We start from the raw sequence: 144,179 nt of genomic DNA, 5'->3' as shown, positions 1-144,179 counted from the left end.
CGAACAGAACACTTCAGAGTCATGTCTAAGCGGTCTGATTGATTGAGAAAGTTCCCATTTTTCTTTACTTATAGTGTTTATGCCATGAAAAGGCGATAAGAGTATAGTTAAGGTATTTGTAAAATATGCTTACGGAAACTTACACTTGCAGTACTGGATGTAATCATTTTCAGGGTAATTTGGCATTAAAGTACCGTGTGACAAGTCTTGCAGGCTTAGCGTGTTCCTCACGTCGTATTTTTACTCTTGTATTTAACAGGGCCCCGCAACCACCACGGACCAGGAAACGTCGTCACAGCCTTCTCAGTCTGACGCGGGCCGCGAAGGGACTAGCGACGCAAGTGACCCTTACACTCTCTTGGACCTCGTCTGTCCAGCAGAAGAAGATCAAGAGCAACCGGAACTCCACAGCTACTTGAGCAGCACATCGACCGCTGACGATGTGTTAACTTATTGGCGAAAGCACGAGAAGACCTTTCCACGCCTCGCAAAGCTCGCAGTAATGTGCTTAGGAGCGCCCACATCATCTGGAGCTGTTGAACGACTCTTCTCAACAGCAGGGACATTGCAAAGAGCTAGAAGAGCTTCGCTCCCTGCACGCACTGTAGAACGGTTGGTTCTTGTATCTGAGCATGTTAGGAACAATAGCACAGGTAAATAATGTTCTCAGTCTTGAAAGTAGTAGTTCAAATCTCTCGGCTCTGAAGCCTTGATGTTCCGCATATTGTCATTGAAGAGAGGGGCACAACATAAACGCCATAGATGTTAATTGTTAATACTGAACATTACATCGGTGTGCTGGACGCACGTTGACGGTTTCGTTCTCAATGGAAGTGTTTTGTTGATTTTTTTTCCGCCATAGGATACTTATAATAGAAGCAACTGAAGTAAAACGACAAACAGCACAGCTATTCCCAATAAATAAGATGTGTAACTGTATACATGTCCTAGCCAGTCTAGCGACTCGGTCGGTGCGTGCAGTTCCGATAATGTTTTCACCTCCTTAAAGTGCGTATATATATACAGTCTCCAAGGACAGAGTGTCAAAGCCGACGCCGTTTTCTGTATACACGCGTCGCGATACCTCCGGTAATTCTTGTTTTCTCCCTCTTGTAATTTTTGTTTTAACTTTATCATTTCGCCGCGAACATTGCACATCACATTTGTTTCAGTTATTTCTGTTTTAGTTTGTTTCACTGAATGTACATTTCATTTTATATTTTCGTGGCGCTAGTATTGTATAAGACGGCTCCTTTCATTCTGTTAGCTTCCTGTGTTTATCATCCTCCAACCCCTTGTACAATTCCTGAGTGGGAGAGGGTATGGAAAATAAATCATCTTTTTGTGGTTTCTGACGCACTTTTTCAACTACTGATTGGCGAACCAAGCGTGGAGGTACGCACACCCAGGCCCGTAGCCAGGAATTTTTTTCAGGGGCGGGGGGGGGCTATTTGCTGAAATCCATGACTATTTGAAGAAAAGCACCTATTTTCATTATTTATTTTTAGTACAAACACCTACTTCACCAAAATTTCGGGGGAGGCCCGGGCCCCTAGCCCCCCCCCCCCCCTCCCCCCTGGCTACAGGCCTGCGCACACCCGTCTATCCAGTGTAACGTTGCGCCGAAGAACAGCTCGTAAATGAGTTATTTGCATAAATGCGTAGTGCATGAATGAAATTGTAATATGTCAATATATACGCGCTTCGAGACGTATTCGTTCTTAAGTAGGTTTTCAACGTTTTCATGGCACTGAATTTTTCAGAGCTGCGATGAAAGGGTTCTAATCAATGGTCCTAATGATGTCTCACAGCCTGCGCCCATCGGGGGTAGACACAGGCAGACAGCTTTTCTGTGGCTGCCGTTGTGTCCGTGTCTGGTTCCATTACCTTTAACATCTTATTCTAGGGCTGCAGTGCGCCCAGTATACGAGAATATACTAGGAAAGCAACATCTTTAACAGCTGGCGGGCGTGCAGACTACAGCGAATGCAAAACATTGGCCGCGTATCTGCGTGCTTCGCTGCAAATGTCGTCGAAAAACAATAGCCTTCTGCCAGAGACGCCAGCGTGATTGTCGCGTTATCGTTTTGCCAACTGATCATCGCGCCTCTCACGGGCGTGTTCGTGGGCGTTTGTCCTCTTTCGGAAAATTCTTTCATTCCACCTGCATCATGGAAATTTCCACTCTCGAAGGCAACAAGGGCGCACACGCAGCGCTCTGGTGCAGCTCGTTTCGCTTCTCTGGAATATTACAGATAAATAAGTGGACAGGTTACTGCTATTCTTACGTTACACGCCTGAAGATTTTTCTGTAGTAGCGAATCGGTAGAAACAATGTCTCCACAAACAAGTAAATAGTAACATTTCTCGCCGCAGATACCAACAGAGGCGCTTGATTCATAGCAGTGAGTGGTACGTCGTGAGTGCGGTGAAATTGAGTGCGAGATATCGTAGCCACGTGATGATATAACCTTTAGTTTTTCGTGCGTGTGTGCATAGTCTGTGCGATTAAGCTCATAGATTGATCGTGCCGCTCGCTGGCGTTGCGGCGTGAGCACTGCTCCTCGGCAAAAGGAAACGCGGTGGGCGGACCCGCTCTCCGCCGCGGGCGTCTGTCAATCAAATTGATTGACGCGCGAACTCGGGCACAAACTCGTTGATTCTGAAAAGGCCCCAGTTCAACTCGTGACTGTCATAGTGCCGGTGTGTCTGTCAAGTGTTTCATGCGGTGGACGCTACTCAGCAGCTTTTTTGCCTATAAAATAATTTGGTGAGCTTGCACTACTTGTGCAAGGCTGGGGCCATCGAAGGAGCTTGTCATCACCTAGCTTCTTCCAGCTTTTTACATGGCTCGTCTACTCAGTATGCTTGGTCTGCTTCGGAGTAATGACCGTGTCAGTTCGGTCTCAATATTGGTGCTATTGATTAGGAAGGTCTTAACTAACATGATATTGAATAGCCCTTTCTTAATTGTTAATGTTTTAATTACCACGACATTATTTACCCAGGTTTAATTCGCGAGGTCCTGAATAGTACAAAATGTAATTAGCATAATACTAATTAGCACGATCCTAATTAACACCACCTCGGTGAGTAAGGTCATGATTATCTTGGTTTTAATTACACGTTCTTAATTAGCGTCGTGTTAATTCGTAGTAATTAGTAGCGTTCTAATTACCGCGCCATTAATTACTCAGGTTTCATTCGCAAGGTCCTGAATAGTACAGATGTAATTAGCATAATCCTAATGAGCACGATCCTAACTAGCACGCTCCTAATTAGCGTTCGTGTTAATTAACATTATTGATAATGCCTTAATTATCACGGCAATAATTACGCAGGTTTAATTTGGAAGGTCCTGAATAGTACAGAGGTATTTAGCATAATCCTAATTAGCACGATCTAATTAACACGATCTCGGTGAGTGAGGGCTTGATTAACTTGATTTTAATTACACGCTCCTAATTAGCGTCGTGTTAATTTGCATGATCTTAATTACCTTGTTCTTAGCATTAGACGACTTGATTAGCATGGTCTTAGTAAGACGTGGCTTAGTTAGCTCGGCCTTAGCATGATTTGGCCTAATCAGCTTCGTCATAGCACGTCCTTACTTAGCTAGGTATACCGCCCAGCCAATTAGCTAATCAGCCGGGCGCACGTGCTCTGGGAGCGAGCAGACGATGAAGAAGAGAACGACGAGGGCGCGCGCCAGCCGAGCAACGCGCTAGAATGTACAGGCCGACCATGGTGATTATACACGTGGTCTTGGAGATTAGCTCTAGCCGCGGTGTTGTAAGGCGCTCGGTCGGAACTAATCTCAGAGGCCACGGTGCTGAGGAGGAGGTAAAACTTTATTTGACCAAGGGATTTGGGCACGTACGCCCCAGGGTCCCCGCACGACCCCTCTGCGCTATGCGTTCATGAGTTCATGCAGTTCCATGACGTGGGCGGCCCGGTCAGTGGCGATCTTCTGCTTGGCCGGGTCCGTCGAGCGCAGCAGGGTCTCCCATTCCTCCCATGTGGTCAGTGGCTCCGGGCCCCGCGGGGGAGGGTCCGCCGGGCATTCCATGAGAATGTGGGTAAGGGTAGCGTGGGGATGAGTGCATTGAGCACAGGACGGGGCGTACGCTCCCGGGTAAATGCGGGAAAAGAAATAGGGGGAGGGAAGGGTGCGGGTCTGATGGCGGCGCCATAATATTTGGTGAAAATTTTTTAGGGATCGGTGGGGTGGGGGGTATAGCTGATTATTCTAAAGGATACTTAGTGCAGACATTAAACGCTTGAAAATGAATTCAAAAGGCCCGCGCACACATAAAAAATATAGTTAGTCGAGCTTTCTGCCACTTTTCTTGCATGGGTGCACTTCTGCACTCAGTGGAACGACAAACAAATGAAAGAAGGTGCCTCTAGTTTGACGACACCACCCAACCTTCTCGATCACCCTTGATGTGACGCCGCGTTCCATCGTAACCAATGGAACGGAGCGCGCGCTGAGGGGTGGATTTCGCCTTCTCGTACTGTAAGCTCGTTCAAAAGGGGGTGTCGCCAGAGCTCGGAAAGACCCCGAGTTTCGCCACACTCGGGCCATCCTGCATAGCACACCAGAGCTGGTCAGCACTCCGCTGGTCCTGGCTTGACTATAGGCGCACGTGCATTCACACGCCAATGCACGAAGTGTTCACGTGATCGCATTGTAAATCCCGAGTATTGGCCAGGTATCGATCGGGTTCGATTGGGTATCGCTTGGCAATCACGGCACCAAGTTGCTAAAGAAAAACTCTTTCATATATATATATATATATATATATATATATATATATATATATATATATATATATATATATATATATATATTCGTTTTCTCGCCAGTAGCGGGAAAGCGCGCGCCGGGCGGTCGCTGCGCTGCGAAACAGAGAAAGGCAACTCGATGGTTTTGAAAGGACCGGGGTACCGCGAATGTCCTAAAAACCTGAAAGACAAATCACGTTGCCCCTGATGGATTTGCCGAAGACGGCTTGAATACCAAAGCCATTGGGTGCGAATATTTTATCGTGCAATTTATATTGCACAAACGCCGCTTTGCTTTCTTTATTAACGCGATTGCGTTAAAGAGCTTGTTTCGCAGAAATTTCGGTGTCGGCGTTGGCCGCGTTGGTTGCGAGCAATAAATCAGCGTTGTCCATGTGCGAAAATTTGAGACGGATTCAAATAAAGAAATAAAAAGATCCTTGGTTCAAGTGGGAATCGAACCCAGGGCTTTTGCGTGGCAAACAGTAGCCACGCCAGTGCTCGAATGTTGCGTAATGCGAGGAGTGTCATCCACACGTGTAACATTGCGTGGCAAAAGCGTAGAATCACGGCAGGCGTCGAAGGATGTGAACTGCGCGACGAGTGGTTGGTTCAAAAGCCTATCAATTACAAAGCACGCAGGCATAATTAATGATCATTATCAACACCAGCACCAACAATGTGTGCAGCTGCGCGTGTTGCCTTGCCGACCAGTATAGTAAATACCTCGGTAACTCGAAAAAGGAAGAATTGTGTCGTTGTGGTGACTTCGCAAAAGTTTGAAAGGCCCGATTGACAGGTGCATAGAAGTTCCTTTCCTTCGTAATAACTTTTTCCAACGCAGACTGACACACACGGACAAAGAGAGGGAACGACACCGGCGCTTGTTGTTCGATGTTGTTTTCCCTCTCTTTGTCCGTCTGCCAGTCTGCGCTAGAAAAAGTTATTGTGATGTATCTGAGCTCGCCTTTCAGTATTACTCCAGTTCCTTTCCTTGCAGCACGGTTTAGGTAGGTGTCCGCCGAGAAGGGAATCCAGACTAACGATTGAAAAGGCGGTGCGAACAGGGTCCGATTACGATGTCGCGTGCTACTCTTGAAGGCGAAGCTCAAGCGTCCTCCAAGTTTTCCTTTTCTCACGCTAACGCTGCAAAGGCCAAGTTTTCGCACAGCTTCGCGCTAGGGAGGTCTCTTTTGAGCGAACTTTTCGTTCAAAGCGACCTTCACTTGAGACACGAGGCCTGTCGCTTTAATGAGTGACGAATTTGTGACCGCATTCCAACCCTTGCGCATAACGTCAAAATGGGGTATTTCCCATGATCCAATCAGTGTTTCTCTTTTAGTGATTAGTAGAGGCCAGATTTTTAGGCTAAAAGAGCTTGTTTTAGGCGCCAAAAATAGGGACGCAAAACAACGTTTTAGGCGCCTCCAATATCGTAAATGTAGGCACAATAAACTTTCACATAAATGCAAATAATTTCAAACGAAGACGTGCGCAACCTCTATCTACGACAGGAAAACAAAAATTTTGTTTCTTAAGATGGCACAGAGGCGCAACAGTTGAACATAGCCGTGCAATTGTGCTTTGTCTCGCACGGTTCGCTGAACACGGTCTCTCCCGTGTTCTGCAGGGTGAGTCAAGTGTTCACCGTAGAATCAACGCACTCCTGGGTGTCTTTTCGGCATGACTGAGAAGGGCAGAGCAGAGCAGGAGCAGGCAGCCAGATCTCTAAAAAGACCAGAAGGGAGGGATGCTCCCATTCGCCGGGTTGAATCGCGTCGAGCAAATTTCTCTCCTGACAGTGACACTGGCATAGCCAGGCGGGAGGGGGGGGGGGTTCAACCCCTCCCCGAACCTTTTCATTTTTGCATGTTTGTATATACACGCACACATACAAACGCATGCACGAACATCCATAAAGTGTGGTTAACCCCCCCCCCCCCAAAAAAAAAAAAAAACAATGACAAAATCCACATGCACATCACACTTTTCTTCCTTTTTTTGTTCTTCGCTCTCTTTTCCACTGAAGGCTCACCGCGGCTTTGCATTTGCCAACCGCCCGCGCCATATCAGCGCGGCGGCGAATTCTCGCCGGCGTGTCCCACTTCACTGCTGCTAGCGGTTGTTTCCGGGAGCTGGTTAAACTAGAGGACTAGGTTGAACCCCATAGTTCCCAAGAGTCACTGTTACGCGGTAACATGAATAAAGGTCTCAAACAGCGCCCGGGAGCGAAAGTTGAGGCTAAATAGCGTTCATATAAGCGCCAATTTTGAAAATAGGCATTTGTAAGCATTTAGGCACGCACGCCAAAAATAGGAATTTGTAGGCGCTATAAAAACACTATAAAATCCCTCCTTAACCTCTAATTGAAGCTCATACATCAAAATGGCGCGATAGGAGCACAAGGAACAAAATAGGCATTTGCCTAAAATCCGGTCTCTATAGTGATTAGGCTTCAACGTATATAGACGAAGGAAAAGGTACTTGCAAGTTGGTCAAAAGTAAGAAGACGCCGACCAAAAACTTAAAAAATAATAACAAAGACGTTTCGGCCCGCACACGAGCCGTGAGTGTGTTGTCGAAATTCCGTCCTACACAATTCGCTTCACCCCTGACTTCAGAAGAGCGCAAGGCGATTCAAAGCCTTCGAGGTAACAATGACCTAGTCATCCTCCCAGCTGACAAAGGCAACGCCACAGTTCTTCTCGACCGCAGTGACTACGTGAACAGGATGCGATGTTTGCTGCAAGACGAAAGCACCTACTGCCGCCTTGACAAGGACCCAACCAGCAAGGTACAAAAAGACTTGCAAAAGTTACTCACGGAGGTGTTTAAGTCCGTCGCCCCAAGGCATAAGCACCTGTAGTATCGTCTCCTCTGCCGAAATGGCTCCGCTCCGGCTCTCTACGGACTGCCCAAGATACACAAGCCTGGTGTACCGATGCGGCCAATCGTGGATTACAGAAGGTCACCACTTCTTAGCCTTTCAAAGTATTTGCACCGCATCATATCGCCACTTGTGGGATGCGGTCCAACACACTTACGTAACTCGTCCGACTTCGTTAACAAAGTGCGCGATCTCAAGCTTGACGGTGACGACACTATGGTGTCATTCGACGTTACGTCCTTGTTTACGTGTGTCCCAATTGACGTCGCCGTCGAAGTATGCTCTACTGCCCTCCAAAGCGACGCCTCGCTTCCCGAGAGGACACCGTTTGAGGTTCAGGACTTGCGCAAGCTCCTGCAGTTCTGCCTCGAAAATACGTACTTCGTTTTTCAGGACTGCTTCTATAAGCAACTTCAAGGAACGCCCATGGGTGCCTCCCTCTCGGTCACCGCTGCAAACCTAACGATGGAATCAGTCGAACGCAGGGCTATCGCAGCATTAATGCCTCAGCCAAGAATTTTTCTTCGGTATGTGGATGACTGTTTCTCCGTGATAAAGAAGGATGCCCTGGATGCGTTTTCGTCACACCTAAACTCAATTGAACCGGCCATAAATTTCACAGTTGAACTGGAGAAGGATCGTCGCCTTCCATTCCTTGACGTTTTGGTGCAGCGTGAAGGGACAGGACTTCGTTTTAACGTGTATCGAAAGGCTACACACACAGGACGCTACCTAAACTTCACTTCAATTCATCCTGCTTGCCACGAACGCTCCATCGCCTCCTCACTGATACAACGCGCGCAACAAACCTGTAGCTCTTCAGACGACTTGCGAAAAGACCTGAAATTGGTGCATGCTGAACTTTCAGGCAACGGCTACCCTGCTTCGTTTATTAATTCTGTGCAGCGCCAATTATCCCGTCCGCCTATCAGTGCCTCCTCCCTGCCTGCTCCGTGTAAGCGTGCCGCGATACCGTATGCTCCCGGAACCAGTGAGGCCTTAGCACGCGTGCTCCGTTCCTTTGACGTACACGTGTCGCATGTGCCGGTGAAAAAGCTGAAAAGTGTGCTGACAAACGTGAAGGACAAGCTTCCTAAAGACAAGTTCCCAGGCGTCGTATACAATATTCCCTGTGCAGACTGTGACCATGTGTACATCGGCGAGACAGGCGATTTTCAAAGGCGCCTGAGGGAACACTGTTACGACGTTAAAAAAGAAAAAGTGGCTTCAAATGCACTCGCCGAGCATTCTGTGTCAAAGGGACATGACATTGACTGGGCTAGTGCGCATGTGCTAGCCACTGAAAGAAATCTAACCTCGCGACTTCATCTCGAGTCATTACTAATCGAAACTACTGATACCACTCTAAATCGCAATGACGGCACCCTTCCTTCTGTTTACGCACGCTGTTTGCGCCATCTATTTGCACGTACATAGTCAACCCGCGTTCTTTCGTTGCTTCATTTGTGAACAAGGCCCCCGTACGGGAACCGAAACGTCTTTGTTATTATTTTTTAAGTTTTTGGTCGGCGTCTTCTTACTTTTGACAATGATTGTTCCCGACCAGACGAGTTTTCGTCGAACTCTTGATTTTACTTGCATGTTATGATCCTCGTGACTTCCCTGTCCATGTTCGGTCACGGTCGGGCTGTAAATTCGGCGTGGTTCTTTTAGAGGTGGAGCTCTGTTCTCGTGAAGCGCTCCACAGAAATGTTTCTTGCCAGCTGAAGAACCTTTTGTGCATGCATAGCACCGTGTCAGTCATTCGAACAGCATAGAATAAGAAGACTGTGCTTCATTCCGAGCGGCCAAAAACGCACGTACGCACCCGCCCACCCTGAAAAAGCGCAGTCGTGCCTCCCGCATACATGCACAAACACAAATATATTTTTAAAGAGATCCTTTGCAGCAATCTTGTCCTTAAACGAAATATTGTGAGGATAGTGTGCTGTACTCGATCGATTACGTCACCTTTTGAGGCACGGGAAAAGAACTTTTGTGTGAATGTAGTCTTTCTTAATTGCTTGGCGCTTGTAATTCTTGTGCATATTATTCTGGATTAGATTGGTATGAGGCTATTTCAACATTAAATGTGTTCAAATCACAAAGGGCGATTCACTGATAATCTGCAATCTATTTGTGTGTCGTTGATCCTTTTTGTAGTCGTTGAGTGAGACCGTTTGGGACGAACTGGTGACGTTGAGTCCCAGCGAGCCTGGCAGTTCTCAATATTGTTAGGGTGGAGTCAGAGTGCGTTCACTTAAAGAAAAAAATCTGATGTTTCTTAGTCCACGTGAATCCAGCTGAGGAAACCTCTCTTTAGCCTGAATGTGAATGAGCTTGGCTCACTAGTGTTTTAGCGAGTTTGAGACCAAGTGAGCCCATAAGAGGAGGAGGAGGAATAAACGTTTATTGTACGAAACGGTGTCGCGGTGCTAGTCCCGCGTCTACCCTAGGTGGGAGGTCTCCTCATTCCAGGAACCCTCTGGCCTTCGCTGCCTCTTTGGCCCTGGCGACGAGACGTTGTTGTTGGTCCAGGTCCTCTGAGGCGAGCTTGGCCTCCCACGTTTCGAGAAGGTCCTCGTTTTCTTGAGCGGCGTTACTGGCATTCGGCGAAGGCGTTGCATCTGTCTGTATGCTGCACGGGCACGCGAGGATCATGTGGGCCAAGGTGTCAGGTACGCCGCAAATTGGGCAGAGGTAGTCATGCAACGTTGGGTACACTCTGTGCATCAGTATACCGTGGGTGTAAGTGTTGCTCTGCAGTCTTCTGAGTATGGTGCTGTCCTCTTTGTTGAGCTTTGAATGTGGTGGGGGGTACTCTCTGCGTTCTAGCCTTTGATGTTGCAGTATTGCAGAGTATGTGATGGGTACGGGCTCAGCCTCCGCGGACGCAGTCCCGGCGTCTGGAGAGTGGGAGGGGATAGCCCGGTAGACGTGATCGCGGGCTGCGGCGTGTGCCGCCTCGTTCCCCTCCAGCCCCTCGTGCCCAGGAACCCATGTCACACAGGTGTACGGCATCGGAGTGCTTCGGCGCTTCAATATCTTCAGTGCTTGTACAGACACACGACCTTTGGTGTAGTTTCGTATTGCTGCTTGCGAATCTGTGAAGACGACAGCTGCATCCAAGCACGTGGTGGTTGCCAATGCGATTGCCGCCTCTTCTGCAGTTTCTGGGTTTCGGGCGTGAATTGTGGCAGATGCGAGCTCTACGCCCGAGAATCTACGACGCTCAAAGCGTAGGCGTTTCTGTCGTGATATTTGGCCGCGTCTGTATATCTGGCGTCCGGATCATGGCTGTGATTTCGCCGTAGAACATTCACTCGGGCCTGTCTTCTTTGCTTGTGATGCGTAGGGTGCATGTTGCGCGGGATTCGTGCAATGCAGAGAGATTCGCGCATGTTTGGCGGAATTCTTTCTTTTCGGTCCGTGGCTGTGTCGGCTACAAAAGTTTCGCCGTAGTTCAGCCGTTGAAGCACTGATCTTCCAGTAGGCGATAGCTTTAGCCGTTCTAGTTGACTAGCCTTGTGCGCTTCGGCTAGTTCCTGCCAGGTGTTGTGCACGCCCATCTTGAGAAGTTTCGTAGTGGAAGCCGTGAATGGGAGCCCCAAAGCGATTTTGGTGGCCTTACGTATTAGGATGTTGAGCTTCTCCACCTCTGCATTCTTCAGCGCGAGATAGGGAGTGCCATAGGTTATTCGACTGCTGAGGAGAGCTTGCATCACACGTAGCGTGTCTTGTTCTTTAAGGCCGCGTCTATGGTTCGCAATTCTCCTGACTAGATGCGTTAGCTGCGATAGCGTGCGCTGTAGTCGAGGGAGTGTGGCCGCCCCGGACCCATCTTTGTGGATGTGGAGCCCCAGCACGCGTAAAGTTTCCACTTTTGGGATGGGCTGTCCGTTTAGGGTGACGCTGGGATCGGGTTCATTGTAGGCGGCTGGCCGTCCTCCTCGTTCTAGACTTCAGGATGAGATGTTCCGACTTTTCGGGAGCGCATCGGAGGCCGCTTTTTTGTAAATACCTCTCGACGGTATCTATGGCTTCTTGTAGGCGCATTTCTTGCGTTCCGGTATTTGAGGCCCTTGTCCATAACGTGATGTCGTCTGCATAAAAAGCATGTCGTAGGTCTGGTATAGCGTCGAGGAGGCTGGGTAGTTTGATCAAGGCAACGTTGAAGAGCAACGGCGAAATGACCGAACCCTGCGGAGTACCTCTGCTCGGTAGTCGGAAAGTGTCACTGCGGAGGTTGTATATGCCCACTGTGGCCGTGCGATGCGTGAGAAAATTCCTCACGTAGTTGTATATCCGTGACCCGCAGTCCAGGTGTTCGAGATTGCAGAGAATAGCGTCGTGACTGACGTTGTCAAAAGCTCCCTTTATATCGATGGCTACAATTGAAGATTTGCTTTTGGTGCTCAGATGATCGATAAGGTCTTCCTTGAGCAGAAGGAAGATGTCTTGCGTTGATAGGTGTTGCCTGAATCCGAACACGCACTACAGGAGCCCATAAGACGCAGCATATTTTTTGCGTGAACGAGTGAGTGTGTGCCATAAACTTTGCCGACATCTGACACACATTCCTTGGTGCTCTTCACTTACCTTCATACTCACCTCAACTCTCACTCCTGCGTACTTACATTCAAAGTCATGCCGACTAGCACTCAAAGGCGCACACCATGGTGCCTCAATCACTCAGTTTTATTTACCTACCCAGACTAACCGATACGTTCATAATAAGGTCTACTCACATGGCGCTAACTCACGTTGATACAGTCATACTCAATTACAGTCATTACTCACAGTCGTACATTCGCTATTATATCCATATCTACCCACGCTCACGCTCAATTATCACTGTCCCAGAACTCACGTTTGCACTCGCGTCTACTCACACACATCGGTAATCACTCATCTTCATTCTCTCGTCTACTCTCATTCATCGGCTCTCACTTTCATACTCACTCCACTCGCACATTTAGGTACTCACTCACTTTCATACTCCACTCACCCGCATTGGTGCCGGGGCGGATCCAGGTGCCAACTTTGGAGGGGGGGGGGGGGGAGGGCGGTTCCCTCATCTGATGGGGGGGGAGTAGTGGTAGGGTAGAGATATGAGGAGAGAGGTAGAGGGCGGGGACAAGATTCTCCTTCCCGCTTTTTTGTAATGGTAGCCGAAGTAACTTGATAAGGATCGAGGTGGGCGACAGGCACGGCAAGCAGGGGGGGAGGCTGACACAGGCTTTGGGGGGGGGGGGCGATCGCCCCTACCGACCCCCCCCCCCTCTGGATCCGCCACTGATTGGTGCTCACCCACTTTCATACTCTTTTATATTCACACTCATCGAGGCTCACTTACGTTCATTCTCATTTCCACTCACAGCCGTCGATACTCATACTTCTTCGGCTTACTGGGAGCGCGGTACACACAACAGACGAAGGAAGAACCACAAAACACGAGCGCTCACTAACAACCACAGTGAGCGCTCGTGTTTTGTGGTTCTTCCTTCGTCTGTTGTGTGTACCGCGCTCCCAGTAAGCCGAAGAAGTATGAATTACCAACTAGCCCACCTTTCAATACTTTTGCGTCGATACTCACATTCATCGGCACTCACTCAGGTTCATACTCCTGTATACTCACACTCATCGGCACTCACTCACGTTCGTACTCACTTTACACACACTCATGAGTACTCACTCACGTTCATACTATGCCTACTCACACAAATCAGTACTCACTCACGTTCAATATCGTCTACTCGCACTCACTTGGTACTCACTCACGTTCATACGTCTACTCACGCTCACGAGCACAGTCACTGTTATACTCACGCCAGGGGCGTAGCGAAGGGGATGGTTGGGAGGGTTCAAACCCCCTGAAAATTTTCAATTTTGCTTGCGTATATACACACGCACACATACAAACGCACGCACGAACATAAAGTATGGTTGACCCCCCCCCCCCCCCCCCCGAAAAAAATTTCTGGCTACGCCCCTGACTAACGGCACTCACGTTCATATCGCGTCCTCTTACCTTCGTCGATACTCACATTCATACTCACGTCTATTCACTTTCATGAGAGCTCACCCACGTTCACACTCACGTCTACTCACAGTCACCGGTAATCACTCACGTTATACTCATGGCAACATGCAGTCATCGGTGCTCACGTTCATTCTCACGTCCACTCACTCGTCAATACTTACTCACATACAGCTCCTGTCTACTCACACTCAAGAGTACTCACGCTCATACTCACGTCTACTGGCACTCATTGGTACTCACTCACGTTCATACTCACGCCTACTCACCCTCATGAGTGCCCACTCACGTTCACGCTCACGTCCACTCACACTCATGAGTACTCACTCACTTTCATACGCCTACTCACACTCATGAGCACACACTCACGTTCATACTTATACCTACTCACAGTGGCGCACCGACGGGGGGGGGGGGGGGGTTTAGGGGGTTGTAACCCCCCCCCTGAGGCCGACCTAACCCCCCCCCCCTCGTAACTGCCCAATGTCCTCGTCGCCGAGGGCCCAACGTACACCTTCAAGGGCCCCGCTGACGTTGTAATTTTAATTCAGAATGTGGCTTGAGGTCGATTTTTCCTGATTGACTCCAGAAATGCGCTGTATTCACTGCCCTCTTACAAACTGAATGAGTGCAAGCCGCATGGTTTGTGGCTCTGCGTTGAATCCTAGTGACGCAGCTTTGGACGAAAAAGATGCTTTCACGGGCTGTCAGTCGGACCCCTTTTCTTTTCTTGCCCCTTTTTGATTACTGCCACAGCGCACGGAGATATCCCGGAACATTTGAAACAAAGTATTGTTGGTGTACAATGGTAATGCGTTGCCTAGCCACAGGCCTCGGTGCACAATGTATGTAACATGAAAATATATTAGATGTAGCCGCTCACGCAGCTGTGTACGCAGAATCACATATAATCCGTTTCACACGAAGAAATCTAATGCACTGACTTGCATGCATTCAAATAATACCTGGTCCACTGGGACGGTCCTAACGTGTTTAAGGTCTCGGGTACCTAATAAATACCATCAAATTGCCGCACGGCAAGATTTAATGGCTAGAAAGGCGCGAGAGCCATAGTTGCGCAATAAACATGCTATGGTCGTTTTGCCTTGAATGTGCATGTTTCTTCAAATTCGGCATCATAAAGCGCATTTTATAGAGCAATCACTAGCGTTGTCATGTGCATTCAATGGCTTTACTCGCTCTGGAAACGAAATACGCTTAGTGATGCACATTTCCGGTGTCGCTGCCAGCGGCATTTTCGGCACTTCGTTTAAAATCCTTGATATTATAGTGAACGTGAATAGTGTCCGTCAAGCAGCATCCTTGTTTTCTGTTAAATAGTCAATAATATGCGATCTCCTTGCCAACATACATTCCTTTTGCATCACAGCTCTGCGAAACACAAACTGAGAACGATCGAGGGTACTCATCCGACGGCCAACTTGAGTTGAGGGAGCTTATCTGGCTGTAAATGCATGTTATCAAGCCCTAAATTCTATAGTCACGTGCCACAGCTTTATATTAAAGGTCTTAGCAATTAGCGCCGCTTTCAATGTGCGAATGAGGCACAATATTGTTCTATTTGGCAGGACCAAATCAAAGTAACTATCGATCCACGAAAAAAAAAAAGATCATTTGAAGCACTTGCGACGTTCCAGGTACATGTAGTGCGAACCTTCCGTTTCCGTGCTTATCGCATCACATTAAGATTGCTAAATATAAAAGCTTCCACACAAATGTTTGACTATTTGAAATTATGTGCCCATCTCTGTCATCATGCAAATATAACTATGGAACAAACCGAGGAACAAGCTCTCAACTCATTCCAGCCGCAGCCGAAAATCTTTCTCAGATACTCTCAACGACTGTTTTTTGATCGTCAAGAGATGCTAAGTATGAATTTCCTCTCTCATCTAAATTCCATCGGATTAGAATTTCGTTCACCCTTGAAATATCAGACTCCCTGCCGTTTTCGCAAGTTCTCGTAACCTGAAAATAAAACTATGGAAACACACCTACACTAGTCGATATGTTCAGTTCACTTCTAGCCATTTAAAAATCCACAATACGTCAGCCGTAAAGACATTAACGCAAGGGGCAGAAACATACCACTGCACACAAATTGAAAGAAAGAAAAAAAGGAAACAGGCACGATATTCAGGACAATCACCAAAAATGGCTACTTAAAATCTTTTATTCAGAAAGCAATTCACTTCCACAAACACAGCCACGGAAGCAGAGAAATCCAGCAACAGGCCCTGCCAATCAAGACCACCACAGAAATACGTCACTTTCGGCTATGTCCGACGGGCCAGCGAAACCATCGCTCGTAGCCTGAGAAAATAAGGCATCCGCGAGTAGCGGTTCAAGTCTGCGAACAGAATAGCGCGTTCTCTGCCTGCTTCCAAAGACTGGCCGCCGAAAGAGAGTCCCCAGTTTTACAAGAGATCGCAACCCCCTAGCCGAACATCCCAAGACGTATACCACTGAGTTAATCTTACTGAAACTGGAGTCCTCGCAACCAATTACCGGAAATTAATCCTCGCATATCCAAAGGGCCTCAAACAACGCTAACCTCACTGAAGGCGACCTGCCTCTTATGTACACGTTGGGCCTTCGCTCCTCTCTGCGCAGTGCAAAAAAAAAAAGAAAAAGAAAGACGTGGGCGTACAGCCTCGCACAGCCCGGCACTCCAAGTATCCCCTTTCTCTGCCCCCATCTCACCGACACAGGCACACACAGCTATACACCTCCCCAACTTCAACACCCGTCAAGCCCTCGAACTCCTGTGTTCTTGAAGGTAAACATTAGACAGAAAACTGTCTGGTTGGGTAAGTAAACTGAGAAAAATATTATTTAATCTCCAACCAAATTTGCGTAAACACCGAAGAACCCGCCGTTTCGGAACCGGCTTGGTTCCATCCTCAGGGGGGACTTTGCAGCGGCGTTTTGAAGGCACTCTCGGTGCGGTCAATGACCCCACGCATTACCGCGGAGCGTAGCCCATGCGAATACACCGCGGGGGTTCCGAGGGAACGGTTGATGTTTTGAGTGGTTCGCTGAATGTGCCACGACTCCAGTAGTAAGCTCCCCCTCCATTTGGTTTCACTTTCAAGGATGGCCGTTCTGTTGAAGTCTCTTTTGTGTTCAAACGTCTCGGCGTGTTCGGCGACGGCGCTGCGCTCTTTGTTGAATTTCCGGACGTCGTGTACGTGTTGTCTGATTCGTTCGGGAAAGTTTTTGGTCTCGCCGATGTACGATGAGGGGCACTCGGCGCACGGCTGTGTTCTTGTGGACGTGCACCGCTGCCGCCTGACGCACCCTTTCATGCAAGCCGAACAAGAAAAGAAGCCCTATTCGTGCGTCTCCTTTCCTCAAAATTTGAAGAAGGAGCGTTCCAAAGATAAGGCGTCGACGGCGTACGCGCCGGCGGCGGCGACCGATCCATCCGCCGACCTTTTAGGCACATGTTTTCAATTTTGAAGCAAGTTTCGACCCGACGACACACATGTTTTGTATTTTCTTAGGAGCATGTTTACTGTCGGCTCATCGTCTGGAATCACCCACCACGATTCGGACATTGCAGCCACTGAAGAAACGCAAGACGAAGAGGAGGGGGGGGGGGTGTTTCCACAGACCAGCCTTGCGCCGCTCGTACACCAGGGAAACAATGAGCCACTGCTTCAAGGGCATCCCTTGTGTGTGCCTGTTATAGTACAGCTGCTGTGGCGCAGGCAGACGAGTCGTGTCGTCTGTTCCTTAATGGCTGCAGCGGAGTGATCGTGCATTTTTTCTGAACGTGGCGCGTTAGTGCGGCGACAAGAAAGGCGACCTCAAACACGGCTCGTTCGTCGAAGCTACTGCGACCCCACCGAGGCTGCATAGCACGGCCACACGACGAAATTACTTTAAGCACATTCATATTGGTTGCTGCATTTCTGAGCAAGCCTTGCTTTTAGTACGCTGGTTCAGTGCACGAGTGTCATTTTTCGTCTGTCAAAGCACCGACGGTGCGGTATATTCAAAGTTAGGAAAACCGTAGCGTGTGCGCTGTCAGCATCCCACCTACCCAGAGCGATTTTTTGCACCGCGTCTGTGTGTGGGCGGAGCAAGAAGCCGTGACACAATGAGTCAATATTTTGGGTACGTTTAGCAAGGAAAGGGAAGGACTTTGGGCAAGTGCGAAAGGTATTTCGGGCGCCACGTTTCCCTTTTTCAATAAACATCTCTCTCTCTTTACCATTTCTTTTTTTATAGCCGACGGAAGCTATAAAGTTTGGTGTGCACCCACACCTACGTTTAGTTCGCTTGCTGGAACTTCTTTTTGTGTCTGCTGCGCGAATCAGCGTCGACAATGAGCTATTTAGCCAAAGCCTCCTCGCTGAAGCGCCAGCCGAACACGCTACTCACTTACTTCCCCAAAAAGAGTCCGTGTGCGGATTCAAGAGATGCAGCAACAACGCCGCAATGCCAAATTCCAGTCGTAGAGGAACCGGTGACTCATCAGATATCGTCGTCAGATGAGTCCATCGGTCAGCAAGTCCTCACCGACGATGCTTCATTCGACGAACCTGCGCACCCAAATGACCTGGGGATCTACGCCGGCAAGTCGGTAAGTGTGGCTATAATGCAGTTTACCCATGATGTGAGAATTGTGCGTGTGCTGCATTGAACTGTACAGTGCTCGTCAAATGAAACCCGAACAGCGGCAAGCCTTCGCAGTGGTATACAGTGCGCGCCGTCCAGTTATCACCATGGACAGGCGCGCATATGCGCAGTGCGGTCAAATCGGATGCGCGCGCCTGTCAATGGGGCTTGCCGCTGTTCGGGTTTCATTTGACGAGCACTGTACATAATGTTTATATATAATCAATATTTACAGAGTGTACAAACTGGCGCAGTAGTACCCGATATGCATTCATTCAAGTGCAATGAGACAGATGGTTCTATCTACTATAGGTCACTTAATTACTATTGTGGGTTTTTCTGTATATGGCAACAACCGCCGTTCTGATATCTCGAAAATTCATTCTTACAGCGGCACAACTCGACAACAATCATAGCTATCGGCAATCTTTAGCAGCTAAATATTAGTCTTTTACATGCGTAACTCGTATGTATTGAGTTTATCTTGCAAAATATGTAGACATTTCGGTATTTGCGACATGGCAAAACTTACAGTATGTACAGTACTCACGCATTGAAACAGGACACTCGGAGCGCGTGGCCGCCGCTACATGTTGCGCCGCTCGTGGATGCTCGTGGAACCAAGGTGTTGCATTGTGGTATAGAGAGAGTGAAAGAACATGTACGGAGCAGAATTTGTTCTTCCGGTCGCCAACGTGTCGGCCTGTAGTTCACCACGTGCACACTGCCAGCGTGGCGCTGCAAGGCCTGTGCGCTTTCGCATGCCGACCGAGCAGGCTCGCCGGTGCACACCACCACACCACTTATATCGCGGCGCGAGCAGACGACGCTCTCGTTCTGCGCACTTTGGCGATGCGGCACTCATGATGTGCAAGTAAGACACGGGATTCAGCTAAGACATTGTGCCTTACGTGCGCTCATAGACATGATAAACATCTGCACACAGGCATAGAAAGTTTATTTCGTGCTTTCTGTCAGGACAAAAAATAAAATGAAAAAGAAGCAGCCGCAGGCCCGTCTTCGTGCAACTCAAACAATCTCTTAGTATTTTTTGGTTCGCCCCTAGCAGCCAGTGCCATATCGCCAAAGCGCGCAGAACGAGAACTTCGTCTGCTCGCGCCGCGATATAAGTGGTGGGCACCGGCGAGCCTGCTCGGTCGGCATGCGAAAGTGCACGGGCCTTACAGCGCCACGCTGGCAGTGTGCACGTGGTGAACTACAGGCCGACACATTGGCGACCGGAAGAACAAATTCTGCTCCGTACATGTTCTTTCCCTCGCTCTATACCACAATGCAACACCTTGGTTCCACAAGCACCCACGTGCGGCGCAACATGTAGCGGCGGCCACGCGCTCCGAGTGTCCTGTTTCAATCCGTGAGTACTGTACCTAATGATAAAGCAACCTGCTAAACGGAAATACAAAATTTCCCTTTGGCAGGTGGTTGATTACGCGCAATCTCCCGGCTTCCAATATTAAATATTGGAAAATGAGACATCGAAGCAATCTATATGGTATGTACTGTTTTGTACTCTGCCCGTTGTTTTTTTTCTGTTCTCCTGCAGCTGCCCCCAAGGCGAGCACAAGACAAAGCAGCAGCTTGCGTACGCAAGTTGTTTGGGGGCACTCTAATGATTGCATGGGCAGCTGTCTCATTTTCCTTTCCTTAATTACTTCTCTTTATTTAGTGGATTTACGCAGAATAATCTCATCAATTCCGAAATCTATATTTTTGTTCGAATTACCAACTCGTAAAAATAAATTCGTGAGGTTCAGGATTTTTTTATTATCGCAATATGTTCAAATTACACTGAGGGCCTATTTGAAAAAATTAGGCTGACTCTAGTTGCTAGATTTTAGCTCTTTGCATAATGTCACTTGTTTTATTCGATCCGATGCCATTGCTTGGTTTCTGTTCAAAATGGGTTTATGAAGTTGGGATGCTTTCCCAGTTGTGAGCACGTTCTGTCCCTCACTTCCCATACAGGGAAATGTGTCGTGGGTTCAGCCATGTATTTTGTTCCTTTCGTCTTTCTAATGCGCCAGGTACAAACTGAAATCGAATCAATCATTAAACTATATGTTAACTACAGTCTAGAATGGCGAGTGAAACGGGGAAAGCCATAAGACCTATTCTGCTATGTCACATGTGCATGGCTGTAGCCACTCCTGCGGAGTCTGAGGGTTGTCAGATTTGCCTCGCAGCCCTGGTAGACCTTGGCAAATTCGGAGGATGTTTGTGACGCCCTTACCGTTTTATGCTCTTATAAATTCTCACGTGGATTTCACTGTTTATGAGTGTAGCTGAAGGGGCATTACTTAAAGGCTCGGCTAGTTGTAAACTGACTTTTCGTGCATTTCTAGCGCTTAAAGAACATCGAAAAGAAAAATTACAGAAGAAGGATTGCACATTTCTACGCAGTTTAAGACTGCAGCTGCTTTCTTATATTGTGGAGCGCCCACGAAATAAATATATAGTTCATGCGCAATGGTCAAACAACACACAAACTAGAGCCACATATATGTGGTCGAAATTTCTGGAGCCCTTCTGTACGGTGTGCCTCATGATCACATCGTGGTTTAGCACGTAAAACCCCAGAGTTTATTAAATTTACGAGATCAAACTGAAGGCGTCAATTTTTTATTTCCGAGCAACCCCCCCCCCCCCAATGCCCTCAGACTATTAGTTTAGAAGGGAATGAACAAACTTTAGTAGAACATTCAATATGCATAATTGCTGTCTAATAATTAATGTTTATGTGTACACGTATCATAGTGGTGCTTGTTACTTCCTAATCTAAGCGACAAAACTGCGTGTATAAAAGCAATCTTTTTTCGTAGCCTCTTTTTAAAAAACATATTTTGCTATGATAACACAGAATAAGGGATTCAACCCTTGACGCTGCCAGTGCGAGCATTTCTGGTTAGCCCCTGTACATTAATTACACAAATCTTTTGTAGGTTACCGATGTCAAGAAAAAGGAGCTACTGACGAGCGCATGGACACCTGCCGCAACCTTTCCATTCAGGCCAACGGGAACAAGGAATTTGAAATTTGAGTACCGGTGGCTGCAGCGATGGAACTGGCTCGTCTATTCAAAAAAGGAGAACGGCGCCTTTTGTAAGTATTGCGTCCTTTTCACTCCATCTGGGGTCGGTGCGCGAGGCTTGCCCTCTGGCAAACTTGTGATGTCAAAGTTCGACAACTGGAAAAATGCGATTGAGGCTTTTAACGAGCATGAGAAAATGTCGTTTCACAGAAACAGCGTCCTTGGTGCGGACAATTTTCTAGAAATTTTAGAAGGCAAGAAGAACCCTATTGACCAGGACCTTGACCGCGGGCTAAGAGAGCAAATAGCCAAAAACAGAAAAAACCTGACTCCTGTTATTACAACGGTAATCTGGTGCGGAAGGCAGGGAGTTGCTCTTCGAGGTCATAGAGATGGCGGGCGAATACATTTGTCGCGTGAGCCTGTAGAGAACGAAGGAAATTTCAAGGCCCTGCTTAGGTTGCGCGCCTGCAACGGCGATGATTCTCGAAAGAGTCACCTAGAAAAATGCGGCGCTAATGCAACTTACACGAGTTGGAGAACCCAAAATGAGATTATTTCAGCATGTAATAGCATTATTCTGCGAGAGCTAGTTTCTAAAGTGAATGCTGCTAAATGCTTTGCAGTATTGGCTGATGAGACAGCCGATATAGCCGGCGTTGAGCAGCTTTCGCTTTGCGCACGCTACGTGGATATGGAAAAAATCGAAATTCGGAAGGAATTTCTGCAGTTTGTTCCTGTTACTGACCTAACGGGAAGGGGCCTGGCCGATACAATTTTAAAAAGCTTACATGATATAGGCATTGCAACCGAGTATATCAGAGCTCAAGGGTATGACGGTGCAGCCTCAATGAGTGGTGCTTACAACGGCGTTCAAGCACACGTCCGACAGCAGTGTGCTAACGCCATTTATGTTCACTGTGCCTCTCACAGCCTCAATTTAAGTCTGTCAAGTGCGTGCTCTGTGCCTCAGATTAGAAATTGCATGGGAACCGTGGCGAAAGTTTGTGAGTTTTTTCATGCGAGTCCAAAACGCCAAGCTGCTCTAGGTGATTAAATTGAAAAGTTAGTACCAACAGCTCGCGTGACGCGTTTGAAGTCGCTCTGGCCAACACGATGGGTTCAGAGACACGATGCTCTCAATGTGTTTGTAAATATTCTCCATCCCGTTCTGTCTACTCTCCAAAACATTAGCGACAGCTGGAGTGATCGGAAATCTTCGTCGAACGCTCAAATCCTACTGTGCGCTTTGCAGAGAAGCGAGTTTCTTGTCTGTCTCTTTGTGGCGGAAAAAATTTTCTCCATAAGCTTGCCGTTAAGCAAATACTTGCAAACTGTAAACATGGATCTTTCATCCGCTCTCACATTGGCTGATGACGTTTTGTTTACTGAACGTAACCTAAGATCCCTAGCTCACGAGGTATTTCATGAACTTTTTGAACATATTACGTCAGTTTGTGAAGAGATTGGTTTGGTTATTGAAATGCCAAGGATCGTTGGTCAGCAAAGGATGCGCTCAAATGTGCCTTCGTCGACACCGGAGGAGTATTTCCGTCGTTGTGTGTTCCTTCCATTTCTCGAAGCTTTCACAGAACAAATCGATGAGAGATTCGTGAAGCACAAGACCATTCTTACTCAATTTAAAGTTCTCCTTTCTTCTTCATTAAACCTGTTACCGAGCAAGGACGACGAGAATGCAATACGCATTCTCTGTGAGAGCTACCATTCTGATGTCGGGGACTCCGTGTCGTCTGCCGTGGGGGAGCTACATCTCTGGTACAGAAAGCTTCAGCGGCTTGAAAAACGCCCAATGGGTCCTTTGGAAGCCCTGCAGTCCTGCCCGCCTGGTATCTTTCCTGTGATCCGAAAACTTCTTCAAATTATGGCTACTCTCCCAGTAACGACTTCTACAAGTGAGAGGTCCTTCTCAACTCTGAGACGTCTGAAAACCTATCTTCGCAACACGACTAAATGGTCTAGCTTTGCTAAATATTCACCGAGAAGTTCCTCTATCACCTGAGGAGATTTTGGACGAATTGGCAACGAAGCCACGACGGCTGGACTTTAAGCTGTAGAGTGTCTCATCCGCAAACGCGCCACTGCTACAAACGCCTGCTTGAGAACAGACCTATGTACGCTGCCTACTGAATTGAGTGGTTTTAAACTAGCTTCTACTACATGCGTATGCCTGTAGTTGTTCGTTTAAAAATTTTCTTCGCTTGGTTTAGCTATTTCACTTGTGCTTAATCATACAGATTACAACTTTCGGGTTCTGTCCACATTATATATTATCTCGCTCTTCGCTCACTTCGCCAGTTCATTATTGACGCATTCCTAATGTTAGTATAGGACTGTATAGGTCAACCTGTCTGGCTCGCACATTCTCTTCGTTGTTCCAACTGATATAGCTTGCGCATTTCTAGAGTTAGTCCACTCCGCCAGTCATTAATAACTTTCTAAAATGCTTACAAAACTCACCGCTGCCACGGCTGTCTAGGTAAGAGCTTAAACGGATGACCATATCTCTACAACTTGCCGTCTTCTGTGACGTAACCATCGGCGCCGCTATCGGGTCTGTCGCCAGCGCGACTTGCGTGCTTTCCCTGCGTATGAATTTTCATCAGACTTTCTCCTTGATCCTACCTCCCTTTCTACCATAAGAAGCGAGGCGCTTTTCTTGTGCCCATGCTGGTGACTGAAATAGTGTATAATGCTTACTTCTCTCTGAGTTTTGTTCCTCAGGTGGCCAACATCAGCAGCAAGACAAGAGAACGAGCACACAACTGCACTAAACACGCCTGTGATGACGCAGCTGCCTTGACAGACGCAAATCCTTGTGTCGCAATGTTGGCAAACACGACTGAGGCACTTACCTGATTCGACTTTAATTTTGCCAACGATGCTATGATAATACGCGTCAACGGCCAACTGATTTTCCACCCTACCCAAACGAATTTCGGAAGTATTTTTCATGATGTCAGGTTAATCTTTCACACTTCAAACATACGAGACGACCTTGACAGAATTAAATTTACAGACCTTTTGTAGACCCGAATAAAAAGTTTCTCAGTGTCTGAATCTGTGTGGCGTCATTTCTCTACTTTTTTAACCCCAGTCACATTGTTTCTATGCAATGATTTATTCCCTTGATATTATATTAGCTCTTTATGAACTGTTGTCATGGGGTCAGTGTATTTATTCAGACTATGCCTTTCGTACAAATGCAGCTAGTTAAGGCTGACAATTCACTTTGAGAGTTTCACGAGGCTCAAAGGAAACATAATATATGATGTTCGGCTCTCATAATTTAGAACATGCTGACCTCATTGCACGACTGCCAACCGGCCGGCATATCGTCACCCGTCTCACTGCACGGAGCGGCAAAACTAATTATGGGATAGACAAGGTTGTTGGGAACTGTTATGCGTTGGTTTAATAAATTTGCCGTTTTTTTTCTACGTGAACTGCTTCGCTTAATGGATTCATGGCCCTGTCAAGCTCTTGCAAGTTAACAGTTAGGATGTCTCTGGAAAACGCCGAAGAAGTAATAATAATAATTATCATCATCATTGATGTTGTTATTATTATTTGGCATTTTATTTGCTCTACGATTTTTCCAGCGGAAGCAAGGAAACGGCATGTTACGCAAGGTCCCCCCCCCCCCTCCACATACACACCAAATATGCAAACATGACTTTCGTCAAAATTTGAACCCCCCCCCCCCCCTGACAGAAATCCTGGGTGCGCTACTGCCTACTCACACTCATGAGTGCTCACTCACGTTCACACTCACGTCAACTCACACTCATGAGTACTCACTCACGTTCATACTCATGGGCGTCCGGAGGGGGGTGCAAGGGGGGGCGGCTGCCCCCCCTTGGAATTGCGGATAATACTTTTCTATGCAGTTGCGATAAGCTACACAGCTTGATTAGCACACTCAGGTCCTGGCCTTCAGGTTTGCCATTCAATTTCGCGCATTACAAACTACTGACTAATCTTGCCTGTCATGTCACGGCTGTGAAAGAAAGGCTGCCAGTGCTGAAGCCCCCCCCCCCCCCCCTTGCGTATGCACCCCCCTGCAAAAACTTCTGCGGACGCCCTTGTTCATGCTCACGACTACTCACACTCATGAGTACTCACTCACGTTCATACTCACTTCTACTCACACTCATCAGTACTCACTCATACACGCACAACGTTCAAATCAGTGTGAGTGTACTCATGGATGAGTATGGCGAGCTATGCCGCAGGGAGACGTCAGCGTCGTGCGGACCCCGAGATACAAGCCCGCGAAGCCGAAGCAGCGCGGAAGCGGCGGCAAGAGGACCTCGAAGAGGTACGGGCGCGGGATGCAGTGGTCAAGAGCCGAAAGCGGTCGCTACCTGAAGTTGGTGGCGCCGACACGCGCTTCAAGCGCCATTTCCTCGACCACGCGTTCTGCCACAGCTGCAAGGTCTGCGACCGCGCTTGTGGTTCGACGACAACCTGACCACAATCGCTACTATAACAACGTGTCACGTCTTTATATGACAGTCGAGGAATTGTACGGAGCATTCACGGTTTACCAGATTATCTCCGAGCCAGCTCCTCAATCATCATTCACTTTGTGGATATGGCGTGATTTTTTAACTTACGGCTAATGTTAAATCGATCGGCTTTTGGTGAACACAATTCCTCTTCGACAGGTATTATTTTCTTGCGGATAGTTATCGATGAACCTGATTCTAGTGAACCCTCATTAGTCTCCTTAGGTGGCGACCGAAGTGGAGAGGTCGTAGCCAGGTGATTAACACTGCAGAATATGAGTCATCTGCGCGTTCACAATTTGTGTCAGTGATTCTGTTAATGTTAGAAAAAGGTTTTCCATTAGTTTTGCCATTGTCTTTTCAACAGTGGAGGCTATTAATTACTTCTGAGAGTGACGAATCAATCGCCTGATTGATACGATTCGAAGCATTGGCGTACCCACGAGACCGCTCTGCAAAGACAGTTCCAGCTTCACGTCTAGAACATCTTTTCTGCTCAATGACCTCCATTATACCTGCATTTCTTGGGCCCTCGCAGGGCAGCTACCATCGACAGCTGCGTGAAATCCATTGCAGAGACAACAATGTGCAACAAATTTCCTGTGCTGCACATTCATCAGGGTTATGTTGTCCTGCACACATTTGACACCGGATCTGCATCCCTTCATGCTATGTCGGTAACGCCAGCATTTAGTGCACTGCAGCGGACGAGGGGATATCGATTCAACCCGATATATCAGTGGCCACGCCTTGATTTCGGTTGGTCGAATTGTACCGGCAAACGTAACTATACACCGACTCAGTCGGAATTTTTCTGTTCTCAACACTACGCGAGCGGTCGGCGCAGCACAGCCAAAAAGAGAACTACCACGTCTTCGTCTGCCTCCTTCTCGCAGGCAGATTAAGCGCCTGGTAATATATACCACCATTGGTATGGCATCACAAGAGTGTATGACGAACATAAGTGACTGGTCCTAGCGTGCAAATAATGACACGCATGTCATGCACGTCATGATTCACATGACGTGATCTCGGAGCGCTCGTGGCCGTTTAATTAAATGAATGTATGCCAAAATTCCTATGACTATATAGTTGAGTACGACGAACATGAATGACAGGTGGTAACATGAAAATCGCAACTTTTATGTAATGTACGGCATGACTTACATGTCACGCTCATGGTACGCTCGCGGCCGTTTCGCTAGCTTGATATATACCAAGATTGGTATTGCGTGACATGACTGTATGACGAACATAAATGGCAGGTGGTAACACGAAAATCACGACATGCATTCATGACTTTCCTGTTACCACCTGTAATTTATGTTCGTCATACGTTACGTCACGCAATACTAATTTTAGTGTATATCAAGCCAGCGAACCGACCGTGAGTGCACCATGAGCATGGCATGCAAATCATGCCTTATACATGGCATACATTCCATTATTTCATTTCATTTTCCAGAATTTTGTCGGTGTTTCAGTAATTTTTTTAGTCTTTTAGAGTATTATCTTAAGGTTACTTTTATTGTTTTTAATGACCAGCCATATCTGCAGCGCAATGGCATATGTATCGGGTCCTGTCTTGCTCGTCTCCTGGTTGATATTTTTTTTTATCGAGTGTGGACTGTGCTTTAAGCAATGTTTTGAGTGCGAGGAAGGTTTTAAAAGTTTTTAGGTATGTAGATGATTTTTTAGTTTTATTATCGCTAGAATCTTCTTACCAGAACTTATAGTCACTATGATTTTAGACGGTTTTTAATCAACTCGGACACGGTCTTGTTTTTACTTTTGAGCTTCCTCGGGAAGGCATGTTGAAGTTTTTAGAACTTAAGCTTGAATTCTGTGAACGACATGTGTGTTGGGCTCATCAGCCACGAGCTAAAAAGGGTCTTTTGCCTTTTAAGTCAGCGCATTCAAAAATTGTAGAGAGAGGAACTGCGATGTCTGCCATGGATTCTGCTCTTAGAAAATCGTGCTCACACAAGATGCAGGAAAGCTTCACTAATCAGATAAGCTGACGTTTGGCATTAGGTTTCCCTGGGTCGCTTCTGACTGCAGTCGCTGAGTCTTTGATTCAGAAAAGAAAAACCACTCAGAGGGCGGCTGCCGTACGGGAAAAGTTGAGGCCAGTGGTGGTCCCTTATCTGCATGGGGTCACCCATCAGCTCAAGAAGGTGGCTGGCAGACATGGCGTCCCTGTGGCGTTGTCTGCGCCGAACAAGCTTTCGAAGCTATGCTCCCGCACCTGCGGTGTGAGCATAGGCGTACGCACACCCAGGTAGCACACATGGTCTAGAAAACGTTTTTTTAAGGGATAAATGGGATAAAACAGATTCTAAACCAATTTCGACGTTTTAAAAACGTCACAGAAAATCCGTATTATATCCGTTTTTGATAACGTCTAGAAAACGCATTTTTAAGACCATTTTGGTCTGAAACGTATATTTCATGACGTTTTTTCGATTCTAAACCAATTTCGACGTTTTAAAAACGTCACAGAAAATCCGTATTATATCCGTTTTTGATAACGTCTTCAAAACGCATTTTTAAGACCATTTTGGTCTGCAATGTATATTTCAAGACGTTTGTTCGATTCTAAACCAATTTCGACGTTTTAAAAACGTCACAGAAAATCCGTATTATATCCGTTTTTGATAACGTCTAGAAAACGTATTTTTTAAGACCATTTTGGTCTGGAACGTATATTTCAAGACGTTTGTTCGATTCTAAACCAATTTCGACGTTTTAAAAACGTCACAGAAAATTCGTATTGTATCCGTTTTTGATAATGTCTAGAAAAGGCATTTTTTGAGACCATTTTGGTATGGAACGTATATTTCAAGACGTTTCTTCGATCCTAAACCAATTTCGACGTTTTAAAAACGTCTTGTTCGTGACGTCTAGAAGACGCACTTTATAAGACGTTTTGTCGCCCAGCAGCGGACTGCGCGCCACTTGGCCCATGCATGCATGGGCATGCATGAACCACCGCGAATTGAAATTTGAACTCGAGCCTGCGCACGCCATCTCTCATCGCGATAAAGAAAGTAACGCGCAAAAGGATAAAGGCGTATGGTGTCTACATTGCATCAGCAATAATGAAGACTTCAAAGTTCGTTAACCAGTAAACTTTACGTAATTTACTGTAATTTACTCGCAGCGATAACCGTCTAACTTCCGCACGAAGGCCTTAGCGCTGACTGTATCCATCCGCGCGGCCGTTGCTTCTGCAATGTCAGTTAAACTCGCCGATTTCGCATGGGCGGTCGAGCTCACCGGTCATGCACTCTTTTGCTATATTTCGTGCTTGTGTCGTGGTTCGTGGAGGCTATAAACGCAGCTGTGAAGAAACTACTTCGCTGCGTGTTAGACTTGTGGACCCGAATGCAAGTATGTCTGTGTGGAGCGACTGTTACGCTGACTGACGGTTAGAGTCCCGTAAGATTCTCTGTGGAAAACTTCACTCATCAGCTTGCGCGCGGGACGCGCTCGCAACTTCTATGCTCGAGGGACGGGCGTGGTTACTTTGATGTGCGATTAGTTTTCTGTGGATTTGCGGATACTGTAAACCACGGGCTTCTGTCATTTTTGAAGGTAAGTTCATTTTTACTGCATTTGCGCTCAGTATTTGAGAACTATGACAAATGAAAAAGCGTGTTCCGTTGCATCACGGGCTGCATGTGTGACATGTTTCAGCAGTACGTGATTGCGGAATTTATTCAACATACATGATAAGGCTGTCGAAACGTAAATGCACGTCATGGTTTCCGTCCATGTTCGAACGAACATGAGCGAAAACCGTATGTATATTTGTTAACCCAATTTCAGCACAATGTCTATGTTTTTTTCTTGGCCGCTTGATGAGGTAGTTTCAATATATACGTTAGCTTAAGCTACGTGTGCCGCGTAAGAAGCAGTTTTAGAATAGGGTACGCAAAGATAGCGTTCGTTGGGCGCATATGCTATTTCCGCCACTTAACGTGAGTACGCAAGAGGATGGCGTGCGACGCATGCGGAGTAGCCAGTTTTACAACGGGATACGCAGATAACGTTTGTTATGTACTACGTAGCGTATAATGCATGCGCAATGGCGATGAACGAACGCAAAGCTTTGCGCACCCAATTTTAAAACTGCATTGTTGGAAGTTACGGCATGTGTCATCTGTTTTATTGTGTCACTGAAGTTTGTGGATGCGAGAATCTTTGCAGCGACAGCGTACTGGTTCATGGTTTCTTCCACAGTACTAGCTGCATGTAACGAGAGGCTGGTCACGCTTCTCCGTTAGTTGCGAATTTCTGAGGGCATGAGTGTCAAAGACGCGTTTCACGGGAGGAGTTCGGCGTTTTTTCTCAGTGCTGCCTTGACTATCTCGATGCGCTTTCGGACTTCTGATTTATGTTTCCCCTACTCTGTTAACCTGCAGCTCTTAGCAGAACCAAGAGGTTCTCTTGCGCGTCTTTTGTGCCTGGTTAAATATAGCAGGATCGCTCTCTGTCGCCGTACGGTGTTATCGAGTTTTCATCTTTTCACACCGTCCTATTTTAGGTATAATAACAAATAATGAAATGATCTTTTCTCCTATTTATTGCAGGTGGTACTGCCCTAGATGTTAAGAGACGCACCTGGTTAAATATAGCAGGCTCGCTCTCTGTCGCCGTGCGGTGTTATCGAGTTTTCAACTTTTCACACCGTCCTATAGGTATATTAACAGATAATGAAATTATCTTTTCTACTATTTATTGCAGATGGTACTTGCCCTAGATGTTTAGAAACAAAGGCTACACCAACTAAATTATTACTTTCTTCTTTTTGATGGACTGACTGACAGGTTTTAGTATGAAAAAAGATGGATATGTAAAGAGATTGACATTTTCCTCTTTTCCAATTGGAAACTTTCAAAAACAAAAGGTCACAGTTTGTAAAGCAGTTAACTTTTTTGAGCGTCTTTGTTTGTCGGCATCTTCAAGAAACCGCACTAGGGCTATTGTGCTAAAATATATTTGACGTGGAACGCTGCCCCATGCTGCTAATGGCACAACGTTCGTGTGTATGCTATTTGCAGTGTTCTTTGCAGACTTCCTGATGTGCCTAGTGATTTCCATCAAGTACCTGTCATGAGGCCATGTGTTCAGTCTGACTTGCCACACATTGTGATATTTTGACACTGAGAAATGTGATGTACTAAGTGCAATACCCTGATCTGCCTCTGACAATACTGAGTTTACAGCTGTGTGCTTATTGAGTAAAAAATGGGGAAGAGTCCCAATTTCTTTAGCTGATGTGTCTTATAACATTAATTTGTTCTTTTAGCCTGACATTTTCTAATACTGGGCATCATAAAAGAATCATGTTTTTTTTATCAGGCTGGTATTTTCATATTCCTAGTCTTTATTTATTCATTTTAGTAAGTGGCTCATTCATTGTAATTTTTGCGGTCGTTTCGATTAGTTTTCTGTTCATACATTTTGTTTTCGCGCTACAGTTGGTTTAGTTGAACTTTTTGTTACATGTCGCTGTAATTTACAGTGCTCATATTTTCTGCTAGCCATGGCACATTTAAGCTTAACTGTGTGCTCTCTAGGGATGTCAGACCATAATTTCTATGATAAGTTTTGTATGCTGCATTTCGAAGCCTGAAACCGTTACCCCTTTAGTGGGCACCGTTGAAACACGTATGCTGCATCCACAAATATTTTTAGCTAACGTCTAAAATGGCGCCTTTTGTTCCCAACGTCTATCTTACTTCTGTAATGATGCCAGAGCTTTTTCCAAAATTTTTTTTCAGTGAGAAATGTTCCAACAGAGGCATGTTGTAAGAACGTTCCTAAAAGTTTCATTTTGTGAGCAATACACTTCAGCAACAGTGATTTTGCAAGCAATTTACGTTCTTTTTTTCATTACGCATTCTTGGCTCGGTGGGCCAAATATTATTTTGCAGTTTTGTTTTGTTCTTAGTGATTTCAACACATTGGAGACGATTTCCTTTAACTGTGGTCTTAAGTAGCGCTACTGAACGATTGTTTTGAAACGAAGGGAGACACACACCAGGTGCTTGATATGCATGCCTTCTTTCCTGCTTGGAATGCTGTGTTGGAGCAAGATGGCGAGTTGGGCCTGATGGTTTACGTTCATGTTTGGAAAATTTGGTTGAAGCACACTGAAAAAAAATGTGGACAGTAGAAGTGGACAGGAACTGGCCTGTCCACTTCTACTGTCTATGTCTTTTTGTTGTGTTGCTGTGTTGGCTGTGGCTCGGTGTAGCGTCTTCTCATTCACCTATCGGATTGGTAGGGCAGATTCATCAATGTGCGATAACTGCAACTGCATAGAGACTATCGATCATCATTTGTGCCGCTGTATGCTATTTCAAACACATCGCCGGACTCTCCAGTGTGCCTTCAGGAGACTTGACGGTCGGCCTTTTCCCGAAGGAAAGATCTTGGGAGTCTGTCTTCATAGCAGATCAGCCCAGAAAACCACACGAGCCCTCCTGCAGTACTTCAAGGCACCAAACTGAGTGACCACCTGTGATACACTCCTCTGTGTGTGTGTGTTGTGAAATGTGTCTCTTTCTCTCTATTTTTACTCCTCATTCTCCTCCCATGAGTAGGGTAGCAAACTGGACGCTATTTAACCTCCCTGCCTATCCTCTGTTCCATTCTCTCTCTCTCTCCTTCCTACAAGAAAAAAGTTCAGCGGAAGATGAAGCGTTGAGGAAACGTTTCATCATGAATGCTTGTCTTCGTCAGGGCCCTGACGGCAGGGGCGTAGCCAAGGGGTTGGGTGGTTCAAACCCCGCCCCCCACCCCCGAAAATTTTCTATTTTGCTCGTGTTTATATACACGCACACATACAAACGCACGCACGAACATATATAAAGTATGGTTGAACCCCCCCCCCCCAAAAAAAAAAAAATAAAAAATTCTGGCTACGCCCCTGCCTGACGGAAACTAGTCCTTTTGTCGAGGCGTTGGCTTCAGCGACATTCCCTTTTCGACACTTTCTGTTCACTTATCTTTGCGTTTGATTAAGTAAAGCTAATGAGTTGACGCTTACATATTGCAGAATGGCTGTGCCAGATCCTAAATTTTGTCATATTGCACTGTTAGTTGTTTGACAACAATTTTGCGAATGATGAATCATGCAACAAAAAGTGTTCTTGAAGGTTGGATACTATGTGTAGCTGCATTTTAATTACCACGATATTTTGTATTCTTTTGCCGCTTCTGAGTAATATTATATAGTCGCATGCTATATCTCATTTCGTGGTTTTTACATTTCTATGCTGTACAGGAATGATCGTTGCTGTTTTACATAATAAATTATGACATGACCACTTTTGTCTGTGAATCTACTGAGCTCTCACTCTGTAATAGTAATTACGGAATAAAGTAACTGTAATTACTATAACAGTGGGGGCTTCCTAAAAACGTGCACTAATATAATTGCACGCGCAAAAACAAAACAGCTAAAAGAAAAGAGATCCTGCATGACGTCTTAAAAACGTTTAGAAAACGTCTTTTCAAAGACGATGCAATGGGATATTTTTATTTTTAAAATGCGATTTTTTGCGACGTTTTTAAAACGTTTTCTAGATCGTCTTAAAAACGTTTAGAAAACGTCTTTTCAAAGACGATGGAATGGGATATTTTTATCTGTTTTAAAAATGGGATTTTTGCGACGTTTTTAAAACGTTTTCTAGAACGTCTTAAAAACGGTTTTTAGATCGTCTTAAAAACGTTTTCTAGATGGTCTTAAAAACGGATTCTAGCCGGACATTAGACGAGATATAACACGTTTTCTAGACCTTTAGCTTCTATTCCGTGACGTTTTCTAAACGTTTTTATCGTCTCGGATAAACGTTTATAAAACGTCAATTATCCGTTTTGTGCTACCTGGGCAGGGGGGCGGCCGCCCCCCTAATACACTAGGAGGGGGGGCGCGCAAAATTTGCCCCATATATTGACCCCCTAGTCACATAAGAGGGGGGCGCAAAATCTGCCTCGTACATTGACTTACAAAGGGGGGGGGGGCGCTGCGATGAACCTTCCCCCCCCCCCCCCCCTGATGGGGAACCCTGCGCACGCCTATGGGTGAGAGCAGAGGTGGATGCCAAATCCGACACGGTGTTTCTTACGTACCGTGTGCCGTCGGCGTGGTTTACGCCATCCCGCTCTCATGTGGTGAGACTTCGCGTCGGTCATACGGGGACATGCGTCATCGAGAGGCTCAGGGAACGTGCACAAAACTTAACAAGAACAGTGATAAAGGAGCCCAGGCCCGTAGCCAGGAATTTTTTTCGGGGGGGGGGGGGGGGGCACTTGCTGAAAACGTTGACTATTTGAGAAAAACGCATATTTTCATGATTTATTTTCATAAAACACCATGTGTCATCAAAATTTCGGGGGGGGGGGGCTGCCCCCCCCCCCCTAGCTAAGGGCCTGAGCCCATCTTGTGGTTCATAATAATTCTTGCAGCAGTTGCGAAGCGCGATTTGAAGGGACGTCGATCCTAGGCAGAAGCGAGAATGAGCATGCGCGGCTGGCTTACCACACAAGGAAAAGAGCTCAGCTTTGCATCAGCGATACATCCTTGTCCCTCCATTCATCTGAGTGTGAATTCATGTCTGCGCGTATCTAATACACCGACTTCATCTTTGTAACACGTCTGTTTTCAACTACTGCTGTGCGCATATGTGCTGTAAGGCTGCCATGGGCGTATATATATGCATTTGACTTCCAAAGAAATAAAGCATTTGATCGTCAGCGCTTGTGTGTCTGTGTCTGCGTCTTGTGTGTTTGCGCTGTTTCTTTTACCTCGGGAATATGCACCAACTAGGCCCAAATGAAGTATTATTGATAATTAGGAGCTGCCCGGCAATGTTATTGTACATGGACCTTCTGCGGCGATCACGCGAAACAAGCTGCATTAGTGCAGGGAGACGCAAACATTCCCCGAAACAACATTCGCGAATTCTCAATGAAACACTTACCTCACAAAGGCGGGTGTCAGTCGTGGGAACGAATTTTTCCCGGCGTATTCTGTGCAGCCACACAGCCCGTCGCTTGGCATCCTTTTTTCCGGCTGAATATAGCAAAGAGGGCTTTGCCCGTTTCCCGCCGGTTGCTGCACCCAAAAGCGCAGCACCCAGGCATTCTTCGATGCCTCGACAGGCTTGTGATGGCGGCCGGGAGACACTAGCGAGCAGTATGGAAGATACATGTATCTTAGATACTATCTTAGATACTCTTCGGGTATCGTGTATCTGTATCGCGATACGTCTAGCAAGGCGTGTATCAGTATCTGTATTCCCGATACATTGAAGAATGTATCATGTATCTTACGATACAAGATACTGCGATCGCACATCCTCCGCGCGAAACCGTAAACGTTGACTGAACTCCGCTTTTCAAGCTGATACTGCTGCCACTAAGTCACCAGAATAGAACTAAAGGCAGTGACATTACTCTATCTTTCCGCCAGAGCTTTCCAGCGAGGATAAGCGATTAGCTCTGAGCGTCCTCATTGGTGGATCAGAGTCACGTGGTGGCACTCGCGTCGTCTCGGCAAAAAAGCGCGCGAAGGTTAAGGCCCAGCGTTGACCCTTTTGTTTTCTCGTTTCTTTTTTATGTTTAGTTGTGTGAGTGCCATGACACCTGGCACTTAGCCACTATCCCGTGGCGCGTGCTGCAATGCACGCGGCGTCTTTCGCACACATTCTGAGGGCGCTGTAGCGTCAGTATCGAAGTTTCTCTTGCGTGGTGCTTTGTTACGAAGTCTCAAGAATGCAAGAATGGAGGGTTGCTTTGCGTCTCGTGGCTTTCACACATCGCGATTTGAAGGATATCGTGGATGTAAGTTTGACTTGCATGCAGTGAGGTTGACTTATATGCAAGCAAGATTCTAACAGCTATAGCACCACCGATACCGATGCCGAACCTAACAGCTAGAGCAAGCATTCACCTAACAGAGATCTATCTTGGAGTACGTCTCCTTTTCTTTTATTGAAATTTTTTCGGTCCCCTTACTGCATTTTGCCAAGGTAAGCTCTTTACTTTACTCTTGCTTTTAACTGGCTGCGTAATTTCTGCTGCTCTTTAGATACCTATAGGGTGTATGCACGACAGGCATCGACAGCGACATGCAGGCAAGTCTCGCTGTGCACTCTGGGTAATCCGCCATTTTGAAGCAATAACAAGCAGACCAAAGCAGGCAACGTTTGTGGACTGGTCGTCGATGTGTGGTCGCAGTCGGTCTCCGGGCGTGCGGTTTGGCATCTCTGTGCAAGAATGCAACATTGTTTTGCGGCAAAATGACGCACGATCAAACGGATTATGCAGCGACGCTGTGCGTCAAAGACCAGGCGCGCTAAAGTGAGAAAGTTGCCCTGTGTGGTGTGGACCCCTCTGAGCTTCGGGAAAGCGACTGCGTAAGAGACGTCAACCTGTGGCCGTGAATCGACGCCGCAGACATAAGCGAGTTCCTTGTTTTGAGGATCAGCTTCCTTACCCGCCAGCAACTAAAGGCTTAAAAAGGATTAGAAGGCCACAATTTTGTGACCAGCGGTTGGATGCGCGAGCCATCGGTTAAGGAAGTTTCCTCAGACTCCGTGATTCTCAAAACAAAGGTACGTTAAAGTGTTTTATTCTTCTAGCGGAATACAATGTTATCTTTTTGCCCCGGTCAACCACTCGCAGAGCCTCAACAGGCAACCTGTGGATTCATGGGCCCTGTGCAAGTGCGACGGTAAAGTCGTTGCCGCGCACTGTACGTGCATGGCCGGGAACGGCGATGCGTGCTCCGATGTCGCGGCACTGCTTTTTTTACGTAGAGTACGGCGTGTGCGTGCGGCAGGAGCGTTCGTGCACGGACAGCGCCAACTCGTGGCTGCCGATGCACATCAGGAAATTGGATGTGAGGCCTAGTATCGCTGAAATGGATTTCGCGTCGTCGACGATGAAAAAAACGACGATTAGGTGCCGATGCCAGTGTAGCTCGTGAGCCGAAAAGCCCTTGCAGAGCCAGCAGCACCCACTGGAGACTGTGGCCCTGCGAAACAGAGTACACCAACGCTCTGCTCAAAGCAATGCCTGCATCCGCGGTGCCCAAAATAACACTTTTACAGTGACAGGAACGGGCAGCGCTTTAAAATAGGTAACGTAGGTGCGAGACTTGCATACGTGATAAATAGTGTCGGCAACACACTTTGTACTTCTGCGGATTATCGGCGACACCCTTCCTGTTGAGGCGGGCGATCCACTCGCGCTGCCGGCGTGGCGACAGCTGCCTCGTCTTGCCGCATTCATGAACCCGCACCTTTGGAATCTTGAAAAACCGAAAGTTGCTGAGGTTCTGACTGTTCTGCTTAGCCTTCTCTTTCTCGGCTTTGGTGTACGTACGGCTTTTGCAGCCTACAACGGCGCAGTAAACCATGACTGGTCATACACGCTGCTTTGCTCGTCTGCTTGTTATTGCTTCAAAATGGCGGATTACCCAGAGTGCACAGCGAGACTTGCCTGCATGTCACTGTCGATGCCGGTCGTGCATACACCCTATTCGCAATGCCCATAGACTGTCGCGCCACCGAGCGGAATTCAGGAGCGTCCTCTCGAGGAGGGTTAGTAGACGACAAAATGGCGGCACTATGCAGTCGCTCCCTTGTTCGGCTGTGCTAGCCTCAGTGTTAACGCGTTGGCAAGAAAGGAACACTACGACTTTGCATGTTCCCTGCATCAGTGAACAAACCGGGCCCTCCGTGACACGAGAAATCTGATTCGTTCTTGCGAGACGCGAAGTTTTCGTGAAAATACGTGGCAACTCGCGCTTTCAATGCTAGCCCACAGTGTACACATACTATCAGCTTCGCGAGGCTTTCTGTAGCCACGTAGGCAAGTTAAATGTTATCGTCTGACATACTCGTATTCAGTTGAAGCTCACCCTGTTTTACTTGCATATATAATTGGTCAGTGTTTCTTGTAGTGCATGAGTCCCATAACACTGTACGCGGGAGGGAGGTCGCGCGGGCTTGCGATGTGCTCATGTATAACTGAGCGATCTCAAGTTGGCGATACATTAAAATAGGGCCTCTATCCTTTGTCAGCAAAGCGCTGTTACGAATCGTGCGAGCGACGTTTCAATCATTCGAGGACGCGTCTGCTCGACGCCTTTTGTGGAGCGAACGCTTTCCATCCACGCCGTCCTTCGCCAGTGTGTTGGGTTTCATAGCCACCGCTGCGCCGCTTGTTTTTGTACGTTTGTTGATAGGTGGCAGCACACTGCAAGCGATTTGCTTGTTGACCGGTCTGAGAGCAAAACGTTCTCCGCGCCCAGACGTCTCTCTAATTGTAAACGTGGTGACGCGGAGTGGTCGATCGTCGTTCGGCGGAGGAAATTCTTCAGATTGCTTTCAGCAGTGATGTTGAAAGAAACCATCTTGACGATGAGGATTTTGCACTGGACGTAGAAGACTGTGAAAGCACCGAGAGTGACAGCGACGATGAACCACCAGCTGCTAACTCACGAGGAGCGAGTTGCACTTCACGTCCCCTCGTGCGTTAATGTTCTTTCACGCTCGTAAGTCACTTTGATTGTATTTAATGTATAATATCCTTGAGCGAGATCGAAATAAAAGCATAGTTCCTCATGTGCATTGCATGTATCACAATTATGGGGATATTATGGAGCGCCGCATGCCGCCAACACCCTCGAGCTCGACCAACGAAGCGAAATGGTTAGAGCGATGGAACGTGCAGTCACGGCCACAATCCACGCCTCTCGGCGAACTTCTTCGACGTTGCGAAAAGCATACGTGTGCATTCTTTTCGATATTCATGTTTCGATCGTGCTGATGGAACCTGCAACATGCGAGTGAAGTACACACGGCTAGAGTCTCAGCATGGCTATGACACAAGCGCTACTGAATGGCGTGTTAAATGCTTGTGTTCCGTTGAAGACGTAACTCCGCGTTTCCGACTGCGCAAGTAATGACTACGGGGTATTATCACAGAACACTTTTATGTTTGCAAGCCATCATCACGCGCAGCAGCGATGGCGCTACTCGCTGGCGGCCTAGTACTGCGGCAAATCCGTCAGGCAGGCTCGGTACGTACTACCTCGGAGTGCCGTTCAGCTCATACGTCAATTCTAGTTAATACAGGTTTATGTAGCACGCACAGGATTTCGCAAAGCATCGTTATGCACGGTAACGGACCTGAAATATAACCTTTCACTTCGCAGCAAATAATTAGGTGGCGAGTACTTAGCACTTTCCATGGTTTGGGAAGGTATTTTAGTCTCATATCCATTTCAGCGCAGCTCATGACTTCATCCGGTGAAAGTGGCACGGTCCGTACGTCCGCACGTCCTATCTGTTCCTATGCTAACAAACGGGTTGACCCTCCTCCTGGCGCCATCTTGAAAAGCACGGCGCGCCACCTATAGACCAGAACACAGCGAATTCCATGCGCATCGCCATATTTGCATCGCGCGTCGCGCCATCTATCGCACACACGACGAAACAACATGCGCGGGCTGCCACGCCAGCAGACGCTACACAGAGCAAACGTGAAACTCCCGAAACTCAGCCCGTCGGAGAGCGTGTTTCACGTCTTTTCTAGCCTGGACATTTTCGCTGATTTTATTGGAACATCAAGAACATCTTGCTCATGCAAGTCCACAATGTATACAGTACGTGCTGAGCGGGCTACGGAACCAACCTCGTCAGATACGTACGCTGTTACATTTGTAAAAAAAAAAACGTTCTCGCTGTAGTACGCGTGAATCGTAATTGCAGTGCAGCTCGCGAAAGAGTGAAACGATGTTCCATCATTTCAGCATGCATCGCGTAATAATTAGAGTACGCTTTACGGGTAGTTTCGCGGAACGTAATTTTTGTTTCACGAGCGCTCTTACAATAATGCGTCTTGCTCACAAAAGCGTACTATCAGAGAGTATAACCTGCAGTATCGTTCAGCGATCTCTTTTGGAAGCTACCTGCGCGATTTTATTCTTGTAACGATGGTGCTTTACAAGCGAAACTGTGCTACTCTTAGTTAAGCCGGTTAGCTACGCCTGCGACGTAAAGGACACTGGCGCGTGTACTGTTTACTTACGTGCCAATACATGTATTATGTGCAGCTGGATGTCTCGTGCCCAAATAAATTTGGGGACCTCAAACATTGAAATGAAAGCACGAAATTCTGGCCAGCTGTTGAGGAGCACCATGCCATTTATTACCTTTTGAAGACGAAATCTCGACGGCGTGGTGGCAAAGCAAGCTGATTGCTTGTGCTTGAAAGCACTACCTTGCACTAGATTTTCGTCAAAGGAAACGCTCAAAGGTATGAAGTGCACCCCCACACAAAGCTCGCGCCTGCCTTCAACCCAGCTGCGTGTCACGCAAATTAGGTTCGCAAAATGAAATAGGTGGGCATCACACTGCAGAATACACGCAGTTAGTGTACTTACTCGCGCATTTTCACTCGGCTCCTAGTTTTTCTGCTTGAATCACAGTTATCCACTCGCGGCGAAGCTGAAAACACCGCACCAGCACTATTTCCGTGGCGCGTCGTAATCGTCGCAGACAACGCTAATGTCCTCTTGTTGCGCTGCTTGTTTTGGCATCCAAAGACGACGCAGTAGTGCCCAGACGAGCTCTTATACGCTGAAGCGGCGTGAACGGGTACTTTTTCGCACTTTAAAGCCTCAGAACTGCAGCTTGCCCTGTTTACTTGGTGCAGCCCGCGCGCGCCTCGGCAGCCCGGTCAGCCCGGCGTCTGGGTGCGAGAGTATCCGCTCGGCTCGCCAGCAGCCTGGGTGCGAGACAGGCGTGCTCTGGTGTATAGTTCGTGGGCATTGCGAATATTCCACATGAGTTTACTGTTACGTAAAGGCGACAGGCCCGTAACTAGGGGGGGGGGGGGTTGAGGGGGTTCTGACCCCCCCCGAAATTTTTTTGATGCTTTAACTTTTCGGGTGATACTAAAATATTTACACGCCTTCACAGCGACCCCCAGCTGCCAAAGTTACACTGCAACTTTCCTGGCATTGCTTCCCTCTTCTTCCTTTCTTGAAACCTACCAGAACACCTCAGCGCTCCCTCCCCCGCACGCGCACCTGCCCTATTTGTACAGCTTTGCACTTCGCCCTCGCGTTCCTTCGAGTCTTTTCTTTTTCGTCTTTCACCCCGTAGCAGCTCCTTTATTGATTCCAGATGCTTTCCTTGTGCATTGCCGCTGGAGAAGTTATCCGTCTGTGCGGACCGCACGTGTCTGCTTTGGGTTTCTACGAAAAGCGCGTCTCCTTCTGTGAAAGTAAACAGTTCGACAGCAACGGCAACACCAACACGACGTGCGCAAATTTGCCAGGGAACGAAACCCCTAAGCGGAAAAACTCAGCGGCGCATTCCGAGGACGCAGGCTGCAGGGTAAACTTTTCTCAAACTGTAGTCTTCGCCACCGAAACGAATCATCGAAGATGACATCTACTGAAAGACTGGCATATCCGAGCAACTTCGAACAACCTTAACCACACGCAAGGAAATCTACCTCTTCTGTACACACAAGGTATATGCGCCTCCCTACAAAGCACACAAAGCGAGGATACAGCCGGCACACAATCCGGCACCAGCGGTCAACTTTCACAGGAGAGAAAAAACGCCGCCAAGCTGGGCTGCGCGCGGGAGTACAGAGGCTGACGTCACAGCCTACAAAGTGCATTTTTGGGGGGTCACGGCTATTTAATTAGCGCAGCCCAGAGAGAATTATGCAGGCGCCCAGGGAGCCGTCTGTGAAAAGGTGACTTTTTCACAGGAACGGAGCAACACCTGCTTTCTGGACTGTACCACGGGAGTGCAAATGTCTCGGCAGTGCATTCTTGGGGGGTTCACGTATATTAAGAGGAGTATGGAGTGCCCATGGAGTCTTCTGTGAAAAGGTCTTTAAGTAGCGTTAATCCAGTTTGCTGCAGCGGGAGTACAATAATGGTCCTGCATGCACACCAGCTGTAGCGGCGTTCAGAAAACACATGCGCCACGCGGGAGCCGGCGCGTTCATCACACTTCTACATTCTAGCCACTGTAAAGTGGATAAGAGAGGAAGAAAACATCGCCCGCCGTTCACGCCAGGCAGTCGAAGCAGTCGCAAACGTCTTTTTGGAGCCACTGGCCACTTCTGTGTGCGTGCACAGGATTGCGGCAGCAAAATGAAAAGACACTCTGCAACAACGAAGCAAAGGAGTCTTGCGTCTTACTTCAAGAAAGTTCGAACCGATGAAGCGGACGGAGAAGAACCGCCTCCTTCGAAGGATAAAACTTCGCCCTCCTCAGCACTGGTGGAAAGCCAAGCGCGTCGGAACTTCTGTAGCGACTCAGGAGAATGCACCGGTTTATGTGAATCACCTGAGAACGAACACAAGCAGGACACCCATGCGCCGCCGGAAAATGATGGTGGCCGCAGTGCAACTCCAAGTGACCTTTGTTCTACAGTCAACGCTGGGCAAAGTGACGCCTTTACCACTGGGCAATGCCCAAGGAAGGTGAGTGGCATGGCACCTACACATTCTGGTTCGCCTCCCCTCTGTGCGACGAGTGCGAATATTTTGGACTTGGGACTGTTTGTCTCGAAAAGCAATAATGTAAATGATCCAGAGACGACGGAGAAGCTGCTGCTCAATCCGTGGACCCCTCCGGCTAACTATGATTATCCAGCCACAGGGAAAAGGAATCTGAAGTTCCAACCTCACTGGGTAGATCGTTACCCATGGCTTGTTTATTCAGAGAAGCTTCAAGGAGCATTATGCAAATATTGCGTAGTCTTCGCAAGCGAGTGTGCAGGAAAAGGGGAGCACCAGCGCTTGGGCTGTTTTGTAACTAAGGAGTTCACCAATTACAAGAAAGCCATGGACGCCTTTAAGAGCCACGCATCCAGCAGTTATCACGCCATGTCAACAACGCTATCGGAGAACTTTTTAGCAGTCCGGTCCCGCTCACAGCATGACATCTTAACACAACTTGACCACGGTCTTAAAAAGCAGGCGGAAGAAAACCGCAAGAACTTGCTGCCAATAATAGAAACAATCCTTTTCTGTGGCAGGCAAGAAGTACCGCTTCGCGGCACAGACGACTCTGGTCCGATAAATATGTCTGAAGTGCTGCCATTGAAAAATGATGGAAACTTCCGCGCACTGCTTAGGATGAGAGCAAAATGTGGAGATGCCGCCTTGAGAGCTCACATGGAAACATCTCCGGCGAATGCGCTGTACACGAGCCCAAAAATTCAAAATGAGTTGATCACCCTCTGTGGTAAAATCATACAAAGAAAGATAGTTGAAAACGTCAACTCAGGTTCGTGTTTTTCAGTTCTAGCTGACGAGGCCACTGATATATCTCGCACCGCCCACATTTCCCTATGTGTAAGGTACGTTGGACACGACACGTCGGGAGTGCCCATACTTAAAGAAGATTTTGTAGATTTCGTTCCCGTGTACGATCTCACTGGCAAGGCGCTGGCGAGCACAATCCTGAACAGCCTTAGAGGTCATGGCTTTGACCTGAACCTACTTTGCGGGCAAGGATACAACGGCGCGGCATCAATGAGCGGCCACCTTAACGGTGTTCAAGCCTTCATTCGTCAAACAGCGCCCAAAGCGTTGTACGTGCATTGTAGCGCCCACTCGTTGAACCTTGCTCTGCTTCACGCATGCAAACTCCCCAGCATCCGCAACTGTTTGGGAACTGTATCCTCAACCTGTACGTTTGTGAGAGCTTCGCCACAGAGGACGAACCAACTGCGAGACAAAGTAGAAGATTTAACACAAGAAAAAAGAAAATCAGTTCTCTCCTTTTGCCAAACAAGGTGGGTAGAGAGTCACGATGCACTTCAGCGTTTCCTTGAACTGTACGTGCCTATTGTACAATTCCTCGAATATTTGGAAGAAGAGGCCGCGTCATCTGATACTTCATCAAAAGCTTCTCAACTGCTCAATGCCATTACGAAGCCCGAGTTTGTCGTTTCGCTTCAGATCTGTAGCGACCTCTTCTCTTTGACACTGCCACTTTGCAAGTTTCTTCAAAAAATTGACTGTGACTTGGCTCAAGCGTGCGATCACGTAAAGAATGTTATAGACGTTCTTTCCACAAAAAGGGCTAGTGCGGAAACGGAATTTAATAAGATTTTTCTGAAGTCGCTCTCTTTGCTGAGGATCACAAATGTTGAGATGGCCCTACCACGCATCACTGGAAGGCAGATGCAAAGAAGCAACGTACCTTCTGCTACTCCCGAAGAGTACTACCGGAGGAATGTGTATTTGCCTTTGCTGGCTGACTTCGAAAATCAATTAAGAGACCGGTTCGATGCCCATAAGAAGGTCGTGGTTGGCCTTAACATGCTGCTGCCGAAATTCTGCGCATCGGCTAGCCTTTCTGATATTGATGATGCAGTGCAGTTTTACCTTGGCGACATTCCTTCCGCTAATGTCATCGAAGCAGAGTTCACACTGTGGGTGAACAAATGCTGCCAGATCGAAGAAAAGAATCGCCCAGCTTGTGCTTTACAGGCCTTAGAGATGTGCAACCGCGACTTTTTTCCGAACATCCACAGCCTACTTTCTATCCTGGCGACTTTACCCGTGTCGACGTCGACCCCGGAACGGACTTTTTCCACACTGAGAAGGCTGAAGAGCTACCTTCGAAATCATATGAACAACGACAGATTGACCGGACTAGCACTGCTCTGCAGCATCCATCGAGAACTTCAAGTGACCCCAGAACAAGTCCTCACAGAATTTTGCAAGTTGCCGAGAAGGAAAAACTTCCTCGTTTGAACTTCCCTCTATGTTTCAAGAGTCGATTAAAAGCTAAACCCAGCTAGCCCAAGCTTCAACCCTTCTATTCTTTCGCAATTACGAGGAAACTATCCAGCAAGCAGAATGTGCGAACGGTAACAAGAAGATCGGAATGTCGGGCGACTTGTTTGTTTGCTTGCATACATACTGTCACGGACTGCCATTTTTGCGACCCGGCGTAACGGCAAATTAACGGGCGCCGCACTCCCCCGCTGACCGGTGGAACCGTTCGCTCATGAAAAGACTGGTCTTTAGTGCAGGGAAGTACTGAATGGGGTGTTCTTCTTCAAACGTTAGTCGCCGATGTTTGATCCTTTGTACCTACGGCGGCGTCGGCAGGGTCGTCAAAGGCCGCGATGCACCCCGAACCAGCTGTAGACTGCAAGACGCACCGGCTGAAACCAAGGAAACTGACCATTCCCACGGGCAAAACTGCTTGTGGACAAGCCGTATAAGAGAACCCCAACAGGTTGTCACTCTCGCTCAGTTGAGGACCCTCTCCTAATTAAAAAGGGACGCGGTCAATATATTTTTAGGGTGGAGTTTCTAACAATGAAACGTGCATGATTGGACCCATGTAGAGGTCTCTTTTCCCCCAGGACGAGAATGAGGGGACACGGAGGTCGATTTAAGCGCAGGATTTCGCCTTGCTAAGCAGTCTAGTTGCTGACCAACATGGTGTAGAAGGAGATCAAGAAGTATCCCTTAAGTGGTTGTGGCTCCGTATCGGCTGGCCACCTAAACTTAGCCATTCGTCTAGTTGTGACGCGAAATTAACGTCTGTAACGTAGGCATCGGTACTTGAATCTCGAGTAAGTTCAACCTGCCCGAGATCGGCTTCAAGCACTAGCCTACCGGAAACACCAGCGCTGCAACACCGCCGACATCGCAGTTGTGCCAGAACTCTCTCTGACTTCTTGCATCCGATCGTCGTGGACTCGAAGCTGCCGGTCATCACAGGTATCCCTTCACCTGCTTATACCTTCGGACTTTCTCATCTGTAGTTTTATTGTTGGTTAGTTTTGTGTAGTTTGTAATACTTCTCTCTTGTAAGCTGATTTATTGATTTTATATGTATTTTGTTAGTTGGTATTAAGTGTTGTACTAGATTCCTCGTGCTGCAATATCACTAGAGTTTTGTTTTTCCCCACACACGTCTCTGATCTCTTCAGTCTCTGCTTACGTACGGAACGACCTAACCTGCTGCCATTCCCGTCGCCGACTTCGCGCTGGCGACGCTAGAGTGGCAGCTTGTAACACATACATACCGTTTTTGTACCGTGGTTACATTGTGTTACTTCATCAGGAGCCGTTGGTCGCGGTGTCCCCGGCTTTGGTGGTGCTATTGTCCAAACTTATTTCTTGCTTTAACCAGAATTTGAGGTTGACATACCAATTTCTTTATTTGGGTACAAATAATTGAAAAGTACCATCGAATTATTACAAGTAAGCGATGTACTTGATTTATTCACAAAAATAAGCCAGTATAAATCTTAAAAAATGGCAGCCGTTCTACACGCAACCCCCCCCCCCCCCGAAAAAAATTCCTGGGTACGGCCCTGAAAGGCGATGTTGAGAACAAACATGCAATAATCCTGGTATGCCTGGAGTATACAGTAACAAAAATTCTGCTTACTACTAAGTAAAATAGCGAAATTCAGTTTGCATAATAATAACGTAAATTATTAGGAGCCATGTTGAATGTGTTAGGAAAGGCACGTGAGAAACATTCTTATACCGAACGCGCCGTTTCTGTCATGAGCGTCCAAAGAAGCCGTTTTACGCTATTTTCCATAAGCACTGAATTTAATTATCCTGGCTATTACGGATTACCCGCCGCAGCGGCCTAGTGGTTATGCTGCTTGACTGCTGACCCGAAGGTCGCGGCGGCTGCATTTCGATGGGGAGAATATGCCAGAGGCCCGTGTACTCATATTTAGGTTTTACAACCTTAGGTAGTCGAAATTTCCGGAGCCATCCATTAGAGTGTCTCTCGTAATCACATCGTGGTTTTGGGACGTAAAACGCAAGTTATTACTTCTTGGGGGTGCTGCCTGTATCATGTTTCTGTACTTATTCGCTGTGTTTGATACGGAACAGCTTTTCTATTTTACTGATATATATTTGTTTTCCATGTTAAGGCTTCCCTAAATTCTTTTACTGTTACTAATCACCAGGTAATCGGAGGTATAAGTGGCAATAGTGTGAATAGTGGCGGTGTCCTCCAGCGCTTTGTGCAACTGTACAATACGTCTGAAACGCTTCTTCGCTGCACATGCTCTTAGCGACGTACATCTGTCCGGTGATACTTTATTGCGGAAACAGTAATACGTTTACGGGCAAAGTAGGCTCCACTGCGGTATTTGCACCATCGTGCGGAGACTTCATTATTATTGAAGTTCTTGTGATTAGATGAGAAGCCGCTAGCTGGTCGGCAAGCAGAGCAGCGACTACGCGACAAGCAAAAACCACTGTCAGTGAAGTGTATAAAGAGCTGTCATGTTAAGCATCTAAAACAACGTCAATAAGTTGTTTCAGAATAAAACTAATATACCTTGAGCAAGAAGTACAAACGTTTTGAGATAGTAACAAACATTTAATTTGAATGAAACGAAATTGGTGGTAGTTCAAAAATTTTCAAGCCATAATTTTAGCGCACAGGCGTAACAACCAGTTTCCTAATGTTTCGAAGTACAATTAGAACGTATCGTATCGGATACAACCAGTGTTGTAGTATCTTGTATCAGTATCTCAAATACTTCTTGCCTGAGTATCTTGTATCGTATCACGATACAATTTCAAAGTATCTTTGCCCAGCCCTGCTGGCGAGGCGAGCGTACTGGACCATTTATGTGGCGAAGCCACCTAAAGGCCGGGCGGTGAAGAGAAAACGAATGCGGTACTTGTCCCGTTACATGCAGTGACTTTAGGTAGATCATCGCAATTATCTTTCTGCTGGTCGCGGGCACAGAGGCAGGCATTCGTATGCTGTTCGCAATAGCGCGTGGCGCGCAATAATGCACGCCTCCGTGGCACGCGAAAGCAAAGATATGTCAATGAACGCGCATGTATATATGCGTGTGGGAATCGAGCGCGCCCTCCCCTTTGGCGCCTCGTTCCCCAGCTAGCGCGCGTGTTGGCCCCGCGCGGCTCGAGCGCCGGGGACCGCCGCTAATCGGCGGTATGGTGACCACGGCGGCAGCGCCAGGCCTCTTTGTCTGGTGCGAGCCATGTGTCGGCCTCCCGGCGTCCGGGCATGCCTCGACATGCTCACATGCTCACGCCACCAAGCTAGCTTACGTCACTGCGCGACGCCTGTCCTCTTTGGCCGCCAGTGACGACCCCCTTTCCCCTTGAGCTCGCTTCTGTCTGGCGCGGGCTTGCCCGCGTGAGATGCTCTCAGGCTGGCACGAGAGGTTGACGCGCTGCTCTAGCAGGCGGCTTCTCGTCCGTGTGCTCAACTGCTGCCCTTTGTGTGATAGTCGTAGCGCCGCTGGCAAGCGTACTCGATCGGTCTTGCGGAGTTCCCTTTACGGTCTGCAAGCCCGTGACTGTCGTACTGTGCTGCATCTTGGGCTAATAAACCCGTGTTGTTTGTTGACATTTTGCCTAGAGTGCCTTTTCTGCGCCGTGCCGGAGTCGACGAACCCGGCCGTAGCGTCTTTGTTCGCTGCGGCAGTGGAGAACGTCGCGTCCCTTCACGGTCGCCTCGTAGGGTGAGCGTTTCGCAAACATATCTCCACAAGCGTTCAAGAAAACCAGAACGACAGTACTAAGTCCGCACGATAGATTGTGCATTAAAAGAGCATTACCCGGACCGCTCTCTTTGTATACAGTCGAAACACGCGAACAGTATTTTGTTTGGTTTGCAGCGAACCGCTCATGCACATGCCCATGCCTTGTTCATTTTGAGAAACTACGACACACGCTATTGCGAAGGGTGTAGAGATGCCTGTGCCTAAAGAAATGAGCCGAGGAATGCAGCACAGTGTTGCGCAGGTCACGAAGAAACAACGTGGTTTCGATATCTGGCGCGTGTTTATAATCGCAGTGGTAAATACAATGGAGATGTATAACTATGCAACGTTATCTTAGAAGTTTGAGAGCCACATCTCTTCTGCAATGAACACTTTTCTTGAACGCCTACCTCAGATCGGAAGCACACGCCACTATAGAGGACAGCAGTTCGGCTTTGCGAAGTGGTGCGTGCAGCTGCCGTCCGGATGAGTTTTTAAGCGCACAGAGCTCAGATATTGAGTTCTCGTCGATTTGTGGCAGCACAGTAGGTCCGCTGGCCGTGCGGCGCTGGATGACGAAAGAAACGGCCGCAATTTCTTGGTCCGAAAGGTCTGCCAGCCACTTTGGCACAGCCTCTCCGAGACCCTATCAGACCAGGGGCGTTTAGGGGGGGGGTTAACCCCCCCCGAATTTTCAATTTTTCTTGCTTTTATATACACACACATACAAATGCACCACACACGAAAATACATTAAGTATGGTTGAACCCTCCTCCCCCCCTGAAAAAAATCTCTGGCCCCTGTAGCAGACGATTCCGCGACAGCGCCCAACAAAAAAATAGTGGATGCGCCCAGTGTTGCCGGAGCACCAATCATTATGAATATTTCCTATTGCTTTCTTGCAGTCGAGAAGTACAAACATTTTTTTTCTGCAGTGACTCCAGGCTGAGCTAAAAGCATGCAGGAAGGCACCTAGGGATTCTGTAGTTAGCAGTGAATTCCCCCGGAAAAGTAGGAAACAGCCACAAGAAGTAGCCAGCTGTGCACAGGCTGTACTAATATCATTTCGGTGGTGTCCTTTATTACCCTTGAAAACTGTTCGCACAGTGCGCTGCAGTTGAGACTGTGACTCAGGGAGAACCTCCGGCTGTAGATGGTCGATGCTCCACACGGCCGTACTCTTCCACGCATAAGTGGCAGCTCCATAGGCCTGCAGGAGGCAACAAAAGGAGTAAAACAAGACATCGCAGTTGGCTCCAGCACCAGGGGAAACCTTTAGAACAGTTGTCGAAGAACTAACTTTATTTCGATAGTAATGCCTGTTGCCGAGCGAGTTCACAAGATTACGTTGTTGCCAGTTGGCGAAAAGAAAGAGGCTGAACTTGGCAGTTTTTAACGACTTGTCAAGAAAGAGCACAGATGTAAAACAAAGACAAACGAAGGCTTTTTTGCCTGGTCATCCTCGCAACCTTGTTGCAAGTAAACTCAATTGAATTCAATAGGAGGAGGAAACACACAAGACGAGTCACCGTGGGCTTGACAGAGGATGGTCATCTCGGTCATTTCGCTACCTATGCACTGGCTACAGGAGTGGACATGTCCAGACATGTCCACTGGTAGACCGAGGTGTGGCTGTTGACCTTGCCATTGTGCTTGCCAATGTGCTTGCCAATTTGCCGGTGCCAAACATGTAGGACATCCCAGGTGTGCTAAATCAGCAGTAGAGCACTATGCCGGGTTGTGCAATAAGGAGCGTATTAGGCCTAATTGGCTTAGGCACTGCATTATGATTACCAGAGCATGGGTGGTGATGGCTAGTCAAGCTCTAATAAGGTGCGAAGATTTCTTAACTGTTGTGTACAGTTGCTTTGAGCAGGAGAAAGCCAAGTCAGAAGGAGCTACCTGACTTTCAACAAGCAATGGCCAGGACTGCTAGACTCCAAATGCAATTCAAAGCTAAGGGTGGTGACTAAGGATTGAACCGGACTATTTAATAAGTAAAGTTAGTGACCAGCCACTAGTTTTCCTGCGATTTGTATTTCCCACCTAGTATTTTTCTTATATACCTATTTTTCAGTGGACTTGTCCAATTTGTTTAAGTGGCTAATGTTTTTGTCTTAACTTCTCACTCCATTTCTTGGGTGACCCTGAAAATTTTGAGTATTGGACGAAGATTACAGGGCTCTACCAATGGGCAAGCCTCGTAGAGAACCAGCATGAGCATCAAAAAGACTGTCCCTTTGCAAGCATCCGGCCAGCAGGAAAATTTGCAAGGTTGCACGCATTACATCTGTGGAAAATGTCAAGAATGTGGATAGATGCAGCTTGAGTGGGACCGCCACCTTACTGAAGGCAGTTTCCGTGGGCACACTACACTAATCTGTTCCCCGATTTCATGAGAAATATAATGTCACAGGGACACTCACCTTCGGGTGGCTCGGACAAGGGCGGCTGCAAGCAGTACATATGGTAGCCACGGTCACAGTCATCACAAAACAGCAGCTGGTCCTGCAACACAAGGGACTAGCCTGGTACCAACTGACTGTACATGCATCCTCCAGACTTGTCAAGACTGAGAATTGAACATCTCAGATGAAACTCCTCACATCCCAAACACTTAGGGCGGCGACACCTCATAGAGTATATCCCAAGTGCCAGGGTCAACACAGTCGTCTTCATGTTGCCAATCATTTTGAGTGACAAAAACTGCAGGTATTACAGAAGATGAGCCGATAGATATTTATTATCTCGCTGCCCTTTAGCCTTGCTTCCATGCCCAATACACCAAAGGGATTTCAAGGAACATTCCATGCAGATTCCATACATGACACGTGTACAAGTTCACAGGTATTGAGAATATACAAAGAGTACACACAAGCACATTCATGTAGAAAATACAAACAGGAAATCACAAAGTAAAATAGGTCTTGCAGTCAAAAGTTTAGCTAAAGTTAAACTAGTCAAGTAACATGGTGATGAAGTTGTGCTCACTGACCACAAATTCTTCATCAGATTAGGTTTCCCAAGTGATAACTTGAGAACATCTCAGAACACTAATTGTGTGGCTGCATAGTTTTCACTTAACTGAAGCTTGTTTGTAATTAAATTTTTTATTACAGTACCTGAAAGTCCCTTTGTGGTGACTGTGACGTTACTTTCAGTCACATCATGGGGCAGTGTTCTTTTTCAAGTTGTTCTGTAGCATTTGTTTACTGCTTCTTTCCCTCTATAGTGTAAGACAAGGTTGTGTTCAATTATCCATGCCTAACGTTGAAGACGTGTAGGGTGCCAGTAGCACTATGCCTGAGCATACTGCAGTCGGTGCACACCTTTTTGACAACCACAGTCTGGTGCAAGCTAGAACAAACAATGGGATGCCGCACATTCTGTAAACCCGATAGGCATTTATTAAAGCGAAAGCCTTATATGCCTCAGGAGTTCACAACCGGTGCATTCAGTCAGTCTCGGCAAAAGAAGAAGAGCGTCACAAGGCTTCAGACGGGTGAACCGGGAAAGTACGTTCTGCTCTGGCATTTGGCCGCGTAGAAACACTGGAGCCATCGCCGCTCCTCTTCTGCCTCTCACCAGTATGAAGCAGTGAGGACTGCATCCTGTGATGCCATCACAGCACAAAATTTGTGACGCAATCGTGATGCCACCAATGATGTCGCGATTGACGTCTTCCGGCATCATCTTATCACGTTATAACATGACATACTCGCCTGGTGAAATTGACGGAACACTGGATGAGGGTCAGAAAGCTTCAGCTTTCACTTTTGCTGTCCTTAGCAATGCCTAAAGAGAATGCCAATTGTTTACAATTGCAAATAATTTGAGTGAGACGGATAGCTACAGTGAACATCACAAAGGGATTCCTGAAGAAGAATAATCTAAAAAACACTTACCATTGGGGTTAGCAGTATTTCTAAGCAAATCAAAATAAATGAAGCACTATAAGCAGCATTGCAAACACGTGGCTTGTGAGGGACAGCTCAACTTTGTACTCTGTGTTGTCAGGCCTCCTACCAATGGCTGCTTGCTGAGTGTAGTACTATACTATATATGTGGTATAAATACGTGGCTATATACGTGGCTACATACGTGGTATACTATATCTCGAAACTCCTCTCCGGGATGTTGTTGTCTACCACACTCAACATTATTCGGCACATTTCCCTGCAGCCTCTCATCATCTCTGCACCAGGAAGATCTCATACCTTTCACCAGTGCAGGCAACAGTGATCATGAGTACCAGCTCTCTCTGTATGGGAGACTGCAAATGGTGGAGAGACACCAAAAAGTTGAACATAGTTTACCACCTCGCATATGCTGCAAAGTCATGGTTCAATAATCGGGGAGTAGACCTCCCAGCATGGTCAGCCTTCCTGATGATGTGATTGTGCTTCTTGACACAAGGGCCAAGTGTAGCCAAAATGCACTAATGAATGTAAATGAGCACCGTAAAATCCCGAGCAAGCGTCCCGGCCCCTACGGAGAAAGATAATCCGACAAGATTTGGAGGGGAAGGCCCTTGCTTTGTCACGGATCAAAATTAAAGATGGTGGCGGAAGAGCCGTGCGTGCTTCCAATGAAATACGCTATTGAATAGGAATGGCTTTACTAGCCCTCGTCAAGCAAATAAAAACAATGAATGAACCAGTGAAAATAGCGGGAGGGAAGGGGGGGCACTTGCTCGGCCATTGACGGATATTTCAAATCACCGATATTTCAAATGACGGAATTTCAAATCAGGGGGCCACTTGCTCGGGTGGAGGTGCTTGCTCGGGAACTTACGGTAATCAAATATCATCAAGTAACATGATGTAAAATATGTATACTGTATTGACGTGAATTAGACACACTATCGTTATGAAACTGTCATAGTTATGAAATTGTCATTTATTTCGAAATTTACACCAGGCTTTTCACTGACAATTTTATAACGTTGCTCGAATTTTATCTGTGTGTCACTTTTATTGTTTTTGACAAGCAACCTTATTTGCAACGGTAAGGCATGTGTATTGGAGCATGTGCAGCTCCTGTTTTATGTGAAATTTTTGTATCAAACATAATTTTTACTTACATGGTGCTTTTGATGGGGGCCGGTTTCAAAAGTGTTCAGATATGTTAATTTTTCAGTACTTCTAACCCGCAATGATTTAAAGCTGCAATTCCAAGCACATCATGTATGCTGGGCATGTTCTCCCCCCTTGCCAGGAAACAGTTACTACCTTTCGACTCTGCCCACTCTAAGCTCATAAAGGGGGAATTGTGCCGAGAGCTGTTGCCGCTTGGCCGCAATCAAGGAGGTTGAAAAAAAACTTCTGGAGTGGAGCCGGCGAGCCGCCGCTGAAGCCGACGACCGCCATATTGCTCCGGGCAGAAAACGTGTCGGTCGTCGCTTGAGCCCGCGCGGAAGTTCCACAGATGGCGAATTTCTCCGCTCCTTTGGTGACAAGCGAGTGTTGTGGATGTCTCACTTGTTGGACTGCGATCTACTCGATAACCACATTTACAATTTGTCGAAGTTTACCAAGCTGTATATAAAAAACGCCGGGCCTGCGCGCAGCACAGTCACAGCGAAAGCTGAAAGAGCGGCCTTTCTAGAGCCCGTTCTAAACTCTCTTGGGGAAACTAATACAAGTACACTTTCAAGGTAACCACTACGTCGCAAATCATAATTTTTGTGAAGTACGGAAGCAATCACTATGCCATTATTCGTCTTTCTGCGGATAAGCGAGGTGCCGCTACACATCTGTAAGGCATTATGTGAACTTTGTTGATGCTGCCTGTGGTTCCTGGATGAAGAATTATGGCTGAGCCTTTTGTAATGGATTTGAAGCAATTAACGATCCGGTCACTCGTTGCGCAATTAGCATTATGTGACGCCTGGTCGTTATTTTACTCTTCTGACACGCTATATTACACATTTAACACAATTCCTTGCCCGACATGACGCCTGTAAAGATGTTTTTGCAAAGGGGTTCCAGTCACTAGCGTGGCTCTGTGGTAGAATACTCGACTGCCATGGAGAGGACCTGGCTTTAAATCCCATATGAGCCTGTTTATTTTTATTTATTTCATTTTTCTTATTTCGCACGATAGTAGTTACGGACACCGGCGGCGGCAGCGGACAACCATCCCACAGCTGTTGTGATTTGATAAAAGCTTTCGCTGTAAAATCAGGCTTCACCACATTTCAAAAGAAATCAACCGGAAGAAAATTCGGCAGATCCCACGCGTTGTGGGAATCTGTTTCATGCGAAGCAGTCAGCGAGTACTGCTATGCTGTATTTTATGGCTTTGAGCCAAGCGTTACGAGGTGGATCAACGTGTTTTTGTAAGTGTAGTAGCTGTGTGCACATCGTGGGCTTACCAGGCACGTCAACACTGGCGTTTAAACGGCAACTTTGAGGTGCAACGTAACGTCAGCCCTCACGTTAGAACACACACGTCAGTATTATCGAAACTAAGTGCACATTATGGTGCAACCATGCGGATATCATACGTAACTTTCGTTAATGTATTCCTCTGGGTCGAGCAATGCTTCAATATAGCGTGCTGAAACATAGGAATATAAATGTAATGTTTATTACACTACTATAAAAGCGGAGCCAACACTGGAACCGCAGACGTTAATCTGATATGACACCTGTATCGTAGGAGTACATACGTACTGTGCATTGCTTTCTTGCAAAATTAGATAGCCAGCACCACAACCACACTTGACGTTGCACAGACATTACGCCTGCATAGGCTGTTTTTCCGAACCAGTCTATATACCCGACGTACCTTTGTGGTAGAATACTTGATTGCCACGCAGAATGCTTGGGTTAGATTCCTGCTGTGATCTTAATATTTATTCTTTCCATTCGTCGGGTCAACGCTGCCGATGTCGGTTTTTCTTAACGCTCTCGCATTTAAAGTACCAATGTCTGTTCTCGCGGTTCCTGGGTAGATATAAACTGTCAATCACATGTGGCGCATACCCGTACACCACAGCCAGTGGTAAACGGCTATGTGCCACACGTGTCTGGAGTAAAGGGTTTGACGACCTACGCGACAGAATTTTCCCGTTACTCATGTCATGATGCGACAGCCATATCCGTCCAATCCTCTTACCCTCCCATGCCGATTTTGGTCTGCACCAAGTAAAGGAGGCGATCATGAGAGCACCTCGGCGTAGGTGGCTAGGCAGATAGATTCGTAGATAAAAACGCTGAATGTGCCAAAGGTTCGCTAAGAAATGCCTCGCATTTAAAACTCCCAGAGCGGAGTAAGAACACGGCTGACAATTAAGGACTGTTATTTTGAAAAAAATTATAGACGAGTGTAAACAAGAGCTGCAGCAAGCTAGTCAATTAATCTGCTTTCGTATCTCTTCTTTTGCTGTGTTTACTTTTTAAGGGTGCGTGTTTCATATGGTTAGTTTCGTGATTGTCTGCATTATGCGTAAACCAGAGCAGCAGCAAACTGGTCAACTAGTTTGCTTTTGTATCTTTTCTTTTGCTGTGTTTAGTTTTTAAGGCCGCGTGTTTCATACGGTTAGTTTCGTGATTGTGTGCATTATGATGCATTTTGAAGTTATTTTGGATTTGTTGCTTTATCGATTCACGTATAAACCACATTGTATATTCTTTTTTCTTTTGAAATTGTGTAAAAGCCGGGGGTGAATAACATTTTATGTACCACTTATTAACTCCTCCATGTGCTTCATTTCGGGAATGCTGGAAGCGAATTCTACGTGTTATCAGGCACGCTTCAGCCCATGTATTATGGTGGAAAAAACTGCCTTCTTCAATCCTGCAGGACAACAAAAAAATTCGGCCAGATAAGTGACACTAACTATCCAGTTCTCACGCTGAAACGCCCCCGCGGAAGCTCACAATTACGCTGTCCTTGCTCAAGCTGCGCTGCCTCTTGCCCGGAGCAAAATGGCTGCCAACCGGTTTCCCAGGCTTCACCCGCTCGCGTGGGCACGTATAGGGGACCTCCACTCCAGAAGTTTTTTTTAAACCTCCTTGGCCGCAATGGCTACATTACAGTACGCAGAGTGACTCGCAAACAAAAAAAATCACTTTTCTTGTAATCATATTCGTAGCACAAAAAACCAGACGCAGACACAAGTAAGGAACACATACACAACACTACGTGTTGGGAAGTTATACATGCATGTTATACATGTAGTTAGCGACGTATGTGTATGTTATACGTACAACACTACATGTTATCGCCAGTTTAACAAATAAGAAAGACTAGCGACGGCGTGCTAAACTTTCAACAACGGAGACACACACTGCAGACTTTGGTTAGGCTGAATATAATGACAAAAAGCACATCGCTGGAAAGGATCGAGTAGAGGGTGGCATTATGGAAAAGCTCCAGTAGTGTTTGTTGCGACCAAGCATAGTTTTCGGCCATAAACGGTCCAATGCCGTGTAAACAGGTGGACTAGTGAACTTTGGCGCAGTTGGTGCAAGCTGTACTCGAATATGCGCAGCAAGGCGCAGGGATATGGATTTGTAGCAAAATGGCGAAGTTGGACCACCGCTGCAAAAGCTGTCCTACATCAGTGGGAAGAGTCCCACAGCTCTTCTGGAAAGCTGTTGGTGTTCCTCAAGGCCAGAAAATTTCATAACTGCCGTCCTTTACGATTATTTTGTCGCAGTGGGGTTACTGCATTTTTTGGGAAATTTATGGCTGTGCCCATACAATCGGGTGGATTGCTCAGGATTCTGGTGTCCCAGGCAAATTGCTAGAACTTGCAGGTATGGTGTTCTCCAATGCGTCACAAACTGTTCACTATGTGGATGCTGTGGAATGGTGCCCCGAGCGTGTGCATTTTGAAGTGTGGCTTTTTTTCGGAATGCCATCAAGAAAAAAAAAAGACAAATTCAAGCATTGGAAAAGACAGATGACGTACATCGTTGTCCGAGGTTCCGCACAGGCCGCAGGACTTGCACTCGATGCACTGCCAGCGATACTTCTTCACCGACACCGTCATGTTGGGCGTGAACTGAAGGCACGACGGGTGCGCTGCATACAAAACAGTGGCACCATCTCAAAACAGTTCTACAAGAAAGCACGAGGTCAGCAAGAATGCACGTCACAAAAGCGGTGGATCCTATGAATCATTAATTTGATATTTACCTTGTCTGCATTCAATATGAGGTGGAACACAAGTTAAGTGTACAGCACATCTCTTGGTTTATTATAAATAGTGAAGCGTCATCTGAAGTTAATGATGAAGCACAGTGCTAAATGTGTAGAGTGCAGAGCACCGGCTCGAGAGCAAGGTTCAGGAAAAGGAAGATGACCGGTCGGGAGCATGTTCATGCTTGGGGGGCTCACACTCGCTTGGACACTGAGGAGATTTGGTCAGTCTAGCCCTGCATTCAAGCAGTGGAGGTCTAGATGTTTTTCGTGTCACTGACTCTGTGTTTTCTCTGAGAGCTCCAGCAGGCCACTGGCTCAAAGGCCAGCCCTGAGCCCACGATATCAATAATATCGGAGCACAGCTATCAAGCTAATCTCTCGATGGAGAGAGCAGATGTTGTCCTACGCCCAGTTACAGCACAACACAAGAAAAAATGTAAGCTCCGCCCACAGAACCATGGTGTGCTTGTCCTTCACATGTAAAAGACGGTTTCCTTGCAAACTGTTAGTGCTTTTTCTCGGCTAATGTAAATACCATGCATATTATGAGTTAAAGGCTTGTCTTTAATACCAAGAACATTACGGTTGGGTGAACAGTGATGTCAGCGTCCCTAATGAAATTTACCAAGTTATTCAAGTTTTCAACCAAAATCCAGTGACACAAACACGTGTCCAACAACTACATGAAACATGCGAGAAGCGCCTGACGTCACGAAAATGAGTAAGCGCTATTAGATGGAACATTTATGTGAATTCTCTGTGGGAGAGACAGTGATGGCTGGGGCCAGAGCTGACATTTTTTCTAAGGTTGTAACCGAGTAGAGGGAGTCTGCCACTGGGGAGTTCGAGATGACTTATGTCCCACTGCTATTGTTCTAGCCATCCGGTCTGCCATACGGATGGCTAGAGCACTAGCAGCTGCTTACACGGCTTCACTGGATATAGTTACGGTTACATGGGCACGCATCGCGGAAAGAGCTAAAATTTTGAACTGAATGTTGTTTGCTCTTCTCGTGGGCACCGCACTTGAAGATGGGGCGATGACGTACAGCACTGAGTGCGTTAGGTAGATGAAGGTGCTGCACCATGTAGCAGAGTGCCTCGATGTCCACTTTGCTCGCTGCTCCGTGCAGCAAGCGAGGTGTCCATCAAGGCACTAGCACAGCATAACTCCAGAGTCTTGCCAACACGTTTCGGCCACGCATTGTGATGCGTGTGAGATGCTGATGTGCGTGCATCACATGATCCTCCAGCCAGGAGAATGCAGGAAAGGAAGAGCTTAGGTGTAGGCCAGCTGGTGATCCATGATTAGCAAAGGTAACCGTAAAACCACACGGGACACAGAAAGAGACAACATGAAGCAGTTACCATTGCCATCGCTTTGTGTTGTCTCTTTGTGTGTTATGTGGTTTCGCAGTTATCTTTGCTAAGCAGAGAAGCTTGGCTTGCACAGGCTAGACAGGGAATGTAACAAAGGTGCGAAGCTCGCCTCCTCATATCACAATTGTGTGCTGCTTCAAAAGATATTTTAACCTTTGCTTGTGATGTAAGCAAATGTGTACTTTTCCGTTGCCTTCACTCATCACAAAGACAAAGTCGTAGTTTCACGACGAGGGCAAAGCAATGAATGCGATAGCAACCAATTGGAATGTTACACGAAGTAAGGCCAGCAGCTTGAGTGCCTTACCTGGTGTAACTCACCGAACGCCGGAGTAAGGAAAAGTGGCTGACTAGAGCAAGCAAAGCAACCTTTACACTGGCTATGCCTTCATCACAAAGCAAGCAGTGAGAACCTCACGTACGAAGGTATGAGCCATCTAGTGATCCCTGTCAAGACCAAGCACAGAGTTCCTACCGGAGCCATGCAGGTGCCCCCCCCCGGCCCTTTTGTGCTATGAAAGATGGCCAACACGTTTCTTTTCTGCTTGAGCCCCTGCCTTCGGTTGCACTCACATGCTTTCACTCACACGTAGAACACAGAACATGCGGGACGATATTGTCGATTTGGACTTTATACCAAACCTAACAGTAATGCTGATAGTGACGGCAAAAGCACACCGGGAGTGTCCATGCAACTGCTATTGCAACAAAATAAACTTGTGTCATGCAGGAAGTTTAGTACCGTAAAATGCCGAGCAAGCGCCCCCCTACGGTGAAGGATAATCCGACCAGATTTGGAGGGGGGGCGCTTGCTCGGTCCCGGACCGAAATTTAAGATGGCGGCGGGAGAGCCGCTAAAAATAAAAAATGCCCATCCACGTTTCTAATGAAATGCTTTATTTATTTACTGTTTTTATTCTCCCTCGTCATTGTCAAACCATTGAAGCAGCGACCGGTTTGACCAATATACGACCAGCCACATGACAACGGAATTTCATAAACAACATTACATAGGTATTCAGTGTACTCATTCTTGCGGTTATTTTTACACAAGTGAAGCTCGCCTTGAAAAAAAAAAAAGTGGCCGCATGGGAAGAGGGGGAGGGGGGGGCGCTTATTTCAGATCTCCCGAAAAAGGGAGGGGGGCGCTTGCTTGTGTGGGGGCACTTGCTCGGCATTTTACGGTAAACACAGCCGTGCTCATTTTCAGCCGTAATCTTGTAAATCAAACAGGCCAGCAATATCACATGATGATGCCTGTTGCAGCCCTGAAGAAGACAAGTACGCTTGTCAAAATGTCGGCTCCGGCACACACCCCCTGCTTATGAAATTTTCGTGATGACGCTTACTTACGCATGAAGCAAGGAGGAAAGCAACTGTGTGTGCAGTATTCTGAACATGTATAAATCTCGTGTTAAGCTTATTTGAAGAACTTGTAACAAGCTTGCATCCATGGCAAAATCGTGCTCGCGTCAAGGTCATGAAGAGATTGGCATGAGCACGACTAGGAATGGATGATATCATCCTAGGGATGGACAAATATTCGGGCACTTCGAATATTCGAACGAATATGCCAGTATTCGAATTCGCTTCAACACGAATTTAGATTATTTGAAATGAAAGAATACATGTATACAGTCGAACCCACTTATAACAATACCGGTTTTAACAATATATCGGTTTTAACAACGAGAAGCTGCTGCACCGTCAACTTTTCTATGTTATCTATGGTGAAATAACCCACTTACAGCAATGCCCGCGTGCCGCATTATCGGTTATAACAATGAATTCTGGCTGTCCGTGCCGAAAGGTAATGGAACGTGAAATCCTTGAAAAGAAAGATGAAAACGAGAAATTCAAGCTGCTCAACCCCCGCCCACAACCCCAGCATCCCTTCAGATTCGTGGTATGATTCACCGCATAGCGTTGTGGCCTTGTGGCAAAGCTGACTTTTGAAATCCGCTACGGTGCGGGAGCGGCGGTGGCTTTTGTTAATGCACTTTTGAACATGCAATTGGAGTAAAAAGTTGAGATTGGAAGAGTTTCGGCGTCCAAAACTTCAGACGCTGTTATACATTGGAACTATGGGGCTTGTGTTCATCCCATGAAATGTCCGAATCTTCAAGCATGTCCGAAAAATCAGCAGCTTAATCACTTATCACTGATGTCAGTTGGCATATCCCATCTCATATAGTTTTCTCACAACGGCCTACCATCCCCCCTGCTCTGCCTTTTTGTTCGTGCAATCCATTTATAGCAATTATCAGTTATAACAATGAAATTTTCGTGGTACTTGAGTATTGTTATAAGTGGGTTCAACTGTACTTGAATCCATGTAACACCCCCCCCCCCCCCCAACCCCTGTAAAGGTGGTTACACTGCAGCGCGGAGGTGCTATGCCATGAAACTACCCATATGGGGGGAATCCACACTTCAAGATTAATTGTACATATTACGTTCACCTCAATTAAATATTCTTTAAGTTTAAATGCATATTATGCAGGCTTATATGTGCAAAGTATAGTAACTTTTAAAACATAACGTATTGTGCCACTTATAACTTGCTGCTATTCAACTCCTGCTACTATTCAAAGTTGCTTCCACTTCACTTCAAACCAAAAACGTGACATTCACACATGCCTAGTTGCAATTTTTAAAAATATTGTGCAAGTTAGTTGGGTCTTGACAAAAATGTTAATTTTTCTTGGTAATATGTGATACGTATATACTATTTGAACTATTCGACCAAATCACCCTTCACTTCGAGTTCTGCTTCAAACCTCAAGCTTACTAATCGCCCATCCCTAGACAATGCACATTCCAAGTGTGTGCATCAAGTCTAAAGCAGCAAAGTAAATATGCAAGCATGTTGTAGGCATCAGATACAGCTAAGTAACTGCGCAAGAGATTATGTATATAATTAAATTATCGTGTTTAACATTGCAAAACTGGTCAGTGGGTTATGAGGAATGCTGTAGGACTTCGTTTTAATTTTCACGGGAATTTGTTCATCTCAACTGAACACATGGCAACGAGTGTTTCCTTCATTTTTTTCTTCATTCATCTCCGATCAGAATTTTGCACCACGAGTGAGAATCTAATCCATGACCTCACGCACAGCAGCTCAAAACCATGTTGCTGCCAATGCTGTACATCACTTAAAACTGCAGTGCAGATGTTGCGACAGAAATTGAGTACGTCACATTCATGCCATGCAAGTATGTCTCCAAACACGCGTCATCGTCAAAATGTACAATGTTTGCTTCCGAAGAGCATAAGATTTTTTTTACGGCTTTTAACTACTACAAATCACCAAATGTTGACCTAACAGAATCTGTGACTTCAGAATTTATAGCAAGTTGCAGAAACTTTGGAATGCAGACACGCGCAGCACTGCTATGCAGAAAGTCCTGCCGGTGGAACTTTTTTGCCAACCAGCGCCTGCTTCGAGGAAGGGGTTTGTGGGTGGGGCACTCTCAGTGACGTCACACTGTTCGCAAACAGGGAGAGGTCTATCAATTTCGACAGTGCTTTCATATCTACACCAAAGCAATCCTGGGAAGAAGGCTTTATTCAAGTTCTGGCACATTCATACCCGTGTCACACGGGCGTTTCGAAGGCCATTGAACCAATGGTCCATTGACTCAACGGGGATGCACGCGCTGCCACACGGGCAGTTTCGAAGGCCATTGAGTCAGTGGCCCATCGAGTCGACGGAGCACTACACAACTCCATTGAAACTTCGACGGCCATCGAGCGGCGGAAGCGGAAACAGCGTCACCGCGCCCTCTCGTTCCGAGTATGCTCGTACTCATGATTAGAAAAGGAAAAATTTAACGAGTACGCATTAAAAGTAGTGTGCATGGGCGTTGTAACTTATTTACTAAAGTATTTGTGAGATTTCACGCTTCGTTCTGTCACCGCATCCATAGTCGTCAGCAAATTGTTCACGAGCACTCAATGGCGTCGGCTTCCTCTTTTGCCGCTTCGATCCCGCAGCCGCGTAGAACACCATAGCGGCCTTGTCATCTGTTTCACGGTCACTCATGATGGCGGAACAGGCACGTAATGAAACCAATGAAACGAAATTAATACACGCAACCGCAAAACCAGGCAAAACTACGTGGTAAACCTCGCAAACCCGGAAAAGCGGCCGGACGGGTAAAGCGGTTATAACGTAGCCACAGTTTCGCTGTTCAACAAACTTATAACCAACTCTGCTTATAACTAATAATGCACTGATAATTATGTATAAACATTTTTTTTTATATTTCAGAACAAGACAACGCACAGATGTGTGCTTTTAAGTGGATTTATTTTAGTTCACTTACGACGACATGAAAACGAAAATAAGATTAGCAGCTCCACAAAATGTTTGCGAGAAACACCTGAATCAGTCAACGGCCATTGAAAACCGTCCTGTGGCAACGCGAGAACTCCATCGAGTTCGATGGAGTTGTAGCGTTTCGATGGCCATCGGCTCAATGGCCTTTCAAACATGCCCGTGTGTCACGGGTATCAGAAACCCCAGTGAACATTAACTGCTCATCGGAAACGATGCCCATTGTGTACGTCCATGGCCTTTGCGATGTGATGGAAAGAAGGTGCCGAGGTGAGAGGAGAAGAAACGACACTACCTTCACAACCAATACAGCAAATCCCTGTGAAATGGGTTCCGAGACACTGGGTCCAAATAGAAACTCTGGCTGGAGTCATTTCAGCATTTAGAAGTGAATAAAACTGTCCTGTCATACCAACACACAACGACTTTTCATTGTATTGGAAGACTAGAGGCCATGTGAAGCGGATAAGCTGCAGCAGGTACTGTCCCTGCCTGCCTTGTGTGTATGGTAGAACCTGCTGATACGCTTTTGAAGGGACCATAAGAAATAAACCAAAGAGCCGGGAAACGCAAGAGCCGAAAAACAGGAAAAACACAAAAATACTTAGTTTCACATAATTTTATTTCAATGCTTATGCTCGAAAAAACCGTGCAACATTGCCTGGTGCGTTTACAGTCGCCGACCGTTTATTCGGACGCTGAAAATTCGGACATGCTCGTTTATTCGGACACCTTCGCGGCACCGCCACTCGTCCCACTGAAGCAATGTAAACTCACGACCGAAAATTTGGACGCCTCACAGCCCGCTGTTCGACTTTTCGGACTCCGGCTGGCTGATCGAGTGCGACGTTGAATGCCTTGACAAGCTGTCAGCGATGTTTACAATATTTTTGCTAGGTTGCCAGCACTGAAATGTTGCACTGGCTATAACTGGAGATCGTGCCAGTGTCAAAAATCCACGCGGAAATTACCGATCTCGAAGGCTATGTTTGTTGGCTACATGTAACGGCTGCCTTTTGGCTTTAGCCAGTCAAGTATCCATTGACCGGCTACCACGGCCAAACAGCAGGCCAAGCCAAGCCAAGATTGGAATCAGCTTGATGCGGCGTTTGAGGCGAATGACAGCGCGCACGAGTACGACGTGGATCCTAATTCGGACAAAGAGAGTACGACAACAGAAGCGCTGCAACATCAACTAGCCCAACGTCATTTCCTTTTGGCATGTGAAGATTTGCATTGTCAGATGCCTCTGTGGCTAGGCCTGATCTGCGTCCCGAGCTTTGTCTCACTCGCTTGTTGCTTGGCGTGAGAGGTATTGCTCCGACGTCGCCCGTTCCATGTGTGCCGTCAGAACTAAAGAGACGCGGCAACTACGAGGCCCTGACGATGGCGAAAAAAGCGGTGATTATTCACCAGGTGGAAGTTGCTTGGGAGTTTTCGCCGAGTTGGGCGATGAGATCATCAGTCAGCTACTCGAACTAGCGCATGTGGACAGTGACTACCGTGATGACGCACCTCCCACACCATAGCCATCAAATGCGGATTTAGCGTAGGCTGTTGCAGTGCTATTGCCGACCTGCAGGGGTGGCCAAACATTGGCTGAAATACAGGCCGACTTGGTCGCGCGTAAGCATACATGTGTACAGACGCGCACTGATAAGTTTTTTCTGGCTGCTGGGCCAATAAATGTGCTTTTTTCTGGTGAATCCTTTTTTTCGGACTCCCGATTATTCGGACTTTTTGGCGGTTCCCGCCGAGTCCGAATAAACGGTCGGCGACTGTACTCATGCTCGAGCAGCACAAAAAGTTTTTCGAGCACCTGCTATGTCATATACATTTCATAACCACAGCTGATGCCTGGCAAGCGATCATTTATGGCAATATCTTCGTGAGGTAGTCGCCGGAAGCATTGGCATCTCCGATCGAAAATGTAGCACGGTTGGCATAGTGTTGGACCACTGTGGCTCGTAGTAGATGGTGGGAAGCCTCGTAAAGCTGAAAGTACCCCCGAAAGTGATTGTTGAAGAAAATGACCCCTGCTCCACCAACTCCTCAACTTAGTCACTAGTGCACGCATTGGCGCACCCAGCTGCGACCTGGTCAACAGACAGAAATGCAGAGCTGGGAACGGCATCATCCAAAGAAATGTAATCAACATATGGGATTCTTTTGGCACCAACAGTTGTGGGTGTGAAAGGACTAAGCACACCCAACATGAGGATGAGGAGGAGGAGAGGTTGGGAGAGGAGGTAGTTCTGCAGCCCTAGTTGGGAGCATGGCTCAGTGCCTGTAGCGGAATGGGAGGGAAATAAAGATGGGAAGAGGCGAGGAGAAGAGCAGAGTGGCATCCATGGCCGAGGACGCGGCAGGTGGCTTCGACAGCTGCTTGTCCAGTCCAGTGTCCACAAGAAGAAAGTGAAGAACTGCCTTGAATACCTGGGTATGGTGAGCAGGGAACCCTCTGTGTAGCCGCGGGTACACCCTGGCGACACAAACAGGACCAGCGTCACAAATCCAACCACGAACCATGCAAACTCCAGCTCCTCCGACAAATAACGATGATGAGCCAACGCAACGGTGGAACCGAACGTTAATCTCGAAGGCCTTGCTTTCGCAAGCAATTACATTATAGACGCCATCCTTGCATATGGATCTCGAAGGCCACGCTTTTGTTCGTGGCAAACCGAAAATATGTGTTGCTTGCGCCTTTCATGCGGCTAATCTTACAGTCAAGCCAGGACAAGCTGCGTGAAAAGTCAATGTGGCCGCTCTCTTCCGTGGTCGCTCGGACGGCTCGGAGCGCACTTCGTGACGTATCACACGGGAACGGTCCCGGAACAGTTGCGACGTAACAGCGGGGTTCCCAATGCACTGGACCCTGTGGGAGCTATGCCGGGACTGGCGGGAAATGACGCAACAGCCGGGAAAACGCAGCAGTGAGGAACGTAACAGCGGGGTTCTGCTGTATTTTTGGTCACACATGATGGCGAAGCTGTAAAACAGTTTGACGGTACACTAAACACTAGTGCTGAAATATCTTTTCTGGGGAGATACGAGCTGTCAAAAGGTCCTCACAACAGCAATAGGTCATTTTTTGTTCTCCACTGCAACAACTGCCAATGAAAACCACATGATATGGGATTACCTTAATGCAGCCGAACAGTAGAAGATACTTATTTGCCAATTGAATTATTAAAACAATCTCTGTCCAATTCATGTTTCTAAATTTGAACCCCTTTATAAGAGACATGCACCAGGGAGCAGTTCTTGACCCTTACATGAGGCGTCTCTCACAAGCAGGGTACCATTTCCTCATATTCTGATCAACCCCTATTTCAATGCACACACAATGGTCGCTCTTATACCCATTTGTCCCTTACATCATTGCCTCTTACAGAGGGGTTCAACTGTACTATAGTAGAACCCTGCTTAACACCAATCGTACGAAAGCACAGGATGCTTTCCTTTTCTGTTTTGTTCCAGCCTTGCTTGAACTCACCCGATCGGCCACAGTCGGAACAGGAGACAAGCTCTTCAGGCTGTCGCGTCTTCTTGTTCTCGCCATTGTCACCCAGGCAGAAGTCGCAGTAGGGGCTTGGGTTAGCCAGGGGCTTGCCACTGGCACTGCGGCCCTGCTGCGGGGGAGGTGGGGGCTGCGGGGGGGCAGGTGCCCCAATGTCCTCCGCAGTGGGGGCCCCCTGAGGTGTCTTGAGAAAGGAGAGGAAGGAGTCCTGGAACTTGCGCAGCCCGGCCAAGGGGCTGTCGCCCGAGGCAGGACCACCACGGCCACCACCAAACTCCCCACCAGAGGGTGCACTGCTCGAGCTGTCCTCCTGCAAGTCACACCACTAGGTCAGCCACGTTTCTCTTTTTCATCTACTATAGCCTCAATATAATGTAACCGTGTACCATATTTACACGAGTGCAAGTCGGCTCAAATGTAGGTCGACCCCACCCCACCCCTGATAACTGGTCACCATGTATAGGCTCCCTCAGAAATGTAGTACTGCCCACACTGTAGGTGCTATAAACAGGTTATGGTATTTGTAACCAACAAGCATGAAACACCATATTTATATCGTGCTAATACATTCCCGATTAACATGCTGTCTCCTAGTTTGGTCGAACACTACTCAGTCTAATTTAACATCGCACACTTCAAAACCGTGCAATACGTGCAATGGGAAACTTAGGACGTACAATCAGCACCAAACCATACTATTGCAAATATTAAATATTAGCAGTGTCGAAACTTAAACACATATAAACTATTCCTCGGAATTCCCTACAGCATTTTCAGATAAACAAATGTTCTTTCCAAATGAAGTACCAGGTAAAAACAACAGGCTATAACTTCAGAAATACAGTTCAGACTATATATGAAGGAAAAAAGGTGACTTTTTAAGGGCTCGTTTTTCTTTGTTAAACACAATATTAATGAGAACTAACAGACAATAATGCCAAGGAAAGTATAGGGGGTGTTACCTGTAGTATTAAGAATATAAATGTGTAGAAAGAAAAGTGGCGAAAAAAATAACTTGCCGCCGGCAGGGACCGAACCGGCGACCTTCGAATAAAGCGTCCGATGCTCTACCACTGAGCTATGGCGGCGGTCATCCGCTCACAGTGCAGGACCGGTTATAATGCAGTTCTTTCTGACTCCCATTTATCCTCCCACAGAATTCCATAAAAGACCAGTCATAATGCGGCTGCCACAAATTTCTCAGACAAGCGAGGGACTGAGCGCGCTTCTCAGCGGAGGTAGACCGGTTGGCGTGAGAGCAACCACAGTCTTACGTCTTACGAAGGAGGAGGGGATGTGGAGCGAAGGAACGGGGAGCGGGGAAGGAAAAAAAAAGAGAACGGGCGGGGAGGGGGGGGGGGGCAGCAGCATGACGCGGGCACGTGGCGTGAGGAGGGGGAGCGATTGTCTAGGCAACGGAGAAGCTTTTGCTCCCTTTGCTCCGGCCGCTTGTCGTGTGCGCATTCCGCTCCGAATGGGCACCCGCGTCTGCACGAAGTGTGTGTTACTGCTCTTCGGTTTTCTGTCGGGAAAATAGTTGCTTCGTCATAGAGTGCAGACATTGCGCGTGCGACTGAGCTTATGCCTTTGCCACCAGCATACAGACTTACAAGCTTGGAAGACTTCTTCAGGATAGTTATTGCAGCTGTTCCACCTACCACGAACTAAAACTTCGTTTCACGCGTGCTGCCTGCTGGTTAGCTCGGGAGTGCGATATCTTCTATGCCCAATATACTTGTTGTCTTGGGCAAGCTTTCTGCGATGGCATGCCAATTTGCAACTCGCACGCTAGGCCTAACGAGCGCTAGCTGCCTCATTGGTAGCGGCTGTGGACGATCAAAGTTGCAAGTTGGTGCCAAGTCAACAAAATGTTTTGTAGTTGCATTTCGAAGGGGTGACCTAAATCTTCAACAAAAACGAGGGTGTGCACGTGCAACGCTAAGTAGTGGTTTGTGGTTGCCACTGTTTTTGACATCGTGCATGTGTACGAAATAATCGAAAGCATGTAGAATTTTAAGTGCCGTTTGACGTATACAGTGTAGCCCATTTATAACGAACCCACTTACAGCGAAATAGCGGTTATAACGAAGTGATCTTGACTTCCCGTCCCAATTTCCACATTTCAATGCCTTTCAAGTCCACTTTTAACGACGTCAAAAAATGCGACTCGGCAGATATAGCGAAGTTTTTTCGTCGAGAACAACAACAACAAAAAAACTAGGGGTGTGCGAATATTCGAAATTTCAAATATTTTTCGAATAGTGTTTGCTATTCGATTCGATTCGCACTGAAACTTTACTATTCGAACTATTCGAACTTCCCAAAGACAAATGCAGTCAACGTCCGGTTGAAAGTGACCCCTTCAGGTTTTCAATATTGTCACGTGGTCGTGACGTCGACGAACACAGCAGTCGGCGTTTGTAGGATGAAACTGTTTATTTGGCCGAACTTGTGGCCGGAAAATGAGAACTAGAACTACAGCAATGCACGCTGTACAATGATAGCGGCGAACAGGGCGTCGTCCGTCGATCAACTGACAAGCGGTCAAGCGTGTCGGCTTTTATACAGGCGCTATGGAACTTTCCAGCAATATCGCTGGTGGCGGCGTTATCTCTCGACAAAGCTGGAACATTCGCATGCGGCGCGCAATCTTAACAAAACGATCTACTAAAATCGTGAAGCTTCTCGAACACTGCTTCGCGGCCAGCGTCGAGCGTTGATAACCGTCCTTGCTGGTCAAACTCGAACACATCAAAATAAAAGAAGAAGCGGGCGTGGCATTGCCCCCCTCTGAAAAAGCATCGTCCCGATGCTTGCAACAGAACACGGAAAGGAAAAAAAAAGAAGTGCATACACAAATAAATTACAAAAGGAAAAAGTAGAGTCCCCAGGTTCGCTAACGCGCAAAAAACGGCTTAAGGCGCACGACATGGACGACTTCAGGTCGTGCGCGGCGTCGCTGGGAGTTCGTAATGCCGTCCGGGACGACCTCGTAGTCAAGAGCGCCGTGACGTCGAAGCACCTTGTATGGGCCGAAGTATCGCCGAAGAAGTTTTTCACTGAGCCCACGTCGGCGTATCGGCGTCCAGACCCACACACGGTCACCGGGTTGGTACTCCATGTGGCGTCGTCGAAGATTATATTGACGGCTGTAGACCCTCTGCTGGTTCTTGATGCGCAGGCGGGCGAGCCGTCGAGCTTCTTCGGCGCGTTGCAAATAGGCAGCAACGTCGAGATCGTCTTCGTCAGTGGCAGTTGGTAGTATTGCGTCGAGCGTCGTTGCCGGGCTCCTTCCGTAGACCAGCTTGTACGGCGTCATTTGCGTCGTTTCTTGCATGGCCGTGTTGTATGCGAAGGTCACATATGGAAGGATGGCATCCCACGTCTTGTGTTCGACGTCGACATACATGGCCAGCATGTCGGCGATGGTCTTGTTTAGCCGCTCGGTGAGGCCATTGGTCTGTGGGTGGTACGCTGTGGTCCGGCGGTGGCTTGTTTGGCTGTATCTCAGTATTGCCTGAGTTAGGTCAGCAGTAAACGCTGTACCTCTGTCGGTGATGAGGACCTCTGGGGCGCCATGACGCAGGAGGATGTTCCCAACGAAGAACTTCGCTACCTCGGCGGCACTGCCTCTGGGTAGGGCCCTTGTCTCGGCGTAGCGGGTGAGGTAGTCGGTAGCTACGACGATCCATTTGTTTCCGGTATTGGACGTCGGGAACGGTCCCAGTAAGTCCATCCCGATTTGCTGGAACGGCCGTCGAGGTGGCTCGATAGGCTGCAGAAGTCCGGCTGGCCTAGTCGGCGGTGTCTTGCGTCGCTGACAGTCCCGGCAGGTCTTGACGTAGCGAGTTACGTCGGCGACAAGGCGCGGCCAGTAGTACTTTTCCTGTATTCTTGCGAGCGTGCGAGAAACACCCAGGTGTCCAGACGTCGGGTCGTCATGCAGAGCCTGGAGGACCTCTGGTCGCAATGTCGAGGGCACTACGAGAAGGGAATCGGCTCGAAGAGGCGAGAAGTTCTTCTTAAGGAGAACACCGTTGCGCAAGAAAAACGACGCGAGTCCTCGAGTGAATACCTTGGGAACAACGGTGGTCCCGCCCTCGAGGTATTCCACAAGGCCCCTGAGTTCTGGGTCCTCTCGCTGTCGTTCGGCGAAGTCTTCGGCACTTATGGTTCCCAAGAAGCAGTCATCCTCCATGTCGTCCTGCGGCGGTGGGTCGACGGGGGCGCGGGACAGGCAGTCAGCGTCGGAGTGTTTTCTTCCGGACTTGTAAACGACGGTTATGTCAAATTCTTGAAGTCGTAGGCTCCACCATGCGAGGCGACCTGAAGGGTCCTTCAAGTTAGCTAGCCAACACAAGGCGTGGTGGTCGCTCACAACTTTGAAGGGCCGGCCGTAGAGGTAGGGGCGAAACTTCGATGTAGCCCAGATGATGGGCAGGCACTCCTTTTCTGTTGTGGAGTAGTTGATTTCTGCCTTTGATAGCGACCGGCTAGCATAACTGATGACCCTTTCGAATCTGTCGGTCTTTTGCACAAGGACGGCGCCGAGTCCTACGCTGCTTGCGTCGGTGTGGATTTCCGTATCAGCGTATTCGTCGAAATGCGCAAGTATGGGAGGCGTCTGCAGGCGTCCTTTCAATTCTTGAAATGCTTGAACTTGCGACGTTTCCCACCTGAATTCGACGTCGGCCTTCGTGAGTTGCGTCAGTGGCTCGGCGATCCGTGAAAATTCCTTGACGAAACGTCTGTAATAGGCGCACAAGCCGAGAAAACGGCGTACGGCCTTCTTGTCGGTGGGCGGCGAGAAGGCAGCGATGGCAGCTGTTTTCCGCGGGTCCGGGCAAACACCATCCTTGCTGATCACATGACCCAAGAACAAGAGCTCCTCGTACGCGAAGCGGCACTTTTCAGGCTTCAAAGTGAGTCCGGAGGTCTTGATTGCTTGAAGTACAACTTCAAGGCGCCGAAGGTGTTCGTCGAAGTTTGAGGAAAACACAACGACGTCGTCCAAGTACACGAGGCACGTCTGCCACTTCAAGCCGGCCAGTACTGTATCCATAACCCGTTGAAAAGTCGCAGGTGCCGAGCAAAGACCAAAGGGCATGACCTTGAACTCGAACAGGCCGTCTGGTGTTATAAAAGCAGTCTTTTCTCGGTCTCTCTCGTCGACTTCTATTTGCCAGTAACAGGTCTTGAGGTCCATCGACGAAAAGTACTTTGCGTTGTGTAATCGATCCAGGGTGTCGTCTATCCGGGGAAGGGGATACACGTCCTTCTTCGTCACTTTGTTCAGGCGACGATAATAGACGCAAAAACGTAGAGTCCCATCCTTCTTCTTCACTAGCACCACCGGGGATGCCCACGGACTCTTCGACGGCTGGATGATGTCGTCGCGTAGCATTTCGTCGACCTGTTTCTTCACGGCCTCGCGTTCTCGCGTCAAAACTCTGTACGGGCTCTGACGGAGTGGTCTGGCGTTTTCCTCTGTTATGATGCGATGTTTTGCCACGGGAGTCTGCCTAATTCTTGACGACGACGAAAAGCAGTCCTTGTATTGCAAGAGCAGGGTTTTGAGCTGTTCTTGTTTGTGCTTCTGAAGGCTGGGATTGATGTCGAAAGCTGGTTGCGGCGCTTTATTCGTCGGAGTAGGCTCGGGAGAATCGGTGAGGCCGAAAGCATTGCTGGCTTCTACGATTTCTTCGATGTAGGCGACCGTCGTGCCTTTGCTCACGTGCTTGTACTCGTTGCTGAAATTCGTGAGCATAACGGTTGCTTTCCCTGCCCGCAGCTCTGCTACTCCTCTTGCGACGCAAATCTTGCGGTTAATCAAGTGGTGCTGGTCGCCTTCAACAACGCCTTCCAGGTCTGCTGATTTCTGAGTGCCGACGGAAATGATGACGCTGGAGCGAGGGGGAATGGTGACCTGGTCTTCCAGCACATTCAAGGCGTGCTTTCTTGGCGGAGTGTGCGGCGGTAGTGCCTTTTCCGTGGACAGTGTTATTGACCGAGACCTCAGGTCAATGATTGCACCATGAAGGCCTAAGAAGTCCATACCAAGGATGACATCTCTCGAGCAATGCGGCAGGACCACGAAGTTCGCGGGATAAATCCGGCCGTTAATGGTGAGTCTCGCTGTGCAGATTCCCTCCGGCGTTACGAGGTGACCTCCAGCTGTCCGGATTTCGGGGCTTTCCCAGGCTGTCCTAACTTTCTTCAGCTTCGTGGCGAACGATCCACTGATGACAGAATAGTCTGCTCCGGTGTCGACGAGGGCTGTGACGCTGTGGCCATCGATAAGAACGTCGAGATCGCTAGTTCGTCGTCTTGCGTTGCAGTTACGTCGTGGCGTCGGGTCACGGCTACGTCGGTTTGTTCCGCTGCTTCCACGTTGCGTCGTCAGGTCTACTTCGGTCCGCGAGGTTTCGTCGTCAGGGGTTCGCGTCGTGTCCTGAAGCCTTCGTCGTGGCAGCGGCGTCGGCGGCGGAGGGTCTTCGGTATTTCGTCGTACAGCAACCGCACCTCCATCGGTTGCTGCCCTTAGTTTTCCGAATGCGGGCTAGGTGACCGGCCCCGGGTTGGGCCAGTGTATGGTCGGCGTTGGGGAGAGGCGTAGCGGCCTGGCGACGGCGATCGGGAAGGTCCTCGAGGGGTCCACTGCGTTCCTGCGAGATAGTCGGCGATGTCACGTGGTCGTTCACCCTGCTGTGGACGGGGCGCGTCGACGGTGAACCCACGCAGTCCCATCTGCCGATAATGGCAGCGGCGGTAGGTGTGGCCGGCTTCTCCGCAGTGGTAGCAGAGTGGACGATGGTCGGGGGCGCGCCAAACGTCGGTCTTCCTCGGCGTGTATCGCTGACCGGCTGGCGGGTGGTATGACGTCGGTGGTGGCGGCGGTGGTGCCTGGCGGCGGAACTGCTGGGGCGGCGCGGCGTCTTGACGTGGGCGAGGAGGGGGGGGCGTTGCGTCGGGCTGCAGCAGCATAGCTCATTGCTTGCAGCTGCGGCGGTGCCGGCTGAGGAACACGCAGTGACTGTTGGATTTCCTCGCGTACAATGTCCGCAATCGACGTCACTTCGGGCTGTGCAAAAGGTGCGAGCTTTCGCAGCTCCTCTCGCACGATGGCTCGGATTATTTCGCGCAAGTCGTCGGAGCCGAGGGCATGAACTGCTGCGCTGTCTTGGAATGCGCGGCGATTGTACTGCCTAGTGCGCATATCGAGCGTCTTCTCGATGGTTGTCGCCTCCGAGAGGAATTCTTGGACGGTCTTGGGTGGGTTCTGCATCAGCCCAGCGAAAAGCTCCTGCCTGACTCCTCGCATGAGAAGGCGAACTTTTTTCTCTTCGGGCATGGTAGGGTCTGTGTGGCGGAACAGCCTGGTCATCTCTTCCGTGAAGAGCGCCACGTTTTCGTTCGGCATCTGCACGCGGGTCTCGAGCAGAGCCTCAGCCATCTCTTTGCGGACGACGCTCGTGAATGTGGTGAGGAACCTGTCGCGAAAAATGTCCCACGTTGTCAGGCTTCGCTCTTGATTCTCGAACCAGGTCCGAGCGGCGTCTTCCAAAGAGAAATATACATGCCGTAGCTTGTCTTCGCTTGTCCAGGCATTAAAAACGGCGACTCGGTCGTAGGCTTCGAGCCAGCTTTCCGGGTCTTCGAACGACGATCCGCGGAAGGCTGGCGGCTCCTTGGGCGTCCGAAGAAGGATCGGTGCGGGCGGCACAGCATCTGGCATCGTCGCTGTGGTCGAGGTCAGGATCTTTGTTTGCCGGGTCTTTTCAGGTAGAGCGCCGTGCTCTGGCGGTAGACCTTGTTGCCTGCGGCTTGCTCGACGATCCGGGTTTTCTTTGCTGTCATCCTCCTCGCGGCTTGGGCTTGGGTCAGCGCTTCGCGGGGGCGTCCGGATCATGGAAGAAGCAGCACCTCCACCAGATGTCACGTGGTCGTGACGTCGACGAACACAGCAGTCGGCGTTTGTAGGATGAAACTGTTTATTTGGCCGAACTTGTGGCCGGAAAATGAGAACTAGAACTACAGCAATGCACGCTGTACAATGATAGCGGTGAACAGGGCGTCGTCCGTCGATCAACTGACAAGCGGTCAAGCGCGTCGGCTTTTATACAGGCGCTATGGAACTTTCCAGCAATATCGCTGGTGGCGGCGTTATCTCTCGACAAAGCTGGAACATTCGCATGCGGCGCGCAATCTTAACAAAACGATCTACTAAAATCGTGAAGCTTCTCGAACACTGCTTCGCGGCCAGCGTCGAGCGTTGATAACCGTCCTTGCTGGTCAAACTCGAACACATCAAAATAAAAGAAGAAGCGGGCGTGGCAATATGCTTCACCTCATTACAGTTTCGTATTGCGGCAAAGCTGCCTTTCAAGCTCCGTTACGGTCGAACTTAGCCAAGAGACAAAGTCCGGTTGGAAGTGATCCCTAGATTTTCAATATGCTTCACCTCATCACACCTTCGTATTGCGGCAAAGCTGCCTTTCAAGCTCCGTTACGGTCGCAAATGTATTAACTCAAGAAAACGCTGGTTCCAATATGGAGATGAAAGATGTGGCAGAGTTGGGGGCTCAATTAATGCTGTTTTGGACCTGAAATTTGGGCAGGAAGTCCGAAAAATCGGACACCGAAGCTTTTTAACATCCAAAATTTCAGATGTTCTTATACATCAATGTCTACAAGTCAGATATGGAACTCCGGACTTGAAGGGAGCACACCCTTGTCTGCCACATCAGTTGGCCTTCCACAGAAGTTGAAAGAGGAGGAGAGGCTGAGGAAATGGCATCTCTGCCTATCACGTGTAAAGTGTTGTCGGCAACACTTTGGTTGCACCAAATCATGTACATAAATACAATTTGGCCTCTGCATTGCCTCATTCTTGATAAGAAAGACAACTATGAAATATGACCCCACCAGCGCTTCATCAACCTCGCAAAAAGAAACACTTTCATGTTGCTATCTCACAAGAACATACTTAGGGATTCTCTGCAACTTTTTCTGTAATTTCTATTCGAAATATTTGAAAAATGTTTGAGAAATATTCGAAAATTATTCGAAATTATTCGATTCGATTCGCACTCAACCTTTATTTATTATTCGAATTCGCTTTGCACCCAAAATTTTGCTATTCGCACAGCTCTAAAAAAAACCCATCAAAACACCTTTTGAGCTTTCGCGTGAATCAACTAGGCCGAAAAACCGCCAATTCTTGGCTCCCGGCAGCTGCTTCACCCCACTCGGCTCCCTGCGAAAGCATGCTTCACCGCACCACACGGTCGCCCGGTAGTCGTCTAGCGAACGCTTCCCATTCTTTTTTCCAGTGCCAGGCAGGCTGATCGCCGCGATCTTATCTCGTTTCATGGCGTACTGCTCTCTTCAGAGACGAGGTCGTGGGGGCAGCTTCAGGAACTTTGTGGCCGCTTTAGACCGGTTCCCCTTGTGGCGCCTCATTTTGGTGAAAAAGCGGAGCAAGTTGGTGCGCTCCTAAATCGCTTTTCTTCCACGGCATGGCGCCACCAACTCTAGGCCTGCCTAAGCCTGGCTCTGGCGGAGGCGCTCCGCCAGTGGCTCCGTGCAAACCTGTCGCACACAAAGCCGTTCTTTCTTTTGTGGCATTCAGTCAGTTCAGTCTTAGCAGCAGAAGCAGCCGTTCGCACATGTCGTGCTGTGTCTCTGATTACAGGTGAAAACCGGAACGACCGCCTCATCGACGACCAAACGAAAAGTGCTCTCTCTAAAAGTGAAACGTGCCATTTTGGATGAAGTTTGGCAGAAAATTAAGAAGACCGACATTGCGACATTGCGCGGAAGTACGGCATAGCACAGTCGACTTTGGCGACAATCATAAAAAATGCAAGCAAAATTGATGCCGTCTTGGACCACAACGTTGGCAGCGATGAACGGAAGCGGATCCGCTCTGCCACTTACGGAGATGTCGAAGCGGCGCTCTACAAATGATTTGTAGACACTCGTGCTGAGAACATCCCGCTCAATGGGCCGATCCTGCTAGCGCAGGCCAAACGTCTGGGGTTTGCTCTCGGCCACGAGAACTTCAACCCAGGCAACGGATGGTTGCAGCGATTTAAAGACCGCCATGGGATCACATGCAAGAGCATTGTCGGTGAAGCTGCATCCGTTGACGAGGACGGTCTCCAGCGTTGGATGGTGAAGCACAGGAGCCGCATTCTTGAGACATACACCGAAAGAGATATTTAAAACACTGATGAAACGGGTCTGTTCTTTCAGCTGTTGCCTGCGAAAACTCTCGTGGCGAAAACTGATAAGTGCGTGGAGGGGAAGAACAGCAAAAATCGCATCACAGTGTTGGTGCGCGCAAACATGGACGGCTCCGACAAGCAGCCACTATTGGTCATCGGCAAGCCCAAAAAACCGCGGGGCTTCGCCAAGGTGCTTTCAATGCCTGTCGCACACATACATAACACAAAGGCGTGGATGACGGGGGAGATATTCCGGAAGTGGCTGACAGACTTTGATAAGGAAATGTCCATGAAGAAGCGCAAAGTGCTGCTCTTGCTGGGCACTTGCAGCGCACACCATATTAATGCACATCTGAGCGCTGTCGAGGTACTTTTCCTGCCTCCGAACACAACCGCCAAGATGCAGCCGATGGACCAGGGAGTGATAGCAAACTTCAAAGTGCATTATCGCCGCCGTATCATCGAGTGTCTGCTCACTGACATCCGTACAGCCGACAACACTGCCGACCTGAAGGTGCCGCTAGTAAAGGCGGTATTTTTTGCAAGCGGAGCCTGGCGGGACGTGAAGTCTGAGACCATTCTTCACTGCTTCGAGAAAGCAGGTTTTTCGCGGGGAAGCAGCGCTGCCGAAGAAATAACAGCAGAAGCAGACATCGATGCTGCCACAGTGGATGGTGCCGCGGCAGTGACGAGCTTGGGGCAGCTGTGGGAGGCCGCGGGCAATGCAAGCCTTGTCCCAAGCGGGTTGGATTATTTGGACTTTGCCCTGGCGGATCAAAACCTCGTCGCAACGGAGGAGCTCACCGCTGATGAACTCGCCGCTAGCGTATTCGAAGAGGGAATGGCCGCAGATAGCAGTTCCTCGGACGGCGAAGGTGACGACATTGGTGCGCCTCAGCCTGGAACCGCCGGAGCAGCTCTCGCAGCTGTCGACACGCTGCGTATGTACTTGTGCTCCGAACCGGGCAGCTGCGATCTGATGGACAACGTTGAGCACCGTGTTCTGAAATGCGCGCTCGCGAAACGCGTGCAAGGGACCCTTGATCACTTTTTTCAGAAAGTGTAAATAAATTTTTTTTCTTGGTCTGCGTGAGCGTAGTCGACAGTAAAGGAAAAGAGAGAACGGCAGCTATCATCTTAACTACGGAAATCGATACGGCTGAAGAAACAGCCATAGCCCTGGCCATCTCAACCTGTGCTGAGGAAGCAATCATACTAACAGATTCACAAGCAGCTGGTCGAAATTTTCAGAAAGGAAGAATTTCTAGGCAAGCCTTACAAATACTCACAGCTACAGCAAAGAAGAACCTACCAGAAACGTACATCGTTTGGACTCCGGGTCACGAGTCCCTGATGGGAAATGAGGCAGCCGACGCTTCCGCCCGAGCTCATGTTCACCGGGCCTTCCCACAGGACTCACTTAGGAGGAAAGATGATGTACCCAAAAAGTACAGCGACATCTTACAGCACTACAGGCTAGGCCAAAGAACTTATCCACCAGCTCACCCCAGCCTAACTAGGGAAGAGGCAGTAACCCTCAGGAAGCTGCAAACAAACACTTACGTTCACGGTATATTACTTCACCGTATCTCACCGACTGAGCACTCGTACATCTGCAAGTACTGTGATGTCCCGGACACTCTATGCCATATGTTATGGGGATGCAAACAAAACCCTAGCACCGCTACACTGACCGAAGAGCAGTGGGAGGCCAAGTTATCGGACCCAGACCTGAAGAATCAGCGAAGCCTGGTTCAACGGGCACGAGAGATGGCGAAGGCCCGCGGCTACCTGGAATAAGGAGGCCGCCCACCTTGGGCGCACAGCGCGCTTGCTCAAAATAAACGTTTATTCTCTCTCTCTCTCTTGGTCTGCGTAATGCTTGATTTTTTTTTAGAGTCCAGATATAGCAAAAAAGCGGTTATAGCTAAGTAATTTCAGATTCCCGCCAACTTCGTTATAACCGGGCTACACTGTACTAGTTTCTGTGCAGTGTGGCGCTGCGGCGAAGTCTGCAAAAGGGGAAGGTCCGAAAAGTTAGTCGGAGGCCTTCCGCTATGGCGCGCTCTTTTTTTTCCCCCTGCGTTCGTTATGTCAGCACCGCAGGTTCTGCAATAAGGTACGCATTTGGGCTGGTTGGTTCATGATTAACTGTAGAAATCAGCGCCGTTGTTTGTGTCCTTTCCTCGTTCGTCCCGTCTTTTAGCGCTGTTTCTACAGTTAACCGCAGGTTCGCGGACGTTAACCTTTCAACATTTGTAAATTTACACCCAAGACGCATGCCTCGATAGCTGGAATCGCGCAGCTGCCTGTTCGTCATGTTTTGCAGATGTACAGCCTTTCAAAAATGTTGTTTTGTTTACAGTGTGGTACACCATTTATAGAGCACATATTCGCGACTCTGGCAACTTACGTTATAAGCGGTCTATGCTGTAGTTCGGTAGCTGTACCACACAGCAGAACAAGATACGGTGAAGAAAAACTTACAGTGCGAATTCCTAGCGTCCTCAATGACTATCCCTTTAACTAAAAACCTTCTCAATACTGGAATTTCCAAGCAAACATTTCAGAAAAAGATAAGAGCATTATTACTCTCAGGATACTAAAACTAAACTACTAGGGATATTATTCTGCATGAACGTTTTTCGTTGCATGCCGTTTATAAGCTTTACAAGGTGTTTTTGACTGCCGTTTATTCCTTTTTTATTTCCGTGAGATACGTGTATTCTTTTGCATATGTTTGTGCTTCTACTCTTCAAGTGGTTAGCAATGTTTTGTTTCGTTTGTTCCCATTTGTTGCTTTCAACTTTCATGAATTGTACATCTCTCATCTGTCTAAAATAAGTGCACTGACTGATTTTCATGCGTGCTTTTATGCTCTGTAAACAACCAGTCAGGTGATGTTTGTCTTTAGCCATGTCCCCTAGGACAATTTCATTATTGTCCTAAGGAAAGAAAGAACGATCAATGGCATCCGCATCGACCCACCTGTTGGGTGGCAGCTGGAGGTGCATGGTGTTCCACCGGAGTGCTGGTGGCTGTGCTACCGCTGCTGGTTCCACTGCTGCTCGCAATGTGACTGTGCGCATAGTGGTATGACAGGCCCGGGCGTGTCTTATACCGCACACCACATACTGCAAGTGAAGCATGGGTTTCCTTCTAATCACTGAATAACACATATCAAGCTAACTCAAACCTTGACATAACGAACACAGATATAACGAATCATCGGTTATAACAAAGTAAATGAAGAATAGTCTTGTCATGTATACAGTGTCACGAATATACGTTTATAACGAATTTTCGGATATAACGAACTTATTTTCTTGTCAGATGCAACTTTGTTATAATGAGGCTTGAGTGTACTTGCTTGATCATCATCAGAAAGCAAAAACAGCGCGCACTTCACGAGGACAGGGAATAGGAAGACGAGGCACCTGTGCATTGTGACTGCACTTCGTTTTTCTTTTCTCGGTGTTTGGGAAGTGTGCCTGTTTCTGCGTTGCTCTAATCACTGTTAAGATGAAGCTTGGTGGTCAGTAAATTCTGTAATTAGCCTTTGTTCTGCAAGTTTCTGAAGAAACTGTGGCTCAACAAAAAAACAAACAAACAAACAAAAAGCAGCCCTTGGCTCATTTTTGCTAAAACATTTTTGCCAAAAGATCAGGTCTTGGCAGAAATCCTCCTGAAAAGCTTAGAACAACATTTCCAGTGATGCTACCGAGGACTTCTGATTTGGAGCAATTTTTGGAGCAGCAAAATTTCCGTTTTGGAGCACTTTGGAGCAGCAAAATTTTCATCTTGGAGCACTTTGGAGCAGATAATTTTGCATCTGGGAGCACTTCGGAGCAGCGAATCTTATATCCTGGAGTGCAATACAGAAGCATATTGCATTAACATTCAAGCACATGAGTATTATTATGGGGCTCTTATGAAGGCTAGAAATATTTCGATCCATTGCAAATCTCATGGAAAAAATCATCTCAGGAGCATAGGCATGCGCACAGGGGGGGGGGGGAGGCCGCCCCCCACCTAATCATCTAAGAGGGGGGCGCAAAATCTGCCCCGTACATTGACCCTTGAGATAGCAATTATATGGACACTCTCGGCGAATTTTTGCCGTCGTCGTAATTTTCCATATAAAGTCCAAATTAATAACATCACCACGCGCATTCTAGCCGCGGGTAAAAGCTCGCGAGCGCTGGCGACGAACGCGGCTGAAGCGGAGATTAAACTAGCCGGCCGTCTGTCTCCGCTGCACGGACAGCGCATGAGATAACATCTTCCCGCATGCGGGCCTGCCGTCGATTGCTCATCAAACAGAGAGGAAACGCCCTGCCCGTCTTTCGTAAGGAGCATGAAGGGACGCCAGGGGAGCGGAAGGGGGGGAGGGAGGGGACCGCATCGTTCGAAGGGCGCAGTCGCTTGCGCGCGCGCTATCTCGAGGCATCAGGAGACGGCTCGTAAACTTGCTGTGCTCTCAACGCTTACTTCGCGTTTAGAAAACTCAGAGCAAGAAAACGCTTCGGTTCCTGGAGGGAGCCATATTCCCTTAAACCAGCGTTTTGTTGAGTTACGCGAGATCGGATCCAAAAGAGTTAGCTGCTAGTCTTACTTCGTTTCACAATACAATTTTATAGCATTAATTTCTTCGCTCTTAAGCGATACTTAGTTTTTTTTAACCGTTGGCTATTGACCCCCGAAAGCGAGGGGCGGACGTGTAACATGCCGCTTCACTGTGGGCCGTCAGCGACGGGCCCGCTACTGACAGCTGCGCATTTGCGGCTGCTCCGACCAGGAGATATGATTTTACTAATGAGATGATATTTTTAAAAAAGCAAGCAAAAAATTCGAATTGGAACCCTAGCACGTGAGCTCGAAAGGGCAGGGCCTTTTAGGGGGTATTTACCGCAGAGTGATTACAAACTCGGACGTGCTGGCGGAAGGAATTACGAAAAAGCTGTTCTGGATGAAGATCCATGGATAAAGTATATCTGAGGAAAAGTGTCAACGCGTTTCCACCGTTCGCGTGCTCTTCCATAAACGCGAAGCAAGGAAAATTCGATATTGTCCCATATATCTACTGCGAGTGATCCCAGATTTCATTCCGCGATGTCCGGAAACAGAAGTGACAGACATTTTAGCGGCACTCATGTAGTTATTACTGAACATTGCTTTCCCTACGTGACATGCAACGCTTGAAACGAGCTATCAGCAGCGTTTCTGGAACAGACGACGTCCGCCAATGTATCGCCGTCCCACTTTCTCGCTACCGATAGGCCTAGACGTCACGAGCCTCTGCGGAGAGCGCGTTTTGCTGTCGAGCCGACTTGCAGAACAGAAGCTGCGTCGGCACCGTGCATGGCATCGTGGCTTACTCGGAACGCACGCGCGAGCGCTATTTATTCAGCGGAATAATTCATGGTCCATGATTGCGAATTTATTGGCAGCCCCAAGATCGAGCTGCACATGTTCTGACGCGCCGGCGGTGCGATTGCCGGTGATAGACGACCCCAAACCCGAGACTTTGGCGCAGTTTGGCGCAAATTTCGTCGATATTATCAGGATGGCGCAGTAAATACAATTTGGCGCACTTTGGCGCAGTTGGCGCAGGAGTGGAATCACTGCATTTTTCAACCAGAGTGAAAAAAAAAGGAACCTGTCATGGCAACAGCATTTATTTATTATTTTTTAAAATTTGATACTGCAGTCTCAAACGGAGACTATAGCAGGTGTGAAACAGATGTACATAGTATTCTAAAAGGGCACAGTAATATGCACACAGTTAAAATGATAAAACTAAGGATGCGAAAAAAATTTGAAGTAATTAGTAAAATGCTAAATACAAGAACAAGCCAAAAAAGAAAGAATATACATTTCAAGGAGGAAATTCCATGGGATTGATAACTGAATTTTACGAGTGACACAACAAAATGGAACAAATGAGACATAAATATAATCAATGGTACTAAAGAACTACTCTAAGCGTTTTTCAAACAATAAAAGTGATTCTTGTGTTACAATGTTGTCGGTGAGGTTATTCCAATCAACAATAGTTCTAAAAAAAAAGGAGTATTTAAAGCAATTATTTTACGGAAATAAAGGAGTTATCATTAAAGAATGTCCTTGCCTGGTAGCATAACCCTCAGAATAAGTGATAATGTGAGAGGTGTCTATGTTGTAATGTCCTTTAACTATTTGGTACAAAAGTTTCCGCCGACAAATTTTATTTCTATCCGTTACTGTGGGCAGCCCACTTCGTTTGATGAGCCCAGTAACTGAGGAATGACCATATGAATTGCATATATAACACACTACTTTTTTCTGTATATTCTGTCTAATTTGCTGATGTTTGTTTTGGTGTATGGGTCCCAAATTGGCACAGCATATTCAAGCATAGGACATATAATTGACTGGTATGCAAGGAAGCGCATAGAAGGAGTTGATAATTTTAAGGATCATTGAAAGAAGAATAATTTACGTAATGCTTGATTTGTAACGACATCTATATATGTTTTGACAATGACAGATTATTTGTGAACCATAAACCCAGGTATTTATATTCAGCGACCTCCGAGAGACTTATTCTGTTACCTCCGTAGTGGAACAAAAGTGGCTTCTTTTTACGGGTTATTCGCATAAAGATCGTTTCGTCATAATTAATAGTCATCTGCCACTGTTCACACCATAACATGATTCTTTGGAAGTTTTCATGTAACCTAATCTGATCCTCAATTGAATTAACTGTTTCATAAATCACGCAGTCGTTTGCATATACTATAGTTTAATCTTAACATTAATATTTGTGGCAATGCCCATTTATAAAAATAAAAAATAACAGAGGTCCAAGCACGTAGTAATTTGATTCAAGAACATCTTTTGCACTTGGCCATTGCAGGAGAGGAGGCTCTTCAAGATAACGAGGTCAGAGCCGCAGAGCTCTTGGACATCATTGCATCAGCCCACTGAACAAGAAGCACCGACAGCAAACGAAGGAGCAAACACAAGTGGTATTTGGAGCAACATAAAAAAAACTGGCAGCAGAAAGAAGGCACGCAATGGAAAGAGACGACATCGAAGAATTCCAGCAGTGTCTGCAAGAGCCAACTTGTCCTCAAGACAAGGACCCGTTGCAATTCTGGAGACAGAAAGAGAAAAAGAGCTTCCTGGGGCTGTGCAAGACTGCCAAGAAGTACTTGGCCATCCCAGGAACTCAAGTTCCTAGCGAGAAACGGTTCTCAATGGCGGACAATATTCGCAATGCCCACGAATCTGGTGGTGCGCTGTGCGATTCAAGATGGCACACGGAGGAGGGTCAACCCGTTTGTTAGCATAGGAACAGATAGGACGTGTGGACGTATAGCTCGTGCCACTTTCACAAGATGAGGTCATGAACTGCAATGATGTGGATACCAGGCCAAAATACTTGCCCAAGCCATGGAAAGCGTGAGAGTTGCTCGCTACCTCATTTACTGTGGTGTGAGAGGTTATATTTCGGCTCCGTTACCGTGCATCAACGATGCTTTACGAAATCCTGTGCGAGCTACAGAAAACCTATGAACTGAATGGCACTCCAAGTATACGTACCGTGCTTGCCTGTCGGATTTGCCACAGTAATAGGCCGCTAGTGGGCAACGCCATCGTTGCTGCACAGGACGGCATGTTTAGTGTGACAATGGTTTCTAAACACGTTGCTACCTCATCATTACTTGTGTGGCGAGGAACGCGAAGTGCACAGTTCACTTCTCGTGGATGTTACAGGTTTGATGAGCACCTCGAAACGAATGCACACACAAGCTTTTCGCAGCGTCGAAGAATTTCTGAACGATGCCGTTCGGACAATAATGGTCAAGTTCATTTGGCAACTCTGCGGTGCAGCTTGTGGACCCAATTGCATGTTTCACTTCCGCTCATTGAGCTTGTTGCCAGCATGCAGCCACAAAAGTTCCGCTACGTCCATCGCATCAGAAAAATTATGCTTTTATTTTGATCTCAACACTCTTGTACATCAAGTACAGTCAAAATGACTTACAACTGTGGAAAGCTTGCCATACAGATGGTTAACCAGCGAAGCACATTAAAGAGAATCGCTGCTGAAGCATCCTCATCGATGCTGTCGCTATCAGTGCTTTCACAGCCTTCAATGTCCCGTGAAACAACCTCGTCGTCAAGGTGCACGGTCTCTTTGAACATCCCTGTCAAAATCAATCTAAAGAATTTCCTCCCTAGAGAGCTGCCTCGCCTTCTCCACGTTCTGGGCTCCGAGAACACTTTGCTTGCATTGTGCTGCCACATATCAACAAAGTATTAAACATGCAGTGCAGCACTGGCTATGAAAGCAACACACAGGTAAAGGACGATGTTGAGAGCAGGGCTACTGATCAAATCTCACCAGCTGGGGTCCAACGTGGATATACATTTATTCCATCAATCAATCAATCGCGTTTAATCTCTGTCGAAATGTGTCAGCTGAGGACAAGAACAAGCCCACAATGCAGCTGGTACTTAGTGGTAGTTCATGATAGCCGTGGAGTGAGCGCAGCCCCAAGTGACTGAATGGTCGCTCACAAAACTCATACAGCTCTTTTCTGACAAAATGTAAGGCGTTTTAGTTTAGTGTATCACCTATTTATTACAGAGGCTCTGATATTATTCAATTATAGAAGAGGACATCGCGAGCTCGTGCAACATCCCGCATATGTTATGGCTTTTATACACTGCTAAAACACTGACGGATATTATATACAAGCGAGATATCATGAGTTTCGACAGAAGAAGACAGACACTAACGTTTCACTAACTTGCATTGCCACAGAAAACTTTGCGTAGCTGAAATGTGTATGCTGTGTGCCATCATTGGCAGCGCAACTTGCCTAGGGTACTTCACCACGTATTTTCACGAAAACTTTGCGTCTCGCAAGAATGAATCAAATTTACCTTGTCATGGACGGCCCGGTTTGTTCACGGATTCACGGAACACACAAAGTCATAGTGTTTCTTTCCAACCAAATGCGTCGACGATCAGGCTAGCACAGCAGAACTAGGGAGCGGCTGCCGGTTTGTCGTCTGCTAACCCTCCTTCTGACATCCGCTTGGTGGCGTGGCAGTCTATCGGCATTAGCGAATCGTCGCAGCACAAAGGCAGAAGCTGACTCCAGATGAGAAGGAACTTCTCTTTTTGCACAAGAACTTGTGAAAAATTGCAGTCTGTAACAATAAATTTTTTATATTTCATATTCCATTCAATATACGGCTTATTTTTTTTAAATTCCATTAGACATTCGGTTCAAAAGCCACCATTCGGCATTTGCACACCTTTAGTTTTCAGCCGGGGCACCATCAATAGTTAATCTCTGTAGGTCATACCCTTCTCACCCCCGTCTGGTAGATTAGTGCAAACTGCTCTCCTAGTGCATTGTTCTCATTTTCAGAAGCGCGATGCACCAAAAATTTGATTGGATATGTGATGATGATGTGGATTGTGTGGCCACGACGCAGCGAAGATGAAACGGTAGTTAACGGTAGTCTTATGGGAAGAAGACAAAAAAGAAGAGCGAGCGTGGCGTGTAGCTCGAGCAGATGGAACGTGATACAATTCAAATGGAAGCTTGCTGATCAGCGGTTCAGGTCGCGGCATTGTTCAACCAGACGTCCTGCAGCCGTGCGGACGCGGTGAGCCTGATGTCTTGCTCTGAGCTGCTCCCCTCGACCGGGCGTCCTGCAGCTATGCGAACCTGGCGAGCTCGATACCCACTCTGTGTCCGGTACTAACAAGGGGACCGAAAACCTGGCACTATACCTGGCCTGAGGACCTGGTACTGAGTGTTCGTGGCTTGGTTCCAAACGGGCAACCGCCAGCAGACCAGGTGTTATAAGATGCCCACAGCTCATGCTGGCCACTGGTCGTTGACCTGTGCTGCAGCGGCCTAGTGTCCTGCCGTTCTACCACTACGCCGTCAAGGCCTGGTCAAGCCATCTTGAGAGGCGCTGGACTTCCGACTGCCTCGCGGAGCGGCCACAACAACAAACCCTACCGCAATGACGACTACATACCGGCGAGTAGGACAGTTTATGTGAGCCCAGGCGTGTAGGACTTCTAGACATTGCAAAGTATGATTGTCAGAGTTGTCTTGTTTGTGAAGCATTAGACTTATAATCTGTTGTAATATAGTCTGTGTTGTCTGCACAAAACACCCGATTGCCGTGTCAATTCTTACGGATCCTGGGCCCACGTTTATCCACTTATCACAATATGCTATTGTCGTTTAATTGAATACACAGCTGCTGACAATATCCAATGGTCAAGGAAGCCTCTCACACTAAGTTAGGATGGAAATAGCTAGGCGGACAAAGCGTTCACTGTGCTTTGAGGCTCTACTTTCCACACATGGGACGACTAATATGTTAGTGTCAGGGTGAGATTTACACCCCTAAAGTGGAGTCTAACTTTCCTCCTTTTGGTGGTGTTGATGAGCTGCCATCTATGGACACAAAAAGTTCAAATCTGAATTGCTTTGTAGCTGGTGAGCCCTCTTAAAGACAGAAATCCAACAACAAATACAAATACCAAAAATGCCAAAACCATAATGCTGGGTATTTCGTTAAGGCCATATCTATGTCATAAGGCCAAACTTATTGTGGAGGCTGCTGTGTAAATAATTTCTTTAAATATTGCGCCAACAATACATTTAGTTTGTCGTTCTTTCCATGGGTTGTTTGGGAGTGAAACGCTGTAGCCGAGACGGTGGTCGCGCAGCCCACTGTTAACGAACTTGCTGAACTTGCAGGCAAAACCGTGCTGTCAGCAACGCATTAGCGACGTTATCACTATTGTATTTACCATCGTCCTTCTGACCTGTATATTTGAAATTTGTGATGTAACATGGTAGAACTTTGTTATCAATTTTATATTTCATGTCCTTGCCTTTTCCATTCTTTTTTTTTTTGTTATCTTTCGCAGTGTTCATATGTAACAGAGACAAAGCAACCTTGTGTTAACTCTCTTGCACTACATAACACCATAGCTTAATTATGATTTCTTATTATCATTTCTTGTAACCCTATCTAAAAATTATTGTATACTTGTATGCACTCAATATATTCTTGTGTAGACTCTAACTATTGTATACTCTGTAGACTCTTTAAACCCACTCCTGTCAAAATCTCTGACGAGACCTAACAGTATTACTAAAAAAAAAATTCTTGATCGATTTTGACGAAGCTTGCTGAGTTTATGCATATTTGTGTGCCGATTTCAAATATGCAAAGATTTTTCTTGCACACAACGTGTTTTTACAATATCAAAATAGGTCATGTGCGTTTTTCCAGGCAACGTTTTCCAAGAATTACAGTAGAACCCCGCTGATACGTTTTTGAAGGGACCGTAGGAAATAAACGTAAGAGACGGGAAACGTAAGAGCCGAAAAACAGGAAAAACGAGAAAATATTTAGTGGTACAGAATTTTATTTCAATGCTTACGAGCAGCACGAAAAATGGCGCGCTCAGCCGCGATCTAGTCGATGGATAGAAACGCGGAGCTGGGGACGGCCTCATCCACAGAAATGTAATGAACGTATGTGATTTTAACACCAACAGCTGTAGGCATGAAAGAACTAAGCACACGCAATCACGACCAGCGCGGCGAGTCTGACCGCGAACCGCGCGCACGACCATGCGAGCTCCAACCAGCTCGAACTCCTACCGTGCTCCGACAAATAACGATGATGATGAGTCTACGCCAACGCGATGACAGAAGTGAATGCCAATCTTGAAGGCCTTGCTTTCGGAAGCAATTACGTCATAGACGCCATGTTTGTGCAATACAAATCTCAAAGGCTATGCTTTTGTCAATAGTAAATGCCAATCTCGAAGGCCTTGCTTTCGCGAGCAATTACGTCATAGACGCCATCATTGCAATACGAATCTCGGAGGCCATGCTTTTTGTTTGCATCAATTGAAAGATCCTGTTGCTTATATTACGGTCAAACCAGGCCAAGCTGCGTGAAAATGCACCATGGCCGCTCTCTTCGGTAGTCACTCGGTCGGCTCCGAGCGCACTGCGCGACGTATCATACGGGAATGGTCTGACAGTTACGACGTAACAGCGGGGTTCCCAATACATTGTATCCTATGGGAGCTATGCCGGGACCGGCGGAAAACGACGTAACAACCGGGAAAACGCAGCAGTAAGGAACGTAACAGTGGGGTTCTACTGTACAGAGTAGAACCTGCATATCACAATATTTTGCAATGAGATGTGCATGCACTGAAACAAGAATGGATGTTCTAAAGCAATTTGAACAAAGTATGTTCAACATTTGCAAGTGAGTCTGCATTTCACTCACGAATGCTCAACATAGGATAACAATTTTGTTCAAATGCCTTTAGGACATGCATTATTAGAGCTTGAGAGTGAGTTGAGAGAACGAGCCCAGTGCTTGGCATGAGAAGAACACTCACTTTCGCAACTGTACGGTTTTTCGGCATCCGTGTACTCAATGCGGGTCCTTTTCTTCTGGCCAGCATTCTGCAAAGACATTTAATGGCCTGGCTTAGCACTGCACTGGTTTCACCACAGCGCTGGCCCCGGCATCCTGGATCGGTGTCAGGTGCTGTTTTGGATGCTACTGACAGACGTGCAATGCTAGAAACTTCAACATTTGCAGATTTGTGAATTAGGACAGGCAGACGAGATTCTCTTGTCTTGAGTGGTATTTACAAACAAAAAACCAACTAGCTCGGCAATGCATTCTTTCAATGCACTGCTCGTCACACGTTGCACACATTCTTGTGCACTGTACGCTCACAGCATCCTCTGCGGTAGCTCAGCACGTAAGGTGTCACATCGCTAATGTCGAAAGCGTGGTTTCGATCCCCGGCCATGGTGGCCACAATATAGTAATGAGGACGAAATGCCAAGAACAGCCGGGTGGTTAGATTGAGGAGTGCGTTAAAGAATACGATGGGGACAAAATTAATCCATAGTCCTCCACAGCAGAGTGCCTCGTAATAAAATAGTGGTTTTGGCACGTAAAACTGCACCAGTTATTATTATATTATGCTCCCAGCTGTCGATCACAGCCAACACGAGAGCTCTGCTTGAATGTTAGGCGTGCCAGTTGCTGCCTATGGGTCCTATGCCTTAGCACAAATATAGTGGATGAATGGTATGGCAGCCTCCAGTTTTTATGTTTTAAATGCGAAGCATTTCTTAGCGAACCTAAGGCACTTTGAGCGTGCGTTTTTCTTTCTTTCTTTCTTTGTTTCTTTCTGTCTGTCTGTCTGTGTCTATCTATCTATCTAGCCGCCTACGTCTCGTTGCTCTCGTGGTCGCCTCCTTAACTTGGTGTAGACCAAAATTAAGCTGGGAGGGTAAGAGGGTTTGACGAATATGTCTGGCTGGTCATGGCATGAATAACGTGAAAATCCTGTCGTGTACGTCGTCGAAGCATTTCCTCCAGACACGTGTGGCACATACCCGTACACTACGGGCCGCGGTATGCGGGTATGCACCACAGATGATTGACAATTTATATCTACCCATGAACGGCGAGAACAGATATTGGTAATTTAAATGCGAGAGCATTAAGAAAAACTGACATCGGCAGCGTTGACCTGACGAATGCAAAGAATAAATATCAGGGTCAAAGTAGGAATCGAACCCAGACATTCTGCGTGGCAATCAAGTATTCTACCACAGAGCCACGCCAGCTCTCGAAACTGCTTTGGAAAAAGGACCTACGCAGGCGTAATGTTGGTAAAACGTCAATTTTGGTTGCACTGCTGGCTATCTAATTTTATAAACACTACATATGTACTCCTATGATACAGGTGTCACGTCAGGTTAAGGTCCATTGTAGTTAAGCACCATCCACTGAAGTTGGTCTGCGTAGCACTATCCAGGGCTAGCATCCTCGCAAGCACAAGCGCTACATATCAGCTTACCGCTTCTGGTGTTCGTAGTAAGCTGAGACCACTTATAACGTAACCGCTTACAGTGCAGTACCGGCTATAATGCGGTTTTTTCTGACTCCCGTTTACCCTCCCATAGAACTCCATGTATACGCATACCGCTTATTGTGCAGTCCCCCCAGATGAAAGACCGGTTATAATGCGGCGGCCGGAACGTTCTCAGAGATGCGAGGGAGCGAACGTGCTTCTCAGCGGAGATGCGCCGGCGGGGCAGAGAGCGGCAACGGCATTACAAAGGAGGAGGGGGCGCAGAACGAACGAACAAGGAGTGGGGGGGGGGGGGAAAGAAAAATGGGACGGCGGTGGGGGCAGCAGCCCGGCGCGGGTGCGTGGTTTGAGGAGGGGGAGCAGTTGCGTGGCCGACGGAGAAGCCTTTGCCTCCTTTACTTCAGCCGCTTGACATGCGCTCTCCGCTACGTACGGGCACCCGCGTCCGCATCAAGAGCGCATTACCGCTGTTTGTCTCCGTCAGGAAAATAGTTGCTTCGTCGTAGAGCGCAGATATCACGCGTGCAACCTCGATTCCCCCGCAAGTAACAATGCTTTGAGACGCGATTGCGCTTTCGCCTTTGCCACCAACAGGCGGACTTACAAGCTTGAAATACTTTTTCAGGATAGTTGCCGCGGCTGTTCTCCCGACCGCGAACCGAAACTTCGTTTCTTGCGCGATGCCCTCGGTTTAGCTCGCAAGTGCGATCTATTCTATGCCCGATCTCCGTGTTGTCTAGGGCAAGCTTCTCGCAACGGCATGCCAAGTTGCAACGCGTGCACTAGGCCTAACAAGTGCTAGCTGCCATGTTGGCGGCCGCGGACCACAGAAGTTGCGGTTTGCTGCCGAGTCAATGAAACATTTTGCAGTTGTTGCATTTAGAAGGGGTGACTTACACCCTTAACGAAAACGCGAGCGTGCATGTGAAACACTCGAGTGGTGGTTTGTGGTCGCCACCGTTTTCGACATCGCGCACGCGCAGTGCGATACCGCGGCGACTTCCCGTGACAGCGCATTTTTGCCGCGTTCGTTATGTCGGCACCGCAGGTCTGCGGGCGCTAACCGTTCAACATTTTCAAATGTAAGCAGATGCAAACTTACGTCCCAGTCGCATGCCTCGATAGTCGGAATCGCACGCCTGCCTGTTGGTCATGTTTTGCACACGTGCAACCTTTCAAAAAAGTTGTTTTGGTTATAGTGCGGTACCGCTTATAGTGCGGATATTCGCGACTCCGGCGACTTACGTTATATAAACAACTGGTTACGTTATCTCTAAACAACTGGTTATATAAAACTTATGTGACTGTTCAACATGCCTGTGCTTACAGCATTTGTACATATCAATAGCGTCATTTCGTAACAGTTCGCTCAATAAAAAGTGAAACACACCACAGTCACCTTCCCTCCAGCGAAGGGGTAACATCGCGAACACACACCCACAAGAGAGACGACACGGACACACAGGCGCTGAGTGCCCAGCGCTTGTGTGTCCATGCCTCTCTTGTGGGTGTGTGTTCGCGCTGTTACCCCTTCGCTTTACAATGCACCAACTCGCCCAAACAGAAGTCTTGATGAAGTCACCTTCCCTCCGCATGCTTCACAGAACATCGATTACCATGGCACGTGGGATCTGCCGAATTTTTTTCCTACTTGATGCACAGGCCAGCTGCACAATTCTTGCGAACAAATGAGCGGCCCTTCTTTTGTGGCATAGAGTCCACCGGCTGGTGAAGCACTCACCTTAGGCTTCTTCTTCTTCTTGCGCGTGTACGTCTCGTCATAGTCCTCGGTGTCCGTCTCGGGATCGTCGGGGAAGTCGGCCACCGCGGTAGCTTCCAACAGGGCGGCTGCAGACTCCTGGGCCTCGTCCAAGTACCACGACTGGTTCGAGTCCTCGCCACCCACCGGGGCCTTGTCGCCGGCCTCGTCCATTCCCTCCGACGGCCGTGCTGCCACGTTCTCCACCACGCTGATCTGGTGCATGTCTGGGCGCACACATCAACACTTTCCTACACCCAATAATGACATAGCTTCAATGAGAATGAGTTGTTATACTTCAAAATATGCGGGACATCCCCCGTCGTCATCCATTCTCACATCAAACAATGGCACGCATTTATTAGTAGAGGTATGTGAATACCACTTTGAACTTAGCAGCAAATTCAAATAATAAAAACCTAGTGTGCAATCGAATAGTACTTTCAAAGCATATTTTGAATAACAGTACTACTGACTTTTGCAATTTCTTTTTCAGTAACCAGGTACAACACGAAGCCAAGTTTATTGCCCTACTGTGCCTTAACATAAGCCTATGTATTCATGCTGTGGCCTTAAGCTTTACACAAAATATGTCCCCCCAAAATATATTTAAAGCTCACCCAAGTGTAAGCTTCATTGTTGATTTGATAAGAAGATTGGCAGCGCCATCTGTTGAGCAGGAGAGCATTCCGAACCTTTATTTTTCGATTTCCATATTCGGTGAGACCATAGAGTTTCTTGCAATAATACCTAGAGGGGAATCTGGCGCTAGTGTCTATGCGGGCTCCTTGAGCGGCGCTTCAACCACCATGGGAATGATGCGAAGTACAGGCTTCAGATTTGCTTCAGATGGATTAGGTTCTTAAGATCCACGACACTTGTTTGCCGAGTGTAAAATAAAGCGATATGTAGTTATTTCCAATTAAAAATTGCTTCATTCTTTCGTACGTAAAACTTATTGCAAAAAGTTTGCATGGTCATGAGATGGAACTGAAACCTGGACAAATTCAACCACCAGGGTATGCATTGCTCTGCAATGGTGTTCCAGATTTGGCATCACAATATAATGAATTTTCTTTTCAACACTTAAAACAAATGCGCTTGTCTTTCCATCAAAAGTACGCATTATCTATTTATGCAAATAATAGTACCGTATTAAGTGAGAAACACTTAATGTATCATCTGCTGCGATGCCAGGTGCGTCTGTCCAAATGTATCTGCTCCCAACGCATCTCTTGTTTTGTTGTAAGTCAGAGGAGCATGATGGTGCGTCTACTTAGCTTCGCCATCACTTTGCAGTCGATTTGAAAGAGTTTTGACAAATAGAAAGAAACGTGAACTCTGTGCAATTTCCTGCACTTGCACGGGATGCTACATCTATGCGCAGTGGTGAGTGCATGACGCTTTGCTAAAACTGTCAAATACAACCTGTAATGCTGCAAGATGGCAGCAAACCAAGAAACCTACCCGTCTTCAGCCTCTTTGAACAACAAAGGCACTGCTTGAGTGCTATGCACTGCACCCCACTTTTATTACTGCCAGTAACACCATTTATTACGGTCGGCACTACAGGAGTAGCCACGGTACAGTGCAAGCGCCATGGCCACTTCGTTTGTGCTCCTTCTTTCTCGTCTGCCAATCGCATCGAGTCTTGGAATCTGTGCATTAAGTGCTTGTGTTGTGTCAGGTTCTTCAGTGCAAAAGCAACTAAGGCCATCTTGCACCACACACAAGCTGTCACTAAATGCAGAGGTTATTATGAATGACTAAGTCATCCACGGAAAAAGGCCTTTGGGTTTGCTTAGTATTTGTGCAGCTTTTAAAAATCTGATGAAATGTTTTAGTTGTACTTTAGGGTCCTTCCTAATGAAGAATGCAGGTGAAATGGCGCATCTTTTCGGTATCAGCGATGAAAAATCTGTTTACGTCTGCACTCGAGTTTCAGACAAGAGATCAGAAAATGACTCGCAGTTAATATCTCTCCACAGTTCTCGCAAGTTGACTGTAGTTCTTTATGCAGAAACAGTGGTGGCCCAGCCAGATTAGGATTTTGAGCAATTTTTGTAGCAGAAAAAAAGGCTGTTTTGAAGCAGATTTGGAACAGAAGGAACTGAGCTTTGGAGCAGGTTTGGAGCTGAAAAAGCACGTTTTGGAGTAGGTATGTGTTGTGTCGTGCGACCCCTGGTGCCATGCTGAGACACCAGTGCTGGTGTGCTTTCTATTCATGCTACTGAGGGGAGCTGGGTCTCTGCCATGCCTCTGTGCTACCACCAATCCGGCGTGGTCATGCCGGTCATGTGACCCGTGCCTCGCTGACCAATAGCCTTTCCTCTCTCTCCTTAAAACCGCCTGCAGTAAACGCGGGAGAGCAGTCTCCCGTCAGTCTCGCCGAAGCTTGGTCTCTGCGTCGTCACTCCGCGCGCCCTCCCGTCGTTCGGCCTCTCCGTCGGCCCGCCGCGGGTTACGCCGCGCTCCTGCCCTACACAACAGTATGGAGCAGACAAAATGGACTTTACGATCACTTGGAACAGTAAATATTAGTGTGCAGACAGGAAATGCAGCTGCGATGTAAGGCCAACAGACAGAGAGCAGCCATAAATTGGGCTCAAAAGAATGACACATGCTGGCTCCACTGCAGTGTCCAAGGTGTGCATTGCCGTGACACGTTATTGACAAGGCAACCTGTGGGAGAGCACACGCGCCCATTTCCTTTCCTTAAGGCTGGCGCGATCGCGAACTGACGGTGGTAGCAAGGGACCACTAGGAGAGGAGCACCGTCGCCCTTTCCTGCCGGACAACCCCTTCTTCCCAGTCACTCCGCGCGCCAATCCTCGCTTCCCGGCTCGCGGGAAAGGGAACTCGCCCTGCGAGGGAAACAACCCTCGTGGTGGGGAGGGAGACGGGAGGTGAATAAAACAACCGGGCATACGAGCAGACGGGCTCTCGTGCCCTGCTGACCTACGAAGGAACATCTCACCGCCCCGAGACCCGCGAGCCGATCATCGACCGAAGGTGTAAGCCATACCCTTTGTTTTTCTACGAGAGCGGACTATCCCTCTACGCGACATTTACGCGTTATTGCTAACGTAGCAATAAAGTGTTGTTTGTTGTGCTAGCCTGTTGCCTTATTCGCCCGAACCCGTCGTAGCTGCGATGACGCGCGCTACAGGAAGGGGACGTTGACACGGTACGACTATTTGCGGCTGGGACCGGAGCTAGGCTTCTGCACCAGCCGTACATAGAGCGGACCCCCTCATCTGGCGCCCAACGTTAACGAATTTGGCAACGCGGCTAGTTTTGTGAACGCGAGCGACTACCGACGCTCCGTCAACATAGGACAACGGGCATGTCTGAATTCCAGGATTTGTTCATGTTGTCTGATGTCGCGTCGCAGAATGTCGATCTTATGGCTAACGCGGGGGCATTGTTTGGACTTTCCGACAGCGTAAATTTTGGTTGTGTCACGCGGGACAACCAAGGTGTTGCAGCGACCGCGTTAGGAGAGATTAGGCCTACGACGGAGAGCGCCACGCTGGGCACCCCGTCACCTCGCGACGCGAACAGCGAGATGCCGCCACATGTTGCTTCGGCACAAGCCGCAGATGTGGTCGCGTCTTCGGGCAATAGTGTGCCCTCGAGCGAGGTACTCTTGCAGAATGCGCTGTCAGTTATGCAGAGCTTAGCCAGCGCATTGCAAAACACAGCGCAGCCTCCTTCGCAAAGTGCGGGACCACGTGTCAAGGTAGACATGCCTACCTACAGCGGCTACCACGACTGCAGGAGCGCGAATGAGTATCTCGACCGACTGCTCTACTATCAGCAAGCAATGGGGCTTCCCGACGCCGAACTTCTCGCGCGTGTGGTCCCGGTGTCGCTGACAGAGCAAGCGGCCCGATGGTTCCGACTGACCGGACATCGCGCCCGCACGCTAGAAGAGTTCCGCGAGAGCTTCCGCGACGAATTCCTTCTGGCGAATTATGAGTGGCGTTTGAGGAGGGAGTTGGAGCTACGCACCCAGCATCCGGACGAATCCTTGCTGGAGTACGTACGGGCGATGGACGAACTTTATCGCCTTGCTAACCCTCTCGCCACCAACGCGGAGAAAGTCGAGCGCGTTACACGGCAAGCGCACCCGACTTTTGCGGCTCACTTCAGGGGATGCAAGTTCGCGGACCTAGAAGAGCTCGCCGCCGAAGCGAAGCGCATACAAGGGGACATCCTCGCGGCGCGAGCGTACCGCCCGCCTCCACCCGCAGCGCAGTCACTCGAGCCTCGCTGCGCGTGGAACGGTGGCGCGGTCAGTTCAGAGGCGTTTAGGGGTAACGCGTCAGCATCGTTCGCTGATGAGCACGTACCGCGCGGTTGGGAACTGTCAGACCGCGCTTTGGACCCCTACGCTTACGCGCTTCGTACGGCCCGTGCTGCGCCTGCACGTGACGTTCCGCGGCAGGAGCACGTGGTCGAGACGAGCCCAGACGAGCGGCGCAACGCGGAGCGAGGCCCGCCGGATCGTGGCGACGAGCGCCCGGGCCGGCGTGGTTTCCGCGGTCCTTGCTACCAGTGCGGCGCACCGGGGCACATCGCCCGCGAATGCGGCCGCACGCCGGGTCAGGAGCGAACACGCGGTTCGGGAAACGGACGACGCCGCCGGTGAACCACGTCGGGCACCGCGCGGCGATCAGTAGTCCTACCGATGCGCTCGGATCACTAGCACCTACAGTCTGTCGCGCAGGTAATGCCATAGACTCGCCCGCACCGTTAATCGAGTTAACGATAGCTCGAAAGAAGTTTGTAGCACTTTTGGATACTGGGGCAAGCGCTTCATTATTTGGGGACGAGGTGTTGCACCATCTCTGCGAGAACAATATCCGCTTGAGACAAAGCAACACCACGTTCCGCCTTGCTTCGGGCACAGCGCAATCGAGCGGTGCGGCTAGACTTGTGATCCGCTGGGAAAGACGCGTGAGGCGACAACGCTTCGTCCATCTTCCCGGGTTGTCAATGCCTCTAATCCTGGGTCGAGACTTTCTCGCCAAGTCAGGGATTGTCATTGACATTGCAAGAGGACGTTACCGAGAGCGCGACGGAGACGTGCTAAAGCTTTTCTCGAAAGCACCCGCATTGACAACGGCATGCCAATCGCAGGGAGCAGCGCGAGTGAGAGAGCAGGAAAGCGCGCGGAGTAAGCGAGTAACCCCGCCAGAACAATGTGCCGCGGTACAGGGAAGGTCAGTGCACCCGCTTTTGGCAGAAGCACACAGCATGCCAGAAAGGGAAAGGGTGCAGCTGTCGTCGCTGTTGTACAAGTACGACGCGATTTTCACTGACCGCCCGGGCCGCACTACGCTGGTCAAGCACACAATTGACACGGGTGACGCACGGCCTTGGAAATGCAATCCCCGACCGATTAGCTTGGCTAAGCGGAAAGCACTTGACGCCGCCTTGGACGAACTCATCGACACAGGCGTGGTCGAAAGGTCAAACAGCCCATGGGGTTTCCCGGTTGTTCTAGTTCCAAAGATGGATGATACATATCGCCTTTGTGTAGACTACCGCAGGCTGAATGAGGTTACGAAGAAGGACGCATACCCTCTTCCATCCATTTCATCGTTAGTATCCAACCTAGGCGGGGCGAAGTACTTTACGACGCTCGATGCTAGTCGCGGATATTTTCAGGTCGAAATGGACGAGCGGGACAGAGAGAAGTCAGCTTTCACATGCCACAGGGGACTTTTTCAATTCAGGAGAATGTCTTTTGGCTTGGTGGGGGCTCCCGCTACTTATCAGAGGCTAATGGACCAAGTTCTGGGAGATGCAAAGTGGCAGCACGCCCTCGCATATCTAGACGACATAGTGGTTTACTCGAAAACGTTCGATGAGCACTTGCGCCACTTAAGAGACGTTCTAGAAAGGCTGAGGTCTGCGGGCATCACTCTGAACCCGAACAAAGCTCAGATAGCGGCGACCCGAATAACATTGTTGGGATTCACGCTTGACGAGGGTCGCATTTTGCCGAATAAGGGTAAGCTTGAAGCGATAGTCAGCTATCCGTCGCCGAAAGACATCGGCGAGCTGAGGCGCTTTCTGGGGATGGCGAACTTCTATCGCCAATTCATTCCAGACTGCGCGACAGTGCAGGCGCCTTTGACAAAGCTCTTGAGGAAAGGCGAGCGTTGGGCTTGGGGTCAAGAGCAGGAGTCCGCACTGCGTCGCCTCACTAAGTTGCTGGCTAACACGGCTGAACTGCAGCTACCCGATTTGAACAGGGAGTTTGTGATTCAAACAGACGCAAGCGACCTGGGCTTAGGAGCAATTTTGCTTCAGGAGCATGGAGGTGCCCTCCGACCGATTGCGTTCGCGAGCCGTTCGTTAACGCCGGCGGAGAGGAACTACTCGGTAACAGAAAGAGTGTCTCGCGATAGTTTTCGCTCTCCGTAAGTTTGACTATTACATCGACGGAGTGGCGTTTCGGACCACATGGCGCTCACGTGGTTGAGGCGCTTGAATGAACCAAGCGGCCGCCTGGCTCGTTGGGCATTGCTTCTGCAGCGTTACGACTTCCCCGTACGCTACCGCAAGGGCAAGAACAATGCCGCGGCCGACGCACTATCGCGTGCTCCAGTCCGTCACGAGACTGACCCGGAACGGACTGTGAGCGAGACACTCGAAGTAGCGCTAACGGAAACAGTAGAACAAACGTCAGTTCAAGGCACGAGCGTGAACCACGTAGAGGCTGTTGTTAGCGCGGGGATTGTTTTCAGCAGAAGGGAGCTGTTAGAAGCTCAGCAGAAAGATCCGTTTTGTCGAAAGGTGTTCGACGGGCTCCGGGAGCCGGGTGGCGAGGCCACCGCGCACACGGGGGCAGCTGGTATTGCTGTCGGTGCGGAGCGCTCGGCAACAGCTGGTAATGCTGTGAGCGCGCTGGATTCTTATCTGCTGGATTCTGATGGCGTCCTGCTGAGGTACATCCCATCCGACGATGATACAAGTGAGTCATTCAAGGTCGTTATACCGCGCAAGTTGAGAGGAGCACTGCTTCGCTACTTTCATGACTCGTGCATTGCTGGGCATGCGAGCGGCCCTAAGACTTATGCTAAGTTGTGTCGCCTCGCTACCTGGCCAGGCATGAAGCGGGATGTGATTCGTTACGCCCGTTCATGCCACGTGTGCCAAAGCGTCAAGCCCCGAGGCGGACGACCGCCCGGCCTCATGCAGCCGGTCAACAGCCAGACCCCCTGGCAAATCGCGGCATGTGACTACTCCTAGCAGAAACAAATTCTTGCTGGTGGTCACGGATCACTTCACTAAGTGGGTAGAACTTTTCCCCCTTAGAAAGCTGACGGCTCGTGTGATCTTGGATAAGTTGATTGAGGTTTTCACCAGGTTTGGTTTTCCTGAGCAGTTGATAACAGACAACGCGTCTTATTTTACTGCGAAGGTGTTTGTTGACACGTGCGCCGCGCTTGGCATTAAGCACAAGAAAACAACCACCTACCATGCTCAGTCGAACCCCACGGAACGAGTTAATCGCAACATCAAGCACATGCTTGTCGCGTTCTCTGAAAGGCACAAGGACTGGGATACCTACCTTCCAGAGATCGGGTTTGCGTTGCGATCGACTGTGAACCGCTCGACTGGGTATGCGCCTTCTTTTCTAAACCTGGGAAGAGAACTGCCGAATCCGATGGAGACTGTACTCGCGGATCGCGGTGGAGTGCCAGTGGCGTCATCAGCACGAGCTGAATACGCAGCGCAGTTGCGCGAGAAGCTAGCGGAAGTTTTACGTAAAGCACGCAGTAATCTCGGCACTGCTAGGGCACAACAGAAGGCGCAGTACGACCGCTCGCATCGGAACGTACACTACGAAGTGGGCGATCTGGTGCGGCGACGCCATCATGTTCTTAGCGACGCTAGCAAACAGTTTGCAGCCTCGCTGGCACCGAAATGGTCCGGGCCGTACCGAGTGCGAGAGAAGGTTTCCTCGCTTGTTTATCGGCTCGCGAACATGAAAGGCAAACCGAGCGGCGGACCAGTGCACGTATGCGACTTGAAACGTTACGTGTCACGGGAGGAGCATGGGGACGACTATCAGTCCCCCTCCGAGCCGCGGCCGGCGGCTGGGAACGCTCGAAACCGAGTGAAGAGCCCCGAGCCGCGGTACTTCTTGCGAAACAGGCGGAGACAACTCTGCATGGTAGGCCGCGTTTGATATGTTCTACGCGGGGTGCAACGATTCACGCGCAACATGATCTGCGAGTGTTAATCCTTTTCTGTGTCGACTTTCACCGAACAGATGGACCGACAGGGAAGCTTCAGTAGCCGCCGGGACGTCTCAGAGAGACCACCTCCCCGCGGCGAGCCCCCACACCCTCCATCGTCGTCGCGGCCCCAGCGCGCCCAGACATCGCAGCAGACGCCGTTGCGGAGGACCCCCCGCAGGCGACAACGCCGCCCGTACGCCCCGCCATTTGACCGCCGCTACCCGGCCGCCATTTCTCCTCAACCACCAGCCCAGCCGAGAGAGCCGGCCGCCTCGCCTCAGAGCCGCTACCGGGATGTGGCCACCTGGACGAGCCAGGATGGAGTGGACCCCCCGGTGGCGTACGTCTCATCGAGGCCCTGGCGCCGGCAGGAGAGGGCCCGCGTTGGGACGCCTCCGGCCCGCCTGTACCGCCTTTTCCAGGGCAGGACGGTCGGACGCGGACCGGAGGGCGAACGGGGCCTGCCTCCCGGTGCCCCCAGGAACGCGGCTATGTCCGTGCGGCGCCGTAATGGTGCACGAGTCTCATGCGCAGAGTAAGCTGCACCGGCGCCGCACGGGACACACCCTGCCACCGAGCCGCGACGCCTCTGAGGAACGCCCCAGCGAGGCGGCCAGGGCCATGCTGGCGCGGGCGGCCCGGGAGGCGGACTTCGCTCAGTGGCTACTAACTATAGCCACTGGCCATGCGGCCACAGCGGGTCCGCCTGAGGGGCTGCCGGCGGAGGCCGGGACGGCGGCGGCGACGGAGGCCAGGACGGCGGCGGCAGCAGCGGCAACGGCGGAGGCCAGGACGGCGGCGGCAGCGGCAACGGCGGAGGACGCGACCGTGGCCGCGCTGGGGGCTGCGGCGACACCACTGGGTGCACCGGCGGCACCCACGGCAGAGCCGCCAGGGCAGGAGGGAATGGACGTAGACCACGCCCTCCTTGCCTTCCTCGATGACGAATAAAAAAGAAAAAAAAATTTTTTATTGTTCTCATGGTTCAGTCTCTGTCGTCCGAGGGCTTTCTTAAGGGGAGGAGGATGTGGGAGAGCACACGCGCCCATTTCCTTTCCTTAAGGCTGGCGCGATCGCGAACTGACGGTGGTAGCAAGGGACCACTAGGAGAGGAGCACCGTCGCCCTTTCCTGCCGGACAACCCCTTCTTCCCAGTCACTCCGCGCGCCAATCCTCGCTTCCCGGCTCGCGGGAAAGGGAACTCGCCCTGCGAGGGAAACAACCCTCGTGGTGGGGAGGGAGACGGGAGGTGAATAAAACAACCGGGCATACGAGCAGACAGGCTCTCGTGCCCTGCTGACCTACGAAGGAACATCTCACCGCCCCGAGACCCGCGAGCCGATCATCGACCGAAGGTGTAAGCCATACCCTTTGTTTTTCTACGAGAGCGGACTATCCCTCTACGCGACATTTACGCGTTATTGCTAACGTAGCAATAAAGTGTTGTTTGTTGTGCTAGCCTGTTGCCTTATTCGCCCGAACCCGTCGTAGCTGCGATGACGCGCGCTACGGGAAGGGGACGTTGACACGGTACGACTATTTGCGGCTGGGACCGGAGCTAGGCTTCTGCACCAGCCGTACGTAGAGCGGACCCCCTCAAACCAAGGCACATAACGGCTTCTGCACGTGACAGGTGTCATAACATCAATCGAAACAGAAAAAATCACCATTACCTGGAAACAGGCAGTGTAACAATAAAAAAAAAGAAAAGCTTGTAGCAAATGAGAACATTCTGTTTGCAACTGCCTGCTCAGTGCATTCCATCATTGCCACAACTCACTATGGCTGATGCTCCATCGTAATCAATAATTAACTATAATGTGCGCAAATAATCACAAAACAGTCACTTCTAGCACAGGAGCAACTGTAGGTGCTAGCACTAAACACCAGCCAAGTATCGTGACTCGGAGCAGACGCCACAGTACATTTTCTCTAGAGCTGTGAAGCATATACTTGAGATATCCCGAGATGGCGATTCAATGCCGGCTGTGCAGGAAGATGAAACGACTGGTCAGGGTTAGCGATCGAGCCAACCATAAAAGTGAGAGAGGGGGGAGGTTTTTCTTTTTTTCTTTTCTGTATAGAGTTACTGTTGTCCTAGGAAAGGCACCTTAATAAGATGTCATATAGTATGACTCTCCGTGCTGCTCACAGGCAGCACAGTTGGGGAATAGCATGTCCCTCAAACAGGAGAGATGACAAAGGACGACTGACTGTTTATGTGAGAGGACTCTCAGTGTTTTTTCTTTTCCTTTTTTGGTAGTGGTGGTGAGAAGGAGCGCGACTGGCCGAATCTGCATGAAGACGCTGTTTCAAGCACACACTGCCAATAGCTGCTGCCACACGACTGCGGTGGCTACATTACAATATGCATAGTGGTTTGCACAAAAATTGTCCCGTCTATGTGTTATTGCCAGTTGCCCATTGTTGAAACTGTGCAGAAAAGAAGGAGTGGCGTGACCATCACTAGGGATTGAGTCAGTGTTTTCCCATATAGAAGAGCTCGATGGGGGGCTTTAGCATGAGGACGGTGGCTTATCCTTTTCTCTACATTTCAGTGCCGAAAGCCAGGAGAAAGGACCTTCAGAGACCGAGTGGACTTTAGAAATTCTCGACTACATGTGTAGCCTGGAGGACTTTCGCAATGCCTCCAGCGGGTGAAGCTGATGTGCGAAGCCTAACTGTTGCCATGACCCCGATAGTGAAACATGACATTAGGACAACACCCGGAACTCTGTCGTACGAAACTTCCGTAACAGATCCCACACTGACGCCGACTTTGCTTCACAATACTGCTGGCCAGTGATTTCTTACGTTTTTGACACTGGACCGGATCATGGAAGCCCTATTCGAAAGGTACAGTCAAGTACGCAAGGCCGCCATGCAAGCCATCACAAGCATCGAAAGTCTTCTGCATGTAGAGTGCCCATCAGTACGTCAGTTGTAGAATATCTGCCAAATTTTGATTGGGCAGTACGAGCTTCTCAGAGGAATCAATACGAAGTAGAAGATACAGTTGACATCAATCATTTAGAAGCAGAGATGGAGAAAGCCGACATTTATGTGCATCAGATAATTTAACAAGGGTCAGAGCAGAATATAAGATTGCAGACACATTAAACGCTTGGCAGGCTCAGTTGGACTCAATAAGACAATGTATTAGAACAGAAGTACAGAAGAAAATGCTCTCTCCGTCTATGTCAAGTGTGGATACCTTAGTGTGTTTAGGGAGCCCCGTGATGGTACGGAGAGTAGCCCGATGAAGGCGTTCCAAATTTCAGATGTCCGTTGGAGAGAACGTGTATATCGGTGCGCCGTACAAGATCTTTCCAACAGCCACAGCTCTTGCGAGAGTACGACAGGCTTGTTGTCGTGCTCCTCCGTATTTGCTGGACAGACGACGTATCATATGTAACGTGGCTGGCCATGCCTGCCGCAGCCCACGTACCCACTTCTGTGGGCTGTTGCAGCTGGCTATTGGTAAATCTAAAACATTGATTTGTCCATTTTTTTATTGCATAGTGTGCGATCCAATATGCAGCGAGACGCACATTTTCTGGTTGGTGTGATGCTTGCCGTCTATGCTTATAAGGCCTGTCTTATGTGGAGCTAGCTGCAGACCTACCTCCTTAAGAGTGGACTTTGAGCAGACCTTCACCACTTACTGTGGCAATGTTCCGCATTTGATAAAGGGCGAATGGCTATACAGGCTTTGCAGTACACAAATTATCGGGAAGCGCTGCTTACGGACCCGTACACGCAGTTAGTATTTGCGCAACATGGAAGTCAGGGCGGCCTGATCAGAGTGGTTTAGGGGATCCGACAGACCACAGTACTGACCACACACCACCTCAGTACAAGTGACTTGAATAAGTGCAAACCCTACGACACTGTGAAGTATTAGTATAGTTTGAAAGTCCCGCTTATCCCCACAGAGGCCATGCGCCTCCCTCTTTTTCAATAAAGGACTTTCCATCCATCCGTCTATGTCACCACAATTCAGTAATCACTTCTTCAACAGCAATCTTGTCGCACAGAAGTTAGACTATAGTTGACCTCACGACAAATAGAGGAACATACTGGAAGCAGACAAACTAGCGTTCCCACTACAGAAAAGCCAATCCGAAAAACAAACACCGAAGAATAATCACTACTTCTGAAGACATCTTCCATGCCTGCAGAGCTGTCGTCAACGTGCAATATTCATGAAACTACAGTAGACTCTCAGTAAACGGAAATCTGTTAAACGGAACTGCTGCTGAAACGGAACAACTGCATCTAATATAATTGGTTTCATACTTGGATTCTGCACTCCTGTTCATCTCTCAGTAAACGGAACTCCTGTTAAATGGAACACATTTTCTGGGTCCCTTCAGGTTCCGTTTAACGAGAGTCTACTGTAATGCCAAGGTAGCTGCAACAACTCACGTGTATGTGTTGGTAGAGATTTCCACGATTGAAAAGCGGCAAGCCTGTGCGAGTTCAAAGGGCAGTCTAGTAGATATTAAGGATGTGTGTCAGCCGACGACAACAGACTTAAGTGCTGCACATTCCTCACAGCTGTGTATACACTAAGTGCCCGATGGAAGGAAATCAAGGTCATTTCATCAAGGGAAGAGAGATATAAGAAAGCTCGTGAGGAAAGGGAAGGCTTCCATCAGTACTCCTCATAACTGCCACCGTTCGAGCAAGCTACAGACTGTGTCAGGGCACATGCAAAATGCCGAAACAGTGTCACAGCCGCAAATGAAACACCCCAGACCAAGGCAGAAGGCTGATACTTCCAAGGTGATCACAGCCAAGGCGAGAAAAGCAAAAAGAAAACTTCTCAAACAGAGCTAAACCCGAATCTCATGGAAGAGAACTCATGGAATGGATGTTCATGCCAACGAAAACTGCTCATCAACAGCACAAGTCCATCGAGGGCAACGCGTTTGAAAGCACGGGTGTGGAACAAGTGTTGGAAGCATCGCTGGAAGACCAGGCACAGGAAGAAACCACCCGGATGATCCCACCAAGACTGACTTGAAACTAATGTGAATAGTGATGTACAAACAGTGAGTACTTAGAATCTGTGAGTGTTGAACCGCACCACAATGGTGGATACATGGTTGAGCATCCGCTTCCAATTAAGGAGGTACCAGGTTCGATTCCCAGTGCCGACCGGAAACCCACCGGCTTTTCTTAAGGGGTAGAGGAGTACACCAAGCTGGTGCTCGGTTGTTCATGGGTACTCATCTCGAAAGGTGGCCCCATAAGGCTCTGCAAAGGCCCCTGGGTGCACCTTACCCACCACAGCCTTGGTGAAATAGTAGTCGAGCAACCACCGCTGCTGTGGGAGGCAGAGAATTGCTGCCACCGGGTACCTACTGGTGAAATAGGTACAAGCGCATTTCTGGCCTGGTGCTCGGCAGACCAAAGTACATAGTCGTTTGGGAGGGCACCCACCCTGTGGGAAATTGCCGGCATCGGACCGGCAGACGTAAAAATAAGATCATCCTAGTTAAGTTCGTCAAGCCGGACGTTGGCTCGAGTGAGCCCTCGGGCAGTGCGCAGAACACGTGCTCCGATTGTTAGAGGATCTGTCGCAGCCGACACCGCGCCACTGTTCACTTGGTCCGAGAGTCTGCTGCTTTGCGGTAAAAGAACCATTAGTTTCAAAGACGCGCGGCCGATCCGCCGTGTCATCTGGAGGGGCACGAGAGCGCACAAAGAGCCTTCCCGACGGCGTGCGCCGTTTGCGGCTTCGGGGAAGATAAGAAACACGGGCCATGGATTGCGCGGCGCGGAAGGCGAAGTGGCGTATGCATTGTTGGCGATCCTCGGACCAATTTGTGTGTTTGCGAGCAATGTCGCCGCGCCAGACCAGCTGTACAGCGGTCGTCTCGTCGCGTATGGGCACGCCACATGCAGTGGCCCGAACCCTCCCGGTGCCGGCAGCTTCATTGTCTGAATGGGGCCTGGATGCCGACAAAGCGGACTCTTCGGCGGCGCGGGTCTATGACTTCAAAAGGACAACAGTGAGCAAAGGTCCCGCGTTGACATTGCGTGGGGCGAAGGGCGAGATAACTTGTTCATTGTTGGCAACATTCGAACCAGTGTTGTGTTCGCGAGTGATGTCGCCGCGCCAGGCCAGCTACACTGAAATGTACGCAAGTGTAAACAGGAGAGCCCTGGGGCACTGCTGTAAGTGCCGCACAGTGTTACTTGAACGATGTGTCGTGGAAGGCGGGCTTGAAAAGGGGGCGTGTACACTGAAGGTGCCCCGCCTCTTTCTTTATTATACGATATGACGCACTCATTGGTCGAAAGTGAGTGAGGAGTTTAAACAATGGTTCCGCCCCACATCGCGAGTGTTTATAAACGGGTGTGTATGTGAATGAAGGGAGCGCGAGCCGGGCATCGGCCGCCGCTGTATAGTCATATGTTGATATGATCTGATCTTGACTTTTTGCTTCTAATAAACAGTCTTGTTTTTGGAAGTTGGCCTCCCTGGTTGCAAGGTGTCTCCGGACGATAAGGAAGAGGCATCCCTAGTAGCGGGAAACGCCTAGCCTCCTACCAGCCTGGACAGATCTTAACTGGTGCCGTGACCAGGATCGTCTGACTGACTTGCTGCATCAGGGCAGGCGACATCTGGTGATTTCTGCTTGGAAGCCGTTCCTGGAGCCAAGGCTCGATTTTGCGCGGCGTCATCAAAGGTAGAGGCCCCGACCAGCTTCCTGTGACGACACCCAAGCACAGTCTTCGGGCAAGGAATCGGCGACTGAAAGGTGCGGGTCCTGCTGTATTGACTAGCAGCGGCGACGCTACTACGACGGTGAAGGACCACGAACCGCGGTGAAAGACCCGGTGGATCGACTTAGCGACTTCTCGGCTCCCGACGGTGGAGGATTTCGACAGGCGTCACCTGCGGACGGCTCCCCAAGTGGCTGCGGCGCATGAGCTCAGGTAGGCCCTGCCCTATTTTCTCCGGGAGCACCATGTCGGTTAAAACGCGGGCACAGACGCAGCGGGCAGCGGGAGAGATAACCGCTGAACCGGTGTTGACCGAGACAGATCTTGTGAGCGTAGAGGCTTCAGAAGTGCATAGGAGTACTTTAGACTCGAGTGATCCGGATGCTGTCATACGGCTCAGGGAGAAGGAGCTGGATCTAGAAATGCTTAGGATGCAAATTCAGCTTCAGACGTTAAGGCTGCAAGAACAGGGTGTTCATGAGAGCGAAGGTGGACGGAGGGCAAAAATGAGTAGCTATGCCAAGGACTTAAGGGCAGTACTTCCCACAATGCCTGAATCAGATGACCTGGCGCCAGCGTGGTTCAAAAGTGCGGAAAGTATGCTCAGAAGCTGCGACATTCCACAGGATGCTGCAGGCGCTATCATTGTACCCTTCCTTAATGAGAAAAGTAGGACCCTCGTTGCAAACAAATCCGAGGACAGAATTTTGTCATACAATGAAATCCGCGAGCTAGTGCTCTCCGAATTAAAACTGACGCCCGAGGAGTATAAGCGCAGGTTTTACGCCTGCCGGAAAGGCAAGGAGAGCTGGGGACAGTTCGTCACACAATTAGACATAACCCTTGATTATTATTTGCGGAGCCGGAACGTAAAGACTTTGGAAGAGCTTCGCGCGCTCATGATCTCTGACCGTGTGAAAGAGATGTTGTCGCATGAGGTATGTGCCTATGTGCTCCAGCATGAAACAGGCGAATGGTTTAGGCCGAGGAAGGTAGCTGAACTTGCCGAAAAGTTTGAAGAAAGTAGAGCTGGGTACTGTCAGACAGGAGGCGCCGGGATTACAATTACGGCAGAACCGAAGCCACGAAGAGCGGCAAGCGAAAGCGTGAATAAAAGTCAGGAGATTAATGAGCCGCGCCCTCAGCCGAAATGCTACGGATGTGGGAAATTCGGTCATGTGCAGTGGAACTGTCCTCAGGCTAAGCCGAAGGGAGCGACCGAATGGCAGAATGGTAAGGAATCACAGCAGACGATGTTCGCGGGAAGGGCCGTTTTCGACTTTAATAGGGGGAAAATGGGACCCAGAGACTCGGCGTCGGAATCTAGACGAGCTTGGGTAGATGTTGTGTGCGGGAGGCGTTTGTTGAAGGCCCGTCTGGACTCAGGAGCCGAAATAACCATACTGAGAAAGAGCCTACTACCGGAGAGATGGGTAGGAGAATGCAATAGAAAGATACGCTTGCGAGGAGCGTTTGGTCGCACGGTCATAGCAGACCTCATGCGGGTACCTTTGTGTTTGCCCGCCAGAAATGGTGGGACAAATCCGGAACTACTGACATGGTGTGCTGTTACTGATGAGTTAGCGCAGGACGTTGATGTCTTACTCACTCCCGATGTTTTCGAAAAACTCGAACGTGAAAGGAAAATAGCTGCCGAACACGCGAAGCGGGTAGCACAATTAAAGGATGAAACACAACGCAAGGAGGGCCACGACGGAGCTTCGGTGTTGGTAGTTGGGTCACCCGAGGGTGCAGGGCAGGATAAGACGGAGAGACTGGGAAAGGAGGAGTCACCAATGAACTCTCCAGAGCAAGGTACGGCCAAGCCAGTGTTGGGGAAGCGACAAGGAGATGTAGAGAAGGGGGAGTTGGCTGGCGTAGACAACGTTCTAGACCCTTCTGATGAGGTTGCTGTGTACCCTGATGAGAAGTGGGATGAACTCCTGGAGTATGTAGATGAGAGGCTGTGCGCTGTTAAAGATGTTAGGATTACGGTTAACCCTTTCAATGGTAACATTGCACAGCGAAATGCGAAAAAACTGAGTCATGTAGCACAATCAGAGTCGGATTCGTGGGACCTAGGGCGGGTTCAAGCTATTCAGCAGCTTAAAGCACCAGTGACGAAGAAAGAACTTCGTAGCGCACCTGGTTTGCTTAAGTACTGCAAGGACTACATTTCGTCATACTTCGAAACAGTGCGCTTTCGAGGCTTGACAGATACACAGAGCAAGAGCTGACTAAGACTGCGGTTCCGGGGTCTGTCTCGTCAACCTAAACTTAGCGTTGGCATCTGCGAGTGTGACATGGTGGGCCAAGGAATGTATAGGGTGGTGGCCTGACCTGCAGACCCCTTTGATGTGTTGGTGCTGTGTGGTGCGCAACAAACATTCTTGTACATTAATCATTTCATATGTTCTCGTGATTACAGTGTCGTTAGTGCTCATTTATTCAATGTTAAAGTGTCATGGTGTATTACATGTTCTGATAATGTGTTGTGTGTACAACAAGTGTACCACAACATTCTCGGTGGGGAGGAGTTAAGTTCGTCAAGCCGGACGTTGGCTCGAGTGAGCCCTCGGGCAGTGCGCAGAACACGTGCTCCGATTGTTAGAGGATCTGTCGCAGCCGACACCGCGCCACTGTTCACTTGGTCCGAGAGTCTGCTGCTTTGCGGTAAAAGAACCATTAGTTTCAAAGACGCGCGGCCGATCCGCCGTGTCATCTGGAGGGGCACGAGAGCGCACAAAGAGCCTTCCCGACGGCGTGCGCCGTTTGCGGCTTCGGGGAAGATAAGAAACACGGGCCATGGATTGCGCGGCGCGGAAGGCGAAGTGGCGTACGCATTGTTGGCGATCCTCGGACCAATTTGTGTGTTTGCGAGCAATGTCGCCGCGCCAGACCAGCTGTACAGCGGTCGTCTCGTCGCGTATGGGCACGCCACATGCAGTGGCCCGAACCCTCCCGGTGCCGGCAGCTTCATTGTCTGAATGGGGCCTGGATGCCGACAAAGCGGACTCTTCGGCGGCGCGGGTCTATGACTTCAAAAGGACAACAGTGAGCAAAGGTCCCGCGTTGACATTGCGTGGGGCGAAGGGCGAGATAACTTGTTCATTGTTGGCAACATTCGAACCAGTGTTGTGTTCGCGAGTGATGTCGCCGCGCCAGGCCAGCTACACTGAAATGTACGCAAGTGTAAACAGGAGAGCCCTGGGGCACTGCTGTAAGTGCCGCACAGTGTTACTTGAACGATGTGTCGTGGAAGGCGGGCTTGAAAGGGGGCGTGTACACTGAAGGTGCCCCGCCTCTTTCTTTATTATACGATATGACGCACTCATTGGTCGAAAGTGAGTGAGGAGTTTAAACAATGGTTCCGCCCCACATCGCGAGTGTTTATAAACGGGTGTGTATGTGAATGAAGGGAGCGCGAGCCGGGCATCGGCCGCCGCTGTATAGTCATATGTTGATATGATCTGATCTTGACTTTTTGCTTCTAATAAACAGTTTTGTTTTTGGAAGTTGGCCTCCCTGGTTGCAAGGTGTCTCCGGACGATAAGGAAGAGGCATCCCTAGTAGCGGGAAACGCCTAGCCTCCTACCAGCCTGGACAGATCTTAACTATCCTCTTTTTCTTTTTTGAAGAAAAGGAGCGGCGCAATCATCATTAGGGATCGAGTCAGTGTGTTCCAATAAAAAAGAGGTCAACAGGGGGCTTTGCCATGGAGATGGCAGCTTGTCCTTTTCGTTACACCCATAACAAGAGAGTAGCAGCCAGACTATCAACAGCATGTCAAACTTTCAACAACAGAGGCACATGTGGCAGTGCAGACACTTTGGTTAGGCTGAATATAATAACAAAAAGCACATCGCTCAAATAGAGCAAGGGGAGGGCTGCAGTATGGAAAAGCTCTTGGTGTGTTTAGTGCCAGACCAAGAATATTTTGAGCCACAAATACTCCACTGCCACGCAAGCAGGGTGGATCAGTGAACTTTGGCACAGCTGCAGTGCAATGGGTATAGCAAGGTGCAGGGAGGTGGGACTGTAGCAAAATGGACCACCACACTGCGGAAGGATGTTGTTGGTCAGGTGTGTATGTCCAAACCAAAGTCGGCCCAAAACCACTTCTGTAAAACGTTCCTCGTGCCTACAAGATTTCCAATCCCCAAATGTCGGTTTTATGACACGGAGTTTGTTATTTACATTTTCATACCACCTCAATTGCCACAGTTTATTTAGTGCTCATTGGGATTCTGCTATGACGGCATCTCTATGTGGCCGTTGCCTTCTTTATCGTGCCAAAGTTGCAGACTTATCTGCCCTTTCATTTTGTCATACCCCAACATGGTCTGGACCCCAGCAGAGTATCGCAGCTTTCCCATTTTTGCTTGCTTGTTCAACAGTTTTCAGTATGATGTCTCCTACAGTCAGCAACCTCTACTTTTGGGATGCTATGCCTGCTGGTCGAGGACTAGACACAACAGCTTAAAGGATCACTGACACAGGCTTTCTGACGCTCAGTTTGTCAGTAGCTATCGACATGTTAATAGTAGTAAAGAAACTTATTTTCCCCAGCGTGAGAGGACTAAGCAATCACATGCTTCTCACGGCTGGTAACAGTTTTGATTTTAAAGAGCACTTTGCAGCCCTGTGACACACAAGACATGCCCGTAAACAGTGAGGATCCCGTGACTGTACATACTGGTGATGTCCCTAGCCACCTGCCATGTTCAGCCCTCCTGTTTTGTCCACTATGCGAGCGCTGCATGTGCTTGTTTCTTTGACGCAAACCACAGCGTTTGGTGGATTGGCGAAGGATTCATCAAGAAGATGAACGAGTTAAGAAACCTCGATTCGCTGCACAAATCCTACTATTGACTGCAATATGTTTGCGTCGTTGTCATTGTCCAGCAGAAGCAACGATTAGTGTGAGCCCTGGAGCTGCTACTTTATTAGACGTGCTGAACCATTTTCGCTTTGATCATTTGTAAAGCAGCATGTGGAGAAGTGTTGATGGAAGCAGCGACGTCTAGCACAACACTGGCACCACCTCTGAACTGGACACAGTTGCACTTCAAGGCAGTTTGCTGCTGTATGTTTGCCTGGTTTGATGCACTAGCTGTAACAGTGTGTATGTATAACATGTAAGTGACGTGATGTAATGCTTTACTGCCTCGCATTTTGATCGGCAACACTCAGTCCTAATGGTATACAAATAGTATCACATACGGCGCACACATCTGTGTTCATTCAACGGGATGTGAAACTGCACCAGCAAGTGGCAGTGCAGATGCTGCTGTGCGTGTGTGTGAGAACTGAAGCACTAATGTGTCCATCTGCGCTGTACAACCCTGGCAGTACAATCCTGGCCTTTGCATTGTGATGTGTCACTACCAGTGTTGCCCATCTCATATACTTCTCCAGTAACCAAGAACATGCAAATGGCAAGAAGTCTATGGACAAATTGAAATTATCTGCTGAGCAAGCAGTACAAAACACCGAGAGGTGTGCTGCATAAGTATTCCCGAATGACGCCAATTTCTCTAACGTCACTGAGATGAATTGCCAAAACTCGTGACATATGTTGTTTACAAATACAATCTACGCTGATGACTACATTGTTAGGTGCTTCACTTTCCGATTCGGAACATGCAAAAACTCTAAAACTCAATTAAAATTAATTTTAGCCTGCACTTGTGGCTGATGTTATACAGATGACACCAATGTGCTCCCGTCAACGAGAGGTAGCAGTCAAATTGTGCTCCAAATTTATGTAAGGACTCCACTATGTTTCAAATGTTCATACATTTAGAACAGCTATACATTTACAAGATTTCACTGCACCCCCCAAACAAGTGAACTTAAACACTGACATACGCAGCAGCATTGACGGCGGCATCTGGTGACACTGGTGTCAGCTACAGCACAAGAAACATAATACCTGCATCGGTCTAGTTATACATTTCTAGCAACAATGCTTTAACGGATTTGAATTGGCACATAATTAGAGCCTCTTTTCTCTGAAATACTTATTATGCACATCTGTCATGCATTGTCATTTGGCCAGTACAAAGAGTTTAGGTGCATCAGAAATAAAAAATTGGCCGCGTATCTGCGTGCTTCGCTGCAAATGTCGTCTAAAGACGATAGAAGAGGCGCTGCATGAGATATGGATGCCATCTGCAGCAATACGTCGGGAAACATGAGTGCTGTGTTGTGGGCTGGTAGTCCCAGCGCAGCGGCAGGCGAAGACCGGCGGTGACCAACGCGACCGGTGGGGACGCCGGCCAGCCCGAACACGCAGTTTTGCGCGATGCGCCGAAGGAGAAGAAACGTCCGCACTCAACGAGTACTCTCCACAAACTCTCTTATTTACACGTCGCCTGGGTAAAACAGGAATGCCAGAGCGGCACCCCCTGTCATTCGTACAATGCAATACTGAACCGAAACCGAAACACAACATGAGCTTGTGCAGAGGGCACGGAGGAAGACAAGTTTCAGCGAAGTCGCATTTTCAGCGCAGCTTAAGAAACTAGGGTCTTTAAAATTGCGTATCTATATATTTTCTACTAGAGGAACAGACCACCTAATACTTACCTAATGCTGTTGCGCCTCAAATATGTGCAATATTTACTTTTTGATCGACAACATTCACAAGTGTGAATAGCCGTACCAGTTCAAGATGGGTGGGCGGTAAGCAAATGGTTCAACTTTGGCCGGGTGGCTGAATCGAGTGACGTGCCGACAAACAGAAAGACAGACCAAAATTTCTGCGTGTAAGTTCCCCAAGAAAGACTATCGTCTTTAAAAAAGTTTGATAAGAAATTTCCAATCTTGATCCCAATATGTTCCTAACATGAACAGAACTTATGGTCCCATTTCCTTCCCTTAACGCTGGTGCAATTGCGGACTGGTGGAGGGAACGAGCTACACGGGCAGGAAACACCACACCTCTTTCCTTATCATTGAGCCGCTTGGTGTCGCGCACTAATCCTAGTTTCCCTGCTCATGGGAAAGAGTAATCGTCTCTCTGTGTGAGGGAGACAACCCTCGCGGAAGAATGGGATGACATGTTCCAAAAAGCCCACCAGAGAGACAGGCTCTCTGGCACCAGTGCAGTGCAGCAACTACAAGAAGGACCTGCGAGCCGGCCACGAACAACGAAAGGAGGAAGCTTACCTTTTGTTTTGCATAGAGCAGGCTGCCCTTCTAAGCGACGCATTTGCGCTATTGCTCGTGCAGCAATAAAGTGTCGTTTGTTGACCTGGCCCGTTGCCTTATTCACCCGAACCCGTCGTAGCTGCGATTACTCCCGCTATGGGAAGAGGACGTTCCCACGTGCACGGAACGACTGTGCGCGGCTGGATACAGAGCTATAGGCTTCAGCACCAGCCGTGCATAGAGCAAAACCTTCAAACTTCACAAAATTGATGCAGCTGCTGTGACATTTATTGTATTAGTTAGGCAATGTTCTTCACTTCTCAGGTTTTACTTTTTATCAGTCATTGGCAAACTGTTCAGCTTCACTGAGGTGATGGCGTATGACACTTCTACTTTTTGCAGGTAGTGAACTGCTGAACACAGTCAAAACCAACGTTACTGGAGTAGCTTCAGTTTGCAAGCTCCGCCCAAGCCGCGCGCGTAAGTGTGTCCCTTTTTTGTCTCCTCTCGCGGAGTGGCGCTGCCATCGCTGTTGGCCTGACAACCGCGCTCGCTTCTCTCTGCGGCCGCCCGCTCCAAACGCACTTCCAGCGCATTTGTTTATCAACATGTCACTTTGTATTTTCTATGCAGCTGAAATATTGGTCTGAGAGAGGGAAAATAAATGCACATCAACCACATACCTGTGACAAAGTGAAGGTTTAAAATTAGGGCATGTGTGCGCGTGTGTGTTCCTTCATCGTCTGATCGTCTGCAGTGCGATTTTACTGCTCATAAAAATGGACTACCAACGTGCCAGATTATGTACCACCTAGGGTATGAGGAATGCACGTTAGACACGTATTGAATCTGCTCAATGCAAAAATAACGCAACCTCGTTTATTATTACCATGCCTACTAGTGAAGTTCATTTATTTGATTGTATGCCTAATAAAATTTGCTTCGAAGATTGCCCGTGACGTTAGTCTTTTACAGTCAGCGATGTCATTTTCCGTGGTTGCGTATGCTATGAGATTCAGTTTTAATTCGCGAATTCATTGCGTGCTCTCGAGTCCAGACGAATGAAACAGAACAGAGCTTGCGTTTTCACTCACACAACGCTTGCTTAGCGTCTTGCACTCAAGGCACGGGGTGCTAAGCCAGGGTTTGTGCAGGCTTCAAAGGAGGGAATTCCAGAACATTCAAGGCACTGTCACAGTTTCTTCAAGGACTAAAAAACACGATCCAAAGGAGGATATTTTTTTTTACAATAACAACGTTTCAACATTCTGAATAGTAGTTTGTTGCACTTTTAATATACATATTTATCTTTTAATTTTATTCATTTCACAATACTGCAGGCCTTTCTTGGGCACATGCAGGAGTGGGTTGAACTTGAATACAGTTCACAAAAATTGAAAAAAAAAATAAATATAAAAATATGTTCTCTTTATACTGTAGGAATGTCTAGCCTTTATTCACAACACATAAGAAATGTTCAGAACATTTAATGAGACTTTCCTAGTATTAGCAGGACCTAGGTTCTTAAAGAGTAATAATTCTTGCGCAGCTCACTTGAAGGGGAATTAAAATAGCAGCATAAAGGCAGGGGACAGAGTTAAGTCGCAAAGATATAATTAATGAGAACAGACAATAATGCCAAGGAATGTATAGGAGATGTTATTTGTAGTAATAGGGAACCCAAGCTCAAGTTCGCGGCGCGACGACAGCGCCACGCCAGCCGCGCTGCGGCTCTGTCGGAAAGCTCTGAACCCTAGCGCGGCCGACTCAGCCCCTTCACACGGTAGCGGTAGCGCACGTGTTCTTCTCTCGGTGCGGATAACTGGGGGGCCGTCAGCTGGGTACGTTGAACCGAGAGGCTTGCTGTGCGAAGCTGCGCATTTCCGCGATGGCAGAAGCGACCCCGCGGAAGCGCAAGCGTGGTCCAAAGTATTGCGGTTTAGTGGCCAGCCACAACAGTGCAGACCACACCAAGGCACACGATGCACGTGTTAAACTGTATCGTTTCCCGGGCGTGTCGTATGAGAAATAAAGGCGGCAAGCGTGGATAGCTGACAGCGCTGTCTTGCCTCGTATTTTGGCTGTCTGAGTTCATCGCTTTCGTTCGTTCCGACTACCTGAATCGGTAAGTAACGCGGCGCATGCACGCAGCGACTACATTAATGACTACTCGCTGTCTTCTCGTATTGTTAAAGTCCAGTTACGGTTGTAGGTGAAGCAACTTTGTGTTTTGATTCCCCGTGTTCGTGAGACCTACCCGTCGTTGTTGAACGTTCACATTCGCTTTATACCGTTAGCATTGCGCGGTTGGTTGAATTCAACTGAACTCGGCACATCGTCAGAAGTTCGGCGCCTGCATTTCACGCGTCGGGAAGGCTGCTTTATCACACCGGAGCAGACGCCTGTGCATTTGCAGCAAGCTTTGACATCGTTCTGCAGGTTTGCTTTGTTTTTGTCACTTTATTAGGGTGATATATATTTAAGCCGCTAAATATAACTGGCACTTAATACATGCTTTGCAATTGCAACCTTGAAGTAACCACCTTCTGACTTTGTGCGATTTTCTAGCCGCGTTCACGCAGCAGGTTTTATATGCCTGTCAAGTCGATATCATAAAAAGAGACTGCAAGCACGACGCAATAGCCGAAAAAACGAGGCGAGCAGTTCATCTTGCTTCACAGTGGTTAAAGCTCAGCTAGCTGCCTCGCGTCTTAATCGGCGGGTGATTCTCCAGCTGCACGGAGGACTTGACTCTAACCTTCTCAGGAAACGGTGCCATGGCCGTATAATCTTTTTTTTTTCGCATGCCGCAAACGTTTGTTCACGAAAGTACACGGCTGCTACTGTAAGCATGCCATATCAAAACAACAATCATATGATTCGTAGTGCACGCAGCAGAACATCGATAGCGTGTGCGGCTTCATTTCGGAGTGCATGTGGACCATTATTCATCTTTAACATGACAGAATGAGACTTACCTCGAGGTATACGTCCTACACTGTGTAATCGCGACTTGGGAAATGCATTTCGCTTTGAGTTGGGCGTCGTTGTTGTCGATCGTCTGCTCTTCACCGTTAACGTGATTGACGAGCCTTTCTCATTTTATCAAGTTCGCTTTTCGGAAGTGCCAGTCAAGCTTGAAAATCCTTTTGAAGCCGCACTGCAAGCGGTACATTGTGAGGCGGCGCAAGTGCACCGCGAGAGCTCTGCACGTGCAAAGCGAGCGGCAACGCGGTGGAGAGAAGGGAAAACGCGCGCTGCTAACACCCCAGTTTCTCTTTTTCTGCCAGAGATGGTGCTGCCTGTCAAGAGCAGCAGCGCCGCTAAGCGTTGCTTGGGAAGCCTATAGGATATAAATGGGAAAAAAGTAAAGGGGACGAAAACATAACTTGCCGCCGGCACGGACCGAACCTGCGACCACGTGTAGAAACAGGCAGAAAAAAAGTGTTGCACACTCGTCGCCATGGCTGCGATCGGTGCTGACCAACACTCCTAGGTTTAAATGCATATATACACCCGAAAAAGTGGACGGGAGGATGACTGCCGCCGTAGCTCAGTGGTAGAGCATCGGATGCGTTATTCGAAGGTCGCAGGTTCGGTCCCTGCCGGTGGCAAGTTATCTTTTCGTCCACTTTACTTTCTTCACATTTACAGTAGAACCTCGTTGATACGTTCCCGCTTGATACGATTTCCCGCCTCCTACGCTCGAAATCGCGAAAATTAAAAATAACCCAATACAGCTGTGTGTAATATGTTCCGGTTAATACGTTCCCGGAAAATACGTTTATTCGGCAGCAACGTTCAGCACCGCGGAAAACTGGGGTCGTATGATACGTTTTCTACTCAGAAACTCATTCAGGTGTGCAAAAAAAGGCCCTCTCAGCGACGGCAGCTTCTCCGCAGTGCCTTTCCCTCCTCCGTGCTTTCTCTGATTTGCTCAATTGTCCCCTCCGCGTCTCTTCCGAATTGCTCGATCGCCGCTCTCTGTCAACCACGCGGCGACGCGGGCCGTCACAATCTTCGAACGGCTTGCCGCGGAAACGCACATGCCGCTGCCGCATCGCCACCGCTGCACAACACGCCGCGACCCGTAACCATAGCAACGCCGCCATTGTGCCTAGTCAATATGGCCGATAATTTCCCGCACACTTTTCTCCCGGAGCGCAATCGTTTTTGGGTTGCTCCGCCCGGCGCAATTCCAGTCGGCGTTCGTATTTCTCTGGCTGGGCAGTTCTGCCTACCAGCGGGTCGTCAGAAGCTGACAGAAAAGATTTGTTCTGGAAGATATCTAGGAGGTTTCTGGTTATCAGACGCCAAAAACGAGACGATGTGCGCTCGCCGCCATCTTTGTGAGGACTCGACAGATCGCAGTGCGGGCGCTTGAGGACTTCACCTTCGGTTGCCATTACGCCGGGCGTTATCTTTTAAAGCCCGTTTCGCCGTGCGAGATGGTGCGATAACGAGTGGCGGCGAACATACCAGCGCATGTCTCAAGTTAAGACAGAACGCAAACTGATCAGCGCGAGTGTGCGACGTAGTATGCGATAGCCGCGAACAGCTGTCACTTTCGGGGACGCTTATCACTCTCGCGAGATATCGCATATCGTGTTGTACCGCGATTGTTACGTGCACTGCGAAGAGTTGAGCTTGTTAATCCTTTAGAGGGGCGGCAGTTTTCTTCACGGATGGGGCGAGTCACGCGTGATCTTTCGAACGTACGTGATCGTATCCCAAATGCGTATGTTCGAGAATATCACTTCTGCTCTTCGGCAAACCTAGCCCCATATTTCCAAGCGACAATGCAGAAAGAACCGACGCTCATGCGGCGCAAAGTTTCGTCTGCTGACATGGCGGTAGCGTTTCTTTACGTTTACGCTGGTTGTCTCAGAGTTCGATTTTGCAATATGCGGGTTGTCTCGGGATTTCAATACATGTGACCACGACGTTATTTTCGGTCAGGATCGTAACTAGCTGGCTGACCTCTGGCGGCCAGCGAGATGCCAGGAGTTCGAAAATCGAAGAGTCCATGTTTTTTGAGAAATGTTTTTTGCCCTTGCACCTCAATATGGGCTTGTCAGCCTCAATTTTTACTGGATTCGGATCGTACGTTTTCCCGGATCATACGTTTATTTTCTGCGTTTTTTTCGGAAACGTATCAACGAGGCTCTACTGTATATTACTACAAATGACATCTCCTATACTTTCCTTGGCATTATTGCCTGTTAGGTCTCATTAACATTGTGTCTAACAAAGAAAAACGAGCCTTTAAAAGTCACCTTCTTTCCCTCACGGCTATAATTAGAGAGAGAGAAAGCAAGACAATGTGTACCATCAGGTGGGGAGTGAAACGAATCATAGGTGTAAAGAAAACAGTGTGACACTGGAAGGGAGCCAGCACCAAAGGCTCAGTACGTGCCTTTTGCTTCAATAACGCTGTTTCTTTTTCTCTGTGCCAGTCCTGCAAAAGAGAGTGCATGCGCACTGGCGTACTGCTTCTGACATGTAAAGCTTGACCAATCAATGCTACTCTACCGCAGAAATCAGACTGCATTGTAAACTTTAGGCTGAATTGATCCCAAATTTCAGGGGTTTTCAAGGACAGAGAAGGAATTCCAGCACTTTCAATGCCTTTGACAATGTACTTTTTAAATGCAAGTTTTTTCAAGGCTTTGAAGCACCATCCACCGCGCTTGTCGATACAGAAGGATGTAACTTGGTAGGACAGCCTTCGCAGAAATTTAATTTCTCCTCATACCCAAGTAAGCACTTCATTATTTAACTGACTGTGCGTCAATATTTTCATTTATAGCATAAATTGCCGACGGTAACTTGCCCATTGGCACTCACCAAATAATTAATTAAGGGAGCTAGAAACTACAATGGCTTTCTAAACTTTAGGGACAGCAGTGGGGACAGTTTAAGGGAGGGCAGCGACAGCTGCCGATTACACTGGCAGATATCAACTGAGCATCAGCAAACTGACTTCATGTTCCACTCACACGCAGAAAAATAGAGGAGAACAAAGCAACACAAGTGCTTGAGGTGGTGTCCAGGAGGTAAGTTGAGAGAGGGAAAATAGAAACAAAACGAACACTCGGACAATGTGTGAAGAAGGCAGGATAAACACAAGGAGGGAGATGCAGGCCAGCAAATTGCTTCTGAACGGCGGGGTGTGTCAGATGAATGCTTTTCCACCATAAAAAGTAGGTCACGTAGCCAATATTAGACAACATTTGTCAAGAAATTCAAGGCTTTTCAAGGAAAGGAAAAAATCCTGGGACTTTCAAGGGCCTTGAAGATGTACTTTTCAATTTCATGGGCTTTCAAGGACCTGCATGCACCCTGAATTCAGCAACTTTGGCGGGTCTCTCTACCTTTTATTTTTGCAAAGAATGAGGCTCTCATCATTCCTTTATAGATCCCTGATCTGCAAAAAATATAAGAATTATCTAGTTGGTGAGTTCACTAAGGCTGTACCTCATAACCTGAAAGAACCTGAGTTTACAATTTATGCAAGAACTGAGCATATGCGCAATGTTTCCTGTCAATAAAGAATCAGTTGAAAGCCAGCACGTCATGGTGCGAGTTCCCTTGCGTCTCACTACTTAATAACAACTTGAAGTAGTCACTAGTTTACATTTTCCTTACCTGCATCCCCGTATTCCGGCGGCTGTTCTCGCAGCCGTGTGGCGCCTAGGTAGCGGTCATTCATGAGGTACTGGCGGCGGCGCTTGCGCCACCGGCGTGCCGGGTACGAGTAAAGCTGACCCTCGGCATGTCCCGGCATTCGCTGCCATCGCGCCATCCACAGGGCACAGTCACTTTGCGCCACCCCAGTCTGGGCGTCCAGGAAGGGCAGTCGCAGGCGCCGCTCCACCACCAGACGGGTGTTGCACACCGATGAGCTCTCCGTCGCATCTTTGTACGCCGGCTCATTCAGGAAGCTGCATAGATGGTCATTACAGGGCGATGTGTCACCTGCCACAAGCATTTGGAATCTGTGTATTCTCTCGTGCAGTGGGAACGCCAAGGCTGCAGAAAGCAACTCTGCAAAGCTGAAATTAGCCATAGTAAACATCATAGTTCTATAACTAAGGAACAAAGCCGCAATTTCTGAAAAGCACCAAAAGAATTTATTTACAGAAACTTTTAAGCTTAAGGTGGGGTGAGACTTTGAAAATGAGTTTAAAAAATTGGCTGTACAGTAATGGTTTAATAAAGCTATGGCTATAAAGTTTGCAAGGAATTTTTCGAGATAGATGCAGGTTGCACTGCAGCTCGAAATTAGTTTCAAATTGTATTTAGTGTTTTTTTATGTTTTGAAAAATTTTCTACACATGTACTTTTTGTTAACATGTACTCCCTACAGAGCATTGCAATTTTGTACAAAAGCAGCAACCAACACTTTACAGAAGTGGAACTAAAGTTTTGAGCGTACAACAAAAACTAGATTTGTTGTGTTTATTTACATTTGTCGACGTATGAAAGTTGCCACTTATGAATGTTTTTTTATACTAAAAAACACAAATGCACATGGGCTACTTCTTCTAGTTCCAGTTATGTAAATGCCACTAATTAACACGTAAGAATTTTGATTGAGAACATAATTTTTAGAAAAATAGTATACAAACATTAAAAAATGTTGCTTTGAGAAAAACGCAGGGATCACGTAGAGGTACACCCACATCTCCTGTCAACATGTCGAAGAAAAAGGACAAAAATTATTTTTGAAACCGACAGTACCCAAGTGTGATAAATTTTCAGAAAGATAAAGGAATTCTCTATCAGATGACTGTAACATCTCAAAATCAAATTTTTTGGGCCAAAGTCTCACCCCACCTTGAAAAATCAAGTGAAGCATGGCTTCGGATGTAGAAAAAAAGACTCGACACATCACCGAAAGTAGACATGGGAGTCACATCTCCACTTTCGTATTTGAAAGCCATACAATGATGCCATTGGCAAAAGCTGTCACATTGGCCCTTTCAGTTAAGGACATTCCTTGAAAACACAAGGGGGCACACTTGCCCACTTATCCTGTTAAAATGATTCAGCTTTCTTCACCATAGTTAGTGTTGCCCCAGTAGCCATGGCTAGGCAGCCGAGATTTCACAAATATTCAGGAACCGTTTTTCCTTCTCATTTTAACTCATGTTTTACCAGTTTCTTAAACACTGCAGTTCCTCACTCTTCTGCTAACATTTAAAGGGCCCCAAACAACCTCCGAAAGTTTTTTAACACTTCAAGTAAACACGTGCATAGTGTTCAGAATGATGTCACAATGAACAATGCAGCAGTGCTACGAGCAGAGGGCATGGCACAAATTCCAAGCAACCATCCCTTGTCCTCTCCGGGCCTCTTGGTAATTGGCAGCGTTGGCCGTGACATCACCTTTGCATCTGGTCATGTCATCCACTAAAAGAACCTATTGGTCTGCTCGCAGGTACGCGCGCTCACTGCTCTTGCTCCTCCCACGGCGAGAGGAGCATTCGGCCCGGAGAGAGACGAGCCGACGGACGAAGTTAAGCAAAGGGAAGAGTGACGCGCGCGGGGGCCACTTTTGGATCATCAAATGCGTGTAACTGCACTATTACAGCACCATTTCGATGAGTTCTTGCTGCTGCATGTTTGTTGAAGGCTGCAACACCACAACTAAATTTCAACCTCCGGGTGGTTCAGGGGCCCTTTAACAAGAAATATTTATGTTGGGCTTTTCATCCTAGAGTTAACCGCTCCTGTGGTACAATCGTCACACTTGAAATTGGTTCGTCACACTTGAAATTGGTGTTCTTCTAAAGACCAGACTGCAAGAACAAACAGCTGGGTCAGCAAGCTACCCAATGAAAATGATCCCTGCACTTGCAGGCCTGAAAAGCCCAGATGGCATACATGCACACGGGAACAAGCCGATGTTGGAAATGCACAGTATGATGCATGGGCACCTGGAGGTCGGTGCAAGGGTGGCGCAAAAGTGGTGGCCGTTATGAAAGTAAACACTAGAATCAAGCAGAAGGAGAGGGCTACAGTGCACCACTGCCATGTAGCCAAAACTGTGTTGGTCAGACGGGATGGTCTACAAATGAGTCCAAACAAAATCCTACCAAATGATCTAGCTAATGCAATGACTGGTTGCTTGACCACGTTTTCACATCACAGTGTAATCGGCTACCACATGTGAAATTAAAGTGAAAACCAAACCAGATAAAGAGGGCAGAGATCAGCGTAGTTTTAGTGTCAGAAAAAAAATTTGCTGCCTGACTTGTCAGAAGGTAGACAGGATGCACCTAATGGCTGCACAATGATGTATATTGTAACGAGGCAGCCACACAGCTCAGCCAAACAACACTATATTTGAAGTGAACAGCCAAGCCACTGCTTCAACGCGAAGTCTTGCTTAGTCCTCCTCATCATCTGCTGTCCTCCATGCAGCACTTTCCATCTCAGCCACAATGATGTGCCCTTCCACAGCGCAAGAAATCAATTCCACAAACCTGCAGACAGTAATAATGGAAAGCGGATACTTGTAGTTTGGACTGAGCTGGGTGCAGTAGTCTCTCCTTGTAATGGTGAGCAGCTTCGCCATGCAAAACACGTTGCCGGTATTATTTGTCATACAACGGTGACACCACCATACATTGGTTTGTTGTTGCGTGTTGGTGGACACCGAACACTGTCTGGCTTGTTACCACAGTAGCAGAGCAGGCACTAAGTCTTTCCACAGTGCCATTAACTGTCGATGCATTGAAGTATCCTTTAAAGGAGTACTGACAAAGGAGTTCTGTTGCAATAAGTAGATAAAGACCACCCACTTGTCATGCCTGGAAACCTTGTTCGCTCAAGCGCACAACGGTTACATTATTTTAAACTGCCTTACAGCGCCCAGTCACAGTCTCAGTTTTAGAGTGCTGAGAGGCGAGACCCAGCAGAGCTTTTATGCAGACATGGCTGGCTACGTGAACACACAAAACTGCACGCACACAAGCACTGCATGTTAACTTTTTAACGAAGGCTCCAGGGTGCAACCATAATCCCCTCAAGGATTATGAAAATATGCGTGACCCTTCCAAAATGCACTGCTAAGGCAAGGAGGTCAGCCCTTGTGCTCCCGTGCAGTCCATAAAGGACGTGCTCCCTCTATTTGTGGAAAGGTCTGCTAAGAGAGAACACTCGCAAGGTGCATGGCAGCCAACACAAACTCATGGTGCAGGTGGTGGTTGGGTATTTACATGCAAAACAAGTTGGTGTCATGAGGTGGTATACTTCACATGCAGTTGCGTGACACGCACTTCAAAATGGATTTTAAATATGTTTCTAGGCTATATTAGCCATTGATATTTTGTAGATGATGCGTGTGTGTTCACACAAATGTATCCCACAAGCTGTCTCGCGTTCAAAAATTTGTGTCAGTGCTCCTTTAAGGCAATGCTGTCAAAAGTTCTGCCACCAGCAACAAGTCCTTTGTGACCTTCCACTGCACAGTGCAGGAGACCCCAGCCTCGAAGAATTGCTGAAACATGTCGTCACTGTCAGCATAGCCCACATCCGCTGGCTTTCAGGTGTCTGCCAGTGTCAACCGGCACTCATCAGGGTAGAGCTGCTTTGTTGGTAGGCCCAACGGGAAATGGCAACGTACGAATGCAGCAGATGCTGCAACTGGGGAATTGTGTCCGGGTTGTTAACAGCTTCCACGTGATCTGCTGCCAGGTTTTCGTTGCCTGGCCATTCCACATTGCACACAGCCATCTGGACTGTGTCACAGAGTTGGTCATTACGCTTCCCTGAATTTCAAACATACTTCTGGGATGGGGGGGAGCGGGGGGGGGGGGGGGGGAAGGGGGGGGGGCAGTGGAGGGCTGCATGCCATGAACTGCCAACTGTACCAGCCTTTGATTGGTGTTGGTGAAGGTAGCAGCTACCTTTGAACTGGTGTAGTTGGTCTGGTGTTCTTGTCTTTGTGAAGAGGTTTATTGGTCGTTGAAAGACGTAATGGTCGTCAGCGGCAAGCAAGCGAGAAGAAGCGTCCAGAGGCACAGCGGCGATCCGAAACACGAGCCGAGCGAGCCGAGCGTTGGCGATGCTGCTGGATGGAGGCGCATCTTCTTCTTCACAATCGCCCCCGCTGAAAAAGGAGCCATCCTGGCGACCTAAGAAGTTTCAGGTAGAGGCTCATGGTACGGCTTGAGGCGGGAAACATGGACGATGTCACGTCCACGCCGGCGCATGTCATCCGATCGAGAAACTGGCTCGATAAGAAAATTAACTGGAGAGGTTTTCTCCAAGATGGTGTAAGGGCCCTCGTACCTTGGAACGAGCTTCGAAGAGAGTCCCGGAGTCTGGTATGGGACAGAGAGCCATACGAGAGACCCTGGGGCATAGCTAGGGTCTGGAAGTGAAGTGCTGCGGTTTTCTTTCTGTCGCTGCTGCTCTTGCGAGGTAAACGTGCGGGCGAGCTGGCGGCACTCTTCGGCTTGTCGAGCAGCTTCGGAGACAGGTGGACACTCGGAAGCATCAGGACGGTAGGGAAGTAGGGTGTCAATAGTATGTGAAGGCTCGCGTCCGTAAAGGAGAAAGAAAGGCGAAAATCCGGTAGTTGTTTGTATCGCGGTGTTGTATGCGAATGTTACATAAGGGAGAACACGGTCCCAGTTGGTATGGTCAGATGCGACGTACATCGAGAGCATATCACCCAGGGTGCGGTTAAACCGTTCCGTGAGCCCGTTAGTCTGCGGGTGGTATGCTGTGGTTGTCCGATGAATGACGTGGCATTCCGAGAGCAGAGCTTCGACGACCTCGGAGAGAAAAGCGCGGCCTCTGTCACTAAGGAGCTCTCGAGGGGCGCCATGTCGAAGGATAAAGTGACGTAAAATGAAAGAGGCGACATCCCGAGCGGTAGCGCTAGGCAAAGCGGCAGTTTCGGCGTAGCGTGTCAGGTGGTCGACAGCCACGATAATCCACCGGTTGCCATCTGCGGTCATTGGAAGGGGACCGTAGAGGTCAACGCCGACGCGATCAAATGGCTTGGCAGGGCATGGAAGCGGCTGCAATGCGCCAGACGCACGTAAAGGTGTCGATTTGCGTCGTTGGCAGTCAGGACAGCACTGCACGAATTTCCGCACAAAATTGTACATGCCGCGCCAGTAATAGCGATGGCGAAGGCGCTCGTATGTCTTGAACACCCCGGCATGGCCACATTGCGGATCGTCGTGAAGAGAGGCGCATACTTGTGATCGCAAGCTGCGTGGAATGACCAGTAGCCATCGGCGGCCATCGGCAGCGTAGTTGCGGCGATGAAGCAGTTGATCGCGGATGGTGAAATGGGAAGCTTGACGACGGAGGGATCGAGATACAGGAATGGTGGATGTTCCACATAGATAATCAAGAAGAGAAGCGATCCACGGGTCACGACGTTGTTCGGTGGCAATGGAGTCGAGATCGAGAGATGACAAGGGGTGGACGCATGTGGTTGCGCACGCTGGATCTGGCGGTAAAGGTGAGCGGGAGAGGGCGTCAGCGTCAGAGTGTTTGCGTCCGCAGCGGTATACGACGCGAATGTCGTACTCCTGGATGCGAAGTGCCCATCGCGCTAGGCGGCCAGAAGGGTCCTTCAACGTGGCGAGCCAGCAAAGCGCGTGGTGATCGGTTACTAGATCGAACGGGCGGCCGTATAAGTACGGCCGGAACTTTCCAAGCGCCCACACCAGAGCCAAACACTCTTTTTCAGTCACGCTGTAATTCGTTTCGGCTTTCGTCAGCGTGCGACTAGCGTAGGCGACGACGTATTCGGAATAGCCGGGCTTTCGTTGAGCGAGGACAGCGCCAAGCCCGACCCCGCTGGCGTCTGTGTGTACTTCGGTAGGAGCCGTCGGATCGAAGTGACGAAGAATAGGTGGGGAAGTGAGCAGGCGGCGCAGTGTAGCGAAGGCTACGTCACATGCAGAGGACCAGGAGGAGAGGTTCACGTCGCCGCGAAGAAGCTGGGTTAACGGTGACATGATGGATGCAAAATTGCGAACAAAGCGCCGGAAATAGGAGCATAGACCTACAAAACTTCGAAGTTCCTTCATGGTCGTGGGCTTAGGGAATTCCGCGACTGCACGAAGTTTTGCAGGGTCAGGTAATACGCCCTGTTTGGACACGATGTGGCCTAAGATGACGAGCTCCCGGGCAGCGAAGCGGCATTTCTTGAGGTTAAGCTGAAGGCCAGCGTTGGTCAGACAAGTCAAAACGTGCCTGAGGCGACGGAGGTGTGTAGGGAAATCATGGGAGAAAACCACGACATCGTCGAGGTAACACAGGCACATAGACCACTTTAGACCACGTAGTGTATTATCCATAAGTCGTTCAAACGTAGCAGGCGCGTTACAAAGTCCAAAGGGCATGACGTTAAACTCGTATAGGCCATCAGGTGTAATAAACGCAGTCTTCTGGCGATCGGCTTCAGCCATAGGAACTTGCCAATAGCCAGACCGCAAGTCCAGTGACGAGAAGAATTCTGCTCCGTGAAGGGTGTCAATGGCGTCGTCAATGCGTGGCAAAGGATAGACGTCCTTGCGGGTTATCTTATTCAAACGACGGTAGTCCACGCAAAACCGGATAGATCCATCTTTCTTACGCACCAGTACGACAGGAGACGCCCAGGGACTGTGCGATGGTCGAATAACGTCTCTACGAAGCATGTCTTCGACTTGGTTGTTAATGACGCGGCGCTCTTCAGCGGAGACGCGGTATGGTCTTTGCGGTATGGAGACGCGGTATGGGCTGGCTTCCGGCTTGCGACGACCGGGCACGGTCGCCGAAAGTTTGGGGGCGACGGCGGCAATAGCGGGCGACGTGTCCAGGAGTGTAGCAGGCGTAGCAAATCGGTCGATTATCAGGCGTCCTCCATGGATTGGCGATTGTCGGTGCTGCCCAAGTGGAAGGATAGACAGGCGGTTGCGTGGGCTGCGAGTGCGTAGTGTAAGGTGGTTGCGGAAGCCTACGCAGAACGTCAGCATACGTGAGGGGCGCGGCTACAGGCTGCACGGCTTGAGCATAGGCGACAGGAGCGGCCACAGGCTCCGATGCACGCGCGTAGTGAACAGGGCTGGATGGAGGCGGCTCGCGGCGCGCAAGGGGAACAGCGTGGGCAACCTCCTCCGAAATAACAGTGCGGAGCGGGGTGGGCAGACGGGTGGTAGGCTCGTGAGTAAAAGGCATTAAGGAAAGTTGGCGGGCAACTTCCTCGCGGACGAAGTCTCGAACCTGCTGAAGCAACGTCGAATGGTCAGGCATGGTGTCGAGACTGCACAGCGACTCGCCACCCCGTGGAGGCTGCCGAGTCAGAGCGCGCTGCTTCTTCAACTCGTCGTAGCTCTGACACAAGCTGACGACTTCTGAAACTGTGCCCGGATTCCTAGCCAAGAGCATTTGGAATGCGCCATCGTCAATGCCCTTCAGGATTTGTTTGATCCTGTCAGCTTCGGGCATGGTGTCGTTGACACGTCGACAAAGGTCGACGACGTCCTCAATATAGCTTGTGAAGCTTTCTCCAGTCTGCTGTGAGCGGACGCGCAAGCGTTGCTCTGCGCGCTGCTTGCGGACAGCTGGTCGACCGAATACTTCAGAGCAGGAAGTCTTGAAGACGGTCCATGTGGGGATGTTCTGTTTGTGGTTGTTGTACCACAATTCGGCGACGCCAGTCAGATAAAATATGACGTAGCCTAGCTTGTCGGGGTCATCCCACTTATTATGCGCGCTCACCAGTTCGTAGTGGTCAAGCCAGTCTTCCACGTCGGTCTCATCTGCACCGCTGAAGACCTTTGGGTCCCGGAGCCGAGGAAGCCCGGTGCAGGTGACGGACAGGGACGAAGGCGCCGGTGGGTTGGCGTGGTCAGTCATGATCGGCGGTAGCGTCCGGCTACGCAGCTCCAGGGTGTAGCGACGGGGATGAACAGCACCCTCCACCAAATGTGAAGAGGTTTATTGGTCGTTGAAAGACGTAATGGTCGTCAGCGGCAAGCAAGCGAGAAGAAGCGTCCAGAGGCACAGCGGCGATCCGAAACACGAGCCGAGCGAGCCGAGCGTTGGCGATGCTGCTGGATGGAGGCGCATCTTCTTCTTCACATCTTCAATAACAACGCAACACATAACGCGACTTTCATCAGTGAATCCACAGCCGCTTCTTGTACTGCTTGATGATCTTCCTTCTGCGCCTGCATCGTGAGCAAGTGCCCGAGTCGCCTAGAGCTCTGAACAGAATTCTGAGACAGTTCCTCACACGAGTCCTTCTCTACAAACTCAATACTGCACTCTTCTTGGAACTGTTTGTCGCATGCTTGTTTCTAAGCATCTTCGGGAAAATCTTCAAAGCATCTTCGGTATTAGTTCAGTACATTTCTAAGCATGCTTGCAAGCTTGGAAATACAATGCACAGCTGCAGCAGAAGGTTTATGTCTCTCTGTATCAAAAGATTTTTTCACTCATTCACCAGTTCATCTTGAAAGCACTGCATCCCATTCAACCCCCATTGCTGCCACCAAATGTAATGGGCAGAATCTCACCGGCTAGTAGAACATTTGAATAAATTACAAACCACAACCATTCCTCTAACCACTATGCATTGTAAAATATTTGAGCGTATTAATATTCACAAACATTGTTAATTTTGTTTAATATAACTTGTTTTTCTCTCTAGCACAACGCAGTTTTAGAAATATTACTCATGTGAAACTCATTTAATACAGTATTTATTCAAATCTAAGCCGATGGTTTTTCCAAAAAACGATGTGCGAAAGTGGGGGGGGGGTAGGCTTAGATTCGAGTACAATGATTAGGTTTTTTTTTTCTGGCCTTGCGAATTTCGGGGGTCGGCTTAGAATTGGGGCCGGCCTAGATTTGAGTAAATACGGTATCCTCTACTTATGCACTACATCAAACTCTAGACTAATCATTCATCGCAGATTGCATATTTTTCTAAGACATTTGACAAGGTGTGCCATGAACTACTACTGCTCGAACAAAATGTGCTTAATTTCATTACAATTTACTAAAATGGATTGAGTGTTTTCTTCTTAATTGCTCACAATTTGTCTCCACTAATGGCTTTAACTCTGGCTTTACAAAAGTGTATTCAGGTGCTCCTCAAGGCTCATCCCTTGAGCCCTTGTTATTCTTAATCTATATTAATTATCTCTCTTCCATTGCAAAACTCTAATACACTACTATTTGCAGATTACTGTGTTATTTTCAGAGAGATAACCAATTCTCATGACATTTCCTCACTACAGCGTGATCTTTTATTAAAGTCATGCACGTTTCCAGAAAGTCTACCTGCCCACCACCACACCACATTGATAACATTTTTTTAGAATCAGCAACGTCACATAAATACTTCAGTGTTTACATTACGTCAAACCTAAACTGGTCTACCCATATCGAGCACATAACTAAAAAAATCCACAGCATATCCACGGGGTGAATGATTATGAGTGGGGCGAACCTCCGGAGAGAATCATCGGTAAACCGTGAATACTCCAAGCGAAAGTGAAAGCGCGCCAACAGCGAGCCGATCGGCGCTCGCCCGTTGCCGATCCACCTCGCCTATTATACTGTTCGGGAGATACTGCCGGTTACACCTTACGCCGGACGCGTGACAAGGTTAGACTAAGAGGAGCTTCGCCCCTAAAAAGCGAAAGGCATGCTAGGCTATCTACGTTGAAGTTTTTATAACAATCCTTCATCCTAGAAACTATTGCTGTATAAAACACTAATTCGATCTAAAATGGGGTATGCTACACTGGTGTGGACCCTATTCATGAAAACTTAATTACTGTTCCAGAGATAGTCCAAAACAATTCCGCAAGTTTCATTCAAGCTAATTTCAGCTGCATCGCCAGTATAGCTACCATGAAATCAGACCTCTCCCTCTCATCGTTGTCACTGCGGAGAAAAGTGTCGCATATAGCCATGTTCTACAAAACATCATTTTCCTGCACTACCCGATTGCTTCATCCCTCAACTGTTTGACGTGTCCCATCGCACAGACCATCGTCACAAAGTCAGATTCATTTCATGCAACACAATGTACTTCCGCCAATACTTTCTGCCACATATGTCACGTGACTGGAATAACCTTCCCGCAGATATTGTAGACATTAAGGATCATGAGCAGCTCCATAATGCAATACCTAAACCGTATACTCAGGCTCCATTTAACCAACTGTTTCTACTGCAATTCCCCACTCTCCCTCATTAATGCCTCTGGCCCTGAGGGGTATCATAAAGGAAATAAAATCGGCCCATCTACGAGCTCCTCGTCTTCCTCCTTTACACCTTTCTTCAGTTGCAGCCGAGCAACAAATGACACTGATGACTGTGGTTGGCCCTTTCAGTGTCATAGGTCGTATGGCAAGTGCCGCATAATGGTCAGTGGATGTCCAAGAAGACAAAGTGAGACTGTGAGTTGAGGCAATAGCTTGAGCATCCAGGGTAGTGCTCGTTGTTTGGCCGAGTGGTGTGATTGCTTCGTTACATTCGGTGGCAGTGATGGGGTAAGACGTAATGGCGCAACTGAAAAATGACATCGTGAGTACACTGAGAGAGACTCTGCAGGCATACGACCGGCAGTGGCTGGCACTGGTGGAGCAGGCATGCCAAAAACAGGCTGCCAAAGCGAGAAGGATGCAGCAAGGGAGGGAAGCAATTTTGACGAGTGCATTATAAGTCTTTCTTTCTGGCAAGACATTGCGGTTTTCTGTAGTTTTGTGCCAGGAACAGGCGTATTTTGCCTGTCATGATCCTTCTTCACCTTGCAGGATTACCGAAATCTGATTTGCCATAAACATGTTCAGCTTTGCCAACACAAAGGTTGTTGCGTTTTGGGTGGAAAAGCAATGTACCTAGGACACAGATGAAAGCATCATGCACAAGCAGTATGAGACACACGTTTTTCTCGCATTCACTGACTGTATCAGTATGTTGCACGTAACGCGTTACAAATTGATTACTTGTAATCAGTTACTTTTTTTGTAATCTACACTAGAAGAGAAACTTGGGCTAGCTGGTAGACTTGTAATCTTGTAGTATAATCGATTACTGTTTTGAAACTGTAACATTCTTGGTAATTGAATTAAATTTTCTTGTAACTGATTACCGGTAATCAATTACTTTTACTTCCAAAATAACTAGTAACCAGTCTTCCACGGCAGTTCTCATCCCAAAATATATGCGACCGCTCTATAGATGAATTCCACTGGACATATGTCGCGAAAGTGTGGTGGCGCTGTCGTCGGGTGTTTAGCTTCGCGTAGTAGGCAAAAGACACTGTGGCTATCGCAGTTGCTGCTGTGTTTTCATTGGTGAGTGCGCTGTTTGTCATCGTGCAAGGAAGAAAGAACGATGTACCGATGAGCTGTACGCAGGAAAGCACAAGAAAGATGGAATAAGATTTTTTTTTTTCAATAGCTGTTTACAAAGACCGTCACAAGAAATCAGCCGCAGCCGTAAAACCCGAGAACTTGTCTCCAACGACGGCTCATCAATTATGTTCTGCGGCGGCTTACCCAGCAGAAAGGATTAGCTTTGTCAAGCATTTGTCATTGTAATGTGCTGCACCGCATTTTTTGGCATGACCCTTGTGTGGAGGCATAATGAGCACGTTTACCTCTAAGCACGTTAGCGTTGTGGATAGCATTGTCATACGCGAAAAATTCTTCACGGCTGCCATTGTTGATATAATAGCAGAAGTCTTAGATGCGTCAAAAGGATTTCGTCAGACTCGCGTGAACTAAAGGTGTGGCTCGGTCATGGAGCATGTGCTTCTTTCTGCGTGGGCATGGCCCATTAACGCAGCAGTGAGCGAATGGATGACTTCGACTATGCTTTTCCGAATCGTATGTGGCTGTGCTGACACCAGTGTATCGCACAGGGCTGTTCTGGCTGTGGTGTACTTCACGATATTTCGATGTCTGTCAGAATTCAAAGAAAAACAACACTCGGGAAACTTGCCAAGTCCTTTTACAGGCTGTACGCATTTCGCGGTGTCAGGGGAGGATCCAGGGACCTTCTTTGGGGGAGGCAGTTCTTTCATTCGGTTGGGGGGGTGGAGGGTATGCACAGCTCGCAGTAACTCAAGGGAAGGGGGCAAGGAGGCGAAGACACATTTTTTCGCATTAAGGTCGGCATTTTCCAAGTTATTGCAACCTCCTTCTCTCATCGCATGCGACGTGATGAAGTGATTGCTTGAAACGCGACAGAAAGGAACCAGTGTTTTTTAAAAAGGACTCTGGTGAAAAGTATCTGCACGAGCAGTAAATGTTCGGAAATGGGAAAATAATACGTTTCAGATTTTGTTGTAATTGCTATCGTCGGTTTCAAGTACCTGACCCAATACGAGCGAGCTAGAACGATTGCACTTTCATTGTTATCAAAAACCGTCCGAGAAAATGGAGCTGCTAATGTCATGTTACTTTTTGTTTCGTTCAACTTAAACATCTGTATCAAGTAGTATCAAGCCTCAGCTTAATCTAAAAGACTTCGGAAATCATGTGCATGCGAAACCAATCCACTAATGATCGACTTACGTCGCAAAGCCTCCCTCGATGGCAAAGTTCTTCCGCCCGATACAACGCAGCCATCTCCCTCACCGTTTGATGTTCTCTTCCTCGTGGAACAACAAAAAAGCTTGTCTCCTTTTTCAACATCGTTTGAGCAGCCAGCATGCAGCACCGCAAGTCGGCATCGCGCTGCAGCTGATACCACCTTGCTAAAGGTAAAAAGCCTATACTGGTAGCGCAAATCTTTGCCTGTGGTTCCACGCTCCCCCTTGGTGTCGTTTTTCAGTGAATGAAATTCACGGCGGTTATCGGACGGAGGGGAGGATAGTCACACATATTTACAGCAGCCCAGAGAGGGCTTTGACAGGGCCCAAGCAGCCTTTCATAAACAATGTTGGCAGTGGCGACCTGTGTGTGTGTCCCTCTCTCTGCTTGTTTGTCGTCGTCTTCACGTCTATTACCTTGGACAATCCAAGAAGCCTTCGTTGGAAATATGCATAGCGAAGCAGAAAAGGGCAAAGATATGTGGAGAGAGAGAGCATGGGGATGAGCTTCTCCTTTCCCCATTTCACAATTTTCTGCTCTTTCGTAGAAACAAAAATACAGACCTTTGCAGCTGGTGCGGTCATATAACCCTTTCTCAAACGAAGCATTGGAATGCTCCACCTACTGAAAATTCAAAAGGACGGACCTCCTATAAACACACTGTTTCGTCTATTGATACACTTTGTTTCCTGAATGTGCCCCGCTGCTCGAGTCACAATAAAATTTCCCTTCTACTCTCGGGAGCGTGACGATGTTCAATTTGGGCTTTTATCGTCACACTCAACAAGGCAATGCTCACTTCGAAGAATGTCCTTCCAAGGTCATTTAACCTCCACTGGATGTACCGAGTGGGACGATCGAGTGTCACGCTTTGCTGAAAGGCCTCATTGCGCACTGTCAGGAGTCACCTTCCGGCCAGGAGCCTTTGAGGCAGCAGTGAGGAAGACGTACGGCGATGTTCGGAGATAAAAAGTAAAGAGATGTTTATTGATTGCATAATGGTAGCGGACGCCTCTTCCAGTGGGCTGAAGCCCGGCTTGAATGTCTTTCGGAAGACTGCTAGGGAAAATATCGTTCACTTCATTTGTCCAATAAGGTAACAGTCTCCACACGATGCCCCAAAGGGGAAGAACGTATGGGACTACCTTCGTCCCACCCCCGGGAAAGGGCAAGGCGAGCCCGTCAGATTGGCGGCGCTAGCGACGTGATGCGGGCGTACGAAGGAAGATGTCACTGCCACAGCAGTGAATTTTTGGGGGGCCACGCATATTTACAACGTCACAGAGGGGATCAGTCGACACCTGGTGAGCCCTCGTTGAAAGGCTGCATTGTTGAGTTCTGTACACTGTATGCGCGAGAATACCCTTCACATTGAAAATGTGGATGCAGAATCCGCTTTCCCGAAAAGGAACATTGCCGGGAGGAAGATACTTTCTTTTGTCTTGTTGTCTTGGGACGGAGATTGGCATGCTCAAGCAAGCGATCATTCAAACACATTCCACTTCTGTCTGAAGGTGCAGAGTGGGGTGCGGGTAGAAGTGATGGGTGCATTTCGTGCTGCAGCGGCCTGAAAAATTCCACGTGCTGAAAAATGATGCCGGGGGGGGGGGGGGGGGAGGAGGAGTGGTTGGTGGCTTTGGGGGGGGGGGGGGCAATCGCCCCCCCTCCCCTTGGATCCGCCACTGCGCGGAGTCGACTTCGAGCGTAAGGAGAGACCCGTGGTTGGCGTACCTGACAGGTACGTAACCGCCTTGTCCACAGCACGTAGTTGAAGCATTATCGTAAGCGTATCACGGATGAAAGTGTCGCCGAGATCGCCCTTGTCGTTTGCATGAATAACTTCCTTGCCACCTTTGTCATATGCGAGGATTTACCGTAACGATTCGTAACTATGTATTTTAACTGCACGCATTTGCATATCGTACCCAAGAGCCTCTTGCCGAGCTGGGCCGGTCGTTTTTGCTTTGGCTAACAAATTAATATGTACACGTATAACCTAGACTGCCGCAACGGCGATGAAATTTCGCAAATGAGTCGCATTCCTGCCGTTAAGATACCTCATGTTTTGATGAGATTCTCAAAGCTAGACCTGCACGTCAACATGGCTCTTATATGTTCATTTCAGAGCCTCTCTTACAGCCACTGCAACTTCCCCTGTTGTGGCCGCCGCTTGTAAAATGTGGGAGGCGTCCCGATGTGTGGTACTCAGAGGCAGCTTTTGCACCTGCTGCACCAGTTATCACGTGATCATAGAGGGCGGTAGCGAGCTTCGATCTGGGCGAAGCCTACGAGCCGCGATGTCGCTTCAAGGGCCCTAAATATATCAACAGCGCCTACCGCTGCTTACAAACAAGGAGTAGGTCTATAGACCTTTTTTTCGTGGGCGCTGCCATATTTCCTAGCGGGTGGCGCCGTCCCTGGTCTGGCAACCCACTGGCATGTGCGAAGCTCCGTGTTTGTACGGAAGGGATGCGTGCGGCTGCAGTTGCAGTCGGTTTTTTTTCGTTCTGGCGTACTCGATTTCGTATCAAGAGATGCGGTCTACGTAGGAAATGAGTCTGTGAGACGTCCTGAAAAGGTTTGATCCGTTGAGGGTCAATGATGTTAATATACGGCGGCGCGAACGTGTCACAAGTGGTCGATGTCATATATTTTCGGCACTGTCTGTTGGAAAACCACGCAAATATTTCGACTCGTTCTAGCAGGGCAAGCAAGTTCCGCCAGTCTTAGGGTATACAATGAATTTTTTTCTTGGACTGTAATCTTTCAGTTTTTTTTTATTCGTGGTGTGTTTATGCTGTCGCATCGACTACCGCTCGTACATGCTGTCGTGCGAGAGAACATGCAGTCTCAATTTCATGGCGGGGCATCTGTTTGTTGCTCACAAACAGTTGCCTATCTTGTTTCTCAACTTTTAAGTGACCGCTTATTATTCGCTCGTTTATTGCCCACCGGTGTGGACGAAGTTAGAGCTGTTTACAGGGACGTGCTGGTACATAACAATGATGCTGATGTTGACATGCCGGCGCGCTTCTTTTTATTTTTTCTTGTAAGAGTCGTGATATTTGATTGGCTTTTGGCAGCGATAAGGTGAAGATGGTTAGAGAGTTTCTTCTGCCGGTGAGGCACGAAGCACACCCGGGCTCGAGCCTATGATCGGCATCGGAGGTGACTCGCGTTCTTTTTTTTTTGTTTTTTTATAACTTCATATACCAGATGTACTGTTCTTACGAAATTCTTGCTGTCGTTCGCAAAGCTAAGCAGCAAGATTGGCAGTTCAAGAAACACTAGACAAGCGTAACAATGTGGTTTTTGTACCGCGCTTGGAAGAGAATTAGGTATGTTGTATATCATTGCGCAACTTGTCGGACACTGTTCTTGACCACGTAAAAATTTGTCTTCCTGAGGTAGTTGTTCTACACACAGAGCGATGGAATTCATTTTTTTTCTTTTTTCTTTTACCATTCTGCTTTCATATCGCTCATCGTATATGATACACCCCGCTGTCTTACGGAAGTTGCAACCTCACGACAACGATCTCGCCACGTCCTTTTGATGTAGTGTTCCTTAAATGTTTGGGTTTTACAAGGCTGGTACGAAGCAATAATTAAATGTATGATGCCGGTTACCCCGCTGCGAAGTGAGGGATTTCTCGTTCGTGCTAATACCGGTATACATCAACTGCAGTGATCACCGTGCTGAGCCGAGCTACAAAGCGAAGTGTTAGACCAAACACATCATATTAAAATACAACAATAAAACGAAGCGAAAAGAATTCAGGTGACTACTCGAATAGTACTTAGATGTTTTGCACTTTACCGGACAGGGCCGCACTTGACCGCTTATGTTTGTTCGCAAATCTGGCCATATCCGATTTACATTTGAGTGCGCGGAACACTGGGAATTCCGTATATATTGCGGCACTTGCCGATTTAGAACCTGTAACGTAACACAAACGATGTACTTTGAAGAGTTTGCAACCGCACACACTGCGCGTTTGTTGATGCACGTCGCATACTTATTCAGACCGCAGTTTCCCTTTCTCTCTAGTTGTTGGAAGAACCAAAGACGGCACAGTGGTTTCCCGTTGACCATTCGCTGGCTGACATCGCAATAAAAGAGAACAAAATCAGCAGGTCGACCTAAAACACGTAGAAATTGTTCAAAAACGCCACTCATCCAAGCACTAGCCAGCACACTGTGTGCTGGAGGAAAGCGCTGGTTGTCAGTCCGGTCCTCCTCGCCCGATGCAACGGTATATAGGGCCGCCCATTCTGTCAGATGGGGGGGTCTCTACAAAGCCTATTTTTTCACCTTTTCCTTAGCCTTACCTGCAGCGCCTAACCCGAGCGCCAGCAACAGCGAAGCGCGACACTTCACAGAGGACATGGACACTAGCATCGAAGCACTGCGCAACTACGAGCTGGTGCATAAGGTGTTTCTACGTTATAATACCGCCCTCTCCTCCAATGCATGCGTGGAGTGTTCAGTGAAGCAGCTGACTTCTTAACGAGGGAATGTGGAAGAATCAGCGACGACAACTTTGAAAAACAACCCCCGTTGAAAGTTCAAAACGCGTAACACTATATCACAGGAGCCACAGCAAGCCTCCCAGCCTTCACGCGAGCCTTCTCTCTACCATGCAAGCCACAGTAGTTCGTTGTAGTTCAAGTGAACTTGTTACTGTGTGGCGGCAATAAAATTTTGAAGGAAAGTAACGCAAAAGTAGTCAATTACACCTCTGTAATTGCTCAGTTACTATTCTGGGGTTGTAATTGACCACTGTAATCAACTACGTTTTAAAGGAAGTAAATGTAATTGGATACTTATTTTCTGTAACGTGTAAAGGTCTGGTACCAGCACTGCTCTACTTTCAAAGTGAGTAAAATGTGCCGTGTGGAGAAGCTCTCAGCAAACGGCATATCTCTGACTGCTAACGCATGCACCAAGGGTACTACAGTGGTTTCATACAGCGGCCACATTGGGCCGGCGCTTTTCAACCAATGCCGACACGAAAGTAAACGCACACTTGTCATAGTAACGCGGTCCACCAACCACTGATGTCTGCGCGAAATTACGTCGAATCATAGCGCACAACGCATTTCGGCGCAGTACGCAGCGGCCCACTCGCTCGTGAGTTAGTAAAGAAAGATGCACGGCTTTTCTACCCATCTATAGCCTTTCTATTCTCTAGACTGATGTAAAAAAAAAAGAACAGAAAGAATTCAAACTGCCATAGGGCGACGGGGTTTACAGAATAATTTTACTCTGGGCTACAAACCTGTGGACGTGCATTTAAATGTGGCCTTGCCGAGTTCCGATGTTGTATCTCGCAGTTCAAACTGAAATTCTGCAGCTTCACGGTTAGAAGTCGACGTTTTACGTGGAGTGCACTTACGCTTTCAGCCGGTTTAAAGCCACCGGATTGATCTTGAGAGGACCGAGAGCCATGATCCTTCCTTCGTTGACAGACGCTTTCGCTACGGACGCCACAGAACAGGGTTGCCGTTGCGTAAATTTGAAGAAACGCCGAAACTGTAGCTCTTGATTTTTCTCCAAACTTTTTCTCTAAATATATTGGCAGTGTCTCGTACGCCCAGGGCGCACGAGACAAAATGTGGCAAAAGCGTTCGGCGCACCCATATAGCCGCTTAAAACTGGCTTGACTTGGCTTGAAGTGTATAAATAGGTGGCGGCAGAGTAGCGTTAAGGCCCTTCAGCTACCGTAGTTCAGGCCCGTTTGTGTGGCTTGCGTGGTAGGCGTTGGCAGAGGAGGCACTCTACTGTACTGGTGTTGGTTTTGAGTTTTGAGTTAAATGTTAAAGAACCGCGTCTGACCGTGGGGCCGTGGGGATGTGGTCGCGTTGTGTGTGTTGTAGAAGTCGTTGCGAGTCGTTGCCGCTTTTGTTCCCGCGATCTCCCCGTGTTCAGTGGACCACTTCCAAATCTATAAGCAATGATAACGAACTGTACGAGCATGAGATAAAGGCCATGTGTTACGTGATTTGTGAATGTCTGTTTGACGCACACCTTGTACTGTGGCGTACGTGTATGTGTGGTAAGTGCGTGCTTTGCGTGGATCGATCGCTTACAGTTGGAAAGTCATTTGGGCGAAGTGTACTTGAACCATCACTTTTATTTAAGTTCCGTTTTGCGTAACTGTGCGAGACAGATACGGAATGCACAAGTTGGAAGCGACGGGATGTGAGAAGGCGTTGCTGTCACCGATGATGACAATCGGTTTTCTGAGCAGTGTCTATTTACGTAGGTGCATGCAAATGTACAAGGAAGTAAAACGGAAAATTTATTGCTGGGAGCTCTAGTATTGTTCAGCTTAAATTGCCGAACCCTAGACGTCTTTCTAAACGTTAACATTGCCGCAGCACAGCCGTGTCATGCGGCAAAGCGCGCGCAGAGTTTTGCGGTAAAGCATACTTAGTGCGCGCGCGCGCGTGTGTGTGCAAAACGGAAATCCAGCGCTGTCATTAGGACTCGTGTGTGTGCCTTAATTATACACGCGCCGTCCCCTGCTTCATTAGTGGCGATGCGGCGGACAGCACCGCCACCTTTGGAATGAGCCTATAACAATTTACCCTGTAAAAAAAACATTTTGTGGCAAGCGATTGGCAGTAAGCTTCTGGTTCATTGTATAAATAGTTCAAAATTGTTGAATGGCCCCTTTAAATAAATGCAAAATACCTGTGATAGACTCCAGTGGTACTCCATATTTTGCGCCTTCACGTATAAACTCCGAACTGAAACTGATAATTAAGGAAACGTACACTCAGGCATAGGCGATGAGCAACTTTTTGAAAAGCAGTGGCTTATGGTTCACTTTATCGAGTTTTTTCGAGTAATCAAGATAAATAGCTATTAAAGAATGGTCTAGAATTATAGGTGCAGTTTGTCAAGGAAGCAAGTTTAGCTTTGCAAGCTGCACTCTTGCATTTATAAAAACCATGCTGTGCCAGAACTAAAAGCAAGGTGGTTTCAGCAAACTTATAATGATCTTACATGATAGCACGTGTTCAAACATCTTACAGGGGCTGCTTATTGTTGGCAAGATGGAGTGGTAATTAGGCATATGCCTGTCATCAGGTGTGGAGATCCATCGCATCCCTGCATGATCTTCAAGTCTTAGAATGGCTATGAAGGGGATGCCAAAAATTTCTTGCTGGTATGAGCACGCAGCAGTACTTATTAAAGCATCTGTTTAATGAGGTTAGCACCGGGGCTAGCAGGTATCTTAAATAAACTGGTCACTTTAGTAGCACCCCAAGGTCAATTATCATTGGGTTCACATTTGGAGATTTGGAAGGCCTTGAATTCATCTTGCTCATGAACTACCCGAGGGCAATGCCATCAAATTCCTCAATATCCTGTTCACTTTTCATTCAAACCGCATATGTTGGGCATGCTAGCCACGTATGAAAAGCCTGTCTTACCATATCAATCCGCTCATTCCAAGCTAGTCAAAAGAGGCATCATCACCCATTGTTTTCGTCATGTTTTAAGTAAATAATTTGAGCACAAAATCATGGAAATCAGTCGGATAGATTGTCTAAAGCAGGTTACCCCCTGGACGTTCAAACTTCTGTTGCAGATTGCTTGTTTCGTAAGCTTCGCAGTACTGTGTTGAGAAACGAAGCACCTAGTTGTCATACCCTATCATAAGATTTCGCACAGTCTGAAGAAATTAGCTAAACGTTCCGAAGTGACGGGTAGTTTTTCCAAAGGCTAGCCAAAAGTTGGCTAGCCCTTGTTGCCTTCATTACCACAATGGCAAACCCAAATGATGTGGTAAACGTTTGAGGGATAATGAGACGAATCTGTCCCACTTTTTCTTCTTCAGTAAAAGCGTGCTCCGCAGCTGTTTGTTGCCATCAGAGATATTGTGCTGCTGTGGGTCAGAAGCATTTAGAAAACGAGGAAAAAATATTTCACACGTTTACAACACGTGGTATCGGTGGTGCGTAGAATTTAAATTCGTTTTGCTTTGTAGAAAGTTTTTAAAATTTTCGTTCCATTGCATGCAAAATAACTGAAGTTCTAGATTTATGGAATGTTTCTCCTTTTCTGAATTTTGAGAAAACAAGTTTCAGCATGGAACTATGGATTTTGTTTGATAAGTGTAGCAGTAAATTGGGCAATAATCATGTTGAAGCGTACTTTAACGAAAAATGAAGCAGTTCCTTGCTAATCCTAACTACATAACAGGTACGCATAAATGTGTTTTCAAGATTGAGGGTAACTATTACATCATGAGACAACGTCTTATAACGGAGAAGGCCCTGAAATTCTTTTTTGTCCTTTTTGACCGCTTCGGTACCAGTGGGAATGAAAGTAAAAACTGTGGCTAAGACGTTCCTGCCATTGAGGGCCAAAGAAAAGAATGGTGAGATCGATGCTCTAGACAGTGAGGAAGCGAAACAGAACACCGAGTTTACAATATCTAGGAGAACAGCTAATACCTCATACCTGAATGGATTTCATGAATGCATTTACAGGTATTTCAGTGGCACCCGAATTATGTGGTTTGCCTTGATTCACCGCTGCAATTTGATATATGGGCAGAAATTCAGAAAAAACTGAGGTGCTTGTCCTTATCTACAACAACAGAAGAGACAGGAAGGAGCTAAAGTGGTCAGTGTATGTGAAGAAATAGGTCAGATAGAGCGGCTGGCACAGCACGACTGGCGGTGGTGCACATTGTGTACCACAGCAAAAAAGGAGTTGCACCAGAATTTTTCTTTTTGCACAGTTTCTGAAGTGCCCCTATGTACTACTTGCTTCGAGTCAGTGTCGGCGCCATTGGTTGGGAGCGAAAAATCGTCATCTTGTCCGTGACCGAAAAATTTCAAAAGCTGCAAATAAAATAAATAATAAAAACTTAGGACCGAGTGAGAATCGAACCCAGACCGTCTGCGTAGGAAGTAGGTGTTCTACCACAAAGCCACGGTGTTGCTTTTTTCTTTCTTTTATGGTATTTGAGCAACGGTGTTGCTCGAAACTGTTACGTTAAAATACACTACATAAATGTCATGTAATGAATGGGGTCTCTTAGCGCATCTAATATTGCGTGGCAGAAGTGTAGAATTGTGTCAGGCGTCAAAAAATGTGAATTGTGCAACGAGTCAATGTTTTAAAGGCTCGCCCATTACAAAGCGTTCAGACAGAGTGGGTGTTAGCCAACCACCCTTTACAAAAGGCACACACATTACTGCGCGTATTCCTCTAAGACCATGTAGACCATGTAGGTCTCTAAGACTATGCATAGGTCGGCAATCTCACTCATGAATCGACTCACTCACACTCACTCAGACTCAGATCGAGCTGTGAGTCTGAGTGAGTCCAGGTGAGTAATATTTTGGTGAGTGTAAGCCCAAGTGAGTCCGGTTGAAAAAAAATTTGTGCGAGTCTGAGTCCGAGTGAGCCCTAAACGCAAAATATATTTCATGAGTGAGTCTGAGTGAGCTCCACCTTTAATTGCCGACCTATGAGCCTATCCACTCAGCTTTCTGCATTACTATCAGCCTTATATCGGATTACGTTTGTATGTACTCAGATCTGTTCCCACA

At 48.2% G+C, this 144,179-nt stretch overlaps 1 protein-coding gene across 1 annotated transcript; it reads right to left on the bottom strand.

Moving 5' to 3' along the window:
* Window positions 1–49,582: 49,582 nt before the first annotated feature.
* LOC119374622 (zinc finger protein ubi-d4 A) lies at window positions 49,583–140,148 on the bottom strand. The gene is made up of 9 exons (XM_037644785.2): window positions 140,000–140,148; window positions 121,673–121,968; window positions 92,853–93,097; window positions 89,612–89,678; window positions 80,140–80,285; window positions 66,899–67,232; window positions 57,445–57,557; window positions 50,948–51,029; window positions 49,583–49,731 (listed from the first exon to the last, which is right to left on the bottom strand). Exons 1-9 carry the CDS (start codon window positions 140,050–140,052, stop codon window positions 49,652–49,654), a joined length of 1,416 nt encoding a protein of 471 aa, XP_037500713.1. The 5' UTR covers window positions 140,053–140,148; the 3' UTR covers window positions 49,583–49,651.
* Between the last annotated feature and the right edge of the window lie 4,031 nt (window positions 140,149–144,179).

Source organism: Rhipicephalus sanguineus, chromosome 11 (assembly GCF_013339695.2).
Source record: "Rhipicephalus sanguineus isolate Rsan-2018 chromosome 11, BIME_Rsan_1.4, whole genome shotgun sequence".
Lineage (NCBI taxonomy): Eukaryota > Metazoa > Arthropoda > Arachnida > Ixodida > Ixodidae > Rhipicephalus > Rhipicephalus sanguineus.
This window is presented reverse-complemented; position numbering and strand designations above follow the sequence as displayed.

Bases quoted from the DNA above. Each gene is read 5' to 3' on its own strand.
- LOC119374622 (XM_037644785.2), bottom strand. From the start codon at position 140,052: ATGGCTCTCGGTCCTCTCAAGATCAATCCGGTGGCTTTAAACCGGCTG. The intron at 80,286-89,611 runs GTGAGTGTTCTT...CTTCACTTGCAG, and splicing joins AAAACCGTACAGTTGCGAAA to TATGTGGTGTGCGGTATAAG. The intron at 51,030-57,444 runs GTACGTCATCTG...CTTGTGTTGCAG, and splicing joins GCGGAACCTCGGACAACGAT to GACCAGCTGCTGTTTTGTGA.